Source organism: Sceloporus occidentalis, unplaced genomic scaffold (genome assembly GCF_023333645.1).
Source record: "Sceloporus occidentalis isolate IW3139 unplaced genomic scaffold, rSceOcc1.0.p SCAF_7, whole genome shotgun sequence".
Classification (NCBI taxonomy): domain Eukaryota; kingdom Metazoa; phylum Chordata; class Lepidosauria; order Squamata; family Phrynosomatidae; genus Sceloporus; species Sceloporus occidentalis.
This window is the reverse complement of record NW_028316987.1, coordinates 98,099,865-98,221,856: the sequence shown is the minus strand read 5'-3', so window position 1 is coordinate 98,221,856 and position 121,992 is coordinate 98,099,865. Positions and strand designations below refer to the sequence as shown.

At 58.4% G+C, this 121,992-nt stretch overlaps 4 protein-coding genes and 1 pseudogene across 4 annotated transcripts; 3 read left to right on the top strand and 2 right to left on the bottom strand.

Annotated features, from left to right (window-relative positions):
- Window positions 1-1,286: 1,286 nt before the first annotated feature.
- Window positions 1,287-8,034, top strand: DRC11L (dynein regulatory complex subunit 11 like). The gene is made up of 18 exons (XM_089534039.1): window positions 1,287-1,297; window positions 1,501-1,828; window positions 1,920-2,039; window positions 2,138-2,326; window positions 2,446-2,517; window positions 2,791-2,996; window positions 3,090-3,174; window positions 3,279-3,462; window positions 3,723-3,829; window positions 3,919-4,020; window positions 4,145-4,191; window positions 5,397-5,479; window positions 6,125-6,232; window positions 6,376-6,575; window positions 6,662-6,748; window positions 6,962-7,139; window positions 7,276-7,514; window positions 7,930-8,034. Exons 1-18 carry the CDS (start codon window positions 1,287-1,289, stop codon window positions 8,032-8,034), a joined length of 2,451 nt encoding a protein of 816 aa, XP_089390165.1.
- A 2,938-nt stretch (window positions 8,035-10,972) lies between these two features.
- ASB10 (ankyrin repeat and SOCS box containing 10) lies at window positions 10,973-17,491 on the top strand. The gene is given in 9 exon segments (XM_089531488.1): window positions 10,973-11,371; window positions 13,645-13,661; window positions 13,663-13,878; window positions 13,880-13,914; window positions 14,003-14,282; window positions 14,284-14,407; window positions 14,410-14,531; window positions 16,984-17,097; window positions 17,242-17,491. Coding segments are annotated over 9 exon segments (1,353 nt in total). The 5' UTR covers window positions 10,973-11,112; the 3' UTR covers window positions 17,428-17,491.
- Window positions 17,492-19,686: 2,195 nt separating this feature from the next.
- On the top strand, window positions 19,687-23,881 carry LOC149310249 (homeobox protein GBX-1 pseudogene; annotated as a pseudogene).
- A 1,627-nt stretch (window positions 23,882-25,508) lies between these two features.
- Window positions 25,509-118,657, bottom strand: AGAP3 (ArfGAP with GTPase domain, ankyrin repeat and PH domain 3). Its single transcript, XM_089533991.1, is given in 19 exon segments — window positions 25,509-26,284; window positions 26,379-26,634; window positions 28,131-28,353; window positions 28,606-28,696; window positions 29,014-29,168; window positions 32,239-32,409; window positions 35,623-35,829; window positions 41,845-42,019; window positions 44,077-44,181; window positions 48,240-48,286; window positions 48,289-48,331; window positions 52,476-52,631; window positions 56,375-56,502; window positions 56,831-56,965; window positions 57,626-57,767; window positions 58,389-58,474; window positions 59,318-59,405; window positions 64,841-64,899; window positions 118,273-118,657. Coding segments are annotated over 19 exon segments (2,826 nt in total). The 5' UTR covers window positions 118,607-118,657; the 3' UTR covers window positions 25,509-26,059.
- LOC149310248 (uncharacterized) lies at window positions 72,751-79,536 on the bottom strand. The gene is made up of 2 exons (XM_089532014.1): window positions 78,523-79,536; window positions 72,751-72,893 (listed from the first exon to the last, which is right to left on the bottom strand). The coding sequence occupies exons 1-2, from the start codon at window positions 79,487-79,489 to the stop codon at window positions 72,751-72,753; spliced, it is 1,110 nt and encodes a 369-aa protein (XP_089388140.1). The 5' UTR covers window positions 79,490-79,536.
- Window positions 118,658-121,992: the final 3,335 nt, after the last annotated feature.

Sequence of the window (121,992 nt, the reverse complement as noted above, 5' to 3'; positions counted from 1 at the left end):
CCAGAAGGTTCCGAGCAGCACTGCGCAGGCGCAGTGAAACCCATTTGTATGATTCGCAGAGACCACGAAGAAGAAAGGCAGCCCTCCTAAGCAAAGATCCACAGGCCAGTCCTTTGTTTTCCAGACAAGGGCCAGGGCCCTCCCTTTGGCAGACCATTGCCATTAAGGGGGGCATCCGGCTACGTCACTGCCCCCCTTTCAGGAAGGAGTTTGGCGTCAAAGGTCACTCACTCAAAGGCAAAAGAGGCCCTGGAGGAGGCTGGCCATAGTAACCTTGGCCCTCAGTCCCTTGAGCCTCCGTCGAGTTGCAGAAGCTAAAGGCCAGCGGATGCCAGGGGCCAGGGCAGGAGCCCTTGTGCTTCTCCGCTGAGGAAGTCCCCCCTGCGGCTCCATTGCTGCCCAGTATCCACAACGGATCCAGATGGGCGGCATTTGATGCCAACTAGCCTTTGGCCTGGCTTTTTTGTGAGGGCGATATGGCTTGATCCATTGGGAACCTGCAAGGCCCCAGGGGTCAGGAGGAAGGGCTGGCCGAAATGCCCCCCTTCCCCCCCCCGAAAGGCGCCTTGGGAGCCAAGCAGGGTCTGCCCCGGCCAGTGCTTGGATGGGAGGCTGCCAAGGGAGGCAGGAACGGGCAAAAGCCCTTCCGAGGATTCCTTGCCTGAGGAACCCCAGGAAATTCATGGGGTCGCCCGCCATAAGAGGCAACTTGAAGGCCCAGAGAGACACTGGCAGCAGAAGGTGCATTCAACATTGCAAGGAAAGTTAACCCTAGCGTCTGGCTGGAGTCGGAAGAGTGGGCCAGGGCCCCGCAGTCCAGCCATGGCAACCCTTCAGCCCCTGCTTGACAAGAGCCTTCTCCGAAGGACAGAGGCGCCCAGTCTCCCGCTGCTCTTTCTCTGGGAAGTCCTTCCTCAGAGTGAGCTGGAATGCCGTTCCCTTGTGGCCCCTCTCTGGAGCGGCAGAAAAGAAGCTCGCCCCATCCTCGGTGGTTCCAAGCCACATGCTCTCAGCCTCAGGGAAAGGAAATCTCTCCGCCAGAGACAGGAATGGCCTGGGTTCAAAAGAGGCACAGGGGGGCTTGCAGCGCCATCTTTTCCCCCTTGAAATCCACCTCTGACCCGGGTCAGTCCTGCTCCTCGGGGCTGGTCATCCCGGGCCCCTCCCGTTCCCTCGTTCCTATGGGAACCGGAGGCCACAATGGGGGGTGGAGCCCAGCCTTCCCGCCTCTGGGGGGGGGGGTCTTCGCCGGCGGTGCTTCCTGGGCGGAGGGAGACGGGGTCGCCATGGCCAGCAGGTTGGTAGGCGCCCTCCCTGCAAAAGGAGGGTCCCGGCCCCCGGACGGAGGAAGGGTGGCGGGGCTCTGCCGGGGGAGGCTACGTTGCTTTGCCTTATTGCCTTCCGGGCTTTCCCTCTGGGAGGACGGTGGGGCGGGGGTCCCTCTGAGGGCCCTCCCCGGCCTCCTCCTCCTGAGCCCTGACCCCAGCCCTTCCCCCGCAGCACCTACGGCCGCCTTTGGCGGGAGTCGCGGGTGACGCTGCAGGAGCTGCTGGCCGAGGAGCTGCCGCCGGAGCCGGCCAAGGGCGAGCGGAGCCGGGGCGCCTTCCAGCAGGCGGTGGGCACGCTCTTCGTGCGCTACGTGCAGACGGCGCGGCGGCTGGAGGCCTGCTACGACCAGGTGGTCCACCCGCAGAAGCGCCTGGTGCTCCGGCAGCTGCTCGACGGCGTCCTGGGCCGCCTCCTGGAGCTCAAGCAGCAGCTGGTGGAGCTGGACCTCTCCGAGTACCACTACCTGGACCACGTCCTCGAGGAGCTCAAGCTCACCCCGGTCAGGAGCCGCCCGCGCCGGGAAGGAGGCAGGGAGGCAGCCCGGCGGCTCTCCGGGCCTCCCTGACCGGGACGTCCCCCCTTCTCCGCAGGCCGAGCTGGAGCTGCCCATCCCCAAGTACTTCCTGGGCGAGCGCGCCAAGGTGCTGCAGGAGCGCCAGGAGGTGCTGGCGGGGCTCCTCGCCCGCCTGGGACCGGCCAAGGACCTCGCCGTGAGAGCCCTTCTTGCCTCGCTCCCTCCCTTCCTTCCCCGGGGCCAGGCGCCCCTCTCGGGAGGCTCCGCTGAGCCCGCGGTGCTCTCCCTTCTCAGCCGCCCAGGGCCTCGATGCCGCGGGAGGAGGCGGTGCGGCTGATCCAGGTGGCGGAGCGGATGCGCCAGGGCCGCCTTCGGGCCCGCTTCATGTGGGAGATCCGCCGCGACGAGGAGCGGGAGCGCCGGGCGAGGGAGAGCGGACTCTCGGAGCCCAACCGGGACATGGCCGCCACCTGTATCCAGAAGGTCCGGGGGACGGAAGGGAAGCGGGCTCCTCTCCAGGCCAAGGCCGCGGCGGGAGGGGGGGGGGTCTTCGTGCCCGGAGGGGGCGGCCCTTTGAAGCGGCTCTTGTCCCCGGCCGGCAGATCTGGAAGGGCTGCGTCGTGCGGCGTTTGACCAAGGCTGCGCAGCGGATGGAGATGACCTTCATCGGCATGGTAGGAGCCCCTCTCCCTCCCTCCCTCTCCTGCCGGGCGGGGGTCCCTCCGAGGCCGCGCTCGCCCCCTCCCCGCCATTCGCCAGAGTTGAGTTCAGCGTTTTAAATAATTGTCTCCTCGTCCTCGGAAAGATGCTATTTAAAATCCATTTGGGGCCCAATGAGGCGGGAAAGTGCCTGGGCTGCTGCCGGGCAGAGAGACGCGGCCCTCGGGAGGAGCCCATTAGGGGCCATTGCCTCGCCTCCGCTAATGGACCCTCGCCCCAACGCCAAGGAGATGGAGCCGGAGCTGATGGGCCCCTCGCCGGCCATGATCCGTGCCCAGCTGGGCGAGGAGCTGCGGCGCATGCGCCAGGCGGACCACGAGGCCGAGTACCAGGAGGCCCTGGACCACGTCCGCGACGCCATCTACGAAGTGGAGGGGCCCAGCATGCGCGAGGCCCTCAAGGACCAGCTCCGCCAGTGGTTCATCGAGTGCCGGTGAGCAGCCCGCGCCCGCCCCCGGCCTCTAGTCCCAACTCCTCGGGAGCCCCGGGGACACAAACCCTGCTCTGCCTCTCCTCTCCGCCGCAGGGACCTGACCGGCCGCTTCCCGGAATACCCCGAGGAGGGCCTGGGGGGCTGCGCCGCGCTCTTCGCCCAAAAGACCCCCGAGGAGGTAAGGGCCGCGGGGCCGGAAGGGCCGGAGGGACGGGGCTCTTGTCCGGAGCAGGGCCCGGGGCCTCCTCCTGACTCTGCCCCCCGCGGCGACGACGCCGGCAGGTGAAGGAAGAGCTGGACCTGGCCGAGATCCAGGCGGAGAAGAAGAAGAAGGAGAAAGGCAAGGAGAAAGGCAAGAAGGAGGAGGAGGAGGAGAAGAAGAAGAAAGGCGGCAAGAAGGAGGGAGAGAAGGCCAAGGACAAGAAAGCGGTGAGCCCTGCTCCCTCCCTCCCTCCTTCCCTCCCTGGCGCCCCCAGCCCCCGCAGAGAGGGGCCCTTGGGACCCGCTGGCCATCTGTCTGTCTGTCTGTCTGTCTGTCGGTGCTGAGGGCCTGTCTCCTCAGGAGGAAGACGAAGGGCCCGGCGCCTCCCGCTTCCTGGCCGCCATCAACCAGGGCTTCCTCCGCTACACCGGTGAGTAGCACCCCGGCCCTGCCCTGCCCTGCCCTCCCGCCAGCCCCGCCGGCCCCTCCTTGCTCCACTGACCCCGCTGCCGCCCCCGGCCCAGGCTGCTGGAGCGACCGAGACGAGGCCGTCAACTTGGAGCAGCGCTACCAGGAGGAGCTGATCAAGGCGGAGAAGCGGCGCGAGGTCGAGGCCGAGATCCGGCTGCAGGTGGGACCCGGAGGAGGGCAGGGGCCCGAGGGGGGCGCCCAAAAACCCCTTCCCTTCCCCGCGTTTCCTTCTCTCTTTTTTCCCGGCAGGTGGACGAGCTGATGCGGGAGGAGCTGCAGAACCTCCGGCGGGCGGTGGACCAGGAGGAGATCCGGCCGGCTAAGCCCAAGAAGCCCCGGAGGGCCGGCAAGGTCTGAGGGACCCCCTTCCCTTCCCTTCCCTTTGCTTCTGGGGGCGGCCGGGAGGCCGGAAGGAAAGGAGGGAGGGAGGGAGGGATCCCTTGCCGACGGGCTTCCTCTGGCTTTCTTGGCGCAGAAAAAAGGGAAGAAAGGCAAGAAGGAGAAGGACTTGACCCCGGACAGGTAGGACTCTGGGGAGCCTCCCCACACGCCCCCGCCCCACTCCAAGGGGCCGCTCTGGGCCCTCAACTGGCGCCGGAGAGGAAACGGAAGCTGCCCCCGGAGGCCGGACGGAGGTGCTGCTGGTCACTCGAAGGCAGGGCCCACTCCCCCCGAAGAGGCAGGATCGCTCTTTTTTTTGGGGGGGGGGTCCACCTGGAGGCCCCGTTTCTGCCGGCTCTGGGTCCGGCCTCGGTGGCGCCTTTGGACTACTGTGAGGCGCCCTGCCTGGGGCTGCCCTGGAAGGACTGGTTTCCGCGCACAGTTCAAGGTGCTGCTGGGGTGCCATGAGTCCCAGTGTGGGTTTGGCAGGCCTTTTGCCCTCGGGGCCCCAGATCCTCAGGCGAGGGGCCCGGTTGGGGACAGGCCTTCTCGGTGGCTGCCCCCAGAGTTTAGGAGCCCTTTCTGTAGAGTCCCGGCGGCCCCCTTGACAAACTGAAACCTTTTTATTCAGACAGGCTTCTAAAACAGGAAGGTTGCAAAGTATGGGCTGCTTGGAGCTGTTTTAACCGAACTCTTCCTAATCGATTAGTAACCCTTCATCTTTTAAAATGGCATTTTCCTTTGCTGTTTTGCCTTAATGTTCCTTTTCTGTGGTTTTTAATTTGTCTTGTTTTGGATCGAGAGTTGCTTCGCGGACCAGTTTTGGGAGGAAAAGAGAATACAAAGAAACATCACAACCTCAGTCCTTTCAGGGGAATCACCCCCCCCCCACTGACTTCCCCCCACTTGAGGCTGTGGGGGTTCCCCCCCCATGGGGCTGGGAGCCATGGCGACCCTGTCACGGGGCTTTCTTGGCCAAATTTCTTCAGAGAGGGGTTGCCCCCAGTGCCTTCCTCTGCGGCTGAGAGAGTGTGACTTGCCCAAGGCTTCCCAGTGGGTTTACATGGCGAGGAGGGGATCGGGGCCCAGGTCCCCCAGCGCCTCCTTGGCCAGAATGCTTTGATTGAGATTTCCTGCATGGAAGAAGGGGGTTGGACTGGATGGCCCTTGTGGTCTCTTCCAACTCTACGGTTCTATGATTCCTTGGGAGTCTGCCAGCAGGGCAGTTTTCCATGGGAAGAAAGCGGACCCAGCAGGATTCGAACCGTGGACCCTCGCAGTCGGCCTCGCTGGCTCTGGCCGCCCATTCCGGCTGCGAGGGAGGATGACCCCGGCCTTCTCCCCAGGACTGTGGACTCTCTCTACGAGGAGCTCGTCCTCCACGGAATCATCAAAAGGCCCCCGAAGGTTCAGCTGGCGGAGTACGCAGGTGAGTGGGGAGGGGTCTCTTCCGTTGCCCCCCAAACCGGGCCTCTGCCACGGAAGGGGCTTTGGTGGGGAGGGGTGGTGGTGCTTCTGTCCACTTCGGGCAGGATTGCTTCAGAGGGCTTCGCCGCTTCCTTCCTCTGAGGCTGAGAGAGTGTGACTCGCCCCTGGCCGCCAGCGGCGTTCCGTGGCCTCCGGTGCAATAGCCCTGCGCCCACCCACGGCGCCAGGCTGGCTCTCAAGGGGGCCCGGACAGACCGGGGGGGGGACCCCCTCAAGGCCGGAGAGCTTAGAGGGCTGACCAGCTGGAGCCAGGCCGGGAGGGCAGGAGGCGCTCCGCGGAAGGACTGCGGAGGGAATCGGGGAAGAGTTTGGCTTTCAAAGGGCGGTGGGTCTCTGGGTGGTCAGCGGCTGAAAGGGGGGCGTGGAGGGGGTCTCTGCCAGCCAGGGATGATGGGCCTTACAGCTCCTCGCAGCTATGGGATGCCCGCCGCTCGGCCCTAGGGCCGCCGATGGCCTTTTGGCCTGCTCTCCCGGTGTGGCCCCAGGGCTGCGATCAATTTCTCTGCAAGGGAAGGGGGGCATTGGGACTGGATGGGCTTCGGCCACCCCCCAGGGCCCTCCATCCGCCCCACTTTTCCCCCCGCAGGTGATTTCTGCTACCTGGGCACCGTCCTGCGGCAGCAGCGGATTGAGCCGACGCCGTCGACGCTGGACGTCCGGCAGAACATTACCCTGTACGCCATCCTGCGCCTGGGTAGGTGGTCCTGAAGCCAGGCAGCCCCGACCCATAAACCCACCCGCCGCCCCCTTCCTTCCTTCCTTCCTTCCTTCCTTCCTTCCTTCCTTCCTTCCTCCTGGCCTCCAGCCCCTTCCCTTCTCCTCCGCCTTCGCCCGCAGGGTCCCCCGCAGTCCACGAGTCCGCGCCGCTGGTGAGGTCGGTGCTGCTGGCCGGTCCGTCGGGCACCGGGAAGAAGATGCTGGTCCACGCCGTGTGCACCGAGACCGGCGCCAACCTCTTCGACCTCTCGCCGGAGAACCTGGTGGGCAAGTACCCGGGCAAGAGCGGCCTCCAGATGCTGGTCCACCTGGTGCTCAAGGTAGCCCCCGGGGGAAGGGAGGGGAGGGGAAGGGCCGACTGAGGGAGGGAGGGGCTCACGCGACCCCTTCCCCTTCCCCTCCGCAGGTGGCCCGTATTTTGCAGCCCTCCGTCATCTGGGTGGGAAACGCGGAGAAGACGTTTTACAAGAAGGTCCCGAAAGAGGAGAAGGAGGTCCGTGGCTTTTCGGGGGGGGGGGGTCCAGGGAGGGAAGGAGGGAGAGCAGCGGCGCCCCGGCCCATTGGGGGGAGAGGGAGGGAAAGGAGACCCCCGCTCCCTCCCCTCTTTTGGTCGGGGCTGGGGGGGGGTCAGGAGAAGGTGTGTGTGTGTGAGATGGGGGGGTCCACGCGCCCCCTCCGTCCGCCCCTCCGTCCCTCCCTCCTCCAGTCCGACCCCCGGCGGCTGCGGAAGGACCTGCCCCGGGCCCTCCGCCTGCTGAAGCCCGGCGACCGGGTGCTGCTGATGGGCACCTCGGACAAGCCCTACCTGGCGGACGTCAAGGGCCTCTGCAAGACCTACGAGCGGATCCTGCTCATCCCCCGCCCGGACTACGCCTCGCGATACGGTGGGTGGGCTCCGGGGCAGAGGGCGAAGGCGAGGGAGGGTCCGGAGCCAGCGCGGGGAACGGGGCGAGGCTGGCTCCGCGGGGCCAGGTGGTCCGGGAGCCCCTGACCCCGCTCTCCCTGCCTCCTTCTGCCCAGTGGCCTGGCAGCGCCTGATCCAGAAGCACGGCGGGGCGGTGACCAGCGGGCTGGACCTGAGCTCGCTGACCAAGGTCTCGGACGGCTACAGCCAGGGAGCGATGGCCAGGGCGGTCCAGGCGGTGCTGAGCGAGCGGAGGCTCCTGCAGCTGCCCAAGAGGCCCCTCCACGCCGCCGAGCTGCTCCAGATGCTGGCCCGCTCCGACCCCATCTTCCCGGAGGAGGAGCAGATGCTCAAGGTGACCCCCCCCAAGAGATCCCGGGGCAGGAAAGCATAGCAGGGGGGACCAGGCATCAGCCTTAGGTAGAACTTCCCCAGGGCTGGACGGGGTCTGGGTGGCCCTCTGTCCCATGACTGGGTCTTCCTGCATGGCCGAAGGGGCCGGATTGACTGACCCTCGGGGGCTCTCTTTTCCTGCCATTGGGATCCATCTTTTGGGCGCAGCCTTGGGTCCAGTTCCAGGGAACGGTGGCCTGTAGAATCGATCAACCGACTTTGCTGAAGAGGGAGGGAGGAAGGCCGCCTTGTTCCCCCCATCCCCCCCTGTCCACCCCCAGACCCTCTTGGCCGGAGGGGGGAATAGGGGGTCCCTGTTGCTGCCAGAGCGCCCCCCCCCAATTCCTGTGGGGCTGAGCCCTCCTCCTCTTTCCCAGGAATGGTACAGCAAGACCCCGCTGGGCAAGAGGAAGGCGAAGGAGGAGGAGGAGCTGCTGAAGGCGGCGGAGGCAAAGGACAAGAAGAAGAAGAAGAAGAAATAGTGGGGGGGGGGTCTGTTTGTGTGCAGAAAGGCTGCTTCCTGGCTCCCGGCTCTTTGTTTGCACAGAAATGCAAAGCAGAGTAAAATTATTCGAAGGAATCAAGAGATGGGTCTGAGGTCCTAAAACGGTTCCACGGCGTCCCTCCCTCGCGATGCCCTCCTGGCAATCAGGAAAGACTCTGGCCATGTTCTGAAGCCATTCTTGGAAACAGCGGGCAAATGGAGGATGACACCGGAGACCATGGCTTAAAAGGGAAGAGCATCCCGCTCCTCCCGAAAGAAGCAATGGCTGGGCCCCAAACGATGCACGGTCCTTGCCGCCCGGGTCTCTCTCTCTCTCTCTCTGTGTCTTTTGAGCTAACACAGAAACCAGGCTCACGAAGGAAGCTGGGCAATTTCGTATTCACAAGCCTCAATATAAGAGCAGCCTGACTGGTGCCGTTTGGGCCGCATCTTCACTGCAGAAGTGACCCAGCTTGACACCGCTTTAGCTGCCATGGCTCAGTGCGATGGGATTCTGGAAACTGTCGTTTGTTGTTGCCGGAGAAGGCTAAACGTCTCACAAAACTACATTCCCCAGCATTCCATAGCGCGGAGCCATGGCAGTTAAAGTGGTGTCAACCCGGATTATTTCTGCAGCTTTGGGAAATCAGCTCCCCCAGTTTTCCTCCCATTTGCCCAGTTCTGGGGTGGGATGACCACTGCCGGCGCATACAGGCCGCTCTCTTCCCGCCCTCCATGTCAGGCTTCCTGGGCTTCGCCTGCTTCCACGCTTCGGATCTCCCTCCCTAAGTTCCGCCGGTGGCCTTTGGGTCATTCTGTCAGAGTCGGGTTTCGCGCCCACTTCCCCGCTTCTGGCTCTGGCCACCCCTCCGTCCTTTGCCAAGGAGAAAGCCCACCTCCCTGGGAGCTTCCCACCTGGATGCCCGGCTGGGCCTCTGGTGGCTCGGAGGCCCGCTGCCCAGCCCTCCTGGCTGCGGGAGTGATGGGCCTTCGGGCAGTAGAGGCCAAGCCCGGGGCGATGGCAGGCTCCGCTGCAAACAAATCCGGAGAGAGAGCTTGCTTTGGACTAGATTTCGAATTGGGGGTCAAAATACACTGCAGGAATAACCCACCCTGAGACCTGGCTCAGTGCTAGGCGATCCTGGGAACTGTAGTTTGTGGTGGCACCAGAGCTCTCTGAGAGAGAAGGCTGAATGTCTCACAGAACTACAGTTCCCAGAACTCCCTCGCATTGCGCCAGGGCAGACAAAGCGGCCTCGAACTGGGTGATTTCTGCAGTGTGTTTTGGCCCTTAGTCTTTCCTCCACAAGGACAGCACTTGATGCTTATATCGCCATATAAGCGGTAAGGATCTCCCCTCCGCTTCTGCAGCCCAGCTTGCCTCTCTTCTGCTTGGGAAGCATATCGGGATGGGCCTGACTTGTCGGGAGTCCCCCAAGGCTTCGTTTAGGGAACAAAGTGTTGAAACAGGAAAAGTCCCAAAGCTGAACCTGTCAGAGATGAGCTTTCCATCGCAGAGTGGCAGGGAAAGACCTGCCCGATCGGACCCTGCGAACTGAAACTGGCTCAAACAAGGCACCGAGCTTATGGTTAATGAAAGGTCTGCTGGTGGTTTGAATGTATATCTGCCTCCCAAGGACCGCCTGGACAGACGGGGTCAGAGAAGAAGAAGAGAGAGAGAGGGGCGGAGGAGGAGGAGAAGCAGGGGATGGCCGACGACGACGAAGGAGGAGGAGGAGGAGGAGGAGAAGCTCTTCTGCCACTAACCTCTGGAAGGAAGCGGCTTGGATCACAGGGTTTCTGGGTTCGTTTTTGATTGATCTAAAGTTAGGGTTTGTACCCCGCCTTTCTCCCACAAGAGGATCCGGGAGGTACTTAGGACCATGCAATTCAAAAGACAGAAGGGAGCAAGCAGCAGCTGCCTTGACTGCTCCGAAGAGCGAGCCAGAGACCGGGGACTCGGTTGTGTTTCCAAAGGCTTTGGGGGGGCTTGGATTAGGCCGGGCTCCGAGCCAGGACTGGACTCACTGGGCAGCCTGCCCTTTGGCGTCTTGCAAGCAGCCTGGGCTCAGGCCAGCCGCATAGGGGCAAACTGGCTTGTCAGCCCTCCCTTGCGGCTGCATTCACCAAGAGCAGCAAGAAGAGTAATCAGGAAGGGATGAGCCCCTGCAGACTCAACGCGGAGCAAGTGTCCGAAGGCGGAGCCCTGGGTCCCTCTGCCTTTAAGCAATTGGCGCATCTCTCCTCCTTAGAACGGGTTTTCTAACGGAAGTCTCTGGCAAGTTCCTGACCGGCCACTTTCCTCAGGAAGCCCATATTGCAATGGCTCCGTCTTCGGTGGCACGGATTCCAAGGAGCCATTGAGTCAAAACGCCTTTAAATTCCTCAGACTGCCTTTAAATATTAAATGTCTGCCACGAAGACCAAACCGGTCCTTCTTCCTGAACAAGACCCAGGCTGCATCCACACTGGAGAAATAACCCGGTTTGGCACCGCTTTAACTCTTTTTGGCTCCATGCTATGGAATTCTGGGGGTTGGAGTATGTTGTGGGGCCTTCCTTCATTAAGCTCCGCTCCGTTCTGGGCCCACAACAAACTCCAACTCCCAGAATTCCACAACCTGGAGCCAAAAAGAGTTAAAGCGGTGCCAAACCGGGTTATTTCTCCGGTGTGGCTGCAGCCCCAGTTACCTCTGGCGGTTGTGCGAACACTGAAGCAGAAGCCAAAGGGTGTCCAGCAATAATGTCTCTCTCTCTCTCTCTCTCCTTAGTCCTGGAGAGAAGTGACCAGTGACACTATTTTGGGAGCCGATGACGAACGAGAGCCTCCTCCTCCTCCTCCTCTCTGGTCGCAGGGGGCTATTTTTACCTCCTCGGGACTCAGGCCGGGGGCGAGTGGCTGGTCTCGCGGGGGCGGAAGAAGGAAGGAAGGAAGGAAGGAAGGAAGGAAGGAAGGAAGGAAGGAAGGAAGGGGCGAAGCAGCGCCAGCTCCTCAAGGCCTCCCCTGGCTCCCCGCCCCATGTCTCTGCCCCGCGGACCCTCGCCGCCCTCCCCCTCCCTCTGCTCCCGGGGGGGCGATGGGGGGCGGCGGGGCGGGGAGAGTCCCCGCCAGGAGGGCCGCCGCCGTCGCCCTTCCCCTCCTCCGCCGCCCTCCGCGGCCAAGGGGCGCATCCTCCCGCCGCAGGGAGCCCCTCGAGTGCCGGGACGCGGTGCTGCAGAACGCCCTCTTCGCCGGGGACCTGGCCCAGGTGCGGCGCCTCTTCTGCCGGGGAGCCCAGGTCGACCTGGTCATCCGGGCCAAGAGCCAGGACCCGCGCTGGACCTCCCAGGAATGGGGTAGGGCCGGGCGGGGGGGGGAAGGGCGCCGGACCTGGGGACCTCGGGGGGGAGGGACCCCATCCAGGGAGGAGGTCCGTCGGGGGGAAGGAAGCACCCCACCCAAGTACCCCCCCCACACACACACACATGGCCCCCTGTTCTCTGGTCTGGGGTGACCTCTAGGCCCCGCGAGCGAGGAGGGGGCAGTTCAAGAGACCCCCGCGGAGGAGGGCTCTTCTTTCACGGGTTCCCCTTGAGGCTGGGGGTCCCACACAGGGCTCCTCGGCGGGGAGGACGGAGGGGTCTCTCGACCCGAAAGGAGAGTCTCCTCCCCAAACACACAGACACACGCAGGAACCGGGGGGGGGGGAGGCGGAGAGGGGCGGAAACTCTGGAAGCGCCTAGAGACCGGCAAAAGGACTTCCCCAAACCCCGGTCTGGAGGGGGCCGAAGGGGCCGGAGGCGGGGGGGCTGCTGGTCAGTCGGAAAGCGGAGGGGCGCGGGGGGGGTCTAGTCTGTGCTGGATGGGCCACGCTCCCCCTGAAGAGGCAGGGTGGCATTTGGGGAGGAGGGGGGCTCCACCTGGACTCGGCCTTGAAGCGGGAGAGCCACGTTCTGCGCTGCTTTTGCCCATGATCATCCTGATTAGTCTTATGCTTTATGGATATAGCGCTGCGTCCCAAGTGCGCCTCTTCCCTTCCAGAAGCTCAGACCCAGTAGGTTTTTACCAAATCCCTGTGGAGCCTGCCCTCCGTGGCCCAGGCCTTAGCCATACCCCTCCCCTCTCCCTGGATTGGGCTCCCGTAAGACCCTCCACTTGGGGCTGCCCTTGAAGAGCGTTCGGAACCATCGGCTGGTTCACTGGGTCAGGGTTCGGGGGAGGAAGCCCGTCTCCTTGGCCTGCGATGTCGCCCCCGAGGCCCCTTTGCGAGCCAGGAAGCCCCATAGGGCCCCTGCCCCGTCCACCTGGGAGAGGCTGTCTCTTTAGGGGGAAGCCCCGGGGCCCCTCCCTCAGTCCCTTTGGGGCGGGGGTTTCGCAGGGGCCGCCCGCCCTCAGGGTCCGGAAAGTCCTCCCCGTGGCAGGCGAGGTTTCTAAAGCCGGCGGCTTTTATAGAAGGGGCAACAGAGAGCCGGACTGTTTTAACTGTTCTTCTTCAATCTTTTTTCGTTGCATTTTATCCTTTTAATGTGTTTCAAAACGGTGGAACTTTAATTCGATTTTAATGCTCGCTTTTTGCACTTCCTTTGAATTGTGAGTCGTTTTCAGCCCCGTTTTTTGTGAGAGGAAGCGGGATCGTCGTCGTCGTCGTCGTCGTCCTGCGTGGGGCCTGATGGCTCTCCCCGCCTTCGGCCTTCGGCCCTTGCGAGGAGGAGGAGGAGGAGGCTCCCTTCGGCCGCTCGCTCGGGGTTTGGCAAGGCTGCGCAGTGGGGCCGCCGTGGGGAAACTGATGGCGGTTTTGGTGGTTTGGGGTTAAGAAAGTTCCGCAGCACCAACAGCCAGAAGCCTGTCCTCCCGCGGGGTCTGGTAAAACCCGACTGGATCTGAGCTCCTGGTCAAGAAGCAGGAGGCATTGGTAGCCCAAAGGAAACTGCCTTGATGCGGCGTTGCTTCTCAGCCTTAGCCTCTCCGGTGTAAGTCAGCAGGAAACCCGTCTTTAGCAGCACAGCCTGGTTTCTGGGTCCCTGTTTAGGGAGAGCAGAGGCCGAAGGGCAAGGACCGTTACTGACCCCTAGGAAAGGGGGCTAGGGGACCTCCCAGGCCGAGAGGGCGAGAGCGGGGCCTCCTCCTGGGGCCGAAGGGGCGGGATCGCGCGGGACCCTCCCCGGGCAAGGCAGCCAAGTGGCTTCTCGCCGCCCCCGGTCACAAGGCCGCCCCAAAATAGAAGCCTCCTCCTCCTCCTCCTCCTCGGCCGCGGGTCCTGGGTCGGCCAGCCAGAGGGGCCCATGGAGCCCATCCCGACGCGGAGGGCCCGGGCGCTGGCCTTCTGGAGGGCCCTCCTGGCGGGCGACGGCTGCCAAATCCTTTGCCTGCTGGGCGACCCCGACAGCGGCGTGGGCCCCAACTCCGTCTTCGACACCAGCGACGCGGAGGAGTGGAAGAACTACCGCGGAAACTCCCGCTGGCTGAGTGAGGGGAGGGAGGGAGGGAGGGAGGGAGGGGGTCCCGGGGAGGGGCTCCGCTGCCTGCCGCCGGGGTCCCCTGGCGGGGTGGAGGGCGCGGGGGGGCTGGCTGGGGCCGTCCACTGCCACTGAGCCCCCCCACCCCCGCCTCCCCTCTCTCTCGGCCGCAGGGATCTGGGCGCTGACCCTACGAGCAGGAGCTGACCACGCCGCTCCAGGTGACGGCCAGCCGGGGCTACCTGGACTGCCTGCGGCACCTGCTGCTCCGCGGCGCCGAGGTGGACCTGGCCCCCGGCGGACAGACGGCGCTCCACGCGGCCTGCGCCGCCGCCACCACCGACTGCGCCCGGCTCCTGCTGTCCTTCGGCGCCGACCCCGAGGCCCTTTCCGAGGAAGGACTGCGCCCCGCTGCACCTCTGCCGGAGCCCCGCCTCGCTCGAGTGAGTGCCTGCGGAGGGGAGGGAGCCTGGGCCGGGGCGGGACGGGGGCGCGAGGCGGTTCCCTGCTCCATCTCCTTCTCCGGTGCAGGTGCGCGCGGCTGCTGCTGAGCCACGGAGCCCGGGTCAACGGCGCCTCGGAGGAAGAGAGGGAGGACCGGCCGCTGCACGTGGCGTCGCGGCTTGGGCTGGCGGAGCACGTGCGGCTCTACCTGGACCACGGGGCCGAGCTGGAGGCGTCCAACGCGGAGGGCCAGACCCCGCTCAACGCCGCCTGCGCCCGGAGCCACGCCGCCAGCCTCGGCGGGGAGGACGACGACGGCGCCGAGGCCTGCTTCCGGGTCTGCAGGCTGCTGGTGGCGGCGGGGGCCCCGCGTCGATGCCCCGGATCGGGACCGGCGGCGCCCGCTGCACCACGCCTGCAAGGCCGCCAACCACCGCGTGGTGGCGCTGCTCCTGGAGCGCGGCGCCAGCGTCAACCTCATGAACTACAGCGGCGGACCGCGCTCCAGGCCGCGCTCCAGGAGGCCGCCTACCGCCTCGACCGGCGGCCAGAGCTGACCGTGCGGCACCTTCTCAACCACGGCGCCGTCCGCGTCTGGCCCGGGGCCCTCCTCAAGGTGGGCGCGCGGCAGGTCTGGCTTCCCCCCCCCCCCCCAGTTGCAGCGCCCTGGATTCCCGGCTCCGTTGGGGGGGCGCATTCCCCTCGGGCTCCCGGACGCTCTCCCGCCTTCCCCGAGCCCCTGCCCTCGCCCCGCTCCCCAGGCACCCCGCAATTAACACCCCTCTGTCAGCTGTTAACACCAGATTAAAGGGAGGGCTAAGTGCAGCAGGGCAAGCCCTCTTCCCTGGGACAGCTCCCAAGGAAGGAGACTGTGAAGGACAGGTTGCTTTCCTGTAAGAGTCTTTCTTCGAGGGGCCATGCTCTTACTGTCGGTGTTTAGGTGGCATCTCTTTCCACAGAATCATAGAGTTGGAACTAAGTGACCCAAGAAGGGCCATGCAGCCCACCCCCTTCTGCATGCAGGAACTCACAGTCAAGGCACCCCCAACAGATAGGCAGCCAGCCTCTGCTTAAAAGCCCCCTCCAAAGAAGGAGACGCTTTCGAAGGGAGGGTCTTCCACTGTCGAACAGCTCTTACTGTCTGGAAGTTCCTCCTGATGTTTAACGGGAATCTCTTTTCCTGTAGTTTGAATCATTTCTTTAATCTCTGGAGCAGCAGAAAACAAGTCTGCTCCATGCTCAATATGGCACCCCTTCCAACATTTTAACGCGGTTATCGAGTCCCCTCTTAACCTTCTCTTCCCAGCTTATATAGCTCTGTCTTTGGAACCTCCTCTCCGCCTGATGCATCTGAGGAAGTAGGCTCAAGGCTACCAGCTTCTTTCTTTCAGTCGGTCTGTTAGGTGCTACTAGATCCGTTTGCCTAATAACTGTCCAGACGGACACACTGACGTGTTTGAATTCTTCCCTGGACCTAAACGTGATGCTCCTATTGATGTAGCATTGGCCTTTTTAGCTGCTGCATCACACAGTTGACTCATGTCCAGCCTCTGGTCTACTGACTCCAGATCCTTTGGACACAAACTGATGTCAATCCATGTTGGGAAATGTAGTTCTTTCTTGAGGTTCATTAGAAACTCAGGAATGTAAGCAAGATTGTTTAATCTTACTAGCAGAGTTTACATAGCGGAATATGAGGCAAGCAGGAAAACTTTCAACTAGCTCCACTCCTTTCTCCCAGCCCCCCCTCCCCCCCCCCGTGTCCCCAGTAAAAACACACAGTCACTTGGTTAAAAGTGAAAAGAAATAAGTTTACTTACCAAATGATGTGTATGAAGAGATAGACAGGTCTAGCTTCATGTTGCAAGAAACAGGAGGTAGAAAACATGCTTCTTAGAAAAGTCCTATCCCAGCATCTTTTCAGCTCTGGATGCAGCCATGCAAAGTTAGCAGTAAGTAAGTTTAGGTGCTAGCAATGGCGTCTCATCTCTGCTTCTTCTTCAGCTCAAGACAAAGGGTTAGGTATGTCCTCATGGTAAACAGGAAATGAGGAGGGGGTTGTTAGTGGGCAATAAAAGTACCATAGACATGCATTACTGGAAGGTCTCAGCAGCATGCGAAGTTGCCATATCCCAACAATCCAGCTGCCCCCATCCCACATCTGAGCCTTTGGGTTTTTCCTGCCCAGCTGAAGTATCCTACATGTCTTCCTTTTGACATTAAATTGGTTAGTTTTGGCCCCGTTCTCTCATCTGTTAAAGTCATTTTGAATTCTGATCCTGTCTTTTAGGTATTAGCTATCCTTCTTAATGTGGTGTCATCTGCAGATTTGATGAACATGCCCCTTATTCCGTCATCCAGGTGATTGATAAAGATGTTGGATAGGGCAGGGCCCACGCCAGAACCCCACTGGGCACCGCACTGGTCCCAGAGAGGGAGTCCCCTTCTTTGGAGGTCTTTAAACAGAGGCTGGATATGGGGGTGCTTTGATTGTGAGTTCCTGCATGGCAGAATGGGGCTGGAGTGGATCAGGGCCCTTCTTGGGTCTCTTCTAACTCTATGATTCTATGACTTCTCTGCAAGAGGAAAAGGAGCCATTGCCAAGTATACTCTTTGGGTTTGGCCAGTTGGCCAGTTACAGATACACCTAACAGAAGCACTCCAGCCCACATTTCATTAGCTTCTTTGCAATGATATAATGGGGGACCCTGTCAAAGGCCTTACTCAGATCAAGATATTTATTTAGGTATTGATACCCCTCCCTTCAGCCCGAATGGCTCTCAGGGAGGCTTACAATATTATTTTTAATCAGACAGTTCCCTGCCCTCAGGCTTACAATCTAAAAGACACGACACAAAAGGAGAAGGGAATGGTGGAGGGAAAGGGGATGAGGTCCAGTGGTTCTTCTCTCCCTCTAAGGCCTGGACCAAGGCAGATGGATTGATATGCCACATCCAAGGCATTCATCGGGCGCCTCTGGGGCTGAAGGGGGCATTTGGGAGGAACTGTTCGAGGTTCTGAACCGGAGCGGTTAGGCTCTCCTTTTCTGACCCAGGCTCTCATGGCAGGTGGTCCGCCATTGCTGCGCGTCCCCGCGGACCCTGGAGGCGCTGCTCAACACCTACGAGCGCGTGCCCGTGACGGAGGAGTGGGCGGAGGCCGTCCCCGAGGAGCTCCTGCAGGTGAGTCTGGGTCTCAGGCCCTCTCCCCGGAAGCGAGGCGGTGGCCAGAGAGAGAGGCAGGGCGCCCCCTGGCTGCCGAGAGGGAGGGCTCCGGGTCCCGGTCCCTCGGCCTCACCGGCGGCCCCTTCCCCCCGTTCCCCGCAGCGGCACCGGCGCTTCTTCGAGTCGCTCTTCTCCCTGGGCCGGGGTCCGCGCTGCCTCCAGCACTTGGCCCGCTGCGCCCTCCGAAGGGCCCTCGAGGGTCGCCTCCCGGAGGCCCTGGCCGAGCTGCCACTCCCGCCGGCGCTGCTCCGCTTCCTCCTCCTCGACTTCGAGGACGTCCTTTACTAGACGGAGGAGGGCCCGAGCCCAGCCGGAGCGGCCCTCGAAGGACCCGGCAAGGACTGTCTCCCCTGTGACGGCCCCCCTCCTCTTGGACCTCGGCTGCCCCTGGGGATCCTGCCCCCACCAATAAAGCTCACCTTCGGCGGGACCCCCGGCGTCCGAGTGGACTAAGGAAGGGCTCTCGGGCTCCAGCTCCCCATCGAGGGGCCGCTGGCCGAGGAGGCGGGCGGCGTGGGAGAGGCCTGAGGGGGCAGAGGGGCTGGGGGGGGCGCCAGGGACAAGGAGCGCGGGAGAAGGATTCGCGCCCACAACCCGCCACCGGCCCGATCCCGCGAGGAGGATCCCGCGAGTGTAAGCCAGACGTCCCCCAGGAGAGACCCCTTCCTTCACCATTAGTCCTCCCTTCACCTCCCCCCCAGGCGACCCTTCTGGGCATCTTGGGGACCCAAGGCCGGCTGGCTCTCCTCGGACCATTTTCTGGCGGGGGCCCGGCAGCGGCTTCTCCAGAGAGTGACCCCGGCTGAGGCGCACGTGGTCGGGGTGCCCTCCGTCACTCTCCGGGGCCGGTTCTGCCGTGTCCTTGCTCTGCGCCCGCGAGGAGCCGAGGCTCAGCCCCACGCGTCTCTCCGGGCCCAAGGTCCTCGTTGGCCCTGGCGGATCCCGGCCTGGACGCAAAGGGGCGGAATCGCGGGACCCACCGTTTCCGTGGGAGGCTCAGCCGCCTGCCCTCCCTCGCCCTCCAGGCCAGCTTTGAGCCCCTTGGCTCCCTCCGGACCTCGCGCCAGCAACGCCAGTGGCCGAGAGCGTGTGACCCAAGGGAGGTCACAGGGCGGGCCTCTTCTTTGACAGCTCCCCCAAAAGGCTGCGGCGGGGGCATCCGGAGGCCGGCGGACCCTCCCCTCGCAGGGGCCCCTGGGAGCGCGTGCCCGTGCGCGTGCCCGAGGGGCTGCTGGCGGCGGAGCCCGAGGCACTTCTTCCGCGGAAACATGAGAAGTTTGCGGGGGGGGGAGAGGTCGCCGCGAGGGTCTGGGGACCGCCTCAGCCCCCCCAGCGACCCCCCAAAAAGACCCCGGGAGAGTTTGGCCAAAGTGGAACTTGCCGGCCAACTGGGGGGGAGGGGTCCCAAAGCCCCGGAGGGTGGGCTGCTCAAGGCGAAGGCGCCGGGTGCTTGCCGCCCTTGACGCCCCCCCAGGGCCTCCTGTCCACGCGAGAGGGCAGCCACGAGGCCCCCTTCTCCACCCACCCACCCACCCACCCACCCACCGACCCCCCTCCGCCATATCCCTCCCCCGGGGCCTGCGCCCCTCTCCCCTCCCCGCTTCCTGGCCTCCCCCCTCGTCCCGCGACGCCTCTTTCCGCCTTGTTTTTGGGGAAGGCGTTACAGCCACCACCGGAAGGACCCAGGGGCCAGATAGGTCCCCGCCTCGCCCCCGCTTTGCTTAGTCTTGGGGGGAGGCGGGGTCCCCTTGGCCGAAGAGGGCGGAATCGCTCTTCACGGAGGGGGCCGTCCAGCACCTTGGATAACTCTCCCGCAAGTGGCGCCCCCCAACACCCATCCCAGCCCCCCTCGGCTGAGGCTCCCCCTCTGCTCGGCCCCCTTCCCTCCCCAGAGCCCAAGCCCCTCCTTCCCCGCGGAGCATCTGGTCCCGCCCTCCCGACAAAAGGCCCTTGTGCTCTGGGGGCGCCGGGGGGGGCTGTGGGTAAGTGGCCCTCATCAATCACTGGGCATAATGGCTGATGGGGCGGGAGGGGCGGAGCCTTCCCAGGGCCCCCTCGGCCCCTCCCCTGGGAACCCTCCGCGGCGCTCCTTGGCTGGAAGGGAGGGAGGGAGTGGGGTCCGGCTCTGGGGGCAACTCAAGCGGAAGGTGAGGAAGATGGATGAGCCCCGAGCGGGGGAGGGGAGGGGAGGGAGGGAGGAGGAGGGGGCGGGGACCACGGAGGCCGGGAGACACCCCCTCCTCAGCCGCCCCTCCCTCTCCTTCCCTCTCCCTCTCTCCCTCTCTTTCGGCGGTGGAGCGCGGACGCGGCAGACGGAGGCAGAAGAGGCACTGGGGCGGCGGAGGCGGCGGCGGCGGGTCTGTCGGTGGGGCGGTAGGCAGCGGCTCCCCGGATGACCCAGGCGCCCGCAAGGCAGCTCCGTGGCCGAGCCCGCGCCTCGGCCCCGGCTGGACCCCCGACGGCGCGGACGGCGCTGAGCCTGGCTTCCAACGGGGCCCGGCCGGGGGGGAGCCCGGCTGTCGGTAGCTCCGGGCAGCTCTCGGGGCCATGCAGAGACCCGGCGGAGGCGGAGGCGGAGGAGGAGGAAGCGGAGGGGGCGGCATGGGGGGCGGCGGCCAGGGAGCGGCCTTCTCCATCGACTCCCTGATCGGACACTCCCCGCCGGCGCCGCGCTCCGGGCCGCTCCTCTACACCGGCTACCCGATGTTCATGCCCTACCGGCCGCTGGTCCTCCCTCAGGGACCGCTTCAGGCGGCGGCGGCAGCTGCGGCGGCGGCGGCGGCCGGTCTCCCCGCCGTTGGCCCCTTTGGCCTCCTTCGCCGGGCGCCTCTCCAACTCCTTCTGCGCCAGCCTCGGGCAGGCCGTCCCCTCCATGGTCGCGCTCACCGCCGCCGCCCTGCCCAGCTTCGGAGAGCCCCCCGACGGCTTCTACCCGGCCCAGGAGCTCCCGCCGCCGCCTCCGCCTCCGCCGCCCCCGATGCCGCCTGTCTCCGCCGCCGCCGCCGGGAGGGGAAGCCACCGCCGGGGCGCCGGGGCCGAGAGCCTGGAGACCGAGGAGCTGCTGGCCGGGACCCCCCTCCACTTCCCGGAGCCCTTTCCAGCGCTGGCAGGTGGGTCAGGCGCGGGGGAGGCGGCGGAAACTTTCCTCTCTCCCGGCAAAGTTTGCTCCGAAGAGGGGAAGGCTTCTGGGGGAGCGGGGGGGGGGGGAGCGCGGGACTCGGCGCCAAAGAGCCACCCGGAGGGCCGGAGCAGGACCCCCGGCCGCCTTCGCCCCGTCTCCAGGGCGGGGAGGGTTAGGGTCCGCCTTGCTGTCCCGCCCAAGAGCCGCTGCTGCCGGGCTCAGAGTCCTACCTCCGGCCAACCGTCCCTCGCGAGGAGTGCCTGGGCTCACGGTCCGAGCCAGGTCCGGTTGCCGGGAGAGGTCTCTGCCCGACTTAGCCGGCGGAGGGTCCTCAGAGGGTCCCCGGTGCAGCCGCCAGGGAGAAGCCCGAGCTTCTGCCCTCCGGTCCTTGCAGGGCGGCAGGCTGGGCTTCCTCTGCCGCGCGACCTCTCCCTTCCCCGGAGCAGCCTCGGCCGGACAGGGGCCGGAGGGGGAGAGGTCAGCTGGGGACCGAGCCGGGCCGGTGGGGATCCCGCCAAGCCCTCCGCGGGCCTGGGCCGGTCTCTCGGCCGGCAGGGGCTTCCCTTCCCTCCGGCCCTTTCCAGTCCCAAGTGGGAAAGGGCTACTCGGGTGCCAGAGCCATGCCCCCTTTCGCCCACTTCCGCTGCTGCCGTTTCGCGGGCGGAGGAAGCTTGTTTTCTGGGACACGGAGCAATGGATTCACTGCAGCTCAACGTTGGGAAGCACGGAGGAAGAAGGTGGCGGAGTTCCCTCTGTCCCAGAGCGGGCTTGGACGGGGCATTCCTGCACGGCAGAAGCAGGCGGGGCTGGGGCCCTGGGGGGTCTCCTCCACCTCCAGGATTCCGTTTTACCGTTGGTCCAGTAACTGCTAATTCTGATATGGAAGGGAAGGGGCTCCTGCATCTTTCATAACAGAAGGGAAGAGTGGACTATGGATTTAAATTCATTCTTTCAGGCATGGCTGTCGTTAGACAAATATAAAGGAGGTTATGTTCACTCGTCTCTTAATCCGTGATCTGTGTTTTTCATCAGGTTGCACTAAATTGTGATAGACTATGTCTGTGTTGAAGGGTCTGGAAATCAGACAGCCCTACCAGGATAGACTTAGGGAGATGCTGGGGATGTTTAGCCTGGAGGTGATACGATAATAGCCCTGCTTACATACTTGAAGGGAGGTCATATTGAGAAGGGAGCAAGCTTGTTTTCTGCTGCTCCAGAGACTAGGAGGCAATGGAGCAATGGATGCAAGCTCCATGAAAAGAGATTCCATTTAAACATTAGGAGGAACTTCAACAGAGGAACACGCTCCTTCCTCGGAGTTTAGTGGAGTCTCCTTCTTTGGAGGCTGGTTTTAAGCAGAGGCCGGATGGCCATCTGTCAATGAGGATGCATTGATTGAGAGTTCCTGCATGGCAGAATAGGAGTTAGGCTGGATCAGGGCCCTTCTTGTGGTTCTCTTCCAACTCTACTATTCTATGATTCTATGAAAAGAGATTCTTCCTCGACATTAGGAGGAACTTCCTGAGAGTGAGAGCTCTCTCCCTCGGAGTCTGCTGGATTCTCCTTCTTTGGAGGCTGTTTTCAAACAGAGGCTGGACAGCCATCTCTTGGGGTACTTCGAGTGTGAGTTCCTGCATGGCAGAAGCCGGGATCGTCCGCCAGCTGACCTCTCTCCCCTCCGGCTTCCCCTTCGGCCCAGGCTGCTCCGGCCAGGCGGCTGCCGGGAGAGACACGGGAGGGACCGGATCCAAGAGCGGCTGAGGGGCTGAGGGCTGGATGGCCCTGGGGGCTTCTTCAAGAGTCCATGAGCCTATGAACCCCGAGGTCCGATCCCGGTCAAACGCAACGCCGGGGTTTCAAGGCGCTTCCTAGTCCCACAGTCCTTCGGTGCTGGTTCCCCAGAAGGGCCTCCTGCTCCGTTGCTTAGAAGGGGGCTGACACTCGAGTAGACCTCCTTCCCAGAAGGGCGCCTGGAGAGGCTGCCGCCCGTGGGCTCTTGAGCCGAGAAACCCAGGCGCTGCCCTCCTTCGAGGGTCTCCTTGGGAGCAGGAGTCCGAGGGCTGCGGTTTCCACCCGAGTTTTGAACGAGCCTCCCGAGGCGGAATAGGAAGGAAGGAAGGAAGCAAGCAAGCAAGCAAGCAAGCAAGCAAGCAAGCAAGCAAGCAAGCAAGCAAGCAAGCAAGCAAGCGCGGGGAGGTTTTCCCGACCGGCCCGGTCTAGGCCTTGCTCCCGGAGTCGTCCTTGTAGTGAGTGGCCTTTCGGCCTTTGCAGACCCACGGCGACCCGAACGCGGCTACTTTGAGCGGCTGGGCGAGGGCTCTGGCGGCCGGGCTCCGGTGGCTGAGCAAGTGGGCAAGTCACACTCTCTCGGCCTCAGGAAGCCCCCGCAGAGCAAGAGATCTGCGACAGAGAGGGCAGCCCAGCGCCCAAACCTCTGCCCCACAGTGGCCCTAATCCTGGACAAATACCGGGCGTGGCCCAGGGCAAAGGCCCTTCCGATCCGGCCGAGGGCCCGGCGGGAAGCAGGCCCTGCTGCTGGGGCTGCTGGGTGCTGCAGTCCAGCAGAGCGACAGCGGGGTTGGCTCTAGCCTTGCTCCTCTGCCAAGGGATGGTCCGCAGCGCTGGCCAAGCCCCTCCTGAGACCGGGGCTGGGGGCTTGCTTCGGAGGAGAGGCCCCCATGCCCCCCCCGAGTCTGACTGGAGGGGCTTCTCTCTTCGCAGCAGCGGGACCCCCGCCCTCTGTGCCCCGCTTTTGCCTTATGGGGGGGAGTGGGGGCCGTAGCCGGGGCAGTGGCGGGAGGCCTGGGGCTCCTGAGCACGTGCAGAGGGCTGCCATCCAGGGCCTCCAGGTAGGCCGGTCCTTGGCCCTAATCCTAACGCCTTCTCCTTTTTCTCTCGCAGAAGGGAAGCTCTACAGCTCGGACGAGGAGAAGCTGGAGGGGCGGCCGGGCGAGGCCTCGGGCGGCAGCGAGCGGGAGGACGGCGAGAGCTCGGCGGAGAGCGGGGCCGGCGGGGCCGGGGCTGGCGGGGCGGAGGACCCTTTCCTGGGCGGGGGCGGCGGGGGCGGCGGCAGGGGCTGCTCTTCCTCCTCCTCCTCCTCCTCCTCCTCCTCGCCTTCCTCTTCCTCGGGTCCGAGGGCGTCCAAGGCCAGGCGGGGCTCGTCGGAGGGTCCCGGGGGCTCGCTCCCGCCTCAGCCTCCTCCTCCTCCGCCTCCTCCGCCGTCCTCCTCTTCCTCCTCCTCGGGCTCCCAGCCGGGGGCCAAGAGCCGGCGCCGTCGGACGGCCTTCACCAGCGAGCAGCTGCTGGAGCTGGAGAAGGAGTTCCACTGCAAGAAGTACCTGTCGCTGACGGAGCGCTCCCAGATCGCGCATGCGCTGAAGCTGAGCGAGGTCCAGGTCAAGATCTGGTTCCAGAACCGGCGCGCCAAGTGGAAGCGGATCAAGGCCGGCAACGTCTCCGGACGCTCCGGGGAACCCGTCCGCAACCCCAAGATCGTCGTCCCCATCCCGGTCCACGTCAACCGCTTCGCCGTCCGCAGCCAGCACCAGCAGCTGGAGCAGGCCGGGCCCAACCCCAACCCCAGCCGGCCCTGAAGGAGGGAAGGAGGGAAGGAAAGAAAGACCCCCCCCCCCCAAAGCACAGGCGCCTCTTGTACAGTGCAGAAGCCAAATCCCCTTATTTATTCCGTGTAAACGCCTGGACGGACCGCCCCCCGCCTGTATATACGCCCCCCGACCCCCCCGGGTCCGTGTCTCTGTTCTGTGCCCAATGCTGCTGGTGGTGACGATGGTGGTGGTGATGATGGTCAATAAAGCGACTTGTTTTCTATGGAGAGACTCCGTGTCGGGGGGGGGCGCCTTTTAAACCCTGGGGAAAGAGGGCGGAGGGAGCCCCGGCCCTGAGGTAGACCCCCAACCGGTGGAGTGGGGAGGGGAAGGCCCTTCCCCGGTGTTTGTGGCAGGAGGGGGAGGGCCTGGCCTTACCGAGCCCCCCCCCCCGGTCTGTGGTTGCTATTGTTGCTGCCATGATGATTAAACCATTACTGTCTGTCCCGACCCTTCCTCTCTTCTTCCATCTTGGACGGAGGGGGGGGGGGCGACAGTGACCGTTTATAAGACTCAAAGGATTAAACGGAGGTGGAAAGGTTCCAAGCTCTTGATCCAGGAAAGGACCCAGCAGTTTCAAAACCAGGGAAGTGCGGACTTTGCGGGGCATCAAAAGAAAGCACCCCCCCCCCCCCCGCTGCCAGGACGAAGGACTGGTCCAGGCACCTCCCCGGAGGGCCTTGGCTGGGGGGGGCTTGCCAAGCGGTGCGACCCCCTCCTGCCCCCTGAGGAGGCCTTGGGGGGCTTTTGGGGCTCGCGGGGGGCAGGTAGGGAGAGGTTGCGGGGTTCCTTTGAAGGCGGGCCAGAACCCCCCCCCCAAGCGCTTCCTATTCCCTGCCTGGCTGAAAAGAGCCCCCCGCCGCCGGCTGTCCAATGTCCCGCGGAGTCGCCCTCCGAGCCCCCCGCCCCATTTGCCTGCTCTGGTTCCAGGGAGCTTTGGGGGGCGGCGGCAGGGGGCTGTGCTTGGGGTCCGGGTCCCTCAAAGCGAAGCCGGGGCTTGGGGGCGCCGGGAATCATCCTGGGTCAGTCCCAGTGTGGCTGCACTGCAGCTCCCAGCATGCCTCACAGCTCCGCAGGGCTGTCCAGAGGGGCTGTTGGGAGCTGCAGTCCAGCAGCTTCTAGACAGAGCTGCATGCTTCTCCCCGGGAACAGGGTCCCTGCCCCAGTGGCACCTGGGGAGTGGGCGGGGGCGAGGGGGTCAAAAGGGCACGCTGCCCCTCGGTCTCCCCCCCTCCCCCAAGGCTGCCCACACCAAACCCGGCATCACTCTTCTTCTGGGAGTCACTCTGTGCAGTCCTCAACCCCCCCCCCCCCCCCTCATGATCCCACTGGCTCCTTGGGGCAAAATGGCTCTTGGGAACAAGGCTTTTGGCGGAGGATGCAGGATACCAGTCCAGCGGAAGATGACAGCCGCCCCCTCGGAGGACATGCCAGCAGGGGGAGCCCTTTCCATGGGGGGCTCATCCATCCCTTCAGGAGCAGCGGAGCCAGCCCCCCCCATTTCCCACGTATGGAGGTCAGGAAGATCCAAAAGGGGGGGGGGTCCTTGGGGGCACCTCATTGGGTCCCGTGGTCCCACCTGCATCGCCCCTTCCCCCTGCCCCCCCCACCCCAGGAGCACCAGGCGCAGCGTGTGGTCTGAGGAGAAGGGCAGTGTCTTTATTGGGCAGCTTCCATTCTGCGGCCGCAGGTCAAAGGCTGTCCCTCTCAGTCTCTGGCACACATGGACACACGCGTGACACACGGAGGCAGGCCTCCAAGGAACCTTATTTACATACTATCATATAAATATTTCCAATGTACATTTTATACACAGGGGACTGAGATGGGGGGGAGCAGCATCTGAGGTGGGGGTCAGCCAGTGAGCCCCCAGCCAGGCCAGGAAAGGCTGCAGCGGACGGGGTAGGGGTCTTCCCTTCCTGGCAAAAGGGGGGCTGGGGGTCAGGGAGGGGAGCTGCGCAGGGCTTCTCTTTCTCGGGGGGGGCACGTGGGTCCACTTCCCTTTTTCCAGGGGGGCTCACATAATTCCTGGCCCCCTGCTGGGGTGATAGTCTGGGGCCACCCAGAGCCCCCCACCTCATGTCCTCAGGCACCATGGGCAGGAGGGAGGCTGAGGAGCTGCCCTTGCTTCTTGCTGACTGGGGCCGAACCCCCTCCTGAGAGGGGACAGTGGGTGGGGGCAGGGGAGGGCCCTTCAGTGGGTGGCTGGGCAGGGGGCCTCGGAGCAGGTCGAGGCGGCATTGTTGTTGGTGTTGCGCCGGGGGAGGCTGGGGGTCAGGGGGCCCGTGGTGCCAGGGGCGGCATCGCTGGGGCACCCATGCTGGAGCAAGATGTCCACACATTCCTGGCTGCCGGCGCGCCGGGCATAGGCCAGTGGGGTCTGGCCCCGGGCGTCCCGTCCTTTTGCATCCACTCCGTACTGTGGGCAGAGAGAGAGGAGAGTCAGAGGAGTGAGGGGAGGGATTCCAATCCCTTTGGCCCCGTGGGGGGTGGGGTGGGGGCCCTTCCTTTACCCAGATGAGGAGCTGTGTGAAGACCACATTTGCCATGGAGCAGGAGAGATGCAGAGCCGTCCGGCCGTCTCCATCCCCGTACGTCTCGTTGACCTCCTCCTTGGTGCCATGTGCCAGGAGAGTGACCACTGCCCGCAAGTCGTCCTCCACCACGGCCCGGAGCAACTGCTGGCCCAGCGGCACGTCCGAGTGGGGCAAGGGGACCAGGAACAGCTTCTGCTCGTACTTGGCCCTGATCCAGCGCTCCTTTTCCTCCCTGTGAAGGGCAGAGCCAGGCGTCATGCAGGTAGACCCCTCCTTTCCCCTTGGAAGCAAAAAGAGCCCCAGGAGACTCCTGGGGAAGCAGACACTCCATCCATGTCCCTACCCCCCAGGAAATGCCGGCTGCCGGGCCCACAGCAGTGAGCGGGGCGCTGGGGAGAGGAGCAAGGCCGAAGAAGCGACGGACATGGGGGTGGCAGCGGCGGTATCGTGGCTGCCATCTCTCCGACGGCACAAAGGCGCTGGTGCCGAGGGACCTGATCGATGCTGCTGGCACCCCGCTATCTGTTGCCCATTCTGTCCATCTGCCTCTCGCACAGAGTCGTCAATGCACCAGTGGCTGGCGCATGCTCAGTGCCTCCTGCCCCCTGACCCGCTCTTATCCGCTGATAAGGGAGAGGCAGAAAAGGCCTCTTGTTTGGGTGTCCAAGAATGACGAGTGAGTGACAGGCAGCCCAGGCGGGTGTGAAAGAGCCCCCTCAGTGCTTCAATTATTAACCCCTTCCTCTCTTTGCCAGGGACTGGGGGGGCTCCCTGTTGTGGTCTTGGCCAGCATTCGCTCACTTGCTCAATCACCAGCCACTTTTGGGTGGGTGGGGGAGCAAAGGGACTCGTGGCCCAAGCAGCGGTGGCAGCAGCGGATTAAGCATGGACCAGGCTGCCTTCAAAGCAGCGAGGACCAGATTCTTCTCCAGAGAAGCTTCTAGCAGTGGCATGGGTTTGGGGCCCGCATTTCCAGCACCAGGGAGGGCTTTGCCACAGAGGGGCTGAGACGCAGAGGCTCTAGGTTAGCTGCCCTCGGAGGAAGGGGTGGCTGGCAGCCCCCTTGGGATTCAGATTCAAATGGCGGTTTCCTGGCCTGCCGGGAGGTGTTTGGCAGCTGAGCAAAAGCGGTCAGCTTCAGTCCCAGGCTCGCCCCGGGAGGCACCCACTCCCAGTCCTTCCAACCCACCAGTGGTCCTGAGATCCAGGCGAAAGGCGTCTCTGTCCCCTCCAGCACCCAGTGGGCCCCCTGAGCCTACAGCCTTTCCAAATTAGCCCTCCTCCCCAAGCCGAATAGCATCTTCTCCCTCCTACTATAGAGTCCTTTCCTCTTTTTCCCAACTGTTGATTTTATCATTATGTTTTATATTGTAATTTATTTAATTTTGTTTCATAATTTGGGATTGACAGTTGAGAGGGGGACAACTTTGAATTGGATTTGATGTGTAACATATTGTTTTTCTGATTCCCTGTGAAAAGGCGGGCTATAAATAAATTGTATAATTATTATTATTATTATCATCATCATCATTTGCCATAGGCTCCTGGCACTGCAACACCCATCATCACATAACTGGGGATAAGCAGCACTTGAACTGCCAGTGGGAAGGCCCTTCGGGATTCCCCTAAACATCTGTAATGGGGGGGGGGAAGGAAAGCCGCCCAAGAGCAGCCCCCCTCAGGCTCCTGAGTTGCTGCTGTCCCCGACCCCCCGGTCATTCTAGTTACCTGGAGCTGTCTGGCCCAGGGTGGGGGTAGTTCTCCACGGCCCCCTCCCAGACGGAGTTGGCCACCGTGTTGCCAATGGCTGTCATCACCATCACTAGCTCCAACGGCCAGTCGTCCAGGTCCAGGGAGCGGACGCGCGAAAGGTGGGTGCCCAAGTTGCGGTGGATGCCCGAGCACTCGATACAGATCAGGGCCCCCAGGTTCAGGCTGGCCCAGTCCGGGTCTGCGGATGAAGGGGGGGTAAGCGCTTGGCCACGGCAGATGGCGACCGGTCCTGGCCCAAGGCAACCCTCCCTCTGCCTCTCGCTCTCTTCCAAGAGGCACTCGGCCACCCAGACAAACCCCCTTTTCGACTCCCTGTCTATCCCCCCAGGGCAACTTCAGCGCTCCTGTTGTTGCTGTTGCACTGGATCTGTGAAGAGAGCAAAAGCACCCCCCTTCCATGGTATTAACCTCAGCGCCCCCCCCAACTCACTGGGTGCATCGCAGTCCACGCAGAAGCTATTCCCGCGCACCGTCCGGATCGACTGCAGAGCGAGTGCGTCACCATGGCCACCCAGCCGGGCCTGAAAGGAATACAGCCGGCGTGGCATGTTAGTGCGTTGGCAGCGGGATGGCCTTCCTATTTAGTACCCCCACACTGCCACCACCCTCCATGACGTGCCACTCTTCATCCCCCCCAATTGTCCCCCCCCCAGCAGCAGCGGGGCTCAACCGTCCACCTCCACCTCTCCTCTCTCTCACTGCTGAGAGCACTGAGGCATGCTCAGAGGCACTCTTTTGGGTCCTGTTGATGGGCCCAGAATGACCCCCCTCCTGCCATGTCATCTTCCCCAGTGAACCTGCTGGTAGGGGGCAGCCCTCACCCCCATTTCTGGCCCACCTTGTTCTTGCTGCTCTCACAGCCCTGGAGGCTGGCCAGGATCTGGCTCTCGATGGCCTGGACCCAGAGCTCCCGCTCGTCTGCTGTAGAAGCCTCGAAAAGCCACGATTGGCCCGTCAGCGACACAATGATGAACTCAAAGGACTCGTCTTGCTCTGGGGGGGGGGGGGAGATATAGAGATGGAGGGTCTCATCTGATCGACTGTCTCTCTACTGTGTGCCATCAACCCATTGTGAGCTTGTGTGCATGGAATGACTCTTGTCCAAATATGGGCCAAGCCTCTGAGCCCCCCCTCCAGCCCCCTTCTTGGCTCCCAGTGGCCCTGAGGGTTGTCCTGGGGCTGCCTGCCTTACTGCCAGCCCTCCTTCTTCAGGCACAGATGTCCAAAGCAAGAAGAGGAGAGCCATGAAACAGCACCTGCATATGTGGAAGGGAGCCCCCAAAGTGAAGGGTTTTCAGGTGTGCCGCACACCTGCCCCTTCTGCCCCCTTGGTGCCGTCCTGGTCCTGTGCCATGGGGGGAAGGGGGGTGTTTTGTATCTGTTAGGGGGGACTCCATGCCCCTCCAGTGCTGATTTCAGTACATTCCTTTGGGCCCAGTAGGTAACACCCTCCCCCCAATTCATTAGCTCAGTGACTGACCAACTGAGAAATTAGAGGAGCACTTGGGTAATTTGATGAGAGGCAGGAGGTGTGTGTGGGGGTGCTGCTCAGTGCTGGCTTGGGGCAAAGGAGGAGGGTCTGTGCTGTGGGTGCGGGAGGTGCTCTGCTGGGATGAGGAAGGCCTGGCCAGGGAGTGACCTGTGGGCTAGCCGAGCGAGCAAGCCACCCTCCTGATGGGTTTTTGATGACGTTCTGCCCAGCCAGCCTCTGAAGGACTCCCCAGTAAGCCAGGCAAGGCGCACGCTTCCACTGCTGCCGCTGCTGCTAATGGGTGTTAATCCTGTGACCTCCTCGTCTACGGTGCAACAAGCCCTCCAAATGAGAGGGAAATTAGTAAGGGCACCGTCAAAGTGGAGGAGTGAGCTGTGCCACCCAACACCAGCACCAGGCTGCTATGCCAGGAATAGCCCACCCCCCGTATGCACACATAACGCATGAACCCCTTCCCACAGCCCCAGCTGTAAGACACAGCAAGGAGGAGAGGGAGGGGAATGGAGCCCCTTTCTTGGAGACCCCCTTCCACTTCAGTGGGGGACCCTCAGGCGTTATTACTGACCACTCATTGCCAGAGGGCAGCCAGGTCCTGCCCACCTGCTCACCCATGCACCCCTCACCTGGTAGGGGGGTACTAGTTGATGGGCTGGGGGCAGATGGCTGCCCTGCTGCCAGTGCCTGAGCTCCCCTGGCACTTGCTGGCAGAGGGTCTCCTCTCACCCAGCTCCGCTTGGGAGCTCTGCAGCGCACAGGCCCCAGGAGCACACTCCAGGCGGGGGCCATTCGTATTACATGTCACTGTGCTGCCGCTGCTGCCTCATTTTGCAGCTCATTAAACCCAATATTCCTAACCTGTATTAGCGCATCAGGGACAGTCCTCCCTTCCCGCCTGCCTGCCCAACAAACAGCAGCAAAAACAGCAGAGCCACTATCACAAAGTGTGTGGGGGGGTGTCTCCCCTCCGCACCCAGTGCATAGCAAATGCTGCTGTCCATGCCCCCTTGCAGGTTGGGGGAAGACATGGCCTGGGCACCAAGTTTCCCCCCAACATGTTGGAGTACATTTTAAGGCACCAGAAGGGCAGCTAGGCTCCAGAGACGGAGACCCAGTCAGGCAAGGGCCAGGCACTCCTCAGGAGGTGGTGTGTGGGGGGTCTGCCTGCTCCCAAGGCACCCCCTGAGCCTTTTAATGGGGTGGCACTCTGGGAGGGGAGTTGAAGGGGAGCGCAGCAGCACACATGGGTGGGGTGGGGGGCTGCCCAGCCCAGGGGATGACACAGTCCCACCTGCTCTGGTGAGTGCTGCTCCATCCAGCGTTGGGGGTACCATCAATCATGGCTGTCATTAGGTCTCCCAAAATGACCCCCCAGGGGCTGCACCCATTCCCTGCCGGGCTTTAATGCTCAGCCAAAGGGCAAATGCCCAGTAGTTCAGCTGCCACAGAGACACATGTGCCACAAGGACTCCTGGCTAAAGCCGGTAGCTGGCAACATGGGGCACAGGGGCTCTGGAGCAATCCTGCCGTGCTTTGCTTCCATGCCAGAAGTGGGCAGGGCCTTCCTATGGTGACCCCTGGCTCCTGTTATGGGGGCTTGGCAAAGGGGGACTGCCCATGGAGCCCATGGTTCGCCCACAGGGCCGGTGTGGCATCGAGTGGCAGGTGCTTTGCAGAGGCTCCCCAAGCGGCCGCTCAACAGAGATGATAGCAGCAGCCGCCCGGTTCCAAATGCTCCCTCTCTCTTTAACAGGCGGCCATGTAAAGAAGCAACAGCTCTGTGCGTGATTTATGATCCTTCAGAACAACGAAGATTCAATTGCACGGCACGTCCGCGCCTCTGATTACCTCCTAAATGAGATAAACTGATAGCCATTCATCCCGAGACTGCCTCTCCCGCTCTCTGAGGGTGCCAACTTCAGGCACCAAGCCCCAGACCTAGAGGGCCCTGGGACCCCTGCCAGAGAAAAGGGGCCTGTGTGGGGCATGGCTGTGGGGAGGCTGGGTACCAAAGGACACACCAGGCTGCAGGGGGAGGGGGGAGACGGGTCGGGGGGGGCAAAGAGGACTCACATCCATCCTTCCCTCCCACTGAGTGGGGGGTTCCTGGGCATGTGAAGGCAGCCCCCAATTCACACAAACATATTTTGGAAAGGGGGGATTTCATTGCAGGGAATGGTGTGGGGTGTCTGTGTGTGTGTGTAGGAGTTGGAGGGGCGCTGGTGGGGTGTCTTCTCGGAGGCCTGCTGTGTGCAAGTTGTGTGCCAGCCTGCACTGCTCTTTGGAGGGAGGAGAAGAAAGAGGGAGGGGGCAGCCAAGTGGCCACGACGGCATTTCCCCTGCATGTGCACAAGGCCATTGGGGCCCTCCTGGGACCTTGGAGATAGAAGGAAACCCCCATCATCTGCCCCTCCTGCACCCCACGGCTCCCTCTGTGACTGCTCTCCCGAGGATTCCTAGCCTGCCCACATCTGTGCCCCCAAGTTAAAGGAGCTGAAGGAGGAGAAGCAGCAGGCAGACCCACAGAGCGACTCACAGAGAAATAGGGGGTGTCCCACACGCCTCAAACAGTACCTTCGGGGGCAGTGCCTGCCCCATCTGGGCGCGTGGAGCTGGTGCTTTTTTTCCGACGGTGCTTCTTCCGGTTGGCGTGTGGGGAGGGCGGGGGCTCCAGTTTGGGGCTGGCTGCGCTGGAGACGTTTGGGCTGGAGCTGAGGGTGTCTGCTATGCCACCACCGCCGTTGGCTGGAGGGAGAATGAGAGTCATTCTGTAGCCCCAACTGACTGACCAACTGGCTGGCTGTCATTCCCTACCAACCCCTCTCCAGTCTCCCCCCAGATCCTTCCATCTCTCTGCCCCGGTCTCCCCCCAAAAGACCGGGAGCCAGCCTAGGCTGAAGTACCATGGGGGAAGAGAAGACCCCCTCCCCTGCCCTTTGCCCCCACATTTGGGCAGGGATGCCAAGGCCTCCTCCTCTTCCTCCAGCATCGCCTGCATGGCACTGAAGAGCCGTATCCCCGGCTGCCATGCGCCAAATTTATCCTCAATCATACTGTTCCTTACAATTAATAGCAGAATTAGAAACAATCAGGGAGCTGGCTAATTACTGTCAATTAGAGTGCACTAATCAAGCTCCGATCACACACATGCGCGTGCACACACACACACACACACACACACTCTGCCGTGGCTCTCTGCATTAAATGTCAAATTTCATTAGAGACCAGCAACAAAATCAGAAGGCTGACATTCAATTCCAGCCGCGGAGCCGCGTGCGCCAGCTCCCAATCAACAGGCATGCAGATGCCCCCCGCTAGGCACTCTGACCCCCCAAACCCTGAAGGCTCCCCCCAACCTTCAAGGATGTGGGGGGGCTGGGGTCAGGGGCCCCTCCCGGGGAAGCAGGGCAAGGCAGGTCGCTAGCAGTGGGGGGGTTCCTCTTCTTTTTTGTGCCGGTGGCTGTAAAGGGGGCGTGTGCCCTTTGGGGGCCCTGAAGATCCTCCCTCAAAAAGCCAACATCAGTGAAATGGTTGAGACCTGGAGGCCAGGAAGCACACACACTGGTGCCACTGGCCCTGCCCCTGAAGCCCATGCAGGGCATGAGAGGGCTTCCCTGGAGAGCAAGATGGGGCTGGAGGACCCCAACTCTCCCACAATTGAGATCCCCCACCCTGGGACAGTCCAGAAAGGCAATGATGGAAGTGGAAAAAGGGAGCGCCTCAGAGACTGCTGGCGGGGGGGCGGGGGGGGGGCAGCAGCCGCATCCCAGGTCCAGGCCAAGGACCAAGCCCTGCCGTCCGGCAGCGCCAGGCATTGCCTTGCTCTCTTGACAAGGCTCAACGTCTTGCAAAAGGGTCATCTGGGAACAATTTTCAATCCGTTTCTACCTTTCAGGGGTCTTTGGCAAAATTTAGTTGGCGGGAAAAAAATGATTGCATTTTGCGAAAAACACGATATCTGAGGAGAAAACTAGCATTGGGCTGCAGGGTTTTTTTACAGCGTGTCGGATATATATAAATACCGCTTTTTTGCACAAACAAAATTTTGACCAAGTGTATGAGCAAGTGTTGTAAAGGCAGCCCTGTCCTGGATTTATATTGCTTCAAAATGCACAGTAACTTGCGTAATCTTACCCAGCAGGGAGAAAACGTGTGAGAGATTTGCCTTCTTCCTCAGAAAGAGGGCCCAAAGGGGGCACCAGTCAGGGCCCTTGGCTGGTCCGCCGGACCACCGCAGCCGAGAGAACCGAGCCTGGCTTGGTCAGAGCAGCCGGACAGCCCAGCTCCATGGGGAGCAGCCATCCACTCCCCAACCCAGCAGGGCAGGCAGCATTCCTGGAGGGCTATGCAGGCCAGCATGTGGCTCTCCCAGGCCAAGAGCTCCAGGTGGTGGTTGCGTGATGCCTGGCAATCAAGAGGCAACTTTCAGACAGAGTGACTGCCTTTAGTTTTGGGCCAAGAAGCTCCTGTGTCAGGAAGCCGAGAGGCCCTCCAAGTTGTGGAGGCACTCATGAGTTTCCGTGCCGCAGTTGCTCACTCGCCCGCCTGCTCGGTCCATCCTCCAGTTGGGCCCCTGCTCCCCCTCATTCCCCTCCTGCCCAGAGCACCATCTGAAGGGGGTTGAGAGAAACCACATCTCCCCCTTGCTTCCTCCAAGAAGGATGCTACAGGAGCCCATAGGGAATGGGCTCTGGGCACTGGAGAGAGGCTGGGGGGGGGGGCTTCATTTCACCCTGACGGGGGGCTGGCATACACAAGCCAGTGCACCCATCCTCTTCCTCCTACATCTTGGAGGTTGCCCACATTGCCCCAGCCTCAACCCAGGGAAGGCGTGGGGGGGCCCAAGGGACACAGCTTCACTGTAACCTCCCCAGCAAGGATGGTGCCCAGGACCTCAGCCATGCCCTCCGCTGGCTGCCACCCATTGCTACCCGCATCTCTCTCTCTCTTTCTCCCCATCCCTCCCTCCCCCTCACTCTCTTGTTCCCTCGTTCGCTCGCTCGCTCGCTCTCGCTCTGCCCCATCAGCAGTAACAGTCTGATTAATTCGCTTCCAGCAGGGAGCTGATGGGGCCAATGATGGAGGCGCTGCATCAGCCACAGTGAAATTGATAGTTTTTCACAGTTACAAATGAGGAGCCTCCCTAGCTCCAAATGGCGGCGGCGCAGTCGGACTCCGGTAATGATCATAAAGAGGCTCTCTTTAAACTGCGAAAGCCCCTGGGAGCGAGTGGGGGGGCGGCTGCGGCGTTAATGAGAACGACAAGGGGGCGCGCAGCCATGGAAATGGCTCCTCCACTCTTGATGTGCATTTAACTGCTTTTTTAGTGCTGCGGCGGCGGCGGCGGCAGAGCCAGGAAGCACCAAGTGATGGATGCTGCACAGAAGCATTTATTTTCCAATTCGGCAAAGTGGCTACGTTGGGAAATGTATGAATTATTTTAATTCACTCAGCTGCCCTGAAACACCCAGGCAGAGGCAGGCGGGCAGGGGCCTGTGCTGGGGCTCCCCATCGCGGAGCAAAACTGGCTGGGCAGTTGGTCAACAGGTAGCCCACCTCTGGGGAAGGGTCTGGGCCCAGCCCAGGATTGGCTGTCCACTGCCCCCCTGGAGGGACACATCATTCCCTCCAGGCCTCAGATTGGCTGCCATTCTCAAGACCCCCTTCGCTGACACACCAACAGAGGCTGGCTGCCCCCGGCCCACCTTGCAGGGTTGGCTGTCCTCTGGCTGGTGGAAGGTGCCACCTGGGTGCCTCTTCTTTCTCCCCATCCCCTCCAATTATCCTTGGGGCACCTGCAAATGGACTGCAGCGAAATAGAATAGACCGCAGTGGGCCACCTGCAGCTCACCCCAACCCAACTGGTGGGGCATTTCTAGGGGTTCGCCCCATTGTACGCAAGCCACCTAACACCATCAACACCACCCCCACAGTAGCAGAGAGATGCCCCTTGCTCACCTGGGTGGCCTCCTCCGGTGCTGGGGATGATGACGGCTTCACTCCACTGGTCAGCGCTGGAAACCGAGTAAGACCTCTGGTGCATGCCGCTGCCACCTCCGCTGCCGCCGCCACCACCGTCCGGCTTCACGTTGAAACTGACCAGGTTGGTGCCACTGCCTGAGCGCTCTGAGAGCAAGGAGGTGCTGCTGGCCAAGTGGGGGGCACCTGCAAACAGGGGGAGGGAGAGGGGTGGGTGAGGGGTGGCAGAAGGAGGCAACCTCTGAACACCTCAAATCCCCAAGAGACCCCACATCGCCAGGCAAAGGGGAACCCAAACTGCCATGCAACACAGCAGCTCATGGAAAAGCCTCCAAAGGAAGCCAAAGGAGAGCCGTGGGTGAGGGGTGAGTGGTAAGAACAGGGGGGCCACGGCCCGGGTTCCCTCTCCCACAGCCCCCTCCCATTGTCAGCGTCTGGCGCCAAGTGGGGGAGCCGAGTGGTCTCAGCTGCAGCCCAGCGAGCGATGGGAATGCCATCCCCAGGCTGCCCCCCACCCCTTTTATGGGGGCACCTTGCTTCTCTCCCTCACTTGCTCACAACAGCAGGGGCTTCCTTTACACAGAGAAGATACGGTGCCAAGTCGATATAGCACAGAAGCAGCTCTGGGTGTTGCTGAACTGAAACTCCCAGTGTCCCTTAACCACTAGCTGGCAAAGGCCAGGGAGGCTGGGAGCTGCAGTCCAGCACCCTTTGAAGACTGGACACAGAGTTCCCTGTGTGCTGCAAACCCATGCCTGACACCTCATGCCCCCCCACTTGCCCTATCCTTTCCCAGGAAGCGACCAGTGGCATCCCCTCTCCCTTCTCTGTCCCAAAAGACACATCTTCCCTATAGCAGCTCCCCAAAGCTGCTCTGGCACAATATCAGAGGGGCTGTGAAACCCCAAGTGGGGCCAATGCATTTAGGCTCCCATGGGAGGAGGGGCCTTGGCACCAAGACAGTCCCCCCTTCCCCAAAAAAGGAGCCTGGAGGGCAGCACAGCACCAGCAAAGCGGCAGCAGAGGAGGGAGAAGGAGATGGGATGCTGCCACCCTGGCCTAGTGGGTCCGTTTGCAGCATTTCCTCTTTGCCCAAATTCATCTGGGGCAGGGCAAGTGGCACCCTCAGGGAAGCAGCCAACGTGCCCAAATGGGGCACCTGGAAGGACAGCAGCATCTGGGGAGCCCAGTGGGGACCCTTGGCCTGTGGCTCAGAAGGGGACATCGAGGGGAAGGGCTCTTTGGGAGCTGGAAAGGGGCTTGTTTGCTTTCATGGCCCCTCATCCCTGCTCCTTGGTTCCTTCTCTGCCCCCAAGATGAGCGACAGGACCGGCTGCTCTGTGCTCCAAGCCCCCCTCGCCCCCACCTAGCTCAGCGCCTCCAAAACACGTGTAAAACCGTGACACTGACTTTGCCTCTAATTAGCCCTTAATTTACAAGACACACTCGGAAGGGTAATTAGCTGCTGCTCGGCTCCCTCCCGGCTGCCACATCCATCTCTCTCTGGCTGTCTCCTTCCTGGGTGGCGGGGGGGGGCAAGGTAGGGGAGGAGCGGCTGTGCACAGAGACCCCTTGCTCCTTGCACCCATTGGCAGGGAAAGGCCCTTCCTGAACCTGCCCCAGGGTCCATGCAGTTGCCCTCCAGGCAGAGCCCTTCCCATTCCTTGGGTGCAAAGTAGCCCCTGGATCCAGTGGCCATAAAGCCTGATGCTTGAGGAGGGGGATCAGGACAGCCACTGCAATCCAGCCCAATTCTCTTTCCCCACAACAGATTCTGTCAGAAACACAGAGAAGCCACCGTTGTGCCATGCTCTCAGGGCAGGTATGCATCCTCCACTGCCAAGAGTGCCCCCAATGCCTTCCTAGTAGCCGAAGAGACCTTCCTGGGTCACCAGTTGCACAACCCTTGGGATCATTGGGGGGGGTCTTTGCAGCACTTGTCAGGAGGCTTATGGGGACAGGGCAGAAAAGGGGGACAGGGGTCCTGTGCACTCCAACGTTTCCCAGCACCACTTTTATCTCCTCCTCAAAATATCTGAAGGGCTGTCATGACATGGAAGATGGAACTAATTTGTTTTGTCCTGCTCCAGAATCCAAAACACAGATGAATGAAATCAAATTACAAGAAAAAGGATTCTATCTAAACACAAGGAATAACTTCTTGATTGCAAGACCAGTTTTTGGCAGTGGACTGGAGTTCCTCAGAGGGTGCGGGACCCTCCATCTTTGGAGATCTTTAGACAGAGGTTGGGTGCATGATGGCTGGCGGATGACATGGGGGAGGAGGGGTGAAAAACAAATCCTAGCACACAGAACAGCCCTCCGCCGGCCAGGATCTGAGCGCTGAGCAGGTCAGGACTGACCAGGAAAAGGGCCTGGCATTCTGGCAAACAGCCCAAAGAATGGCTGGAGCTGAGAGTTGCGGATGACAGGAATCCCTCACTAAACACTATTAGATACTGTCATTGTCCTCCTCCTCCTCCTCCTCCTCCTCTTATTCCCACCTGTGGTGCAAGAGCACATGGGACATATCATCCTCAATTCTGGACGCTGCCTGTAACAGGAAGCTGCAGAGCTGCAGACGCCACAGGGCTGATGGTGACCAAGACAACTGAGGGACTGGAGCAGCAACTTCTCTGAAGAAACGGGGCAATGCAACGGTGGCGCTTCAATTCTACTGCGCATGCCGAGTTCCCAAGGCCAAAAGACCTCCGTGGGCAGCAGGCAAGGCCACAGCCACTTAGCAAATGGCTTCACGGGCCAAGCATCTGACATTACAACAGTCAGGGCACCTTTTACGGCTCCTTGAGAATTGGAACTGGCCAGGAAAGACCGAAGACCCCATTCCAGGGCAGGAGCAGAGCGGGAAGAATATGGCGCTCAGGGGCTCCGTGGGGTGGAGGTGAGGAAGGTGCTGCCAAGAGACTGTGTTGCCTCAGCCTGCGACGCTGCAGCAAACAAGCCCAAGACGGTGCCTAGTGACAGCGGGAAGTGGAACAGCTCTCAAGGCAGAACTGGTGCAGTTCACAGAACTAGTAGGGTCCTATTCTCCATTTGATTCTCCTGCAGGGGACTGGGAAAGTACAAACCAGGGCCAAATGCCCTCACAAAAATCTGGGATGTTCTGGGAAGGTGTTCCGGCGTGAGTCACGGGGAACAGTTCCCAAGTGGTCCCTCGAGCACTCTGGCTTCCCAAGGAAGGGCCTGGATGCCCTGTAGGACCATCCTCAGAGCTGGGCACCAGTGGGGCCCCCATTGTGGGGTGTGGGCATGCGGGGGTCAGCCAGAGACAGGAGCTGGTCATTCAGCCTGTCCCCCCCCTCTACTGCCTCCCACTTGCTGCAACTGCCAGGAGACCTAAATGGGGGTGGAAGATGGAAGGCACTTGTGGAGGGAAACACCTTGGAAAGCTGTTTCACAGAGCTGTGCAGCTGGAAATGAAATGGCAGGCAGCCGAGGCAGGAGGTGGAGGTGGGCAGCCACTGGAGCCACACCTGAGAGCCAGAGCCAGGGGATGGCTTTGGGAGAGGCAGGGGGCAGGAAACGCTGAAGCAGTTGAAAAGGCGGCTGAGCTGCTTGGGGGGGCAGCCGGAAGGACCCACGAGGGACACTCCCCCACCAGAGCCAACGTGCCCAGGGAGGGTCCGGGGCATCTGAAAGGCCTCCCAGCAAGAAGACCCTCTGTGCAGCCCAGGTGGGTGGCTGGGGCAGGAAAAGGCAGGGCCTGGAGGCTGCCCAATCCCCCTCCCCAGAGGCTTTCACCCCCCTGGATCTCCCCATACTTTCCCAACAGGAAGAGCAGGCTGCCTCTGGTGCAAGAATGGACCATAGTCGCCCTACTTCCATGCGCTTCTCTAGTTTTTATGTGCTCTGGGGCGTCATGGTGGGCATGGCAATAGTATCTTTGCCTAGAGGGCAATTCTTTCTGTCTGTGCCAAGTTCCACCTGAGAGTAAGGCAGGCATGTGGGCTCTGCCTGGCAAGATGCCTGCATTTCAGTTGGGCAGGGGAAGATTTTGGCAGGCATGCATGTGAAGGGGCACTGAAGGAACTGCATGCCAGGGCTACCTTTTGGCTGGGCAGAGGACACTGCCTATCAGGGCTCCACAGCGGTGGAAAGGGCAGGTGGCCATTTTAGCCAGTCTGCAAGGACACGGAGGCAGCCTCCAGCCTCAGCAGTCCAGTGGCGAGTGGGGCCGGGGGCGGGGCAGCGAAGAGCATAGGAGACCCTTTGGGGCAGGAGGCATTCATTGGCTGGAGAGGCCGGGAATGGGGCTCAATGCTGTCCCTCTCTTCTGCTCAGGAAGGCCCCTCTGCTCCCAAAAGGGCCAAGGCCACTTGCTGCCCAGGCCTGACACCCCTCACATCACTTGCCAACCTGCCACAGTGTCATCACCCCCGAAGCGAGAGGCCGCGCGTGGGCGAAACAGGGATCCCTTTTCTTTGTTAATTCTTCCCTCATTACATTTGAAATTCCACAATCAGTGTGCACTGTAATTGTCGAATTTGATGCTAATGATTAATGAATTAAACATGGATCCATCAATTAGTCCTTGGAGAATAATTCTGCATAAAGCAGCGGATAATGTAATTACAGTAACAAAGATAATGAGATGTTAACATCGACGGAGCCCGACGTGACATGATCACAGCAGGCAAAGCAGCCGGGTTCAGAGAGCCAATCGCATCCTCTCTGCCCCGCCGAGCAGCTGGGGGGCCGGAGGGGGGCGCAGGGGGCACGCGCATGGCCAGGGCAAGGGAAGGCAGAGCTTTGCCTGCCAGAGAGAGGGGGGGAGGGAGGAAAGGAGGGGGTCTCAGCCCCTAAAAGTACCCATCAAGCAAATGAGCCCACCAGGAGGGCTTCCTTGCGGCAGGGGCAGCCACGGCAAAGCATGCCCTCCCACACCACCAAAACAGCAAGTGCCACAGCCGGGCAGACTGTGCCCCCCCGCCTCTTGCCCCCATTCCACACAAAGAGCACGAGGGGGGCAGGAAGAGACCCCAATGGAAACGTCTTCCTATGGCCTCCCAGGGAGGTCAGCAGAAGTCAACGGGAAGAGGAAGAAGAGGGGGCCTGAATGGTCAGCAGGAGACCGACCACAGGGAATGATGGAGGATGGCTTGGCCTGGTGGGGAGGGACCCCACCAGAGACTCTTCTGCGGGGAGGAAGGGGCAACACAGTGGCGATGGAAGGGGTGGGAGGTTGTCCCAAGGCAGCCAGGGCTAAGGAAACCAACCCTCCTGCAGACACTGCCTGTCTGTCCTGGAAGACCCTCCCTCCCCCGGCACACCTGCCCTTGGCTGCACCATGGAGGAAGCTCAGACTGATGGGGCCTGAAACCATGGGACACCCTCTTTTGGCCACAATAAATCTGTGGGCCTTTCGTGGGGGCACTGCAGCTCCCCCTCCCCAGTTACAAATCAGATTCAAGGGTCAGCAGGGAGAGGGTCTCCGACCAAGGCTGCTACCCCAACTGCCCTTTGGGTTGCCTTTCTCCCCATGGAGAGGAGGCCCAGAGCAAAGAAGGGGCAGAGCATGCCAAAATCCAGGGGACAGGAACAGGGGGAGGGAGGCTTCTTGGCTGGAGAAACACCCGCCTTCATGGCGCCTCTGCCCACCCTCCCCTCCCTGCCCACCTGCAGGCAAAGAGAAAGAGACCCCCCCATTTGCAAAGTTCCCAACTTTGGAGGGCCTGGATGCTCAGCCATAATGGGACTTTAATGCTAGTTATTTGCATTTAATTAGACACTGAAAACCGTTAATAGAGCCACGCTCTGCTCATCCTTTTCCATTCCTCCATCATTCCATCTCTGTGCCATTAGAGAAACATTTGCATGGCAAAGTCAAGCGCTCTGAAGTTGGGCAATGCCAGCGGCTGTCCCACAGGTGTGAGGAGTGCTGGCATCAGGCACCCCGGAGTCAGGATCGGGGCCTGGTCCTTCAGCCACAAAGGGGCTGCAGGGGGATTTACCCGGGGGCTGTAGCAGCCCCACCATGCCCCCTCTGCCTCACTCCCTGCTGCCAATGGGGCAACGCTGGACAGGAGTAGCCTTTGCCAAGAGAGGAAGGTGGGCACCCCCAAAAACCCGTCTCCCACGCTTCCCCCCATGCCTCGGCTGGTGACCTCCATCCCAAGAGAGTCACCTTCCACCCAGATCCCTGCCCACCAAAGCCCCACAGCATGCGGTCAGTGCTCTTACTGGACCCTCCTGGGAACTGGGCACCGCTCCTCTCCTTGGCCAGGCCGTTGGTTTTGGGGCTGGCGCTGGGGGCCGTGGTGGCTGTGGTGGTGGCTCGTGGGAGCCGCTTGCCTGGCACTTTGACCGTCGTCCGCAGTAGGTCAATCTCCTTTCCATGGATGTTCTGCATATAGTCCTGGGACAGATAGACAGAGGGGTCAGTCCTCTTCCTGCCAGCAGGACAGCATCCCCTCCCCAGGGTACAGATTCCTTAGATGGTGGCGGTTGGGGGGTGGAAATAACTCTGTGTAAGGCAGGGCAGGGCCCACCACAGAGACATGGGGGCATCAGGTGTCTGAGCCCAGGGAGGTCTGGGGGGGAGGCTGTGTCCACCAGCCACTCTGGCTCCCCAGGAGGTCACCCAGCACAGCCACAACACCAAGGCCACCCTCAGCCCCTCCTCCTTGGATACTGGTGCCAGCGGGGCAGCTACCAAGTCAAGCAGGGCAGCCCCATGCTCCCGTATCCAGGGCCCTGCAGCAGGGCTCCCTCGGCCCCCAGGAGGATGAAGGGTGGATGCCCACCCAGCTGCACAGTGCAGCCTGTGAGGATTCCCCTGCTGCCTCAGCAGAACCAGGGCTGGCGCGAGGGCTGGGCTGCCCGTCTGGCGGATGCGAGCGGCAACCGACCCGCCACGGTCACCAACGCGCTGCCTTTATTGCCTGCCATAAAACAGCAATTTCTTCCCAAGCCTCCTCGCTAATTACCCAGCCAGTTCTCTCATTTCATTTTATTACTGGAATTAACAACGAGTTCAAAGCGTGGAAAGCTATTAAGATGTGTGATTAAGCCACATTCAATTAGCTTCTACAAACAATTTAATTGATGTTGCAGATAGAATTAACAGAAGGTGATTGTGTGAATGGCTTCAATGGCTGCAAAATGGGAGGTGCCTCCCTCCCCCTCCTTCCCTCACCCCTCCCCCTTTCTCTGCTGCTGCTGCTCCTGGGGGGGGCAGGGGGTTCATACGGACAGGTGGGGGGCCGGGGGAGAAAGGCTGGGGTCGCAGAGGATCCCAGGCCAGCTCAAGCAAGGCTGACCACAGCAGAGGGAAAGGTGGGGAATGGGGGCCGAAGGGGCCCTTCTGAGCATGGAGGAAGAGGAAGTCGGCACAGTCATGGCACTGCCCCCCCCTCCCAGCTGCCAAAGAGCTGCCCCCCAGAAGCTCACAAGACAAGCAAGCCCCTCTCCTCCCCAAGCTTCACCCATTCCTTCCTCCTGCCTTATTTTGCTCCCATTCTGGTACACAACATTTCAGGGGGTTGTTGTAGTTGTCCTGAGTTGGTTGGCTGCCTAGCCTGCAGTATTTTGGTCAACTGGTGGGAGAGCTGAGGCTGGGAAAAGCTGCAAATGGCCAAAAGGATGGGCAGAGAAGCCCCCTCCGCTGGAGCACAAGGCCTTCCTCCAGATCTCTGAGAGGCACACTCCTCCCTTCTGCATTCAGACACATGAAATGGGAACCAGAAGAGCAGATCCAGGCCTCACGATTTGCAAAGCATCCATTGTTCCGGGTCCTAGTTTCTGCTGCTCCAGGACCCGGACCAATGTATGCAAGCTCCAGGAAAACAGATTCCAGCTCAACATTAGGAGGAACTTCCTGACAGTAAGGGCTGTTTGACACTCCTTCCTTGGAGTGTAGTGGAGCTGCTTTCTTTGGAGGTCTTTTAAAAGAGGCTGGATAGCCATCTGTTGGGGATGCTTTGACTGAGATTTTCTGCATGGCTGGGGGTTGGAGTGGATGGCCCTTGGGGTCTCTTCCAACTCTAATTATCTATGATTCTATGATTTCAAGCAGAGTGTGTGCCCCCCCCCCCCATAACTGTTGGCTGGCTTGGGGGAAAGGGGCAAAGCGAGCCCCCAAAAGATCAGGCTGGGGGGGTACAGGACCTGCCAGCCTCACGTACCCCCCAGTGCCACGAGAGTTGCGCCTCGGCCCTTTTGTGCCACAGGTGCCTCTGTGGCGGTGGCTCCAGGTTTCCGCAGCCAACTGTGCTCAAGAGTGAGTGAGCAGCAGCCCCAGCCGCCATTAGCACCCTGGCAGGGAGGCGACAAAGACGGATAGGCGGCAGCCGCACGCTTGTCCCAGCACTGGTGACAAAGAGCCGAGTGGCAGGCATGGCACAGCTGGCTTCCTTCTTCCCTGGAGCCCCGGAGCCCCTCCTGCCCATCCGTCCGTCCGTGCGGGGGACTCACGTGGAGGCTGGGGTGATAGGTCAGGACCCCGTTGTCGCAAAGCGTCACATACTTCTTCTTCCATTCTTTGTTCAGGGACTTCCCGCTGCGCTTCAGGAGGACCCCCTGTGGGGGGGGGGGAAGGAAGGAAAGAAGTGAGAGCCTGGACCTCTTCAGCAGCTCCCAAAGCCACCAAACCCTTCTCCTCTCCCAGTGGGGGTGGGCACAGGGGGGCCTTGAGTGGGACTGCCAGAGAGCCTCTCTGCCAAAGGGGACAGGATGTGGGCTGTGGAGATGGTGGCAGCAACAGTGCCACAGTGGCCACTCCCCCAAACCCATGGGGTTGCCACTCTGCCACGTGCCCAGTGGCGAACCTGCAAGGGTGCCTTGTTCTCTCAGGGGCAGCCCTCGGAGACAAAAGGGCCAGCGAGCTTTTTGGGACTGTTGGTGCCCTCTCTTGGGGCAGCCAGAAGCACCCAGAAAAGGTCTCCAGCCCAAGCCACTCCGTGAGCCCAAATGGCACCCTTGCCCAGCCCCCTCCCTGTAGAAGATCCAAGCCCCAGGACTCCCATGGTCCATGTCCCACCACCTGGGGTAGAACTGGCCAGAAAGGCCAGCACTGACCCCACTGCGAGGGCCGCTGCCCCACAGCCCATACCGCAGTGACCCACAAGTGAGGCCAAACACTTTGGGAGGAGCCCAGCTCTTCCAACTGAGGTAGGCCTGGCCCCACCTTGCCAAGGCCAGCACTGCCCCCTTCCTGGTGCTGGCCAGCCAGTGACCAGAGGGGCCCGTTACTCTGGGCCCTTGCCATCCACAAGAGAGCCCGGTTGCACTTCCCAGCGGCTCCTTTAGGGGAGTGGTGGCAACTGACCACAGGAGTAGGGCTCCTCCTGGCTGTCAGAGGGGCTCCCCATGTTCAACCCCCCACTCATTTCAAAAAGACAGAGAGAGAGAGAGAGAGAGAGAGAGGGAGGGAGGGAGGGAGGGAGGGAGAGTGTCAACAGCTGCCCATCCTTGGCTTGGGCACAGGTTGACCAGATGTCCTCCTTTCCCAGGACATGACCTACATTTCTACTTTCTGTCCAAGAGGAATTCCAATATCTCCTCCATTTTGGGCATAACTAAGAATCACAGAATCACAGCATTGGAAGAGACCTTAAGGGCCATCCAGCCCAACTCCATCTGCCATGTAGGAAGGCACAACCAAGAAGCATTCGTTTATATTTATAGGCATGTTTTTAGTCTTTTTTGGGTAAACATCTCTATTCTTCTTGAATGTCCTACATTTTGTGCTGCCCCTTCCTCCTTGGTGGTGGCTAGGAGTAAATCTGGTCACTCTGCTTGGGCAGGAATCATAGAGTTGGAAGAGACTGCAAGGGTCACCTAGTCCAACCCCATTCTGCCATGCAGGAACTCTCCATATTGTGTCCAGTACTGGGCACCACAATTCAAAAAGGACATTGAGAAACTGGAGCGTGTCCAAAGGAGGGCAACTAAATGGTGAAGGGTCTGGAAACCATGAAGCCCTATGAGGAACGACTTAGGGAGCTGGGGATGTTTAGCCTGGAGAAAAGAAGGTTAAGAGGTGATATGATAATAGCCCTGTTTAAATATTTGAAGGGAGGCCATATTGAGGAGGGAGCAAGCTTGTTTTCTGCTGCTTCAGAGAACAGGACCCAAAGCAATGGATGCAAGCTGCAGGAAAAGAGATTCCACCTCAACATTAGGAAGAACTTCCTGACAGTAAGGGCTGTTCGATAGTGGAACACATACCTTCAGTGGAGATTTGGTGGAGTCTCCTTCTTTGGAGGTTTTTAAGCATGGGCTGGATGGCCATCTGTCAATGGGGATGCTTTGTTTGAGAGTTCCTGCATGGCAGAATGGGGTTGGACTGGATGGCCCGTTTTGGGGTCTCTTCCAATTCTACGATTCTATGATTCCATGAAAGCATCGCCATTGACAGATGGCCATCCAGCCTCTGCTTAAAGACCTCCAAGGAAGGAGACTCCACTACACTCCGAGGAAGGAGTGTGTTCCACTGTTGAACAGCCCTGACTCTCAGGATGTTCCTTCTAATGTTGAGCTGGAATGTCTTTTCCTATAGCTTGCATCCAGCACTGGGCACCTCACTGGGGACCCACCATTCTGCTGATTGATCCCACAGATACCACAGTGAAGAGGAGGCTCCTGCTCTGTCCCCCAAATTCATCTGCTGCTCAAGGGATAGGGGCAGGGCAGGTGGGTTCCTGTCTCTGGGCCTCCCATCTCTCTCTCCCTCTCCATCTCACCCTCGCCCTCCTTTTCCCCAAAGACCAGACACCTCCCAGCTGCCCCACGGCGCAAGGAGGCTGCTGCTGCTGGAGGCTCTGGGAGGGACTGAGGAGGCCTCCCTCCTCCTGTGTTCCTGCAGCCATGGGCCACTTTCTCCGTCGGTCGGCTGGCCAAACGGGGCCTGGATGAGGCTGCAATGCTTGCATTGGCGATGGTGGCACATGTGGGAACAGCAACAACGGGGGGGGGGGGGGGGCAGCGGTGGTGGCGGTGGCGGCAGGAGCAATATGCTGGGTAATGAAGCAGGGAGCAGCAATGGCCCCCACAGGACTCGTTTGCTCCACAAATCTCCCTTCCACTCACTTTTCGCTAAGAATTTTAACACCAAACTTAATTGTAAAGTCGCGTATTGATTGGAAAATGCAAATGACAATTTAAATGTAATCTAAGCTCCCAGCATGATCCCAGCTCCCTCTGAGAAGGAGAAGCCACCCGGCCCAGGAGGAGCCAGAGAAGGCGGGGGGGGGGGAGGGATCGTGTGGGGCGGGACAAGAAGGGCTCCCCTGAAAGTGCCAAGCGTTGGGGGGCAGGCGGCCCAGACAGCGGCCAGAACAGCACTGCCCGTATGCCCTCCTCCCAGAGGAGAGGACCCCCACTTCCCAGCCAGTCCCACCTCTAAGCCCTTCATTTGGCTGGGCATCTGGGGCGAGGGGGGGAGAGGGCTGGCAGAAGCACCTGAGGCTGGAACTGGAACAGCAAGGACCCTCCTCCCCTCGGCTCATGGCTTCTCTGTGGAACGGCAAGGCAAGGCCTGGACAGTCAGCTAGTAATTGGGGGGGGGGGGAACTAGGGGGGTTGTCTGTGGAAGAGCCTCACCCTGTCCCCCTCTTCCCCACTGGGTTCTCCTTCCTCTGCCAAAATCCCTTTGGAGTTTGGGGTTGGGGCTGGGGAGAGCCAGTGCCACAAATCCCACATCTACAGAGCTGGGGGGAGCTGCCCTGGTGCCCCATGGAAGAGCCCCACAGCTCCCCACCCCACCCCTCTCTGTCACCTGCTCCAAACAAGACATTCCCACCTGACCCTGCACCCCCAAATCAGACCCAGGTAGCCAAGTGGGCTGGCTGGGCAGCTCCTGTGGCCCCTAAGACCAGCTGGCCGCTCCTCTTTTGTCCGCAAGGGCAGCTCTCCAGGAGAACTCTCCTGGCACTTCTGCCAACCTTGCCTCCCCCATCACACACTAGTTGCCCTTCAGATGATGGGAGGCTCGAGGGCAGGAAGGGGGGGATGCTGCTGGACTTTGGCTCCCATCATCACTACCACTGACCATGCAGCCTGGGCCTCATGGGAACTGGAGTACAGGCCAATCTGAAGCCCAACCAGACACTTGGCTAGTATGGAGCCAAAGCCCCCCCTCCATTGCCCTGCAGCCACCTTTTCTGACCAGAAGACCCCTGGAAGGACAATGAGCGGGCAATGTCTTACCATGTGTGGACCACAAACAAAGAGGAACGATGCCCCCAAACCATGCTCCCAACATGTGGGGCAAAGCCTGCATCCCAAGCATCCTGCTCTTACTGCACTCTATCCTTTTCCAGCCCCTTTGTCAACCCTTCCATAGAGCCCCAAAGAAGCAAGCGTGATGGGTCCTCAGAGAGTTCTACAGTCAGCATGGAGGGGCTTGATGCAGCAGAAGTCCACTCCCCCTGGCACCACATTTGTACACACATGCACACACGTACAGAGCAGGTTACGGCCACACTTAACATGGAGGAAGACAATGGGCCCGGCAACACAGATTCTCCTGCCCCCAAGAGTTGGGGTTGGGGGATGAGGGGGACGGGCGCACCTGCCAGTCCCGCTCCCATGGCTCCCAGTGGGGTGGGTGGGTGGGTGGAAGGGGCCCCACGCACCTGCTTAATGGGGATGGCCCTCCCGCTGCCGATGGTGTCCCCTTGCACTCGGGCGCCTTCTTCTCCCGCTCGACGTCCGTGCCTTTCCGCGACTGGAAGACAAGAAGCAAAGGAAGAGGCAGGCAGCTATTAGCGCTCCGGGGCAGGGCAGGGCCGGGGCGGTCAGAGGGCCAGGGAGGGGACCCCATGTGGCCGGAGGGTAGTGTTTGGGGGGCGGGGGCTTGGCCTGGCTTCTGCTCCCCAAGCCCAAGGGGGGTGGAGACAGACAGGAGCAGCGTGAGATGGGGTGGGATGGGGTGCAATGGGGCGAGCCTGGATGAAAGCAGAAACGGAAGCGGAAGCAGCGGCGGAAGCGGAAGTGGAAGTGGCGGCAAAGCCCAGAAAGAAAGGCACCAGCCCTACTAATCCAACCGTTTATTTGGTGAACACACGGGCACCACCATACAAAGTCGCGGATGTCACTGGGCCACAGCAAGCCCCTTACAAAAGAGCATCAACAAGAAACAGCAAGTTTACACTGAGAACAAGATTCTTCAGAGAAGAGAGTGAAAGAGAGAGAGAGAGAGAGAGAGAAAAGGAGAGAGCGCAAAAACTCCAGATCATCACCACCACCAAAACCACCACCACCACCATCATCATCTTAATAAATAACTAGATCAATAAATAATGCTGGAGAGCTACAGTCCGCTGAGAAGCAATCCATCAAAGATGCTTGAGAGATAGTGGAAGATATTTCGAAAGTCACAGCATGGAGCACTATCAATACATTCAAAACCACAAGAATGGCAGGAAGGGAACAGCCTTTGGCTCTTGGCAATTGTCCATCAGTCTGACAAGCCCTTCTGTCTGTCTGTCTTTCTGTCTGTCTTTCTGTCCATCAGGCCAGCCGGCTGGAAGTACCCGCACTCTCAAGAGGGGCCAGAAAGGAGCTGGCAGCCCCCTTGTCCCAAAGCGAGGAATTCAGAAGAGAAGGAGACCCAAAGAGCTGGAGACAGCTGCTCTTTCTGGAGGAAGAAGAGGAGGAAGAAGAGGAGGAAGAAGAAGAAGAGGAGGAGGAGGAGGAGGAGGAGGAATCCATGCAGGAGGAAGGGGAGAGCCGGAGAGCAAGTAGCAGGCGCTAACGGCAGCGGTGGCGGTGGCGGCAGCAGCAAAGCATCCCTTGGTCCCTTCATCTCCTGGCGCTTCCGGGCGGCTCAGTTGGTCCTCCTCTCCCGGTGCCCTTCTGCGACACGCAGCACGCGGACGTCTGGCCCAGCAAAGTCCCGGCCGGCCGACTGTGCAGGCGCAGGCTCTCTCAGAGACTTTACACAGAGGGGGCTAAGGAGGGGTTAGAGGTTCCTGCGAGTCTCCAGGAGGAAGAGGAGTAGGAGTAGGAGTAGGGAGCCCAAGCGGCGGGGAAGGGAGGGCAGGCAGGCCGGCCGCCGCCGCGGCTAATCTGAGCTCACTCCCAGTGCCTGTCCCTGATCCGGCCCTGGAGAGGCAATGAAAAGTGAGAGAATTGGTACTGAGGTGCCTGCTGGGGAGCCACCTGGATCTTCTAATTTGGAAGGAGTTGAAAAGGCCTTTTGGTTGATGAAAAGTTGGAAACATTGGCACATATCTGCAAATATCGAAAGAATAAAGAGTTTGGCATGTTACACTCAGAAAACGGAGGACTGACTCCCTGTCTGTCTGTCTGTCTGTCTGTCTGTCTGTCTGTCAGGGGCAAGGCACAGGAAAAGATATAACCAGCGAGTGACAGGAAACCAGAGCCCACTGGCATAGGCATAGTAATTGGCATCAGCATCATCAGAATCAGCATCGGAGAGAAAGGAGAGGCGCCTCTCTGGGAAGGACCAGACTGAGAGAAAGTGGGAGCCTTTCTCCACCTGCTGGCCAGAGGCACAAATAGCACCAGCTCCCCATCACAACCCAGGCTGAAGGGAAGGGGGGCAGCAGGAGGTTTAGGGAGGCAAAGGGAGCAGCCATGGGGAGCCAGCCTCCGAAAGGGGCAGTGCACAGACATGAAGGGATGGGGCAGGAAGGAAGGAGCCGAGCCAGGCCAGGAAGGCCAGTGGGGTAGGGGCACCCCCTTGCAAGAGGAACCAAGCCTCCCCTCTCTTCCTCACCCCAGTGACAACTGACACACACCCCACTGCCAATATCCCACTCTCAAACCAAAGGGAAGGCATGTAATAGTGTGCCACACTCACCCCCTGAGAGTGGTAGTGAACAAACATCATCAGCATAAGCCTGTTCCAATGCAAATCCATGGGGATGCGGGGGGGGGGGGGGGGAGCTGGGCGGGGGGGTGATAGCAAGCCATTCCAAACAGAGGCCACCCAGGGCAGCCAAAAAGCCGAGCACGCGAGTGAGTGAGCAGGCAGTGGGCAAGCAGGCGAGCGCAACGCCACTGGCCCAAGACCCCAGGAGACCCCCAAGGAGCAGAACCAAACTGGAACAGAAGCAAGCAGGGCAAGCAGAGCAGCGGGGGAGGGAGCAGGCGCGTGCAATGGGGCACCAAAGCAAGAGGGGCACGCGAAAGAACAAAACCTGTGGCCGGATGAGGCCTCCGTCACCCCACCCCACTTGTAGGGAAGGAGCTGAGAAGGGGGAGCAGTGTTTATGCAAGCAAGACTTGCCACGCTGGGAGGGAGAGGGGGCAGTGGTGGCACCCACAATGCTTGGGTCACTGCCAGCGGGTCGCTGGGCCAACTGCCAGGCCTGTTTGCAGAATGCAGCACAGCTGGCAGAAACCATCAGAAACAAGATCCCAAGCCCCCGCCGGCCATGCACCCCACACAATGCCCCACCTCTAGCCCCAGGCCTGTTTCACCCCCCCCCCCCCCACATACACACACCCCTGCAGCCCACCAGTGCCTGCGTTTGTGGGGGTCTCCATGGGGTGCACAGTTGGTGCACAGAGAGCCCTACAATTGGAGATTTTGAAAAGGAGGAGCAGCAGCAACTCCCATGACCCCCCCTACAAATAAAGCCTCCCTCCACAAAGAAAACCTTCCCTTCCTGCTGATCCTGTGGTTCCCCCAAAAGCCCCCAACCACTGCCACCCCCCAGAGCCCCCTTTGCTGCTTCTTGGGGGGGAGGTTCAGGAGAAAAGAGGGGCAGGACAGCTGCAAGGCCCATTTGGGGAAGGGGCATGCATTTCCCACCACAAAAGGCCACTTGGAAAAGCATTAACCCCTTGTAAGCTATTACCCAGCCCCCCCCCCCCCGAAATATGGACAAAAACTCTTACTATAATCCTATCCAATGGGGAAGACAGCTGACATGTGAAAGATGAAAATCAAGCAAGGTTCATTTTCTTGCACTGAACAGATCTCAAAAGGAAAGTGGATTTAGGTCCAAAACACACTACAAAAATAATCCGGTTTAACTGCCCTGGCTCAGTAATAGGCAATCCTGGGAATTGCAGTTTATTGTGGTACCAGAGGTCTCTCATTGAGAAGGCTCAATGTTTCTCAAAACTACATCTCCCAGAATTCCTTAGCATCGAGCCAGAGCAGTTAAAGCGGTCTCAAACTGGATTATTTCTGCAGTGTGTTTTGGACCTTAGTTACTCTGGGCAGGGAAGGCCCCCAACTGGTACACTTCTGGACTAAAAGAACAAGGGGGGGTGGGATTTTCCTTGTAGGATTGCCAAAAGAAGGGGCTCCTCCCCCCGCAAGCGGTCTGGCAGGCACTCCTTGTTCTTGCACACAGTTGTCAAAGGGAGAGGAGCCCCCTCCAGTCTTCAATCTGGCAACCCTGGTTCCTTTCCATGCCACTACTTATCACCCAGCAATGAGAAAGGGGGACAGGGCTCTTCCCAACCTTTGGGGGGCTGCTCCCTCCTAAAGAAAAGGCCGCCAGTCGGGGCAGAGCATGAGCAGGTGCACAGTCTCCAGCAGAACAAGCTTGACCAGAGACCTTGCCCCTTCTTTTCCTTGGGTTCCCTTCCAAGCTCCGCTTGCTGTTGTTGTCCTCTGCCAAAACAGACAGGCATTTCCCAGGGTCTCATCCTGAAGCCCCCTCCCCACCCTTTAAAGCCCCTGCAGTGCAAAGGCACTTCTGATGGTCATCAAACCGTAGGGGAAACCTCAGGGCTTGCAGGAACGCCCTGGCAAGGCCAGCCGTGTGCCAGTCCTTTGCCCTGGGCACCTGGGGGGCAAGGAGGCCGGGAACCCACCCCGCACAATGCAGCCTGACTCACTGAAAGACGGTCTGGAAGCCCCCCTCCCCCACCGGGCCAGGACTCACTGTGAAGATGTTGGACCGGCGCTTGGACTGCTTGCGGATGGGCGTTGGTGTGTTGGAGGCGGCAATGGTCTCGATCCGCAGCTCCCGCTGGCTGATGCTGGGGGTGGAGGGCACGGAGGACGAGTAGTCGCTGAAGGCCCCACTCCCGTTGGCCGCCTGTGGGGAAGGAGGAAGGGGGTAGGGTCTGCCACCTTAGGATCCCTATCTTGCCTGTCTCCAGACATGGGGCTTGGGGCAGCTGACACACAGACTAAGCAAACACACCGCTGACATGCAATCATAACAAAAACCATTACAAAGCAATTAAATAAGCTGTCCTAGGAAAACCAGCACTAATTTAAAACAGCTTAAAAGCATTTAAACAGAACAATGAGAACACAAGGACTTGACCCCCCCAGACCCAAACAGTTGTGAAGAGCCTGCCCCAATGGAAGGAAAAGGGAGAAGCCTCCGAGTCACCAAAGGGGCACTGTCTCTTGTGGGACCATAAGGAAGCCCCCCACCCCAGACTCTCCTGCACCAACCAGGCCAGCCTCCTGGCCTTACTGCTGGAAACGCTTGACCATTGCTCCAAACCAGGAAGGGAGGGAGGGAGGGAGGGAGTCAAGAGGACGGGGCACAGCCAGGGCTTCCCTGGAAGGAGTGGGGTGCTTTGGGGTGGCAAGGGCAGGGAAGACGGCCTTTGGGTTCTGCAACCCCCCTCTCTCCATGGACCCAGAAGCCCCCCGGGGCAGGAAGGAGGAGATCTAACGGATCTCAAGAAAGAAAATTCCAAGAGAGAAGGAGCCAGCAAGTCATTGGCTTTGAATGGCTGGAAGGGGGCAGGCCAAGCGTCCAGAGGAAAAAGCTGCACCTCGAACTTTAAAATATGAGAACAGGACAAACCCCTTTAGACCGGGAGGACAAGCTAAGCCTCTGTTTCACAATGATGCAAGAAAGACTTGTTTTAAATGTGGTCCTCTTCGATATGGCTGCGAGGGAAACAGGCTCCAGGTGCTGCTACCGCTTCAGTTAAGCTGCACAAAGTGCCAGATGCCCCTCAGACCACCAAAGAAAGTGCTCTTCTTCACAATAAAACCGGAAAGAATTCCAGCGCCGAGCGACTGAGTAACAACAAATGCTGGGTTATCTTAGATAGAGGTGCTGATGTAACTTTGTTGAGGGAGAACGTTTAATGCCTGCCTTGGGCATCATCCCTCCCAAAACCACAAGCATTAAAGGCATCCAGGGAGACTACGAGGGCTGAGGCAAGAAGACATTCTTGGCAATGGGAAGGGGGAACCTATGAAGTGGGTGCTATTTCTGACCAGGCAGATCCCGTAGTAGGCGTGGATCGGACGGGACAGGATGCCCAGATAGATGTTGGCACTAGAGGGCAAAAGACTGCATTTCCAGAGATAAACTTGGGAGGCAGAGGGTGACAATATATCTTCTTGCTCAGAGAATGCAGTGCTTGGTAAGCAGATCGAGGAAAAGATTCAAGAGACGTAGCATCTTGCGGCCAGCAGTACACCAGCTGAAGAAAAGGTGGCGAGAAACTGACCACAGGAAGAGAGGCAGGTCCCCATGTAGCTTCACTCACTCCAACCAACAAGGAGGAAGCAAAAGACTTCCGCAGGAATAGCATCCAACAGCCCTAAGAGCTACTTTATACATGGCAGATTACATACCTATCCCAACTGCAAGCCTCCCGGAAGTGACCACGCGTGGTTCGTGGAAGTGGCTTTGGTGGAAACCTCCAGGAGGGTCAGATTCTTAAGTGAGACCTCACAGCGCCTTTGGAAATGCCTCAAAACCAGAATTGACCATCCAGCCATTCCTGGCCCAACTACATTTTAAAAGGCCCAATTAAATCCAGTAGACAAGATTGTGCAAGTAACTGGGATGAGTGGCTGGGATGCTTCCTGCTTGATGGCAGGAAGTTCCTCAAGAGTCCGCAGAATCCCCCCCCCCCCCCCAATAGCTCTGAATTAATGTTTGAGAGGAAAGTGAGGGGACTCCTGCCATGTAGGAAGAATCCATGGGAAGAAAAGGCAGGTCAGCCAAGGTCCCCAGCAGTGCCAAACGGGACGGGGTTCAGAAAGAGGCTCAGCAATGGCCGTGAGTGTTGTGGCATTGCAGGAAGGCATGGACCGGGCTCAGCCATGGCCAACATTTCCAGGAAGCACCACAAAAGCTGGGAAGGACCCTTGGCCATCAGGGACCGTGACATGGGCCACATCTGGGGAAGAAGCAAAGACCAAAGTGATGCTGTATGTGCCAACCAGCCAAAGCCACGCCGGACCAGGGAGTGCTGGCCTTCAAGTGTCTCTCTGTCCACTGAGGGTGGCCCTGACTTGTCTGACATGTTGGAGGAAATATGCAAAGGCCTGACTCAACTGACTAAAACATGCAGCAAGAAGCCAAGAAGGAGCAGTGTGCTCAAAGAGTGCAGAGATACGTGGAATCGCCTCCTTTAAAACCAGCGCCACACAGAGTGAAGGGTGGCATGGCTGGCACTGTGAGGAGGAAGAGGCGCTGGGGACGGAGGGGGCAACTGAGCCTGGAGTGCGCAGGTAGGTTCTGCGTGAGGTTTGAGAAGAGGGCAAGCCGAAGTGCCTCTGAGAGGGTTGGAGGGAGAGAAAGGGGTCCAGGTTGAGTGGTTGGAAAGGGTCTGAGCTGGCTCTAACAGGTTGCTTTATGTTTAACCTCTGTAAGTAACAGGAGCTTTTGGGTTTGCTTTTCATACACCTATGTGGCCTAGGTGTTTGTGGCGGCAGGATTGAAGGTGGAAAGGGCCTCCAGCCAGGGATAAAAACAGTATGAATCCTCATAGGAACCTTGAGGGCATTTAGACTGGCCCCACAACTGGCAGAGGCGGGGGTCAGGGAAGTCTCTCACGCTGACCGTTTGCAGCGAGCGCCATAGAAGGCTTTCCGTTTGAGGGGTTGAGTGCAGAGAACCCCACAATCGGTGAGGGCAGGAGTGGGGTGCAGGCAGAGACCCTCCCTGGGACCCTTTGGATGCCTGTGTGGCCCAAGGGAGAGTCTTTGTCAGGACTGCATCCTTCCGAGGAAGTGGCTAAAATGAGGACCCAGATTGTTTGTTGGTGGCAATTAGCTTACACTTTGTAAAGCGCTGAGGGAGTGCTTAAGTATAGAAATGTACTTTTGCTATTTGTCTGTGTGACCCCCCCCCACCAGAAACCACCACCGTGAATTAATGGCTGCCACCAGAGACACCATGAACACAGGCTTCCCAGTATCTCCTTTGTAGTGTCCTCTGAGAAGGAAATAATACCAAAGCAAGGATTTATTAAACAGAAGACCAGTTCAATACCTATGAACCCTGACCCTAACCCACACCTGCCACTGCCCCTCACTCGCACCCCAGCTCCGACCCTGACTCTAACTCCCAGCGGCCCCATTCTGGCCAACTTCGGACTCACTGCAAAAACCATCAGCCTTTTCAAAACCCCGCCCCAGAGTGCCAGCCAATCACCAGCCTCTCCCGACATTCCATGCTCTCACCCTCCCAACAGACCCTTGCCTTATTCCATCTACTCCACAATGCATACCTTACCTCATTGACCTAATAAAGGCAACAACGCTTTTCAACAAAGGTTCCTGACATCACACCCTTCTCTTCACAGACACACAAACACCAGAAAGGAATGGCAGACCCCCGCTGCCAGAAGGGGACACTGGAGGGGGGTCAGGGCAAAGACCAGTCTGCCAGGAAGGAAGCTGAGGCATGGGGGGGGGGGGGAGTCCAAAGTGGTAGCTGGAAGGGGTCTGAGGACAGACCCCAAGGCACCCCCCACCTGTGAGAAGCCCCCTCCCCTCCCCACTCTTCCCTCTCTTGGAGGGAGTCCTCTGGGCCCCTTGAAGGACCCCCTCCCCACAGGACCCCCTCCTCACCTGGTTGATGTGAACGGAGGGGATGGAGGCGGCCGAGACAGAGGAATGGCTGGGTGAGTTGGGCAGCGACTTGCAGGGGCCAATGGAGAGCTGCTGCTTCTTTCGGAGGGCCACCACCTTCTGGGCCACTGGGGGGGAGAGGGAGAGAAGGAGGTCACGCCATCTGGGAGGAGGGCAGCGGGAAGAAGGGGGTGCTGCTTGGGCAATGGACTTCCTTCCTCCTCAAGGAGGGACCCATCTCTGAGGGCGGGTGAGTGGGTGGGTGGGTGCCACCCACTTTCTCCCTCCCAGCCCCTCAAAGCACTGCAGAGGTTGGAAACTGCTGCTTGGCGAAAGGAACCTTCTGGAACCTGGTGCAGCAGCTGGCCGGAAGAAAAGGTGACTGAAGTGTGTGAGCCACAGCCGGCCGGCCCCCCCTGCACCCCCCAGGCCCCCTTCCTGCCCCCTTGCACCTACCGTCCTGGAAGACCCGCTCCACATTGAGGCCGTAGGTGGCACACGTCTCGTAGTAGGTGCAGCGCTTCAGGTCGTTGGAGAGCTTCCTGGCCCGGGAGTCATCTATCACCCGGGGGTTGGTGGCACTGATGGCATCTGCAGTGGGCAAACGGTCAGCAGCCAGTCAGAGAGGGGGATGGGCCCTGCGGGCCAGCACCCTCCCCACACCCCTCCCCTCCTAAGGAAGCCAGGGACCCCCGGGGGCCAAGGACCCACTGCCGCCATGCTGCCGGGGTGGGGGGGCATTGTCTGCACATAGAACTGGGGGGAACTCCAACACACTCTCACTCTTGCACTAAGTGTGCACAGAAATGGGGGGGGGGGCTCAGTTTTCTGCAACTCCCCCAGGCATGCTCAGTTTTCTTGCTCTGAGGAGGGTGAGGGGCTGCCATCAGCACTACTGAAGGAACCACAGAGACACACTGCCCCCTCTCTTCAGGGCAGCACCCCCCCACACTGCATTACATCCACATACTCCTGACCAAGAGGTTCCTGCCCAGGGAGTGTCAGCCTTGGGGAGGGGTCCAGCCCTTGTGTCTTGATGAAAGGGTTACCTGGCTTCTGCGTGTGGCCACTTCCATTTTAATAGGCCTCAGGGAGTGTTCCCTCGTGGGACCCCCACATCCCTTGCACTCTGCAGTGGTGCAGCCCACACTTGTAGGGCGGGGGGGGGGCATCCCAGGGTAAAGTGAAAGGGCAGACCACCTGCTTCCACCCCCAGGTGTTCCCCCACAGCCTCCACACACCCCTGCTCACCTTGGGTGCCCACCAGCACCATGGGCACCTCGGAGGTGTTGCGGTAGCTGCAGAGGCGCAAATAGTAGTTGTAGACGGTCTGGAAGCTGATCTCGTCCTCCAGGCTGAAGACAAAGACCACTGCGTCCACCCAGGCTGCAAACTGGAGAGAGAGGAGAGAATTGGGAAATCTTAAGAGTTGGAAGGGACCCCAAGGGTCATGTAGCTGGACCCACATCAGCCACATAGGGAAAGCACTCCTAAGAGATACCCATCCAACCTCCACTTAAAGATCTCCAAGGACGGAGAGAGCCCACCACCCTTCAAGGCCGTCCATATTCCACTGCTGGACAGCAGGAGGTTATTTCTAATGTTGAAGTGGAATCTCTTTTCGTGTGAGCCGAGACCATTGCTTCACGTTGTAATCTGCCTAAAAGCAGAAAACAAGCCGGATCCACCTTCTGCGTGGCGTCTCTGGCTGACTTGCAGAATCGGGGCTCAGGGGGGCAGAGACCCTCATGAATAGCCCCACTTTGCACTGGGGCCCCTGGCCTGACTCCAGTTCCCGAGAGAGAGAGAGGGAGAGAGAGGGAGAGAGAGGGGGGGCAGCCTCCACCCCAGGGCTTGTTTAGGGTCATTCAAAGCCATTGTGCTCATGGGTCTATCCCCCCCTCGCTGCCGCTCCTGGGGGGAGCTATAGCATGACAGAGTGGGAAGGGACCTCAGGGGACATCCAGTCCAACCCACTGGCAGCACAAGGGATTCGGCTAGGACCACATCTCACCTGCAGCTCGGGAGGCCCTCCTTCATCTCGAATCAGCAACAGGTAACTCTGGCCGTCCACCACAATCTCCTTTTTGAACCGGCCACCTGGAGATGCAGGATAAAGAACATCAGGCTCAAAGTTAGGGCCCTTTCCTCGGCTTTGCGTCCTGTTTCAGAGGGGCGAGGGGGTCCTCTCTTTCTCCCCCCACAGGCATTCACTCCCCTGGGTCCCCCAACCACAGCCGGAGATGGTCATGGCCCCTCAACAACCCCCCCCCCCCCGGGGCGCAAGCCTACATTGTATCCCAGCTTCAGCCATGGGCCAAACAGGGGATAGGGACCAACCAGGAGGTCTTGAGTCAGAAAGCAGCCCCTGTGGCTCTGGTGACTAGGCTGAGGGGCCAACTTGTGCGGGTCTGGGGGCTGGCCCCACTCCCCCAGCAGGGATTGCATGCTCCCTTAAGTGGCCTTTTCTTCCAAACCCAAAGCTCCACTTGTCACTTCTGAGTCCTGAAGCAGCCCCAATGTCCCAAATGGCCCCAATTGGGGGGGGGGGGGGGTCCATTCAGTCCACCTCCTCATCGCGTGAAGATTGCAGGGTGGTGGGGGTGGTGCAGACCCTCCCAAAGGAAAAGTGATTGTGACCCAGAGGAAGGCATCCATTCAATCCCCCACACATGCATTAGGGTGCACTGTCTCATGGCCCCCTTCCCTTCACAGCCCTACCTGAGAAGGACAGGGCAAAGCAGACCCAGGGCCACTTATGGAGAAACCCAGGCAGAAATGCCCACAGGGATGGGAGGGACCAAGACCCACAGAGGCTTTCAGCCCTGCGTGAACGATGAGGCAATACACTCACAGGCCGACAAACGTTCTATCCTTGTGTACAGAGGTGACCCCTTGCTGCCCCTGCAAGGCTCCCCCCTCGCCGTCTGCCCTCCGGCTCACCTTCAGGGGACTCCTCCTGGACATAGGTGCCTGTCAGGTAGCGATGGACCAAAGCTGACTTCCCGCTGGAGAGGTTTCCCACAATCCCCTGCAAGACAAAAGCTGGGCTGAGGACAGCTGCATGGGGACACAGCAGGCACACGAATGGGCTTGGGGGAAAGGGGGGCAGCCCCATCCTTCTTTTCTTGCGGGGGATTGGGGTGTGTGCTTCATGCCAGGCCTGCCAAAGGAACTGGTGGCAACCAAATGAGAGAGAGGGGGTGGGTGGGAGCAAGATATTATCAGCCGTGACATTCTTGTTCTGGGTTGGTTTGCCGGGATGAGGCTTGGAAGCACTGACTGACAGGTGCTTCCTGAAGAGGCGCCCATGTTCCCGATTCCATGGTCAGAAATACTAAAAGATAAAGGAGTTCAGGACGGATGGGACTTTCTCAAAAGGGAGATACTGAAGGAACAATTCCAAACAGTTCCAGTGAGAAAGAAAAACGGGAGGTGTCTCAAGAAACCAGGATGGATGACTAAGGAACTTTCAACCGAGTTAAGTTTGAAACGGAACATGTATAAGAAATGGAAAAAGGGGGAAATCACGAAAAAGGAATTCAAAGAAATAGCAGGCATGTTTTGGGGTAAAGTCAGAAAAGCTAAAGCGCAGAACGAACTCAGGCTTGCTAGAGAGGTTAAGAACAATAAAAAGGGCTTTTTTGGATATGTCCGCAGCAAGAGGAAGAAGAAGGAAACGGTAGGGCCACTGAATGGAGAAGATGGCAAAATGCTAACAGGAGATAGAGAAAAGGCAGAATTACTCAAGACCTTCTTTGCCTCAGTCTTCTCAGAAAAGGCAAAGGGAGCTCAACCTGAGGATAATGGAGCAGAGGACAGAATAGGGGAATTTCAGCACAGAATAAGTAAAGAGATAGTAGAGGAACACCTTATTAATCTAAATGAATTTAAGTCTCCGGGACCAGATGAACTCCATCCAAGGGTATTAAAAGAACTGGCAAAAGTAATATTGGAGCCATTGGCAATCATATTTGAAAACTCCTGGAGAACAGGAGAGATCCCAGCAGACTGGCGAAGGGCAAACGTTGTCCCCATCTTCAAAAAGGGGAAGAAAGAGGATCCCAACAATTATCGTCCAGTTAGTCTGACATCAGTTCTAGGAAAGATTCTGGAGCAGATCATTAAACAGAGAGTCTGGCCTGTTACAGACAGCCAAAATAAAGCTGCTTCGAGTCACAGTGGAGGTATGGTGTTTCAATGATGCATGCGTCCTAAGAGTCCAGAAGTCGCACCAAAGCCACGCTCCAGCCCTAAGGACTGGAGCGTGGCTTTGGTGTGGCTTCTGGACTCTTAAGGACGCATGCATCATTGAAACACCATACCTCCACTGTGACTCGAAGCAGCTTTATTTTGGCTGTCTGTAACAGGCCTCTGTGAACATCTAGAAGGCAATGCCATAACCACAAAAAGTCAACATGGGTTTCAGAGAAACAAGTCATGCCAGACAAACCTTATCTCCGTCTTTGATAAAATGACCATCTTGGTAGATGAAGGGAATGCTGTGGATATAGTATATCTTGATCTCAGTAAGGCCTTTGACAAGGTTTCCCATGACATTCTTGCAAACAAGCTTGTAAAATGTGGCCTAGACAAAGTAACTGTTAAATGGGTCTGTAATTGGTTGACCGGCCGAACCCAAAGGGTGCTCAACAATGGCTCCTTTTCATCCTGGAGAGAAGTGACCAGTGGGGTCCCACAGGGCTCTGTCCTGGGCCCAGTGCTATTCAACATCTTTATCAATGACCTGGATGACAGAATTGGGAGCATACTTATCAAATTTGCAGATGACACCAAATTAGGGGGAAAAGCTAATACCCCAGAGGACAGGATCAAGATTCAAAATGACCTGAATAGACTAGAAAGCTGGGCCAAAGCTAACAAAATGAAATTCAACACGGAGAAATGTAAGGTATTGCACTTAGGGTGGAAAAATAAAATGCACAGATATAGGATGGGTGACACCTGGCTGAATGAAACTACGTGTGAAAGGGATCTAGGAGTCCAAGTAGACCACAAGTTGAACATGAGTGAACAGTGTGATGCGGCAGCTAAAAAGGCCAATGCTATTTTAGGCTGCATCAATAGAAGTATAGTGTCTAGATCAAGAGAAGTCATAGTGCCACTGTATTCTGCTCTGGTCAGGCCCCACCTAGAATATTGTGTCCAGTTCTGGGCGCCACAATTCAGAACGGACATTGAGAAACTGGAGCGTGTCCAAAGGAGGGCGACAAAAATGGTGAAGGGTCTGGAGACCATGCCCTATGAGGAACGACTTAGGGAGCTGGGGATGTTTAGCCTGGAGAAAAGAAGGTTAAGAGGTGATATGATAGCCCTGTTTAAATATTTGAAAGGATGTCATATTGAAGAGGGAGCAAGCTTGTTTTCTGCTGCTCCAGAGAACAGGACCCGGAACAATGGATGCAAGCTACAGGAAAAGAGATTCCACCTGAACATTAGGAGGAACTTCCTGACAGTAAGGGCTGTTCGACAGGGGAATGCACTTCCTCGGAGGGTGATAGAGTCTCCTTCCTTGGAGGTCTTTAAACAGAGGCTGGATGGCCATCTGTCAGGGATGCTTTGATCTGGATTTCCTGCATGGCAGATTGGGGTTGGACTGGATGGCCCTAGTGGTCTCTTCCAACTCTACGATTCTATGATTCTATGATTCACTCCACAGCCGCTGGCCTTTGGGGCAGGGGTCTGTTGAGTCTTTTCTTTCATTCAACGGGTAGAAAAATACAGGGAGAGTCTGTCTGGAGGTCTGGGACCAGTGTCACCAGTGTATGGACAACGCCTGGCTCTATTTCTCCTTTTCATCCAACTCCAAGGGAGCTGTCGGTGCTGAACCAGTGCATGCTGTTGGCCATGGTCTGGGCGAGGGAGAGCAAACTGAAATATAATCCAGACTAGAGAGAGGTGCTCCTGGTCAGTCAAAAGGCAGGTCAGGGAACAGGGATCCAGCCAGTGCTGGATGGGGTTACGCTCCTCTTGAAGGTGCAGGTCAGCAGCTTGGCTGCCCTCCTGGACTCAGCTGCGGCCAGGAGGGCCTTTGCTCAGGGAAAACCGGTGCACCAGCTGCCCCTGTTCCTTGGGACACTTGCCTTGATCAGTTCCCATTTGGACTACTGTAACACCTTTGAAGACTGTTCTGAAATTTCAGACGGTCAAAAGAGCTGCAGCCAGATTGTTAATTAAGGCTGGTCAAAGGGAGTACACAGCCCCCCTTTTGGGACTCCACTGGTGGGGGCTGCCACAATAGAAAAGGGCTAGTTACGACCTCTAAAGCCCTGCAGGACTTAGGCCCAGGCTGCCTGAAGGACCGCATCTTCCCAAATGAGCCCATTAGAGCTCCGTGTGGAGAGGCCCTTCTCTTTCCAACACGTTCTCAGGTTCATATGGTGGGAAAACGGGGGACAGCGGGGCCTTCTTGGTGGACGCTCCTCCCAGACTCAAGGACTCTCTCTCAGGGGAGACAGGATGGCTCCCAGCCAGCAAGGAAAAACTTCCCTATTCCGTCACCCTTTTAGGAACGGACTCTTTTATTGATGTGATTATAAAATGATTTATGTCTATAGATTGTTTTATTATTTTTAAATAACATTTGATGCTCTTGTACAGCTTTTAATCTCTACTAGTTTTAGTAACTGTAAGATGCCTTCAATCAGTCCTCTTATGGGGGAAAGGTGGGATCCAAAGGAATCATCACCACAACCCCAGAGGATCCAGAAATTAGGTCTTGCAGACTCCTTCCTGGCTTCCCTTTGGATGCTGCCCAGTAAAAGCCAGCTTCCCAGTCAACCTGTGGCTCCCCACCTGCTCTCCCCCATCCTGGCAGACTGAGCCCAAAGGTGCAATTGCAGCTGGAGGTCAGAGCCAGACCAGGAAGGGGGCTCTCAGGGCCTTCATGCCCCCCATGTGCTTCCCCAGTGCTTGTGTCGGGGCAGGGATGAGAGGGGCACACCAGCCCCTCCAGCCATGAGACATGCCAGTCACAGTATCAGACAGAGTCCTAGAGTCAGAAGATACCCCAAGGGGCCATCGTCCAAGCCCCCCATGCCATGCTGGAAGACATCATCTGAGCCCAGTCCTGCAGCACAATCCTGTGCTGTGCTGCAGGAGCCACACATGAGGCTGCAGAGAAGCACAAGGCTTGGCCCCTGCAGAGTCTGGCTGCTCCTGGCCTGCTCCTCCAGCTGGCAAGCGAACGAGAGAACGAGCCCTTCCCGCTCCTGGACAGAGAGCCTACTCCTCACAGAAGACAGAGGTGAAGCGAGGAGCTGTACAGGCTGCCTGCGACCCTTGCTCTTTTGCCACTGGCAAGTTGCTGTGCTGCTGTCGCCCAGGAGGTGGCGCCATTTCCCTTCACAGACAGCTGAGCAAAGCCGGGTCAGAGCCCTCCCTGGGAACTCCCTTCGGGGGCCACAGTTGCAGCAGTTCCATCCCATTTTGGCTGATATCAGGCCCCACAATCCTATGGAATACACTCAGCCCTCCATATCCACGGATTCCTTATCCACGGTTTGAAAAAGTCAATATATATAGATGTAAATGCCAAACAGAAAACCTTGATTCTATCATTTTATACAAGGGGCACCATCTCTATGCCATTGTATTTAATGGGACCTGAGCATCCACTGGTTTTGATATCCATGGGAGATCCTACAACCAAACCCCAGCAAATACCAAGAGCCCACTGTACTAGGATTGGTAGTTGCACGGTATTTTGAACCCTTGACAGACAGCACCAGTGTCTCATCAAACCACAAATCTCAGGATTCCACAGTGTTGTAATGTCTGATGGCAGCCAAAGTGGGATCACGACAACTGCGTGGGATGAAAGAGACCCCCTTCCTCTCGCACAGCCCCTTTGGGGCAGATGCAGCCCCCCGATGCTTGGGGGCTTATCAAACAGCCCTAAGGGTTGAAGACCACCCTCCCAGCAGCACTATTTGACTACTATTTCTAACTACAGTGGGTCCTCGCCTTACGCGGGGATCCGTTCCGGATCCCTCCACGTAAGGCAATTTCCGCCTATGCTCAAGCCCCATTGCAAACAATGGGGCTCGTGCATGGCGGCGCGGCGGCGCAGCGGCGCACAGGGGACAACGGGTGTGCGCACCCATTCAATTGAATGGGATGCACCGCCCCTTCTGCCCCACGCACGCCCCGCGGCTGGAGTGCGTATGCTCAAGCCGCGTAAAGCGCGCCCGCGTAATGCATAACTTTGTGTTCATAATCTAGTACGTTTTATTAGACTTTTTAATGTGCTGCCAGTTTTCATTCACTCCCCTGTAAAAAATATCCATTGGGGACCCTTCCTTGGCTGAGCCCCCACCCCCCAAGGCTGGAGCTTGCCCCCCCCCCCGCTTTGGTGGCAAGTAAAAAGGGCCGTTCCCATGGCAACAGACCCCCAGCCCTCCCCCAAACCATGCCCCCCTCCCCTGTGACCCAGGAGGCACTCACCACTTTGAGCTCAGGCACCGAGCGGCTGAGCGTCCATTCCTGGCTGTTCACGAAGGAGTCTGCAGAGAGGAAAGAGAGAGCCAAATGAGAGCAGACCCAAAGGGCCAAAACCTCTCCCCACATTTACAGAGGGGCAGAGGGAGCATTTGCAAGAGTGGAAGGCGGTGGGGTGGCGGCGGCTGGGTCTGCCCCACACATCAGGGGGCAGTGCAGCAGTTTGGGGGTGGGAGGGAATCCCATCCACACCAGAGTGGGTTTAAAGCCATTTGTGTCCCCTTTTCCTCCCCACACTCTGCCCCAATCCAAACTGCCCCAAACCGGTGCCTGGCCAGCCCCTTCCACCCCCACCTCCGTCCCATTGGGAAATGGACAGACAAAGTGGCCACCCAAAACACCCGAGAGGAAAGAAAACAGGGGCAGCAGCAACAATGGTAGGGGGCTGTGCCAAGCAGCCTCCGTGGACATTTTGACACTGGGCATCCCAATGAGGACTCTCCCTCCAGGCAGCCACAGCTGTCAAGCCAACAGACAAGTAATAGCAATAGCAAGGACAGGTTGCTTACCTGTAACAGTATTTCTTCGAGTGGTTATCTGTGAATACATACAAATGGGTTTCACTGCGCCTGCGCAGTGCTGTTCGGAAACTTCTGGAATCACTGGGCAAAGTTTACTTTGCAACATATAGAAACTTTTTGGCGGTAACTCCGCTCACCCGTTATAAGGCCCCTGCCTTCCCGCTCTTTCCCCAGTTCCGCAATTTTTTCGCCAAGCAGGCGATGGAAGAGCCAATAAGAGCAGGACACTGAGGGGATGGACGGGTGGGATTTGTATGTATTCGCAGATGACCACTCGAAGAAATACTGTTACAGGTAAGCAACCTGTCCTTCTTCTTCGTGGTCTCTGCGAATCATACAAATGGGTTTAGACTGACAAGCTTAGGTATGCGGCGGAGGGAGTGTCCTGACACCACAGCTATGGTAAACCAAGGTGTATTTATTGGAACAATAAACACTTTGAACCATAAAACGAGTCAGTCTCTTGTTGATGCACAGACCAAAGATAGCAATAACATTGCTAGACCTGGGAAGGGAACAAAAGGTCGTGCAAGACCAGTCCCATAGAAATTGTGCAAACCAACATTTAACAAATTGGAAACAGTGGCATATGTACATAGGTGCTGAAACACAAACCATCAGTAGTGCAGTCAATGCAACCCTGAAACCAACACAGCCCTCCCGAAAGCTGCGTCTCGGATGGCTCTGGTGTCCAACCTATAATGCTTAATAAAAGTCAGAGGTTGGGACCAGACAGCAGCCTTGCAGACATCCTCCAAGGGAATCCCCGACAGGAATGCAGAGGATGCTGACATTGCCCTTGTGGAGTGGGACCGGACCCTGCCAGGGAGAGGTTTGCCCAAGAGTTCATAACAGAGGTGGATGGTACCGGCCACCCATTTGGAAAACCTCTGAGCAGACACAGGCAACCCTTTCTTTGGCTCCGAGTAGCATTGGAAAAGTCTTTCGGAGCGACTGGAGGCAGCAGTTCTGTCCAAATAAAAAGCCAGAGCTCTCCTGACATCAAGAGAGTGTAGGCTTCGCTCCGCATCCAAAGTCGGGTTGGATGCAAGAGTAGGCAACACAATGTCCTGGCACATGTGGAAAGCAGACACAACCTTCGGCAAGAAAGTAATGTCTGTCCGGAGGACCACCTTGTCCTTGTGAAACCTCAGGAAGGGCTGGTCCCTCCGTAAGGCACATAGTTCGCCCGCACGGCGGGCAGAGGTGATGGCCACAAGAAAGGCGGTTTTCCAAGTCAGTAGTCTCAAGTCCGCTGTGGCCATCGGTTCAAAGGGCTTGGATTGGAGCGCGTCCAGCACCGCCTCCAAGCTCCAAGCCGGTGCTGGTACCGACACAGGAGGATACAAGTTAGCACATCCCTTAAGGAACCCCTTCACCAAGGGATCCCTGAAAAAGGAAGCCCTCCCCCCGAATTGGTACTTGGCACAAATGGCAGACAAATAGCACTTGATGGATGCGAGGCACAACCCCTCATCCAAAAGCGCCATCAAAAACTCCAGCATCACTGGAGTAGACACCTGAGCAGGAGACAAGCCCTTTCGATCAAGGAAGAGGCTAAACCTCCTCCATTTCAGGGCGTAGGACCGCTGGGTGGAAGGTTTCCTTGCAGCCCGGATCACCGTCCTCACTGCGTCCGGCAGGGCGGCCAGGGCTGTATCCTCCAGGCTACCAGTGGCAGGTTGTCGATGTCCGGGTGGAGAATCCGACCGTCCTGGATCGACAGCAGGTCCGGGCGGAGATCGAGGTGGAGGAAGCATCTCCTGGAGAGGTGGAGAAGGGATGCGAACCAAGGTTGTCTCGGCCACCACGGGGTGATCAGGATCGCATGCGAACGGTCCGTTGTCATCTTGGACACCACCCTGATGATGAGAGGGAACGGAGGGAAGGCGTAGAGGAGCTCTCCCGTCCAGAGGAAGGCAAACGTGTCTCCGAGGGATCCGTCCATTCGCTTCCTGGGGCAGAACTGGGGACAGTGGCTGTTCCATCTGGTCGCGAAGAGGTCGATCCGGGGGGTTGCCCACCGGTCGAAGAGGTCGCTGACCGTCTCGGGATGGAGCCTCCATTCGTGGCACACCGACGGAGATCTGCTGAGGCGATCTGCCAACTCGTTGTCCTCTCCGGGAAGATGAATCGCCTGGAGGAGCACCTGTCTCTGGATGCACCAGTCCCAGATGCGGAGCGTGAGGTCGAGCAGGGTCCTGGATCTGGTGCCTCCTTGCTTGTTGATGTAATACATCACGGTGGTGTTGTCCATCCTCAGGAGGACCACCTTGCCTGCGACAGTGGATTCGAATGCCCTCAGTGCCTTCTCTACAGCCAGCATCTCCAAAGCGTTGATGTGGAGAAGCTTGTCCTGGGCAGACCACTTGTCCTTGACGACCAGGTCGAGCAGGTGGGCGCCCCATCCCTCCAGGGAAGCGTCGGTTGTCAAGAGTCAGTTGGGGCTGAGGCTGATGGAAGGGCATCCCGGTGCACATGTTGTGGCAGTCCAACCACCATCTCAGGGAAGCAGCTACAGGTCTTGGTACCGTGAGCCACTTGGATGGAGGGTCCTCCATTGGGGAGAAGACCGATAGGAACCAGGACTGCAGAGGTCGAAGGCGAAGTCTTGACCAAGGCGTGACAAACGTTGTCGAAGCCATGTGGCCGAGGGCAACTTGGACATCTCTGGCCCTCACCCTTCTGTGGGAGATGCAAGGCCTGAGCGATGTCGTCAGTGCCTGGAAATGGTCTGGAGGGAGAAAGGCGGAGCATCCTTCGGAGTCGAGGATGGCCCCGATGAACTTGACCTGTCTGGTCGGTGTGAAGTGGGACTTTTCTCGGTTGATGACCAGTCCGAGGGAGTCCAAAAGGTGCAAGGCGAATGAGACTGCCTCCTGTAGTTCTCTCTGGGATTCGGCGGCAAACAGCCAGTCGTCCAGGTACGGGAAGGCCATGAAGCCTTTTTGATGGAGGTATGCCACTACCGGTGCCATGCACTTTGTGAAGACTCTCGGTGCCGTGGCTAAGCCGAAAGGAAGCACGTTGTAGTGGTACGAGGCGGAGCCTACAGCGAAGGCGAGGAATCTCCGGTGGGAGCCCCGGATCCCGATGTGGAAGTAGGCGTCCTTCAGGTCGATGGTTGCGAACCACAGGCCCTGGTGGAGCAGAGGCACAATGGAAGCCAAGGTTACCATTCGAAAGCGACGGTATTCCAGGAACAAGTTCAATTGTCTCAAGTCTAGGATGGGCCTGATGCCACCATCCGCCTTCGGTACCGTGAAGTACCTGGAGAAAAAGGCCCTAGAACATTGGTCGGGCGGTAAAGGGGAGATTGCCCCCTTTGCAAGCAACGTGCGCACTTCTCCGAGAAGGGTGTCCGAGAGGAGAGTGGACATGAAGACTCCGGTTGGAGGGAGCTCTTGGAACTCGAGGGCATATCCCCTACAGACGATGTTGAGAACCCACGACTCCGATGTTATTGAGGCCCAGGTGTTAACAAAAGGCCTCAAAATGTCCAAAAAGAAGAGGGGCGAAGGGGAGACGAAGTGCGCTGCATCCCTTCAGGCTCTCTTCTTCCCCTGGTCGGTGTCCTGCCGGCGGGACTTGCGGTACCGAGGTGGGAAATTACGACGGCCAAAGGAGGAGGAAGACTGTGAGGGGTAGCGGCGTCTCTGGGAGCCCTGCTGCTGAGATTGCCGGTCCTGTGGGAAGGTGCCCTGGGACTGACCTTGCGGTGGCCAAGGACGGTGCCTCCTTCTGAAGGGCGAGATGGAAGTCGATGACATCCCGTGTTTTATCGCCGCCGCCTTCATTCTGAACTTGCTGTTCAGACGCTCATCGGTGTCGGCGTGGAAAAGGCCGGTACCGTCAAGAGGCATGTCCTCGATTGCCGATTTGACGTTGAGGTCCGACCCCCTCAGCCACGCGTGTCAGCGCAGAGCCATCGATGCCGCCATGGCTTGTCCCGCACAGTCGGCCACGTTTCTGGAGGCGGTGATGAGCCAGCTCCCGATCGAGTGGGCCTCATTGCGGATCTCAACCAGGCGACATTGGACCTCGTCTGGGACGTCGGGGACAATCGGTGAGATCCCTTACATCAAAGCCTGGATGTAAGCCCCCATACAGGCATTATAATTTATGGCCTTAATGATGAGGGCAGACGATGAGTAGGCCTTCTTAGCAAGGCCGTCAATCTTTTTGGCCTCTCGATCCGCCGGGGAAGTCGCTTGTTTTGGCACGAAGGTCTGCTGAGCCCCCTCCACAATCGCCGAATTCTGCTTGGGATGGTCGGTCAACCAAGGACAACTCGACGGGGAGATCCGGTACAGCATCTCGACCTTTCGGGAGGACGCAGCGAGCGAAGCTGGTGCATCCCATGACCTCTGGACAATGGATTGCAGAGATGGCAACATTGGGATGCAGGGTGGTGTGGGGACTCGGCCAAAGACCCGGCGCTCCACAGGGTCGCGAGCCTCCTCGTCAGGAGGGGAAAGCTCGATGTCCAGGGTTTGGCACATCTTAATGATGTGCTCGCTGAAGGAGCGGACATCATCCGTTGGAGATGAAGGGCCCGGGTGATGCATCCCTTGAGGTGAGGGCGGGTTGGAGGGGCCCTCGTCTTCATCCGACGGCTCCCGCGATGGCAGCAAGGGATCTTGGTCGGAGTCGGAGTCAGAAGTCAAAGGGATGTCCAGGACCCTGACTCGAGATGGACAGCGAGCTGGAATCCGAGGGACCACCGGCTCTGTAGGAGGGCGACGAGGTGCCGAAGTCGAAGCCACCGCATGGGAGGAGGTCTTCTCCCTGGAAGACCACCGGGCGCAGGTTCAGCCTGGTGAATTCCCTGAAGGCCGTCTCATTCGGGACTGACATGTAGTACCTTTGGGTCTCGGTGTCGAAGAACATGTCAGTGTCCGGCACCCGTGGCTCGTCCATGTCAGAGTCAGGCTCCACTTCATCAGCGTCAGAATGGAAGGAAGGAGGAGACGGCTCCCTCCGGAGAGAGGCTGGTGCATCCTCGCCGACGCCAGAGAGGTCCTCTGACGGCGGTAGCGGCGTGGCCAGCACGGCGGCCGCATGCGATGAGGCAGGTATCTCCGGGCGCGAAGGGGCTGTTGCCGAGGCCTTTTTTGAAGGGGAGCGTTGTTTATGTGGAGCGCGCTCCTTCGCCTTGGGCGAGTGTTCTGACCCGGTGTGGTCCTTGGTGGGCTTGGACCTCTTGGGTGCGGATCCTTCGGCTGCCTCCTTGTGGCGCCTCTTTTTGGAGGGTCGCGGCGTCTCAGCCTGGTCTTCGGGGGGGAAGAAGGGGTTATCTGGCAGGTCGTGCAGGACAGCAGCTCCCTTGGAGTGGGCCTTGGCCGGCTTAGCCTTTTCCGCTGGTGCGGCCTTCCCAGAAGACGATGCCTCCGTCTCGGGCAACTTGGATGCGTGTCGAGATGCCTTCGACGACGCCTTGGAGGACGGAGGCGAAGCGAGCCGGACCTCCACCTCTGCGCGCTCCCTCGCGTGCGAGCCCTCCGGGGACGGCTTCCTCCCGGATCTGTCCTTGGGCTCAGAACCCTCAGTCCCCGAGGTCTTCTGGGGGCGCTTGGAGGGTTCGTCGGTGACACTGGGTCTTGGGGGACCACGGGTCACATCGGAGGTGGTGGGAGATTGTGTCCCGGCCGGGACAGACACCACGCTCGAAATGCTGGCCCGGGATGACGAAGCAGGCGGCGCAGTCAGGGGAACCGATGACGAGCGGGGGCCTCCCTCCTGAACTTTGCCCAGGGCAATAGCTGAAGTCAACCGGGACTCACGGTTTTTCCTGGCTTGGGATGACAGAGACTTGCAGAGAGGGCAGGCTCTGGCATCATGGTCCTTGCCCAAGCACAGGAGGCAGGAGGAGTGTGGATCCTGGACGGGCACCTTGCCCCCACAAACATCACACTTTTTGAAGGGTGCAGGCATGATTCTGTCGTCAAAGCCAGATGAAATCAAAGAACGAGGAACTTCCTGACAGTAAGGGCTGTTCGGCAGTGGAATGCACTTCCTCGGAAGGTGATAGAGTCTCCTTCCTTGGAGGTCTTTAAACAGAGGCTGGATGGCCATCTGTCAGGGATGCTTTGATTTGGATTTCCTGCATGGCAGAATGGGGTTGGACTGGATGGCCCTAGTGGTCTCTTCCAACTCTACGATTCTATGATTCTATGATTCTAACGAGGTCAACAGTCCGAAGTCCGAAGTTACCAGGGGCGGGAGACAAAGAATGGTCAAAAATGGTCCAAGGTCAAGTGAAAGTGATTCCAAACAAGCTAAAGAGCGAGTGAAGTTCCCTGAAGCAGCTAGCGCGGCGGAAAAAAGGAACTGGGGCAAGAGCGGGAAGGCAGGGGCCTTATAACGGGTGGGCGGAGTTACCGCCAAAAAGTTTCTATATGTTGCAAAGTAAACTTTGCCCAGTGATTCCAGTAGGTTCCGAGCAGCACTGCGCAGGCGCAGTGAAACCCATTTGTATGATTCGCAGAGACCACGAAGAAGAAGTACATTTCTATACCACTTATCAGTGCAGTTAAGCACTCCCTCGGCAGTTTACAAAGTGTAGGCTGATTGCCCCCAACAATCTGGGGGCTCATTTTAGCCACTTCCTCAGAAGGATGCCAGCCTAAGTCAAGCTTGAGCCCTTTCGCTGGTATTGAACTGGCAAGCTTATGGTTTTTGTGAATGAGTGGCTGCAGGACAGGCATTGAACCCCTGCGCTGCCAGGGCTCTATAAGATGATGCCCCTGTGGCCTCTCACAGGGACTAGGCAGAACCCACAACAGCCAGGCTCAGGGCACCTTCCCCCTGGGTTGTGGGTTGCATCTGTGTGCGCAAAGGGGGCGGGAAGCTGCAATCCAAGATGGGGAGCAAGAAGGAGGGAAGGGCTCAGAGCAAGCTTGCTTTCTGCTGCTCCAGAGACTGGGGCCTGATGCAGCCGATTCAGGTGGGAAGAGATTCCCATTCAACTCTCGAAAGGACCTCTTGGCTGTAAGGGCTGCTCCACAAGAGGCCTCTCCTGCCTTGGGGCGATCTAAACAAGGGTTGGAATCTGGACATCTCTTGGGAGTGACTGTGGACCCTTGCACAAGGTGACCAGATGGCCTCCTTTTCCAGGACATGCCCTACATTTCAGCTTTCTGCCCTGGAGGCATTCCAAAAGGTCCTCCATTTTGTGCAGAAGAAGCATGACTTTATATGTATAGGAATGCTTTTAGTTTTCATCTGGTAATGTCCCACTTTTTCCTCAGATATCCTGCATTGTGTGGTGCCTTGTCCTCCTTCGCAGTTATGACGCCTGGCCACCCTGTCCCTGTGTGGCAGAACAGGGCAGGGCTAGGTGGCCCTTGGAGGCCCCTTCCTGATCTTACTGTCGGTGATGCCATTGGGCAGGGGTCTCCCCCTTGTCTCCTGGACAGAGAAAGGGGCTTGCTGCTGCTGGAAGCCCCTCCCTCCCTCTGAGACCCCAGAGGCCCCATCTTCAAAAAAGGGAAGAGAGAGGATCCCAACAATTATCGGCCAATTAGTCTGAGATCAATCCCAGGAAAGATTCTGGAGCAGATCATTAAACAGAGAGTCTGTGAAGATCTAGAAGGCAATGCCATGATCACAAAGAGTCAACATGGGTTTCAGAGAAAGAAGTCATGCCAGACAAATCTAATCTCTTTCTTTGACAAAATTACCATCTTGGTAGATGAAGGGAATGCTGTGGATGTAGTAGATCTTGATCTCAGTAAGGCCTTTGACAAGGTTTCCCACGACATTCTTGCAAACAAGCTTGTAAAAGGTGGGATAGACAAAGGAACTGTTACATGGATCTGTAATTGGTTGACCGGCCGAACCCAAAGGGTGCTCAACAATGGCTCCTTTTCATCCTGGAGAGAAGTGACCAGTGGGGTCCCACAGGGCTCTGTCCTGGGCCCAGTGCTATTCAACATCTTTACCAATGACCTGGATGACAGAATTGGGAGCAGACTTATCAAATTTGCAGATGACACCAAATTAGGAGGAATAGCTAATACTCCAGAGGACAGGATCAAGATTCAAAATGACCTGAATAGACTAGAAAGCTGGGCCAAAGCTAACAAAATGAAATTCAACACGGAGAAGGACAGGTTGCTTACCTGTAACGGTATTTCTTCGAGTGGTCATCTGCGAATACATACAAATGGGTTTCACTGCGCCTGCGCAGTGCTGTTCGGAACCTACTGGAATCACTGGGCAGAGTTTTACTCTGCAACATATTGAAACTTTTTGGCGGTAACTCCGCCCACCCGTTATAAGGCCCCTGCCTTCCCGCTCTTTTCCCCAGTTCCGCAATTTTTCCGCCAAGCAGGCGAAGGAAGAGAGCCAATGAGAGCAGGACACTGAGGGGATGGACGGGTGGGATTTGTATGTATTCGCAGATGACCACTCGAAGAAATACTGTTACAGGTAAGCAACCTGTCCTTCTTCTTCGTGGTCTCTGCGAATCATACAAATGGGTTTAGACTGACAAGCTAAGGTCTGCGGCGGAGGGAGTGTCCTGAGACCAAAGCTATGGTAAACCAAGGGTATATTTATTACAAATAAACATCCTGAACCATAAAGAGTCAGTCTTTTGTTCATGCACAGATAAATTAGCAACAATTTTGCTAAACCTGAGGAGGGAGCAGAGGTCATGCAAGACCGATCCCATAGAAGTTGTGCAAATCAACATTCAACAGTATAAACAGTGTAAACTGTATAACACAAATACATCAGTAGTGCAATCAATGCAGCCCTGAGACCAACACAGCCCTCCCGAAAGCTGCGTCTCGGATGGCCCTGGTGTCCAACCTGTAATGCTTAATAAAGGTGAGGGGTTGGGACCAGACAGCAGCCCTACAGACATCCTCCAAAGGAATCCCAGACAGGAAAGCTGAGGATGCCGCCATAGCTCTTGTGGAATGTGACCGAACCCTGCCAGGGAGAGGTTTGCCCAGCAGTTCATAGCAGAGGTGGATGGTACTGGCCACCCATTTGGAGAACCTCTGCGTAGACACGGGCAACCCCTTCTTCGGTTCCGAGTAGCATTGAAAGAGTCTCTCGGACCGACTGGAGGCAGCAGTTCTGTCCAGGTAAAACGCCAGCGCCCTCCTGACATCAAGGGAGTGCAGGCGTCGCTCCTCATCCGACGTCGGATCGGATGCTAGAGTGGGCAACACAATGTCCTGGCACATGTGGAAAGCAGACACCACCTTTGGCAAGAAGGTGATGTCCATACGGAGGACCACCTTGTCCTTGTGGAACCTCAGGAATGGTTCGTCCCTCCGTAAGGCACAGAGTTCGCCCGCACGGCGGGCAGAGGTGATGGCCACAAGGAAAGCGGTTTTCCAAGTCAACAGTCTCAAGTCCGCTGAGGCCATGGGTTCAAAGGGCTTGGATTGGAGAGCGGACAGCACCGACTCCAAGCTCCAAGCCGGTGTTGGTACCGACACAGGAGGATATAGGTTGGCACAACCCTTGAGAAAGCCCTTCACCAAGGGATCCTTAAAGAAAGACACCCTCCCCCCGAACTGATATTTTGCACAAATGGCAGAAAGGTAGCCTTTGATGGATGTGAGGGACAGCCCTCCGTCCAAAAGCGCCATCAAAAACTCTAGCACCACTGGAGTGGAAACCTGTGCAGGAGACAAGCCCTTCTGGTCAAGGAAGAGGCAAAATCTCCTCCATTTCAGGGCATAAGAACGCTGGGTGGAAGGTTTTCTGGCAGCCAGGATCACCGTCCTAACCGATTCCGGCAAGGCGGTCAGGGCCGGATCTTCCAGGCCACCAGCGGCAGGCTCTCGATGTCCGGGTGGAGAATTCGTCCGTCCTGGATCGAGAGCAGGTCCGGACGCGGGTTGAGACGGAGGAAGCATCTCCCGGAGAGGTGGAGAAGGGATGCGAACCACGGTTGTCTCGGCCACCACGGGGTGATCAGGATCGCCTGCGAGCGGTCCGTTGTCATTTTGGACACCACCCTGACGATGAGAGGGAACGGAGGGAAGGCGTAGAGGAGCTCTCCCGTCCAGAGGAAAGCGAATGCGTCTCCAAGGGATCCGTCGAATCGCTTCCTGGAGCAGAACTGGGGACAGTGGCTGTTCCAGCTGGTCGCGAAGAGGTCGATCCGGGGGGTTCCCCACCGATCGAAGAGGTCGCTGACCGTCTCGGGATGGAGCCTCCACTCGTGGCACACCGATGGAGATCTGCTGAGGCGGTCTGCCAGCTCGTTGTCCTCTCCGGGAAGGTGGATCGCCTGGAGGAGGACACGTCTTTGGATGCACCAGTTCCAGATGCGGAGCGTGAGGTCGAGCAGGGTCCTGGACCTGGTACCACCTTGCTTGTTGATGTAGTACATCACGGTGGTGTTGTCCGTCCTCAGGAGGACCACTCTCCCTGAGACAGCAAACTCGAATGCCCTCAAAGCCTTCTCCACTGCGAGCATCTCCAAAGCGTTGATGTGGAGGAGCTTGTCTTGTGCGGACCACCTGTCCTTGACGACAAGGTCGAGCAGGTGGGCACCCCATCCCTCCAGGGATGCATCGGTTGTCAGCGTCAGCTGTGACTGAGGCTGATGGAAAGGCCTCCCGGTGCAGACGTTGGAGCCGTCTAGCCACCATCTGAGGGAAGCGGCTATAGGTCTGGGTACCGTGAGCCACTTTGAAGGTGGGTCCGTCAACGGAGAGAAGACGGAGAGGAACCAGGATTGGAGAGGACGAAGACGCAGTCTTGCCCAGGGGGTGACGAATGTCGTCGATGCCATGTGGCCCAGGGCGACTTGGACGTCTCTGGCTCTTATCCTTCTGTGTAAGATGCACGGCCTGAGGGATGTAGCCAGGGCCTGAAACCGGTCCGGAGGGAGGAAGGCTAGGCAGCTCTCGGAGTCGAGGATGGCCCCGATGAACTTGACCTGTCTGGTCGGCGTGAAGTGGGACTTTTCCCTGTTGACAACCAGCCCAAGGGAGTCGAAGAGGTGCAAGGCGAATGAGACTGCCTCGTGCAGCTCCTCCTGGGAATCGGCTGCAAACAGCCAGTCGTCCAGGTAGGGAAAAACCATGAAGCCCTTCTGATGAAGGTATGCCACCACCGGCGCCATGCACTTCGTGAAGACTCGTGGGGCCGTGGCCAAGCCGAACGGGAGCACGTTGTAGTGGTACGAGTCGGAGCCGACAGCGAAGGCGAGGAATCTCCGGTGGGATTCTCGGATCCCGATGTGGAAATAGGCGTCCTTCAGGTCGACAGTCGCGAACCACAGGCCCTGGTGGAGGAGAGGCAGAATGGAGGCCAAGGTTACCATTCGGAAGCGACGGTAGTTCAAAAACAAGTTCACTTGTCTCAAGTCCAGGATGGGCCTAACGCCCCCATCAGCTTTAGGTACGGTGAAGTACCTGGAGAAAAAGGCCCGAGGATGTTGGTCGGGCGGTAAAGGGGAGATTGCCCCCTTACAAAGCAAGGTGCGCACTTCGTCGAGAAGGGTGTCCGAGGGGGGAGTGGACATGAAGGCTCCAGTTGGAGGGAGCTCTTGGAACTCGAGGGCATAACCCCTACGGACGATGTTAAGAACCCACGAGTCCGATGTTATAGAGGCCCAGGTGTTAAAATAGGGCCTCAAGATGTCCATAAAGAAGAGGGGTGAAGGGGAGACGAAGCGCGCTGCGTCCTTTCAGGCTCTCTTCTTCCCCTGGTCGGTATCCTGCCGGCGGGACTTGCGGTACCGAGGCGGGAAGGTGCGACGGCCAGAGGAGGAGGAAGACTGCGAAGGGAAGCGCTGTCTCTGAGAGCCTTGGTGTTGGGGCTGTCGGTCCCGGGAGAAGATCCCTTGTGACTGACCTTGCGGCTGCCACGGGCGCTGTCGCTTCCGGAACGGAGAAGCCGGTGCTGAGGACATGCCGTGCTTCTTCGCCGCCGCCTTCATCCTGAACTTGCGGTTCAGGCGGTCGTCGGTCTCGGCGTGGAAGAGGCCGGTCCCGTCGAGCGGCATGTCCTCAATGGCCGCTCTAACCGTCGGGTTGAGGTCGGAGGCCCTGAGCCACGCGTGGCGCCGAAGAGCCATGGCAGCTGACATGGACCTCCCGGAGCAGTCCGCCATGTTCCTGGAAGTGGTGATTAGCCAGCTTCCGATGGAGTGCGCCTCGTCTCTGATCTCTACCAGCTGCCTCTGGATGTCATCTGGGACGTCCGGAACCATGGGAGAGATCCGTTCCATGAGGGTTTGAATGTAGGCCCCCATGCAGGCGGTGTAGTTGGCGGCCTTGACCCCAAGAGCCGAAGCCGAATAAGCCTTTTTTGCCAGTCCATCGATCTTCTTTGCCTCTTTGTCGACAGGGGAAGTAGCCTGCTTCGGAACGAAGCTGTGCTGGGCCCCCTCCACAATGGCCGAGTTTGGTCTGGGGTGTTCTGCCAACCAGGAGCAACTCGCCGGGGCGACCCTATAGAGGGATTGGACCTTGCGGGAGGGTGCCGATAGGGCGGCCGGAGCATCCCAGGACCTTTTTACGATGGTCTGGAGAGAGGGGAGGAGAGGAAGGCATGGCGGAGTGGGGACCCGTCCATGCACCCTACGCTCGACCGGGTCCTCTGCGTCGTCCTCCGCAGCTGCGAGCTCGATGTCGAGGGCCCGTGACATCCTGACCACGTGCTCTGTGAAGGCCCTGACGTCGTCCGACGGCGAAGACGGCCCTGGGTTGTGCATCCTCTGAGGGGAGGCCGAACCCGAGAGGACATCCTCGTCCGAGGGTGCCTCCGAAGGTGGCAGCGGTTCGTCCTCAGAATCCAGGTCGGAGGAGAGGGGGTCCGTCACCCTGACCTGGGATCTCGGGCGGACGAAGTCCACTGACGATCGGGAGCGTCTGCGGGTTGAGGACGGCGACCTCTCACGAGTACGGAGTGGAGACGGCGACCTCTCGCGTCTACGGGACGGCGATGATGACCTCTCGTAGACCGACACGGTGGGAACCGATCTGGCCGGGTCGGCTCGGTCTACAGGGTGGGGGTTCAGTCTGGTGAACTCCCTCAGGGCTCTGTCCTCCGGCACCGACATGTAGTAGCGGCGCGACTGCACGTCGTAGAAGAGGTCCGGGATCCCCTGTATGTGGGCCGAGTGACCTTCATCATCGGTCGCCGGATGGGAAGGAGACCGCTGATCAGGAGAGCGAGGGGCGTCATCCGTCCCGTGGATGAAGTCCAAGGCCGGGGGAGGCAGGGATGTAACTGGGGTCCCCTGGTCTACCGGCGTCGGCTCCTGGTATGGAGCTGGCAAGGCGGAGGCGCGGGCCTGTCTGGAGTGGGAGCGCTCCTTGTCCTTTGCCCTCAGCGGGTCGGTGGTGGGCCGGTCCTTGGAGTGCTTGGCCTTCTTAGGGGCCGGATCACGGTCAGCCTTGTCATGGTGCCTCTTCTTCCCAGGCTTGGGAGTCTCCTCCGATGGGAAGAAAGGGTTGTCCGGGAGGTCCAGGAGGACAGCAGTCGGTGTCGATGACGAAGGCCTCGGGGACCTTGTTCCTTGCACCGGTTCGGTATGGTCGCTAGGCATCGCATGCCGTGATCCCTTGGATGCCTTGGAGGACAAAGGCGAGGCGAGATGGACCTCCGGTTTGGGAGCCTCCTTGGAACGGGGGCCCTCCGATCCCTCCTTTGGCTTGGAGGCCCGTTCGGTACCCTCAGTCCCCGATGGCTTATGGGGGCGCTTGGAGGGTTTGTCGGTGGCACTGGGCGGTTTGGAGCCACGGGCCACATCGGAGGTGGTGGAAGGAGTCCCGGCCGGGACGCACACCACGCTGGGGACGGCGGCTCTCCCCGATCCCACGCTGGAGACACTTGCCCGAGAAGATGAAGCGGGGGGCGGCAGAGGCGGGACAGAAGAAGACCGCGGACCCCTTTCTTGCAATTTTCCCAGGGCAATCGCCGAAGTAAGCCGGGACTCACGGTTTTTCCGGGCCTGGGAAGAGAGGGATCTGCAGAGTGCGCAGGCCTTGGGATCGTGGCTTGGACCAAGGCAAAGCAGGCAGGTGGAGTGCGGGTCCTGAACGGGCATCTTGCCCTTGCAAATGTCGCACTTCTTGAAAGCCGCAGGCATTTCAAAGTCGCCAAGTCGAAGGGAGATCCGAAAACGAAGTCAACAGTCCGAAGGTCCGAAGTTACCAGCGGGAGACAAAGAATGGTCAAAAACGAAAGTGATTCCAAGCAAGCAAAGCAAGCGAAGGTTCCTCTGAAGCAGCTAGCGCGGCGGAAAAAAGGAACTGGGGAAAAGAGCGGGAAGGCAGGGGCCTTATAACGGGTGGGCGGAGTTACCGCCAAAAAGTTTCAATATGTTGCAGAGTAAAACTCTGCCCAGTGATTCCAGTAGGTTCCGAACAGCACTGCGCAGGCGCAGTGAAACCCATTTGTATGATTCGCAGAGACCACGAAGAAGAAATGTAAGGTACTGCACTTAGGGCGGAAAAATGAAATGCACAGATATAGGATTATGGGTGACACCTGGCTGAATGAAACTACATGTGAAAGCGATCTGGGAGTCCAAGTAGACCACAAGTTGAACATGAGTGAACAGTGTGATGCGGCAGCTAAAAAGGCCAATGCTATTTTAGGCTGCATCAATAAAAGTATTGTGTCTAGATCAAGAGAAGTAATAGTGCCACTGTATTCTGCTCTGGTCAGGCCCCACCTGGAATATTGTGTCCAGTTCTGGGCACCACAATTCAAAAAGGACATTGAGAAACTGGAGCCATGTGTCCAAAGGAGGGAGACTAAAATGGTGAAGGGTCTGGAAACCTTGCCCTATGAGGAACGACTGAGGGAACTGCTGGGGATGTTTAGCCTGGAGAAGAGAAGGTTAAGAGGTGATATGATAGCCCTGTTTAAATATTTAAAGGGATACCATATTGAGGAGGGAGCAAGCTTGTTTTCTGCTGCTCCAGAGAACAGGACCCAATGGAACAATGGATGTAAGCGCCAGGAAAAGAGATTCCACCTGAACATTAGGAGGAACTTCCTGAGAGTAAGGGCTGTTCGACAGTGGAATGCACTCCTTCCTCGGAGGGTGATAGAGTCTCCTTCCTTGGAGGGCTTTAAGCAGAGGCTAGATGGCCGTCTGCTGGGGATGTGATTTGGATTTCCTGCATGGCAGAATGGGGTTGGACTGGATCAGGGCCCCTGTGGTCTCTTCCAACTCTATGATTCTATGATTCTAGGCCGTGTGGCCCCCCCCCATACAAGAGCATGGCCTCTCCCTGCCCCCCACCCTGCCTGCAAATGAGAAATAACAGCACAGGACAGGACTGCGGGGGTCATCCAGAGGGACCCCCAAGCCTCAACCTCAGCCCCCCCAGGAGTCAAGAAGAGGCTCCCACCTTCCCAGTTCCCGCTCTGCAGACCCCTGCTGGGCCTCAATGGCAGAGTGTGGGGCTGGGGAGGGAGACCCCCGAACTGGCCAGACCAGTCTTCCCCTTTGAACTGTGCCTCAGTGCCCCCCCCCCCCCCACACAAGGCAAGGTGGGGCAAAGCCTCCCAGGTGTGCAGCATTTTTGGCAAAGGCAGTGGGGAGAAGGAGGCCTCTCTCCTGCCCCAGCCCCACCCTGGCCTTGCCCAGACAGGCCCAACCGGTCGGGGCCCTCTTCACTCACCCCACACATGCGCACGCGCCCCACAGGCTCTGGAGAGGAAGAGGCACAACCTGCCACTAGGCCAAACTGGAGGCAAAACTGGCTGGAAGGGGGGGGATACAACCCTCCAGAAGAAGCAGGGGAAGCCCCCTCCCCGGAGACAGGCTCGCAGACTCCCCAGCTGCCACCAACCACGGGGCCACCTCCGCCTTCAGACAGCCAAGCCATTTGCCCCAGAAGGCAGACCAGGTCCCAGAGCCCAAAGACCCCTCTGCTCCATCCATTTCAAGCCCTCCCCCCAGCCCACCCCAATCCAGAGCAGGGAGCCCCCCTCGGCCCCTGTCTCCACTCCACTGGCTTTGTGCCAAGGGGCTCCTGTTTCCAAAGGCAGCTGGCAGCCCCTCAACACTAAGAACACACACAGAGACAGGCACCTGGCTTCCGGGGCTTTCCTTTCCTCTGACCATCTCCCCTTCTTCCATGATGCATGTCCCCCGCCAGACCCAAGGCAAGGCAAGGGCCCTAGGCAAAGGGCCCCAGGCAAAGGGCCCCGGCTGCTCCGCTCTTCCCAGGGCAAGGAGGCAGCCACCTCCAGGCCTCCCTGGGCCAGGGCCCGCCTTGCTTCTGGCTGGAGACCCCGCCTGCCGCTCTCTGCCCCGAGGAGGAAAGACATTCACCTCCTGTCTTTCGGGGCCTCGTTGAGGCCAGCAAAGGGCGCCAGGGGCCTGGGAGAGCCAGCCAGCATCCCTCCCTTCCGCGGCTGCTCTGCCCTCGGCTGCCTGGACGGAAAGCCCCGGGAGGCCGGCGCCCAAAGCAGAAGCCTCCGGAGGGAAGGGACCCCCGGGGAGCCTTACCGGGGCCTGTCTCGCGGCTGCGGCTGCCGACGGCCAGCAGGAGGGGCTCGGCCCCGCGGCGGCTCCAGAGGGCGGCGGTGGCGGTGGCGGTGGCGGCGGGGCTGAAGGAGGCTCCGGCGCGGCAGCGGGGCCTTCGGGGCCGTCGGAGGCGCCCGGCCAGCCCCTTCCAGAAGCCGCCGCCGCCGCTGCCGCCGGCGGGGGCCCCGGGGGCTTGGCGGGACTCGAGGGCGCGGAGGTCGCGCTTGCTGGGGAAGGGCCGGAGGGAGGCGGCGTCGCCCTCGCTGCGGGTCCGGAGGCGAGCCCCGGCGGAGGAGGAGGCGGAGGAGGCGGCCGAGCGGCGGAGGCGGAAGCTGAAGCTCTTGCGGAGGCTGCGGAGGCTCCCCCGCGGACCCCCCTCGCCCCCGGAGCGCGGCCCGAAGGGGCTCCAGCGCCGCCAGGGGCCCCGGGCCCCCTGCTGCTGGGGCTGCTGCTGGGGCTGCTGCTGAGGCTGGGGCTGGGGCTGGCGCCGGAGGAAGGCCAGGAGGCCGGAGCGGGGGCGGGCGGGGGGAGGCGAGGGCAGGGCCGGGGCTGCAGCCCCGAGGCCGTTCCCGGAGAGGAGGACCAGGCTCTTGGGCCGCAGGGCCTGCTTCTCGGCGGCGCGGAGGGCGGCCCGGACCGAGGGCGCCCCTTCCAGGTCCAGGGACTCGCAGAGGCTGAGCGCCCTCCGGGGGCAGGCAGGCGGCGGCGGCGGCGGCGGGGGGCCCGGGGCCCGGCTGGGATCCCGCCAGCGCCAGACCCCCGGGCCCCAGGCCCACGACATCAGGGCCAAGGGCAAGGGCAAGGGCAAGGGCGGGCCGGAGGGCCCTCAGCCGGACCCCCGCCCAGGGCCCCGCATCCCGCCCTGCCTGCCTGCCTTCCCTTCCCTTCCCTTCCCCTCCGTCGCCTCGCTCTCCGCCGGAGCCGGTCCGACCAGACGCCGCCGGAGCCAGACATGCCTGGACCTGGCGGCGGAGCTGCGCAAAGCCCGGCCTGGATCCGTCCCGCCTGGGAGCGGAGGGGCCCTAGTCCGCCTCTCCTTCCCTCCGGAGGGAGCCCAGGGGCCAGGCGCAGGGGGCCCTGTCCGCCCAGGCCCCGCCGCAAGCGAGGCTCCGCCGGGGAGAAGAAAGAAGGCGGCCCAGGATGGGCTCCGAAGCCGGAGGGCGCCTCTCCGGCAGCAAGGCCTGGAGTGGCCCCTGGGCCAGAGGGCCCCTGCCCTGAGGGGCCTTCGACACTCCTGGAGGGAGAGAGGCCCCTCTGCAGCCCCGGAAGGCAGACCACAGGCGCCCGGCCAGAAAGGGGGCTTCTCTGGAGGAAGCAGGGAGCCCTTTCTGGCGCCCCTTCTGTGGCCGAAGCCCCCCAGGCCGCCTTCTTCTTCCCTGGCCGCCGGGCGAGTGCTGGCCTTTCCTGCCCAGGAAGGGGGCCTCCGGAGCTTCCTGGGGGCTAGGTCCATCCCCAAGAGAGGAAGGCCCAGCCGCTTGAGCCCAGGCCGAGGTCCCCCTTTCTGGGCCAGGCTTGCCTGCCCTCTTCTCCCCTCCCTTGGCCTGCCTTTGAGCCTGGCCCGGGGGGGGGGGGGGGCTGGGGCTTGGGCAGGGAAGGTAGCCTGGCCCCCTCCGTTGCTGCTGAGGAGGAGAACAATGGGGGGGGGGGTTAGGGAGCATGCCCCCCTGCCATACTCCTCCTGAGTTCTTTGGCTCCAGTTTCTCCATTGGTCTCCTCTCTCTCTCTGTTGCAACGCATGGTCATCGAAGCAACTGGATCCTATGACTGGAAGCAGCTCTAGGGTTCTGGTCAGATCCAAACTCTCCTTCTTCCTCGCCCCACTTCCTCTTTGCTCTCCTTTCTTTCTCCTCAAACAAGGCTGCATCTACACTGGAGAAAAGACCTGGTTTGCCACCGCTTTAAGTGTCTTGCCCCTCTCCATCGATGCCCCCTTGTCATGGGGGAGAGGCTTGCACACCCTCATTGATGTTGTGAGTTATGCTGGCGGTGGTATAATAGCCACTTATGGGGCCTCCCATGCCAGACAGGTCACAACCAAAGGGTCTGACCAAGAGCGCCAAAGGGCAGGATGGGCTCTCTAGCCTTATGGACACCATCCAAGGAGAAGGAAAACTCTGATCCCAAACCCGTGGTGAGCAACCTGTCCTTCTTCTTCGTGGTCTCTGCGAATCATACAAATGGGTTTAGACTGACAAGCTTAGGTCAGCGGCGGAGGGAGTGTCCTGAGACCAAAGCTATGGTAAACCAAAGACATATTTATTGTAACAATAAACACCTTGAAACATAAAAAGAGTCAGTCTTTTTGTTCATGCACAAACTCAACATAGCAATAACATTGCAAAACCTGAGAAGGGAATAAAAGGTCATGCAAGACCAAACCCCATTGGAATAGTGCAAACCAATCAGGACAGCAGTAACATTGCAGAGCCTGATAGGGAAATGTAGGGTCACGCAAGACCAATCCTACTGAAACAGAAAACATCATTAGGTCAATGTAAACACAAGCAATGTGTACAACACATGACACAGTCAACACCAGTAATGCAGTCAGTAATGCAGTCAGTGCAATCCAGAAACCAACACAGCCCTCCCAAAAGCTGCGTCCCGTATGGCCCTAGTGTCCAGCCTATTGTGTTTTATAAAAGTCAATGGCTGGGACCAGACAGCAGCATTGCAAACATCCACTAAAGGGATTCCAGCCAGGAAGGCAGAGGATGCTGTGACCGCCCTGGTCGCATGCGAGCGCACCCTGACCGGCGTCGGTCTGCCTGACAATTCATAACAGAGATGGATGGTGTTTGCCACCCATTTCGAGAGTCTTTGGGACGACACCGGCAGACCCTTCCTTGGTTCCGAATAGCACTGAAAAAGTCTTTCGGAACGGCTGGAACCCGTCGTCGTCCTGTCCAAGTAGAAAGCCAAAGCTCTCCGAACGTCCAGCATGTGTAAGCTGCGCTCATCTGGAGTGGACGGGTTCGAAGCCAAAGTCGGTAACACAATGTCCTGGCACATGTGGAAGAAGGAAACCACGTTAGGGAGGAAGGTGATATCAGTGCGGAGTACCACCTTGTCCTTGTGGAACCGGAGGAAGGGCTCATCCCTCCACAAGGCACACAGTTGCCCTGCCTGGCGGGCAGAAGTGATGGCCACAAGGAAGGCGGTCTTCCAAGTCAATAGTCTTAGGTCAGTTGTGGCCAAGGGTTCAAAGGGCTTGGATTGGAGAGCAGACAAAACAACCTCCAAGCTCCAAGCCGGGGCAGGGACTGAAACCTGGGGGTGGAGGTTATTGCAACCTTTTAAAAAGTTTTTCACAAGAGGGTCCCTGAAAAAGGAAGGCAAACCATCATACTGAAAGTGTGAACAAAGAGCAGACAGATAACATTTGATGGATGTGAGGCACAGCCCCGCATCCACCAACGACATCAAAAACTCCAGCACCACCGGTACTGTAATGCGGTGCGGAGACAGATCCCTTTCACCAAGGAAGTGAAGGAACCTTCTCCACTTGGAGGCATAGGACCTCTGGGTTGCAGGCTTGTGCGCAGCATGGATCACCCTCTGTACCGACGGTGGAAGCGATGTCAGCGCCGGAGCCTCCACGCCACCATCAGCAACGAATCGGTGTCGGGGTGTCGGACTCTCCCGTCTTGGAGGGTCAGAAGGTCCGGCCACGGTTCCAGTCGGAGGAACTCGTTGTTGGATCGGCAAAGCAGCAGCGGAAACCATGGCTGCCTCGGCCACCACAGCGTGATGAGGATTGCATCGACGCGGTCCCTCAACATCTTGGAGACCACTCTGGTCAGCAGTGGGAATGGGGGTAAGGCATAGATCGTCTCCCCGGACCAATCGAAGGCGAATGCATCTCCGAGGGATCTCTCGTGTCGCATTCGGGAACAGAACTGGGGGCAATGGCTGTTGGAGGCTGACGCAAACAGGTCGATCTGGGGGGTTCCCCACCGACAAAACAGGTCGCACACCGTCTCCGGATGAAGCCTCCATTCGTGGCAGGTTGAGGAAGCCCTGCTGAGTTGATCTGCTAGAGTGTTCTCGTCGCCTGGCAGGTGAATCACCTGGAGAAGGATGTCTCTGTGGATGCACCAGTCCCAGATCCTCAGCGTAATGTCCAAGAGAGTTCTGGACTTGGTGCCTCCTTGCTTGTTGACATAGTACATCACGGTTGTGTTATCCGTTCTGAGCAAGACCACCTTGCTGGTGACGCTGGATTCGAAAGCCTTTAGTGACTTCTCCACAGCCAACATCTCCAGTGCATTGATGTGGAGAGTAGACTCCTGTTGAGACCATCTTTCTCTCACACACAAGTCCAGGAGATGAGCGCCCCAGCCCTCCATCGACGCATTCGTCATCAGGGTCATTTGAGGCTGAGGCTGGGCGAAGGGCATACCGACACAAACGTTTCGGGCATCTAGCCACCACATGAGGGAAGTGGTCACGGGCTTCGGTACAGAGAGCCATCTGTTTGGGGAGTCCGTCAAGGGGTCGAAGATGGAAAGGAACCAAGACTGGAGTGGCCTGAGACGCAACCGTGCCCACGGAGTCACGAACGTAGTGGACGCCATGTGTCCCAAGGCAACCTGAATGTCTCTGGCCTTGACCCTCCTGTGAGATCGAACAGCGTTCACCACAGTCGACAAGGCCAGGAAGCGGTCCTGAGGTAGGTAGGCAGTAGACTCTTCGGAGTTGAGGATGGAGCCGATAAAACAGACCTGCTTGGACGGGACCAAGTGAGATTTTTCAAGGTTGACCACCAGTCCCAAATTTGACAGGAGGCGCAGGGTGAATTGTATTGCGTCTTGGAGCTCCTCTCGCGATGGGGCTGTCAGCAACCAATCGTCCAGGTATGGAAAGACGTTGAAGCCCATCCGATGCAGATAGGCCACCACCGAGGCCATGCACTTCGTAAAGACTCGTGGAGCTGTGGCGAAGCCGAATGGGAGGACATTGTAGTGGTATGCAATGGAGCCGATGGCGAAGGCGAGGAATCTCCGGTGGGATTCTCTTATCCCCACATGGAAATAAGCGTCCTTTAGGTCCACCGTCGCAAACCAAAGGTCCTGGTGAAGCAAGGGCAAAATGGAAGCCAATGTTACCATGCAGAAGCGTCTGTACTGCAAAAAAGAATTAAGCCCCCTTAGGTCCAGGATGAGCCTAATTCCTCCATCTGGTTTCGGCACCGTAAAGTACCTGGAGAAAAAGGCCCTTGGCCATAACTCAGGAGGCAAGGGTGAGATGGCTCCTTTTTGAAGGAGAGAGCGCACTTCGTCGAGAAGGGTGCCCGAGGGGGCAGTAGAAATGAAAGCTCCGGTGGACGGGAGCTCCTCGAACTCGAGGGTATAACCCCTATGGACGATGTTTAAGACCAGGAGTCGGAAGAAATGGAGGCCCAAACGGTGACAAAGGGCCTAAGGATGTCCAAAAAGAATAAAGCAGAAGGGGCGAAGTGCGCTGGGGATCTTCATGCCCTCTTCTTGCTCTGGTCAGGATCCTGCCGGCGGTTTTTACGGTACCGGGACTGGTTACGGCGGCCAGAGGAAGAGGAAGACTGAGATGGGTACCTCTGGCGCTGTGAGCCCTGCTGGTGAAATTGGTGTTCCTGGTAAGGGGACCTTTGGAACTGACCTTGATGATGCTGCCAGGGACGGAGTCGCTTGCGGAAGGAAGAAGGCCCTTGCGCAGACATGCCATGTTTTCTTGCCGCTGCCTTCATTCTGAATTTTTATTCAGCTTCTCATCGGTGTCGGCATGGAACAACCCCGAGTCGTCGATGGGCATGTCCTCGATGGTGGCTCGGACGCTCGGGTTGAGGTCCGATCCTCGGAGCCAAGCGTGTCTCCTCAGCGCGATGGACGCCGCCATAGCCCTGCCCGAGCATTCGGTGACATTCCTGGCTGCGGTGATGAGCCAGCTTCCAATGGAGTGGGCCTCGTCCCTGATTTCAGTAAGGGTCCTCTGTACTTCGTCTGGGACGTCAGGAATGAGGGAGAGATGCCCTCCATCAACGTCTGCATGTAAGCCCCCATACAGGCCGTATAATTGGTGGCCTTCGCTGCCAAAGCGGCCGCCGAATATGCCTTACGGGCCAGCACATCAATCTTCTTGGCCTCCTTGTCCATCGGCGAGGTGGCCTGGCGCTGGGTAGAGGTCTGCTGGGCACCCTCCACAATCGACGAATTCTGACGCGGGTGGGCGGTCAGCCAAGGAGCGTTAGGTGCCGAGACCTTGTAGAGGGATTCTATCTTCCGCGAGGGTCCCAGAGGTGAAGAAGGGATGTCCCAGGAGTGTTTCAGGATCGTCTCCAGAGAAGGCAGAAACGGAATGACCGGAGGTGTCTGGACCCGACCGTGGACCCGTCGCTCGACTGGGTCTTTGGCATCTTCCTCAGGGTAGGCCAGCTCAATGTCCAGAGCCCTGGACATTTTAATCACATGTTCCCCGAAGGAACGGACATCATCCGACGGGGAGGCGGCCTCCGGATGGTGCAGATCTTGGGGGGACTGGCGAGGAAGATCATCGTCCTCATCGGAGTCGACAGGAGGATCCGGCTTGGAATCCGAGGATTCGACCTGAAGCACTACATTCGCCCTGGACCTGTCCACTGAACGAATCACAGGTGGAAGCGAGGCTGTCTTCGAGGTGCCCATGGGACTGGAACGTCTCTCATCCCGGTGCCGGTCTTCCTGAGGGCGATCACGAGTGGAAATTTTACTCATCGCCACCTCCTTAGGGACCTTCATATAAAACTCATCCGCTTTGGAGTCGTAATAATATCCACCGTCATCCAGACCTTGAGATGGAGAGAGAGGGGCTGGAGATGGAGACCTGGAGCGCTGGCCCTGAGAATCCTCGTCCTCCAACAGGAGAAAGGGAACAGTGGTAGACGCCGACGGCCCTGGAACCGAGGATGGTTGCTCTGCATCCATCACGTCCCTCACGGAAGCGTGGTCCTCACGAGGGATAAGCGGCCGCTCCTGATGGGATGCGGAAGGAAGGGTTCCCTCTGTTAGAACAACAGACGTAGACTCCGCACGGGGGCGAGGATGGTCTCTCTGGTCTGACTTTTCACCAGCATCTGCCCTCTTAGATGGGGACTTGTTGGAGTGGTCCCGCGAACGCTTAGCCTTCTTGGCAACCGACACGTCTGGAGTCGAAAGTGATGCCTGCCTCTTCTTGGCCGACTTTGACTCACGCGGGGCATCAGGCGGGAAGAAAAGGATCGGCGACTCTGAGATCCTCGCTCCGGATTTGGGGGCATCTTTCTTGTGAGAGCCAGACTTCGCCTTCGAAGGCTCTGTACCATCCGCTCCAGTCGGCTTGGAGCGATCCTTGGAGGATCCGGAGCCGTCTTTGGATGCAGACGGGGCCACCTTACGGGCCTTATGGTCGGAGACCGCCCGTGTAGATGACATTGAAGCCTCTCCGGGGACTCCCTGGTCTCGTGATGGAGTCGAGGCGGCGGCTGAACCCACTGACCCTGATTTCTGAGGGTGTTTGGTGGGCTTGGAGGTGGCACTGGGCTTCGTGGAGCCACGGGCCACAGTGGAACCAGAGCTGGGCTGCCCGGATGCCAAGGGTGATGCTGTAGACGGCGGGGCACTGGCCGGACCCTCGCGGATGGGAAGAGCCGGAGCTCCAGCAGACACCGAAGGAGCTGAGGACGGGCGAGGATCCCCTTCCCGGATTTTACCCTGGGCAATCGCGGACGTCAGTCGGGATTCCCTATTTTTCCTAGCCTGGGAAGACATTGACTTACAGAGAGGGCAAGCCTTGGCATCATGGTTCCTTCCCAAGCAAAGAAGACAGGAGGTGTGCGGATCCTGCACCGGGACTTTCCCCCCGCAGACATCGCATTTTTTACAGGGAGGAGACATCGCTACCGAAGCCGACGCGTCAAAAACGAGATCCAAATCGAGGTCAACAGTCCAAAAGTCCAGTACACGGGAGAAGAAGAAACACCAAAGTCCAAAAACAGTCCGAGTCAAGAAAAACCAGTGATCCAAAACAAGCTAACGAGCGAAGTTCCAAACAGCAGCCAAACGCGGCGGAAAAAAGGAACTGGGGAAAAGAGTGGGAACCGGGGCTTTATAGGAGGGGGGCAGGGTTACCGCCAAAAAGTTTCTAAGTGTTGCAAAGTGTACTTTGCCCAGTGATTCCAGAAGTTTCCGAACAGCACTGCGCAGGCGCAGTGAAACCCATTTGTATGATTCGCAGAGACCACGAAGAAGAAACATGCATTTATATTAACATTTTTTAAAAAAAATAGCAATTTTTTTGTGTGTCCTCCATTTTTTAAAAGTGTCCTCCATTTGAAAACTTTGTCCTACATTTGTCCCAGTTTATTTATTTATTTTAAATGTTATTTAATTACTTATTTTTTGGCTTCGGCCCCCCAGTTGTCTGAGGGACAGCAACTTCCAGGCCAGGGCTAAGCAAAGCCCAACAGAGTGGCTCCACTCTTTCCCTTGACCCTGTGGACTGGACTGAAGGCAACCGGACAAAGGAGTGGCTGCCCAGAGCCTCCTGGCCACCAACTGCCCCCTCAGGTCCTGCAAAGCAAGGGTCTTGCAAACCTTCCTGGCTCCCTTGATGGACCCCATCCATCCGTGGCGCAGTTGCGCTCTTTTCCTACTGCCTTCCGCTTAGTCTCTTCCAGCGAGTCACATCTTCTTATGAGATGCCCAAAGTACGGCAGCGTCCAATCATAGCGTTGGAAGAGACCCCCAAGGACCATCATCCTGTCAAGCTCCTTTCTGCCATGCAGGAACTCACAAACAAAACAGATGGCCACCCGGCCTCCGTTTAAAGACCTCCATTCAGGGAGTGTCTTCCACTCTCAGACTAGCTCTTACTGTTGGGAACTTCTTCCTAATGTTTAGGGGGAATCTCTTTTCCTGTAGCTGGAACCCATTGCTCCACTGTGTCCTGTTCTCTGGAGCATCAGAAAACAAGCTCGCTCCATCCTCAGTATGACACCCTTCAGGTATTTAAATAGTGCAGCTATAATGTCACCGCTTAACCATCTCTTCTCCAGGCTAAACATCCCCAGCGTCCCCCTCAGTCTCTCCTCATTGGGCTCCATGGTTCCCAGGCCCTTCTCCATTCTGGTGGCCCTTCTCTGGAGACATGGCTCCAGCTTCTCAACCTCCTTCTTGAAGCGTTTTCCCCAGAACTGGGCGCAGGGTTATTCCAGGCGAGGCCTGACCAAAGCAGGACGGAGTGGCACTGTATACGGACTTACTTCAATGTCTTCACTGCCTTCTTTATAGTTGTGGAAGTCACCTGTGCTCAATCTTTCTGTTTCCTTCATATTCAACTGTAAGTCTGCCTTTCCATTGCCTTCCTTGATTTCCCTCCACACTCCTTCCAAGTCTTTGCTATTTTCTCCTAGTAGTACAGCGACATCTGCGCATCCTAAACTGTTTATGCTCCTTCCCCAAAGGTTCCCACTTCCTTCCTCAGAGTCTCATCCTGCTTTGCATTTGACATCTTCAGCAGACAAGTGACACAGCGCAGCCTCCTTCCAACCGGAAACCGTCGCGTTTCTCTTTCTCCTGTCCAAACTATTCTGTCTTTTCTGGTCCTGAGCACAGGTTTCGCATTAGGATCGTCATACGTTGGGGCACACAGGCGTCTTTAAGAGCAATCCATTGTTTTTCATGCTCTACACAACCAAAGGCTTTGCTATAGTCTACAAAGCGGAGGCTGGTTTTTCTCTGGAATGCTTTGCTGGGCGTCCGTTTGCAATGCGGCCCCTTGTGCCTCCTCCTCTTCTGAACCCAGCTTGGGCATCTGGCATTTCTCCGTCCGCAGGCGTCTTGGTTTCAAATGTGAGCATCTCTTTGCTTACCTGGCAGATTGATGCAAGGGCCCAGTGCTTACTTCTTGGGGACTGGAATGGAGATTGGGCCTTTCTTTTGCTTTCCACATTGGTTGACAGATTTTAGTGAGAATCTGATCCTGTCTCTGTGGCTTGAAGCAGCTCCGTTGGTTTGCCATCTGCTCCTGGTGACTCATTTCTCCCAAGTGCTTTGAGTGCAGATTCCGCTTTGCTTTTTTGAACTGTAGGTTCATCTTCAAACCTTTCCTCCTTGAATGAATGCCATCCTTTCGTCTCTTACACAGATCTTCAGTATATTGTTTCGCCTGTCCTTTTATTTCTTCTTGATCGTAGAGCGTTCACCTGTTGATCCCAGAGAGTCCCCGCTCCTGGCTTAAATGTCTGTTTGAATTCTTGGATCTTGAGGGAGAGCTTTCTTGTTCTGCCTTTTCTGTTGCCGTCTTCTGCTTCTCTGCATGGATGGCCATTGCAGTGCCCTGTCTCCTGCACACAAGGCATTCAACAGCCGCATTCAGGCTTCTGGTCCTGTTTCATGTGATGTCTGTGTATACAGTTGCCTCTTTGGTTGCCTGGATGCGTTTACGACGGATAAACTGTTGGCTTCACAAAATTCAGTCTGCTTCGTCACTTGACCCTTCGCCAAATTCTTCTATAATCCTTGGTTCTGCTGTTTCCTGCTTTTGCATTCCCATCACCTAGGATTACCAGAATGATCTCTTTTGATCTGTGATCACTTTCCTCCTGGACTCCAGCACAGAATCTTTCATTTCCTCTGGTGCCATTGTTGTTGCCCCTGAGAGTTCCTCCGCCAGAATCACCCTCCACTCCTTCTGCTTGGCCCATTTCATCTGGCTCCTCAGCCAAAGCCTGTCTGACCTGGGAGATCCTATTAGGAGTGCTGCTGCCTCACAGGACTTCCCAGAAAGGCAGGGCTGGGGTGGGCCTTCTCTATGGATGGCCAAGTCTAGACCTAAGCCCCAGTTCCCTCCAGAGTATGGCTCAGAAAGTCAGATTTGGCCCAGAAAGCTCAAGACCGCTTCCTTGGGGCATTGGTGCTGGAGAGGCTTCTTCCTCATGACCTTGTGCAGCTCTTGGGACTGGACCCCTCAGGCCTGGGTCCCCATTCCTGCATCCCCCCATCAGCCACCGCTCCAGGAGACCCTCCCCATAGGCCTCTGGAGGCACCTGGCTGCTGGGTTCAGGGAAGGGGGCTCCTCTGTGGAGGCTCCAGGACTCTGGGACCAGCCTCACCCGACCCCCGTTTCATCCTGCCCCTTCCATGCAAGCCCTCAGGAAAACTGTGTCGGCCGGCTTGCTCCCGTTTGTACGTTTTTGGCTCCTAATTTGTTAGTTTTTGAGTGCAGTGGCTTTATCTTGTAGCCATTTGGGTAGTTTGGGGTGTGGTTTCCATCTTTGGAGGTGGATTCAAAACAATAAACGCAAATAAAACTACTGCAGAGCAGGCAGCAACAGAGTCGCCACAGCTGTGGCCCTTCATCTGCAGGCCTCCCTTCGCAGACTGGCTCACCTGTTTTTAATTGTCTTTTCAGCACCAGGTTGATTTCAAAGAAAGAAACCTGCCTGACCTTTGTTTTAACTCTACATTTTATTTATTTCCTCTTTGCGTTAAGCTGCTGCTGCTGCTGCTGCAGTTTCTCCTTGTCTTTTGGGGGTATTGGTCCTTATGCCTTAGGCTCTGTGCTGCCCTGGGAGCCACAGCTGGAGAGCAGCTAATAAATGGTCTCAGTAACTGCAATGGGAGAGAGCTGAGCCCAGTGGCCAGCAGCCTCTTTGCTGGCCTGCCTTACATGCCTCCCAGACCCGCACAGGAAGGGTTGGGTCTAGAAGACCCTTTGCCCTCCCGTTCTGCGCCTGGCTCTCATGGAGGACAAATCTGCAGAGAGTGGGAGAGTCCAGATTAATGCCGAAAGCCTTCTGTCCTTGTTTGCCTCCCTCTTTTTGCCATCCTGAGCAGATCAGAAAGCAGATCAACAAACGCGTGGCAGCAAAGAGCCAGGGAGACAGTTTGCGACCTCAGGCAAATCCACCAAAGTCTTATCCAAGCACTGATGCTTTTTCTGCAGCGCCACAAAACATTGCCCTCCCCGCATTCAGCAGCTGCTTATTCCATGGAAGCTGTTCAGAGGCTGCATCCAGTAAACCTGACAAGGACAGGTTGCTTACCTGTAACTGTATTTCTTCGAGTGGTCATCTGCGAATACATACAAATGGGTTTCACTGCGCCTGCGCAGTGCTGTTCGGAAACTTCTAGAATCACTGGGCAAAGTTAACTTTGCAACATATAGAAACTTTTTGGCGGTAACTCCGCCCACCCGTTATAAGGCCCCTGCCTTCCCGCTCTTTTCCCCAGTTCCGCAATTTTTCCGCCAAGCAGGCGATGGAAGAGCCAATAAGAGCAGGACACTGAGGGGACGGACGGGTGGGATTTGTATGTATTCGCAGATGACCACTCGAAGAAATACAGTTACAGGTAAGCAACCTGTCCTTCTTCTTCGTGGTCTCTGCGAATCATACAAATGGGTTAGACTGACAAGCTTAGGTATGCGGCGGAGGGAGTGTCCTGAGACCAAAGCTATGGTAAACCAAAGGTACATTTATTACAACAATAAACACCTTGAACCATAAAAGGAGTCAGTCTTTTGTTCCTGTACAAACCAGACGTAGCAACAACATTGCTAAACCTGAGAAGGGGAGATAAGGTCGTGCAAGACCTATCCCATTGAAATTGCGTAAAGCAACATTCCACAGAATGCAAACGCAAAGACATTATATACACAAATGCTAAACACAACCATCAGTAGTGCAATCAATGCAACCCTGAAACCAACACAGCCCTCCCAAAGGCAGCGTCCCGAATAGCTCTGGTGTCCAACCTATAATGTTTGATAAAAGTCAGAGGTTGGGACCAAATAGCAGCCTTGCAAACATCCTCCAAGGGAATCCCCGATAGGAATGCAGAGGACGCTGACACTGCCCTTGTGGAGTGGGACCGAACCCTGCCAGGGAGAGGTTTGCCCAGGAGTTCATAGCAGAGGTGGATGGTACCGGCCACCCATTTGGAAAACCTCAGTGCAGACACAGGCAACCCCATTTTCGGTACCGAGTAGCATTGGAAAAGTCTCTCGGACCGACTGGAGGCAGCAGTTCTGTCCAGGTAAAACGCCAGCGCTCTCCTGACATCAAGAGAGTGCAGGGTCCGCTCCGCATCCGAAGTCGGGTTGGAAGCGAGGGTCGGCAACACAATGTCCTGGCACATGTGGAAGGCAGACACAACTTTAGGCAAGAAAGTAATGTCTGTCCGAAGGACCACCTTGTCCTTGTGAAATCTCAGGAAGGGCTGGTCCCTCCTTAAGGCACAGAGTTCGCCCGCACGGCGGGCAGAAGTGATGGCCACAAGAAAGGCGGTTTTCCAAGTCAGTAGTCTCAAGTCCGCCGTGGCCATCGGCTCAAAGGGCTTGGATTGGAGCGCGGACAGTACCACCTCCAAGCTCCAAGCCGGCGCCGGTACCGACACAGGAGGATGCAAGTTGGCACACCCTTTAAGGAACCCTTTCACCAAAGGATCCCTAAAAAAAGAAGCCCTCCCCCCGAATTGGTACTTAGCACAAATGGCAGACAAATAGCACTTGATGGATGCGAGGGAGAGCCCCTCATCCAAGAGCGCCATCAAAAATTCCAGCACCACTGGAGTAGACACTTGAACAGGAGACAAGCCCTTTCGATCCAGGAAGAGGCTGAACCGTTTCCATTTCAGGGCATAGGACCGCTGAGTAGAAGGTTTTCTTGCAGCCAGTATCACCGTCCTCACCGACTCCGGAAGGGCGGTTAGGGCTGTATCTTCCAGGCCACCAACGGTAGGTTCACGATGTCCGGGTGCAAGATCTGGCCGTCCTGAGTCGACAGCAGGTCGGGACGGAAGTCGAGGCGGAGGAAGCATCTCCTGGAGAGGTGGAGAAGGGATGCGAACCACGGCTGTCTGGGCCACCACGGAGTGATCAGGATTGCATGCGAACGGTCCGCTGTCATCTTGGACACCACCCTGGTGATGAGAGGGAAGGGAGGAAAGGCGTACAGCAGCTCTCCCGTCCAAAGGAAGGCGAACGCGTCTCCGAGAGATCCGTCCGCTAGTCCTCTGGAGCAGAACTGGGGACAGTGGCTGTTCCACGCGGTCGCGAAGAGGTCGATCCGGGGGGTTCCCCACCGCTCGAACAAGTCGCTGACCGTCTCCGGATGGAGCCTCCACTCGTGGCACACCGAAGAGGATCTGCTTAGGCGATCTGCCAACTCGTTGTCCTCTCCTGGGAGATGAATCGCCTGGAGGAGCACCTGTCTCTGGATGCACCAGTCCCAGATGCGAAGAGTGATCTCGAGCAGGGTCCTGGACTTGGTGCCTCCTTGCTTGTTGATGTAATACATCACGGTAGTATTGTCCGTCCTGAGGAGGACCACTTTGCCTGTGACAGTGAGCTCGAATGCCCTCAGAGCCTTCTCGACTGCGAGCATCTCTAGCGCATTGATGTGGAGACGTTTGTCTTGTGCCGACCACTTGTCCTTGACAACCAGGTCGAGCAGATGGGCGCCCCAGCCCTCCAGAGAGGCATCGGTTGTCAGAGTCAATTGAGGTTGAGGTTGATGAAAGGGCATCCCGACACAGACGTTGCGATCGTCCAACCACCATCTTAGGGAAGCGGCCACCGGCCTCGGTACCGTGAGCCACTTTGACGGAGGGTCTTCCATCGGAGAGAAGACTGAGAGGAACCAGGACTGCAGCGGGCGCAAGCGAAGCCGTGCCCACGGTGTCACGAAGGTCGTTGACGCCATGTGTCCCAGGGCAACTTGGACGTCCCTGGCCCTCACCCTTCTGTGGGAAATGAAAGGTTTCAGTGATGCCACTAGTGTTTGGAAGCGGTCCGCGGGAAGAAAGGCGGAGCATCTTTCGGAGTCGAGGATGGCTCCGATGAACTTGGCTTGCCTGGCCGGAGTGAAGTGGGACTTCTCCTTGTTGACGACCAAGCCGAGAGAGTCTAACAGGCGCAAGGCGAATGAGATTGCCTCTCGGAGATCCTGTTGAGAATCGGCGACAAACAGCCAGTCGTCCAGATAAGGGAAGACCCTGTAGCCTCTTTGGTGGAGGTATGCCACCACCGGAGCCATGCACTTTGTAAAGACCCGTGGGGCCGTGGCCAGGCCGAAGGGGAGCACGTTGTAGTGATATGCGGTGGAGCCGACGGCGAAGGCGAGGAATCTCCTGTGGGACTCCCGAATTCCAATGTGGAAGTAGGCGTCCTTCAAGTCGACCGTTGCGAACCACAAGCCCTGGTATAGAAGAGGCAAAATAGAAGCCAAAGTTACCATCCGGAACCGGCGATATTCGAGGAAGAGGTTCAACTGTCTTAAATCCAAAATGGGTCTGATGCCGCCGTCCGCCTTCGGTACCGTGAAGTACCTGGAGAAAAAGGCCCTGGAACAGTGTTCGGGGAGTAACGGAGAGATTGCCCCTTTGAGGAGCAAAGCGCGCACTTCGTCGAGAAGGGTGTCCGAGGGGGGGGTGGAAATGAAAGCTCCGGTGGGCGGGAGCTCTTCGAACTCGAGGGAGTAGCCCCTACAGACAATGTCTAGTACCCAGGAGTCGGAGCAAATAGAGGCCCAAACGTTGGTAAAGGGCCTAAGGATGTTCAGAAAATACAGAGGGGAGGCGAAGTGCGCAGGAAGTTTTCATGCCCTCTTCTTGCCTTGGTCGGGGTCTTGCCGGCGGTTTTTACGGTACCGGGAAGACTGGTTACGGCGGCCAGAAGACGAAGAGGACTGGGATGGGTACCTCTGGCGCTGGGAGCCCTGTTGATGAAACTGGCGGTCCTGATAGGAGGACCTATGAAATTGGCCCTGCTGCTGCTGCCAAGGGCGAAATCGCCTGCGGAAAGGAGATGGAACGGGGGCCGACATACCGTGTTTTTTCGCCGCCGCCTTCAGCCTGAACTTACGATTAAGCTTATCGTCTGTCTCGGCATGGAACAGGCCTGAGTCATCGATGGGCATGTCTTCAATCGTGGCTCTAACGCTGGAGTTGAGGTCCGAACCCCTCAGCCAGGCGTGTCTCCTCAGGGCGAGTGATGCTGCCATGGCTCTGCCCGAACACTCAACGACATTCCTGGACGCCGTGATGAGCCAGGCGCCAATGGAATGGGCTTCATCCCTGATTTCGGTCAGAGTCCGTTGAACCCCATCCGGGACGTCCGGCACAATCGGGGAGATGCCCTCCATTAGGGTTTGGACGTAGGCGCCCATACAGGCAGTGTAGTTGGTCGCCTTCACCGCCAGTGCAGCCGCTGCGTAAGCCTTCCTAGCCAGGGCATCAATCTTCCTGGCCTCCTTATCCATAGGCAACGCCGCCTGACGCTGAGTGGATACCTGCTGGGAGCCCTCGACGATGGCCGAATTCTGGCGAGGATGTGAGGTCAGCCATGGTGAGTTCGGAGCCGAAACCCTGTAGAGGGACTCGATCTTACGCGGCGGGCCAAGGAGCGAAGAGGGAGCATCCCAGGAGCGCTTGACCAAAGTCTCCAGAGACGGCAGGAATGGCACGGAGGGTGTCGCGTGGACCCGACCCCGTACCCTGCGCTCAACCGGGTCCCTAGCTTCCTCTTCAGGGTACGAGAGCTCGATGTCCAGAGCCCTGGACATCTTGATGACATGCTCCGCAAAAGATCTGACGTCATCCGTCGGGGAGGCTACCTCTGGGTGGTGCAGAAATTGAGGGGAATCACGAGCTAGCTCTTCATCCCCCGAGGCGATATCAGAGCCGACGGGTTCCGGTTCGGAGTCAGACGAAAGCAGCTCGACAGCAGGCACAGGTCTGGCATGTGTAGTAGGCCGGGTCACGGGCAATTGGGAGGCGGCGGAAGAAGGTCCCGGTCGGTCGGCCCGTTCCTCGGGTCGGTGCCGATCCTGGCCACGAGCACGGTCTTGCTTCCGGGTGGGGTCCCGAACCGAAAGGGGTTTAGCCAAGGCGACCTCTCTCGGGACCGGCAAAAAGAATTGGTCAGTCTCCGAATCGTAAAAGTAAGTCACATCATCGGGCTCCCGAGCCGGTGAACGCGGAGCAGGAGAAGGAGACCTCGCTGGAAGGTCACAAGGGTCCTCATCCTCTGAAAGAATAAATGGGAGAGCCGTCGAAGTTGACGGATCTTGGACCAGGGAGGATTGGACGGCGGCCCCACGGTCATGGTCACGATCCCCTACAGGAGAGTGGACCTCAACGGATGGCGTGGCGAGGGATGCAATCGGCACCGGAGAGTCGGGACGAGGGCGGTCCCGATGCTGGTCCCGATGCTGGGCCTTGCGGGACCGAGAAGTCTCCTTGGGTACGGCCAGTCTCTTGGATGGAGACCCTGACTTGGAACTCGGGTGACCAGTAGATGACTTGGCCTTCTTGGGAGAAGCAGAGGTCGCAGCTGGGACCGATGAATGCCTCTTCTTGCCCGACTTAGGACGAGCAGGTGCATCCGGGGGAAAAAAGAGAATTGGTGACTCCGAGATTCTAGCCACCTGCCCAGCTCCATCCTTTTTCCCGGAGGAAAGCTCCTTCGGGCCCGAGGCATCGGGTTCGGAGGCGGCCCGCCTCGAAACGGAGTCATCCGGCTCGGAGGGCTTGGAACGGCCAGATGAGCCCGACTTGGACTTGGACTTCTTGGAGCTAGACGAAGTCGCCGAAGCCGCCTTATGGGACCTCTGGTCGGAGGCCGCTCGGTGGGATGACCCCGATGGCTCGGAGGGGGCTCCTTCTTCGTGAGGCGGAGCAGAGGTGGCAGCAGAGCCCAAGGAACCCGGTTTATGAGGGTGCTTAGCGGGCTTGGAGGTGGCACTGGGCTTAGTGGAGCCGTGGGCCACAAGGGGTGCGGTGTCGGAAACCCCCGAATCCAGCACCAGCGAAGTAGAGGGAGGTGCGCTGGCCGGACCATCACGGACCGAAAGAGAAGGAACCACGGAAGAGGCCGAGGGGGCCGAGGCAGGCCGAGGGTTCCCTTCTCTAATCTTGCCCTGGGCTATGGCGGACGTCAGCCGCGATTCCCGGTTCTTTCGGGCTTGGGAAGACATAGACTTACAGAGGCTGCAAGCCCTGGGGTCGTGGTCCCGGCCGAGACACAGCAGGCAAGAAGAATGCGGGTCCTGTACAGGAACTTTTCCTCCACAGACGTCGCATTTCTTGAACGGAGGAGACATCGTTAGTCGAAGTCGACGAGCCAAAACGAGATCCGAAATCCAATCGAAGTAGACGGTCCGAGGTCAAAAGCACGGGGGAAGAAGAGAAGCCAAAGTCCAGAAAACAGTCCGAGTCAAATAGAACCAGTGATCCAACAAGCTAGCAAGAGCGAAGTTCCAAACAGCAACCAGCACGGTGGAAAAAAGGAACTGGGGAAAGAGCGGGAAGGCAGGGGCCTTATAACGGGTGGGCGGAGTTACCGCCAAAAAGTTTCTATATGTTGCAAAGTTAACTTTGCCCAGTGATTCTAGAAGTTTCCGAACAGCACTGCGCAGGCGCAGTGAAACCCATTTGTATGATTCACAGAGACCACGAAGAAGAAGTGGGTAATGCATCCCCCTCCGCCACTCCCATCGCCTTTGGAATCTGACTGAAGTTTATCTAGGTCCCAAAATATCATCCCACGGAGCAACAAGAACCCTCCTCAGGACATCCTTCTGCCCTTCTGGCCCACCCAATTGGGCTCTGGCAGCAGCCTTTGCCAACCTGCAGGGCCCATTTTCTGGCTGGGTTGGACTACACACCCCATCATCACCAGCCAGCCTGCTGGGCAGCGTGACCCCATTGGGCAGCAGAGGGTTGGGGAAGGTGTGCAAAATGAGATGAATGCCGCAGCAGATCCTTTCGTCTTGCAAACCAAGTGGCCCACGGAGCAGGGGCCTTTTCCTGGGCTGAACAGCTGTGAGCACTTTCCTTTCTGGGAGCCCAAGGCATGTAGCAAGTAGCTGCCCCATTCCTGTAGCATGCTTGACCCCATAGCCGCCTCCAGACTTGCCTGGGTCTGGTTGCCCTGCCTCCATAGATGCCCAGCAGATGCCAGCCTCCAGCAGCTTTGCTGCTTTGTTCAGTGAGTTTGGGCCGGTTTACACCATTCACCAGCTCAACTGAAGCTGCCACAGAAAGCAGCAATGGCACAACTCCTCTCTCCTGGGCAGGAGGAACAGCGGGCCATTGCTGCCTTCTGTGGCAGCTTCAGTTGGGCTGGTGAAAGGTGTAAACTGGCCCAAACTCACTGAACTCACTGAACAAAGTAGCAAAGCTGCTGGAGGCCGGCATCTGCTGGGCATCTATAGAGGCAGGGCAACCAGACCCAGGCGAGTCTGGAGGAGGCTACGGGGCCAAGCATGCTACAGGAATGGGGCAGCTACTTGCTCCCTAGCACCAAGGGCCCCATACTGTCTCTGTCTGTTTCACCCATATCAGCCCTTTCAAAGGGCATTCAAAGCCAACTGTGAATGACTGAGGGATGCTTTCAGCTCTCCTAAAAGTGCCACACAACCTCCAAGTGGGCAGATCTTCTTTATTTTTCTGCTTGTGTTTATTTTTTTGTATTACTGAAATCACATTGGCATAACTCTGGAATTGAGTTAAAAAGCAATATTAAAAATGTATAAACCCCAAAGGCATGCTGGGTAGGGCATAGGGCAGGGAGGCGGGTTAAGGAGAGAGAGCGACAGCAGAAACAGCCCCAGTTGCGCTGCTTCTTGGCTGTGTCTTCTGCCTGGCAGAATGGAGTTGCACTGGATGGCCCTTCAGGTCTCTTCCAACGCTGGGATTCTATGATTCTCTTGCGGATAATGGCTGCTCTCAAACTGCTATATCCCCCGTTTTCATTAACAAGCGCCACTTGCCACCATTCATAACCCCCCGGGGCTGGTGGACCTATTACAATGGTCCACCCTCAAAGGCTAATGGGACCCAAAAGGTTCCAGGAAGCCCTGGAGGGTGCAATGGCTGGTAACGCCGGCGAATCTGTCGAAGCCTTGGTGTCTACCTGGAACAAGGATCTCACAAAGGCTATCGACACAATCGCTCCCAAGCGTCCTTTTCAACCCACTTCGAATAGAAATCCTTGGTATACTGAAGATCTTAGAAGGATGAAGCAGGCTGCACAATGACTAGAGCACCGCTGGCAAAAGACTCAATCCCTATCTGACAAGACACCTCATAGGACTTCTCTTAAAGCCTATCGAGTGGCAATACATGCAGCAAAGAAGTCTTTCTTTCCTGCATCTATTGTGTCTGCGAAGTCTCGCCCGGCAGAGCTTTTCAAGGTGGTTAGGAAGCTGACTCAGTCTCCTTCCACCTTGAATATGTTATTCCAACCCACAGAGACCTGCTGTGATATTTTCAACGACTACTTTGCAGATACAATCTCTCGGATAAGGGCCGACTTAGACTCCAGCCTTAACACAGAAACATCTAGTGAGGTGTCCAGTGACTCTGTTAATGAGATTCATTTGGATCAGTTTCCGTCTCTGAGTACTGATGACGTAGACAAGCTGCTTGCCAAGGTCAAAAAGACCACCTGCCCTCTTGACCCCTGCCCTTCATGGCTGGCCATCCAGGGAGGGAGATTAATGCCTCCCTCAGGGAAGGCAGTTTTCCAGCCAGTTTAAAACTGGCTGTGGTTACACCTATTCTTTAAAAGCCTTCCCTTGATCCCTTGGAGAAATCTAACTATCGGCCGGTATCTCTCCTTCCGTTTTTGGGCAAGGGGATCGAGAGGGCAGTTGCAAACCAGCTCCAAGCAGTCTTGGATGACACCAATTATCTTGATCCATTTCAAACTGGCTTCAGGTCGGGATACGGAGTCAAGGCCGCCATGGTCGCCTTGGTCAATGATCTCCATCTGGGCATCAACAGGAGAAATGTGGCCCTGTTGGTGCTCTTAGACCTCTCAGCGGCCTTCGATACCATCGAACATGGTATCCTTCTGGAGCGCCTGAGGGAACTGGGAATCGGAGGCACTGCTCTGCAGTGGTTCCGGTCCTATCTCTCAGGCAGATTCCAGATGGTGTTGCTTGGGGACAGCTGTTCGGCCAAGAGGGAGCTCATATCGGGTGTCTCTCAAGGCGCGATACTGTCTCCAATGGTATTCAACATTTACATGATACCGCTGGGTGAGATCATCTGGAGACATGGGCCGCAGTGTTATCAGTACGCTGGTGAACCCAAATCTATTTCTCTATGTCTCGGACCGCTTTGGTGACCAAGGATGGCATCTCCCCTCTGAATGACTGTCTGAGGTCAGTAATGGATTGAATGAGGGAAAATAGACTTAAACTGAATCCAAATAAAACAGAGGTACTCGCTATAAGCAATCCTAATCTGGGAATGGTGATAAGCTCCCCAGTTCTGGACGGGGTCACACTTCCCCTAAAGGACTGTGTCCGTAGCTTGGGGGTACTCCTGGACTCATCGCTTCAGCTGTCATCTCAGGTGGATGCGACAGCCAGGAGCGTCTGTTATCCGCTTTGGCTGATTCGCCAGCTATGACCCTTCCTGGAACGGGAAAACCTAGAAACGGCTGTACACTCACTGGTCACCTCTCGTCCCGATTTCTGCAATGCGCTCTACATGGGGCAACCCTCGTGCCAAGTTTGGAAGCTGCAACTGGTCCAAAACATGGCAGCCAGATTGGTTACAGGGAATTCGAAATTTGATCCTATTACACCTATCTTAAAATCCCTTCACTGGCTGCCTATTAGCTTCCGGGCACAGTATCAGGTGTTGGTTATTACCTATAAAGCCCTACATGTCCTGGGTCCAGCTTACCTGAGGGAAGGCCTCCTCCCATACAATCCTTCCTGCATTCTCAGGTCTTCCTCTGGGAAGAATCTCTTGCAGTCCAAGAAAACCAGACTGGTATCGACTTCCCAGCGGAGGTTTTCTGTTGCCGCTCCAAAAGTCTGGAGGAGATCCACCTTATAACATCTTTGGAGGCCTTTAATAAGAAGGCATTAAAAACTGATCTCTTCCAGCAGGCATTCCCAAACTGACCTCCTGGGTATGTTCATTCTCCAGTTGGGAATTGTTGTTTTTAATGCTATTTTAAGGTGGGAGGGAGATAGGGAATTGGATTTTATATGTTTTACTATGTTTTTACTTGTGGTTTGTTGTGTTTTATTTTTATTGTTCTTATGTTTGTTGTTACCCGCCTCAATCCAATACAGGGAGAGGCGGGATATAAATAAATTATTAGTATTATTATTATTGTCCGAAGAGGTAACCTGAATGAGTCACGAATGTTGCCCCATCTCTGCCGGCCCCTGGCCCCTCTGCAGGAATCCTCCATGGAGGGCGATCACTGCGTGGGACAATCCTGCTTGGAGGGGTACCCCATCACCACCCTCTCCTCCACTTTGCTAAGAGCCCCAGAAAGGGCAGGGCATCTGAGCCCCATCCCCCCAGCCCTTGCCTGACTCCCCCCCAGAACTTGAAAAGCAGCTATGAGACCAGAGCATCCCCCACTGGAGCCCTCCTGGACCAGCCCATCCAGTGGCCACTGAGACCAGCCAGTTGGGTGCCAAGAGGGATAGAGAGGGGAGCCAAAGACTGGCCCATGCCAGAGTCCTGGAACCGGGGTCCCCAACTGGGGCATGTCTCCCCTTTCCTGCAGATGCCCGGAATCCCTTCTTCAGCCCTCCTTGCAAGAAGGGAGCCCACCTGCCGGCTACTTGCTGCTCCCTCTGCCTGCCCGCCCCCACCGCCACCCTCCCTCCGTGTCTCAGTGGCCACCAAAGGACAGCCACTGTGAAACAGTCGCAGCTGGACAGGAGTTTAAGCCCCAGCTGGTGCTGCCAGATGTGCAAACTCTCAACCCTCCTCAATGCACTGGCAGGCGCCTGGCTTTATTCCCCAGGAGCTAAAGGGGACGTGATGGTTGTGGAACGGTCTGTGCCCAGAACACAAAGGCCATGCTCCATCCTGCCACTTGCCCAGGATGAGGAGGACTGCCCAGGACATGCCACAAGGGCATCTGGCCCTGCAACGTTTAGCCTTCCAGCTTGTTTCATGGATTTATTAAATGTGCTCAAACACACACACACACAGAGGCCCTCTGCAAAAGGCTCCATGAAACCCCTGCTCAAAGGAGAGCTGCCAGCTGCAGCTATGGTGGGGCTTTAGGGTCGGGAGGTTCACTGGCCAGGGAGCCACATTGCCTCCCCACCCCGCTCCAGCCTGGATATGCCCTTGCCCTTGGGGAGCCCCTCAATGCAGGGGTCTGGAGGGGGGCAGAGATGGACAGGTTGCTCACCTGTAATGCTATTTCTTCGAGTGGTCATCTTCGAATACATACAAATGGGTTTCACTGCGCCTGCGCAGTGCTGCTCGGAACCTACTGGAATCACTGGGCAAAGTTTACTTTGCAACATATAGAAACTTTTTGGCGGTAACTCTGCCCACCCGTTATAAGGCCCCTGCCTTCCCTCTCTTTTCCCCAGTTCTGCAATTTTTCCGCCAAGCAGGCAATGGAAGAGCCAATGTAGAGCAGGACACTGAGGGGACGGACGGGTGGGATTTGTATGTATTCGCAGATGACCACTCGAAGAAATACTGTTACAGGTAAGCAACCTGTCCTTCTTCTTCGTGGTCTCTGCGAATCATACAAATGGGTTTAGACTGACAAGCTAAGGTAGCGGCGGAAGGAGTGTCCTGAAACCAAAGCTATGGTGAACCAAAGGTAATTTTATTGTAACAATAAAAACCCTTGAACCATAAAAACGAGTCAGCCTTTTTGTGCACAAACACCTCAACAGCAATGACATTGCAGAACCTAAGAAGGGAACATAAGGTCATGCAAGACCAGTCCCATGGCCATATGTGCAAACAAACATTCCACCTGAATGAGACTTGAACATTCAACCAGAATTTAAAAAACAGTGCATAGTAAACATAACTTGTCACAAACACATCAGCGGTGCAGTCAATGCAACCCTGAAACCAACACAGCCCTCCCGAAAGCTGCGTCTCGGGTGGCTCTGGTGTCCAGCCTATAGTGCTTTACAAAAGTCAATGGCTGGGACCAGACAGCAGCCTTACAGACATCCTCCAAGGGAATCCCCGACAGGAATGCAGAGGATGCTGACATTGCCCTTGTAGAATGGGACCGAACCCTGCCAGGGAGAGGCCTGCCCAACAGTTCATAGCAGAGGTGGATGGTACCAGCCACCCATTTGGAAAACCTCTGCGCAGACACGGGCAACCCCTTCTTCGGCTCCAAGTAGCACTGGAAGAGCCTCTCGGACCGACTGGAGGCAGCAGTTCTGTCCAGGTAAAACACCAGCGCTCTCCTGACATCAAGAGAGTGCAGGCTTCGCTCCGCATCCGAAGTCGGGTTGGATGCAAGAGTAGGCAACACAATGTCCTGGCACATGTGGAAAGCAGACACAACCTTCGGCAAAAAAGTAATGTCTGTCCGGAGGACCACCTCGTCCTTGTGAAACCTCAGGAAGGGCTGGTCCCTCCGTAAGGCACATAGTTCGCCCGCACGGCGGGCAGAGGTGATGGCCACAAGAAAGGCGGTTTTCCAAGTCAGTAGTCTCAAGTCCGCTGTAGCCATCGGTTCAAAGGGCTTGGATTGGAGCACGGCCAGCACCGCCTCCAAGCTCCAAGCCGGGGCCGGTACCGACACAGGAGGGTGCAGGTTGGCACATCCCTTCAGGAACCCCTTCACCAAGGGGTCCCTAAAGAAGGAAGCCCTACCCTCAAATTGGTACCTGGAACAAATGGCAGAGAGGTAGCACTTGATGGATGTGAGGCACAACCCCTCATCCAACAGCGCCATCAAGAACTCCAGCACCACTGGAGTGGAAACTTGAGCAGGAGCCAAGCCCTTTCGATCAAGGAAGAGGCTAAACCTCCTCCACTTCAGGGCATAGGACCGCTGGGTGGATGGCTTCTGCGCGGCCAGGATCACCGTCCTCACCACGTCCGGCAGTGAAGCTAGGGCTGTATCCTCCAGGCCACCAGTGGCAGGCTCTCGATGTCCGGGTGCAGAATCCAGCCGTCCTGGATCGACAGCAGTGCCGGCCGGAAGTCGAGGCGGAGGAAGCATCTCTTGGAGAGGTGGAGAAGGGATGCGAACCAGGGCTGTCTCGGCCACCACGGGGTGATCAGGATCACATGCGACCAGTCCGTTGTCATCTTGGACACCACCCTGATGATGAGAGGGAAGGGAGGAAAGGCGTAGAGGGATCCGTCCATTCACTTCCTGGAGCAGAACTGGGGACAGTGGCTGTTCCATGTGGTCGCAAAGAGGTCGATCCGGGGGGTTCCCCACCGCTCAAATAGGTCGCTGACCGTCTCGGGATGGAGCCTCCAGTCGTGGCACACCGACGGAGATCTGCTGAGGCGATCCGCCAATTCGTTGTCCTCTCCGGGAAGATGAATCGCCTGGAGGAGCACCTGTCTCTGGATGCACCAGTCCCAGATGCGGAGCGTGAGGTCGAGCAGGGTCCTGGATCTGGTGCATCCCTGTTTGTTGATGTAATACATCACAGTGGTGTTGTCTGTCCTTAGGAGGACCACCTTGCCTGCGATGGCAGCTTTGAAAGCCCTCAGCGACTTCTCAACAGCCAGCATCTCCAGGGCGTTGATGTGGAGAAGCTTGTCTTGGGAGGACCATTTGTCCATGACGACCAAGTCGAGGAGGTGGGTGCCCCAGCCTTCCAGGGAAGCATCGGTTGTCAGAGTCAGTTGGGGCTGAGGCTGATGGAAGGGCGTCCCGGTGCACACGTTGCGACAGTCCAGCCACCATCTCAGGGAAGCGGCTACCGGTCTTGGTACTGTGAGCCACTTGAACGGGGGGTCCTCCATCGGGGAGAAGACCGAGAGGAACCAGGACTGAAGAGGTCGAAGGCGAAGCCTTGCCCACGGCGTGACAAACGTTGTCGAAGCCATGTGGCCCAGGGCGACCTGGACGTCCCTGGCCCTCACCCTTCTGTGTGAGATGCAAGGCCTGAGCAATGCTGTCAGCGCCTGGAAACGGTCTGGAGGGAGAAAGGCAGAGCATCTTTCGGAGTCGAGGATGGCCCCGATGAACTTGGCCTGTCTGGTCGATGTGAAGTGGGACTTTTCCCGGTTGACGACCAGTCCGAGGGAGTCCAAAAGGTGCAAGGCGAATGAGACTGCCTCCTGCAGCTCTCGCTGGGATTCGGCGGCAAACAGCCAGTCGTCCAGGTACGGGAAGACTATGAAGCCTTTCTGATGAAGGTATGCCACTACCGGTGCCATGCACTTTGTGAAGACTCTCGGTGCCGTGGCAAGGCCGAAAGGAAGCACGTTGTAGTGGTACACGGTGGAGCCGACGGCGAAGGCGAGGAATCTCCGGTGGGACTCCCGAATCCCGATGTGGAAGTAGGCATACTTCAGGTCGACAGTTGCGAACCACAGGCCCTGGTGGAGCAGAGGCAGAATGGAAGCCAAGGTTACCATTCGAAAGCGACGGTATTCCAGGAACAAGTTCAATTGTCTCAAGTCCAGGATGGGCCTGATGCCCCCATCCGCCTTCAGTACCGTAAAGTACCTGGAGAAAAAGGCCCTGGAGCATTGTTCCGGCAGCAAAGGGGAAATTGCCCCCTTTTCCAGCAAAGTGCGCACGTCGTTGAGAAGGGTGTCCGAGGGGAGACTCCGGTTGGAGGGAGCTCTTGGAACTCGAGGGCATAACCTCTACGGACGATGTTAAGGACCCACGAGTCCGATGTTATAGAGGCCCAGGTGTTAGCAAAGGGCCTTAGAATGTCCAAAAAGAAGAAGGGAGAAGGGGAGACGAAGTGCGCTGTGTACCTTCAGGCTCTCTTCTTCCCCTGGTCGGTGTCCTGCCGGCGAGCCTTGCGGTACCGAGGCAGGAAATTGCGACGGCCAGAGGAGGAGGAAGACTGTGAGGGGTAGCGGCGTCTCTGGGAGCCCTGTTGCTGAGATTGCCGGTCCTGTGGGAAGGGGCCCTGGGACTGACCTTGCGGTGGCCACGGACAGTGCCTCTTTCTGAAGGGCGAGATGGAAGCTGATGACATCCCGTGCTTCTTCGCCACCGCCTTCATTCTGAACTTGCGGTTCAGACGCTCGCCAGTGTCGGCGTGGAAAAGGCCGCTACTGTCCAGAGGCATGTCCTCGATGGCTGATTTGACGTTGGCGTTGAGGTCCGACCCCCTCAGCCACGCATGTCGGCACAGAGCCATCGATGCCGCCATGGCCCGTCCCGCACAGTCAGCCACATTTCTGGAGGTGGTGATGAGCCAGCTTCCAATCGAGTGGGCCTCATCGCGGATCTCAACCAAGCGACGTTGGACCTCGTCTGGGAAGTCGGGGACAATTGGCGAGATCCCCTCCATCAAGGCCTGGATGTAGGCCCCCATACAGGCGTTGTAATTTATGGCCTTGACGATGAGGGCAGTCGATGAATAGGCCTTCTTAGCAAGGCCATCGATCTTTTTGGCCTCCCGGTCCGCTGGGGAAGTCGCTTGCTTCGGCACGAAGGTCTGCTGAGCCCCCTCCACAATCGCCGAGTTCTGCTTGGGGTGGTCGGTCAACCAAGAGCAACTCGGCAGGGAGATCCAGTACAGCGCCTCGATCTTCTGAGAGGACGCGGTGAGCGAAGCTGGCGCGTCCCACGACCTCTGGACGATGGATTGCAGAGACGGCAACATTGGGATGCAGGGTGGCGTGGGGACTCGGCCAAGGACACGGTGCTCCACAGGGTCGTGAGCCTCCTCCTCAGGAGGAGAAAGCTCGATGTCCAGGGCTCGACACATCTTAATGATGTGCTCGCTGAACAAGCGCACATCATCAGTTGCGGACGAAGGACCCGGGTGATGCATCCCTTGAGGAGACGGCGGGTTGGAGGGGCCCTCGTCCTCATCCGACGGCTCCCGCGATGGCAGCAAGGGCTCTTGGTCGGAGTCGGAGTCCGAGGTCAAAGGGATGTCCGGGACCCTGACTCGGGTTGAACAGTGAGCCGGAATCTGAGGGACCACAGGCTCTGCAGGAGGGCGACGAGGTGCCGACGTCGAAGCCACCGCATGCGAGGAGGCAGGTTTGTCTCCCTGGGAAGCCACCGGGCGCAGGTTCAGCCTGGTAAATCGGAGACTGACATGTAGTACCTCTGGGTCTCAGTGTCAAAGAACATGTCAGTGTCCGGCTCCCGTGGCTCATCCATGTCAGTGTCCGGTTCCATTGGTTCATCCAACTCCGAATGGAGGGAAGGAGGAGACAACACTCTCCGAGGGGAGGCAGGCGCATCATGGTTGACGCAAGTGAAGTCTTCCGCCGCCAGTAGCGGCGTGGCCAGCAAGGCAGCCGCATGCGATGAGGCGGAGTCATCCGGGCACGAAGGGGCTGGTGCCGAGGCCTTCTTTGAAGAGGAGCGTTGCTTATGCGAAGCGCGCTCCTTCGCCTTGGGCGGGCGCTCCGACCCGGTATGGTCCTTGGTGGATTTGGACCTCTTGGGTGCGGATCCTTCAGCTGTCTCCTTGTGGTGCCTCTTTTTGGAGGATCGCGGCGTCTTGGCCTGATATTTGGGAGGGAAGAAGGGGTTGTCCGGCAGGTCGTGCAGGACGGCAGCTCCCTTGGAGTGGGGCTTGGTCGGCTTAGCCTTCTCCACCGGTGCAGCCTTCCCCGAAGACGATGCCCCCGTCTCGGGCAGCTTGGAGGCGTGTTGAGATGCCTTTGACGACGCCTTGGAGGACGGAGGCGAAGCGAGTCGGACCTCCGCCTCTGCGTGCTCCTTCGCGCGCAAGCCCTCCGGGGATGGCTTCCTCCCGGATCTCTCCTCGGGCTCAGAACCCTCAGTCCCCGAGGTTTTCTGGGGGCGCTTGGAGGGTTCGTCATTGGCACTGGGTCTCGAGGGACCATGGGCCACATCAGAGGTGGTGGAAGACTGTGTCCCGGCTGGGACAGACACCACACTGGACACGCTGGCCTGGGATGACGAAGCAGGCGGCGCAGTCAAAGGGACCGATGACGGGCGGGAGCCTCCGTCCTGAACCTTGCCCAGGGCAATAGCCGAAGTCAACTGGGACTCATGGTTTTTCCGGGCCTGGGATGACAGGGACTTGCAGAGCGGGCAAGCCCTGGCATCATGGTCCTTGCCCAAGCAAAGGAGGCAGGAGGAATGCGGATCTTGGACGGGCACCTTGCCCCCGCAAACATCGCACTTCTTGAATGGTGCGGGCATGATTCCGAAGTCGTCAAAGCCAGAGGAAAATCCAGAAACGAGGTCAACAGTCCGAAAATCCAAAGTTACCAGGGGCGGGAGACAAAGAATGGTCAAAAGACGGTCCGAGGTCAAGTGAGAGTGATTCCAAACAAGCTAAAGAGCGAGTGAAGTTCCTTGAAGCAGCTAGCGCGGCGGAAAAAAGGAACTGGGGAAAGAGCGGGAACGCAGGGGCCTTATAACGGTTGGGCTGAGTTACCGCCAAAAAGTTTCTAAATGTTGCAAAGTTAACTTTGCCCAGTGATTCCAGTAGGTTCCGAGCAGCACTGCGCAGGCGCAGCGAAACCCATTTGTATGATTCGCAGAGACCACGAAGAAGAAACCATTCTCCACCCTGACAGGCAGATGCAAGGGCTCCCCTCCTCTTCCCCCAAATGGCCATGTTGCAGGAGCTGCCCTTGGAACCCCCTCCCACCAGAACTCCTCTCCAGCTGAAAAGGTCCCCCCCCTACTCTGCCCTGTGCCCCACCTCCCCACCTGGATCACTCTCTGCCCCACTCAACCCAAAACCCCCTCCAGCCCCCACCTGGGTTGCAAGCAGGCTAATGGTGCAAGGGGGCACACTCCAAGCACACCAATTAGCACACATGCCCTGACCTCAGACTCCCAGAGGGAGCAGCTACTCTCCTGCCTCACCTTCCCCTTTCAAACCTGCCCCTCCCCCAGAGCTTACAACATTGGTGGGGGGGAGGTTCTACCCCCACCAGGAACATCTCACCTCTAGCGTCCCATGGCTCAGGACCTATTACCCCTCTTGCCCACCCCATGTGCCTCCCAAGGAGGAAGGGAGGAAGGCAGCACACAGAGCCAGGCCCTACAGGGAGGGATGGGGGGCAACAGAGGACGGCACAGCAGCCCAGAGAGGGAACTGCAGATGGTGCTGGGGGGCACCTATGGAGCCCAAGGGCTTCCTGACGCTACCCACAGCACTTCCTGCCCCTTCCTTTGCCACATGGTGTTCCTACACATCCTGAAAAGCACCAAGGATACCACATGCCCCCCCAGGAATCCCTACACTGCTGAGACCCCCCCCCCCGGCAGCTCAGCGGGGGATAGGCCCTGATTTTCCATCTTCTCATGAATTGCCCAGGAAATTGAGGCTGGGAGGGGGGCACTAATTAATCAACCCCAGTTGAGCCTTTGGAGGAAACCGGCCTGAATGCAGTTGGCAGCGAGTGCGTGGCATTGCCTATTTGGCCAAAATCTTGCTGGACTGAGCTGGGGGGGGATGCAAATAAATGGCAAGGTAACGCAATGGCCACAGGACTTGGGGAGGGCCCTGATGGGTCCCACCAACCTCTCTCAGGTGGCCAAGACCCCTGGACAAGAATGGCAGCCCAGTTCCAGGCCTTTGTGGGCCCACTGGAGGCATTACAACACACACAGACCCCTTATTGCACTGCTGCACCAGGAAGGCAAAGGAAACACACACACTTGCAATCCAGCAATGGCGCAGGAAGGGAAGGAAGGGGGGCTGCTCTTGGAGGAGCAAATGGCCACCCACCCACTCCACTCACAGGCAAAGCATCTCCTCCCCCCACACCCTCTCCTTCCCTGCACTTCCGCCCCCCCTCCATCCCCTTCCTCTCTTCCCACGCCTCCAGAGGATGCTCCAGCCCACAGAGACAGAGACGCCGCAGCCATCCGTCCATCTGCAAAGGCTTCATAATGGCTCCTCACAAACCCTCTGCACACTTCCTCTCATCAGTGACCCTTACAAGGCTCCAGGACTCCACCTTCCATTACCCTTGAACAGTGGCCATGTTGCCCGTGGGTGATGGGAGCTAGGAGTCCAAAGGCCTGAGGGATGGGTATGGGGCAAACAGCGGCCTTCTTCCAAAGAGGAAGGGAACAGGAGGCTGCCTTTTTGTTTCTAATTTGGAGAAAGGAGAGGCTTCTTCTGGGGTTAAAACAGCCCTGGAAGGGCCAAAGAGGCAGCCAGATTCCCCCTGTGGCCTCCACTGGTCACAGGAGGGCTTTCTGCTAAAAACAAAATTAAGAAGCACAGTGGGGGGGTATGGTCCTCCAGGGTTGCGTGGGACCCCAGCCCCCTCCCAGCACAAAGCCAGCTGACTCTCTTGACCCCATGGCACCATGCCCTGTCCAGCCGTGGCCCTTTGTCAACCGACTCACAGCCCAATTTCTCTCCAGACCAGGTTGGCACCTGGCCAAGCAGCAGAGCATCCTCCCGTCTAAATACCAAAATGGGGCAGAGGAGCTGCTTGCTTGCCATTTGCCCTGCCCACTGTCATGCCAGGCATTCCCCCCAGACATTCCTCCATAACAAGACTCAGCTCCAACAGCCGCCTGAGGCACAGCCCAGTGTGGGAACCAGTGCTAGGCTGGGCTGCCTGCCATTAATGGCCAAGGCTGCCTGCTGCCAAGCCAGCTAAGGGCACCTGCAATGCCAGGCACCCCATCTTCATCCTCTCTTTTCCCCAGGCAAGCGAGTCCTGCAGGAGAACACACGCCAAGTTGACCCAGAAAGGTGCCATTTGCCGACCAGCCCTGAGCTCACAGATCCAGATTTACCCATCTGTGAATCACAAAACTTGGGCTGGAGGCAGAATCTTGGTGTCCACCTGTCCAGCTGTCTGAAAGTGAACCACAAGCTAAATGCAAGCCAACAGTGTGATGCAACAGTGAAAAAGGCCAATGCAATCCCCAGCTGCATCCCCAGAATGAGTGTGTCTAGACTGAGGGAAGGGAACAGGGCTGCTCCACTCTGCGTTGCTCAGACCTCACCTAGAGAAGTCCATTCTGGGTTCAGTTCTGGGAACCACAATTTTAAAAAGGCAGGTTGACCAGCCGGGAGGTGTCCTGAGGGAGGCCAGCAAGATAGGCAAAGGTCTGGAAACCAAAAGTGCCCCTCCAACAGACCTCACTCCAGGCTGCAAGGGGGCACTGACCGTCCTCTGGCATGAACCACCGAGGTGGCTGGAGGGCTTGCTCAGAGCTACACTGCCGCCCAGCAGGCAGCCAAAGGGGGCATCTAATATGCCCCTGCAAACATGGCAGCTTCACAGGTGGGAGGATGCTGCTCAAGCAGATGACCTCTGGGCCTTGGCCTCAACTAGCATTAAACCCAGGCCCAGTCCTCCAGGGAAGCCAGCCTCACGTACACACACACATCTGGCTCTTCCATGAGGATGGGGAGCCCACTCGGGTGAATGGCACTTGAGGACTCTCCGGAGGCTGAAGCGATGCCAGGACTGACCCAAGGCTCATCCTCACCAGCCCCATGGCCCTCTCCCAAGGATTTCAGCCAGGATTCTTTCTCTGGAGGTTTTTAAACAAGAGGCTGAATGGTATTTGTCACAGAGAGGGCTTTGCTTGTGTACATCTGTATGGCAGAAATGGGTTGGACTGGCTGGCCCTTGGGGTCCCTTCGAAATCTATGCTTCTATGACTAGAAAGGCCCACCCAGGACAGAGAAGCAGCCAGGCAGCTTCAGTTGTGTCCAAACGTGGCTGTCCCTGACAGATTACGGCCCAATGTCTACCCCTGGAGCCTCTGTTGGGAATGGGGCAGGGGCAACAGTGCTGCCAAGGGAGCAGGCCCAGGGGTTGCAGAGGCAGGTGGTGCCCTTTGACTCGCCCTTCTCCTGGAAGGGTCAGGCAGCCTCTGTGGCATGTGCAAAGTGCCACCTACCAGCAGTGGCCATGCATGGAGAGAGGCAACTGAGCGCCCAGCTGGACCACGACAAAGTCTCAGAGGTGGGTCTGCCCCTTGAAGGCAGTGGCCCATGAGTTTCGGCACAGAATTCGGCTGCTAGGATTCAGATAAGGGAATTCCCTCAGCTGCCAATTTGCCCCTGAACCTGGTTCAAGGAGGCGGCTGGATCTGCTGAGCGACAAGTGTCCTCAGGGCCAAATGCCCAACATAGCAGAAGAGGCGCAGACCCACGCGGGTGCCAGCCCCTTCAGACAGAACCCGGGGCCCTCACCACGGGGGAGCAGGGGTATTGTGCCAGGGCAAAGGGCAGAGGTCAGGGTCCCCGCTGGGGTAGCCCCCGACCCTGGACCACGCTGCCCAATTGAGGCATCTGGGCCAGATCTGGGGCTGGCAGGACAAGTCTCTTTGCACCAACTACAAGGCCTTTTTATTTGCCCAAACATTTTAAATGGGCTTTATGGCCTCCATCCGCTTTACAGTTTTGTTGCCTGCAGGTTTTATTGGTTGTGTGGAAGATCTTATGTGTCTGTGTTATGTCAGCCATTGGGCCGTTGTGGTTCCATGCTGCTCTAGTCTGGAGTGACTTCAGGAGGAGAAACTTTATGGGAAGGAAGGAAGGAAGGATGAATGGATGGCAGGCAGGCAGGCTCTCTGCAGTCCTTGTGTGTCTGGGGGGGGGGGGGGGGCTAGCAAGGGAGTTTGCCTGGGAGCTAACGGGGCCCCTCCAGTGTGGCACCCCACGCCTGGCCTCCTTCCCTTCCCTCTTGTCATGCCACAACTGCCACATAAAAACGTCTGTTTTAACAAAACTTAGGGGGCATAATTTGATTGTGTCCAAATTGGCACATGGCCCGGCTTTTAAAGTGTCTTCTTCTATTTGAACTGGTCTTGAACTCTCTTGTTTTTAAGTGTTAAACCCTTTAGGTTGTTCTTGTTTTTCCAATTTGTTTAAATGCATTTCACTGTATTCCACCCGGAGAGCCTTCGACACAGAAGGGCAGAAGCATTTTCATGAACATCATGAATGAAGCAAATACATTCCTTTGAGAAAAGAAAGTGGCCAGTCCCACTTTTAGCTCCAAGTGGACAGATGGACAAATGGACAGACGGGCACCATTTTCCTAACAGAGACCAGAGGGACTCTGCCTGCCTCTCTGGAGCCACCCAATCTGGGCAAAAGCGGCCTTCGCTCCTGCAACTGACCACCATCCTGGGGCAAGCGCAGCTACAAGACTCCAGCCCCATCGGCCCCCAGGACATTTCCACCTCGGCCTGGAATGCATTTGTGCCCAGGACGATCTAGGCATGGAATAAAATGAAATATAACCCCACTCCAAGACACACGCGCTCAAAGGACGGGCGCCTGCTAAGCTGGGAAGGGTCCAGAAAAGAGCACCCATCTGCCCAGGGAGGGAAGGGATGCAGGAATACCCTGCTTTTACAGTGGGCAGAGGACCCCCACCAGCGGCCAGGCCCACCTCTGGGGTCTTCAGCCTCCGCAAAGGAGGGAGGGGACTGGCAGCAATACAGACCAGTGAATGAAACCCAAACCACAACATCCTGGGAGAAGGAGCACAACAGGCTCTGTGTGCAAGGCACTTGAAGGAAAGCCTGCTGTGCCCCCAGGACCTACTCCTCCTCCCTAGAAACAAAGGGCACCAATCCTTCAGCATGCCCTCCCCAGTGGGCAGAGACCCCATTGGAGAAGAAACCCCCTCCCCATTCCCTGCAGCTGCCCGCAAGCTTGCCCTCTCTGCTGGCTCTTCTGTGGGGCAAGGGCCGAAGAGACTCCTATGCCCCACTGAAAAATGCTCTGGCCACACACAGCCGTGGGCCTCCTCCGCCACACAGCCCTGGCAAATGGCGGGGGGGGGGTCATGGCTGTGTTTGGGGATGTGCGCTGGCACATGAATGGTGCCCACCTCTCAGCAGCCCCAGATCCAGGCCATTGGGGGGGGGGGGAGCTCAGGTCCTGATCAGCTTATGCCAAAGGCCACTCTCTCTGCCCAGTTTGCTCAGCCATCTCCAGTGGCCCAGGGGAAGCAGAAGAGACCCTTGGGGGGCCCTGAGAGGCAGCGAGAGGAAGGCCAAAGACCCTGGCAGGGAAGGGAAAGCGTTCCAGCTGCCCCTGCCCTCTCCAAGGCCAGTTCTGACCCCTGGCCCCAGCCCCAAAACAACTCCCTGGGAGTTGGAGAGGAAAACCTTGGCAATGCAGCAGCCACGTCTCTCTGTTGCCTGGAAACCAAACCAGGAGAAGGCCCTCCGTTGCTGCTGCGACGCGGTTTGCTCCATCCACAAGAAGCGGCCAGAAAGAGCCCCAGCCCCAACCCTGGCAGGGACCATGCCCTCCCCAAGGCTGAAGGCCTCTGGAAGGAGGCACCCACCTGCAAAGGCCCCCAGAGCCGGAAATGCGGTGCCAGGCAGAAGCAGCCATTGCCCCAAAGGCCTGGAGGCCCCCCAGGAAGAAGGAGCCCTCCTGGCGCTCAAGGGGGCTCTTTGCTGCGCAGAGAGAGAGAGAGAGAGAGCAGAAGGCCGCTGCCCCTTCTGCCCCCCAAACTCCCCCTGCTAGCAGCCCCCGTGCTGGCCCCCTCCCCACAGACCCACCTGCAGCCATGGCAGCCCAGACCCCCCCCTCAGGGCTGTGTCTCCTGCCCGGACCCCCGGGGCTGCCCCAGAAGGGGCCCTGGGCCTGCCCCACACCCCCCAAGGCTGAGGACCGACAACAGCCCTTTGCGAAGGGGGCCTGGCCTTGTGGCTGCCTTTCTTTCCCGAAGGCCCCCAGTCAGCCCCGGAAAGAGCCCCCCCATTGCCCCGAGGGGCCCCACGGAGCCAGGGGGCCAAAGCAAGGTTTGGCTGCGGGTCTGGAGAACCGTAACGGCGGCAGATACCGAACTCGAAGTGTGGCAGAGCAGCCTTGGCCTCGGAGGCCCCTTGATTACTAGCAGCCTGAGCTACACAGAGGATACTAGCAGGAGGAGACCCAAGGCCCTGGAAGGCCGAGAGCAAGGGCCAAAGGAGGACCCAAAGCCACCGGGGAGGAGGAGGAAGCCTTGGCCCCGGCTGGCACCCAGGCTGCAGCCGGCAGGGGCCAGAGAAGAGCCCGAAGCCTCCCCGGAGAGGCCGGGCAAGAGACGGGCCAGGAAGCCAGAAGAGCCGCCGGGCATCCGGGGGAAAGGCAAGCCCCAGAAGCCAGGAGAAGGCAGGCGGGGCCCCATGGGGCTGGCCTCGGAGGGCTCCCTCTCTCCTCCTCGGTTCCTCGGGGCATAGCATAGCAAGGCAGGCGCCCCAGGGCTGCCCTTCTTCAGACACTCCTCCCGGGGACCAAGCCTTCCGCATCGCCCCAAGAAAGCCCTGGCCACCGGCTCCCCGTCCCTCGGGGGGCACCCTGGGCGATGCCCTCCTCGCCTCCCCCCCGAAGACAAGGCAGGCGGGGAGGGAGGAAAGGAGGGAGGGGTCTCCTCCGCGGAGCCTGCCCTCAGACCCCCCCCGTGGGAGGGAGGGAGGCCTCCATTTTCTGCGGCACCCGAGCGAGCGAAGGAGGGAGGGAGGGAGGGGGGGGGTCCCTTGCTGCCGCGGCCCACCTTCGATGGCGATGACGTGCTCCCGGATCTGGCTCTGGAGGGCGAGGTCCTCGACGCGCTCGACCAGGTCGTAGATGGCGTAGATGTTCGGGTGGACCGACTCGAAGCGCCCGATCTCGGCCCGGATGGCCGCCGAGTTGGAGAGGCCGAACTGCGGGGCCGCGGGGGCGGCGGGGACCGAGGCTCCGACGCCGCCACCGCCGCCGCCGCCGGGAGAAGGCCCGCCCGAGGGGCCCCCGGGAGCCCCCAGGCCCTGCCCCCCCGGCCCCGAGCCCCCCGAGGAGGAGGACGAAGGCACCCCGGGCCCCGGGCCCCCGCCGCCCTGGAAGTTCATGGCCCCGAGGCACGGACTCCGGACGGAAGGCAAAGGGGCCCCGGGGGCTCAGCAGGCGGCGGCGGCGGTGGTCAGGCTCTCCGGCCGCAGCCTCCGCCTCGGCAGCCGCAGCCCCAGCCCCAGCATGGCCGGCCAAGGCTCCCAGGCGCCGCCCTCCCAGCCCCCTCCTCTCCTCCTTCTCCTCCTCCTCCGCCGAGAGAGAGAGAGAGAGAGAGAGAGAGAGAGAGAGAGACCCGCCGCAGCCCCCCCCCGCCTCCGGCTCCGGCTCCGGCCGCCTTCTCTTCTCTTCCCGCGTCAGCGCCGAGGGAGGAGGAGGAGGAGGAGGAGGAGGAGGAGGGTCTCCGCAGGAAGCAAGCGAGGGAGGGAGGGGCGGCGAGCCCAAGCGGAAAGACCCCCCCGCTCTCCCGGCCCATAAGGTTACATAAGGAGGAGGAGGAGGAGGAGGGGCTCTCTCTCAGGCCCCCCAGCCAGCAATGGCCCTTCCGGCCCCCTTTGCATCCGGGCCTCTTCCCCACTCGCCATCATCTGAGTGACCCTTTGCCCTCCAGCCAGGGGCCAAGGCCTCCCCGGCCCCTTCTCCCTCCAGGCACCAAGCCCTGGGCCTGGCAGCCGGGTCCCCCAAAGACCCCCTTCCAGCCCTGGGCCTCTCACTGAAGGGGGCATCCCTGGCACCCCTGGGCCTTCTCCTCGCCAGGCTGGGCATCTGCCCCCCCCCGTGGCTTCTGGCCCCCCCGGCCCTCGCCAGGCCCTTGGCCTTCCCTGAAGGGCCCTCTGCCCCCCAGGAAGGGAGGAAGGAAGGGAGGAAGGAAGGGAGGAAGGAAGGAAGGAAGGAAGGGGGCCCTGCCTGTCCTCCTGTGGAAATGCAGTCCTTCCCAGGCGTGCCACTCCTGAGCCAAGCATCCACCGCCTCAACCGGGGCACTTGGGTTGGGCAGTCATTTGTCTCTGTGGGGTTTCATTTCATGAATCTCATCAGCCCACTTTTCTGTCTTCTGCAAACTTGACATGGAAAGAGCAGCACTATGACTTCCCTAGACTTCCCTAGTTGTTATTATTATTATTATTATTATTATTATTATTAACCTTGATTTATAAAGCGCTGTACATTTACACAGACAATCTTTTTAATTGGACGGTTCCAATTAAACGTAACGCTATACTTCCATTGCTGCAGCCTGGAATTGCATTGGCTTTTGTAGCTGCTGCATGGTCCGCCACTGAGTCCCCTGAGACTCCCAGAGCATAGGCCCTGCTTTCAAACCAGGGCCCCAGCATCCTAGACCTCTGTTCTTACTGTTGGCCCACTGAGCAATCTGCCCAAGGCCTCTTGGAGTCGGGTATTTGCTCCACCCCACAAGCCCCAAATTTGGTGGCATCTGCGAATGTAAGAGCAGGCCTTCTATTGCGTTATCTAAGTCTGTTATAAAGCTCTTGCACAATATTGGCTCAGGAGAAAACCCGGAGGCACCCCACTCACCGCTTCTCTCCAGGACCAAGAAGATCCCTTGGCAGACCTTCCCGGGCTCAGTCCTGTCAGCCAGCTACAGAGGCCCCTGGCACTAGCCCTGTCCAGCCCACAGTTGTTCACAGTTTGGGTGCAAGACTATCATGGGGGACCTAGCCAAAAGCCTGCCTGACATTTATTACATGCACAGCACTCCCTTGATCCAAAAAAGAGGTAAGGTTGGTTTGGCAGGATCCGATTTTGAGGAAGCCATGCTGGCTCCTGGCAGCCCTCCCATGGCCTTGTGGTTAACGCTCTGAGCTCCCTGGGTTGTGCCCCACATGGACACACCCATGCCCCCAGGAGGGTCATACTATTATTATTATTATTAACCTTGATTTATGAAGCGCTGTAAATTTACACAGCGCTGTACATGCAATCTTTTAGTTAGACGGATCCCTGCCCTGGGGCTTCCAATCTAAAAAGACATGAGACAGAAGGAGAAGAAGGGAGTGGTGGAGGGAAAGGGTCAGAGGTCCAGCAGTTCCTCTCTACCTCCGAGGCCTGGACCAAGGCAGATGGACTGGAGGGATAGGGCTTGGCTTCAAAATGGAAGGTTAATCTTCTTCCAGGGAAAATACATACTCTCAAGTAGGATAATGCATATACAGTACATAGCAATACAGGACATAGTTTGATAAACAGACAACAAGAGAAAACCAAATAGCAAGTGACAGTTATGCAATGCCTGGGAAGGCTTCTCTGAACAGGATGGTTTTCAACTCCGTTTTGAAGCTGGTTAAGGGAGACCAACCTCACGACTGGCCCACTTCTGCATGCGGATGGCAGGTGTGGGACCCCCGTGCCAACCATAAGCGATAGCCATTGGTATGGAAAAGGAATGGGGGCTTTGTTCCAAAGGGAGAAGCCAGAGAGGTCAGGAGGGGGCCGTGCCCATGGCAGCAGGGGTGGGCAAGGAGGGAGGGAAATGGGGTCCAGAGCCCTCTCGGGTTTCCAGATGGGTGGAAAGAGGCCCATCTGCTTGCAGTGGCCAGCGGGCACCTGGTGACCACTGGGACACTTGCCCCTCAGGGTGGCCTTCTTTGGTGGCCCAGTGCTATGAGCCACTCGGCCCAGGAGATTCTGCCTCAGCCCTTTGAATCACTGAGGGGCCAGGTGTCTTCTGGTCCTGCAAGGAACATTTGGACCATGCCCCACTGGTGAAAACTGGTTCCTTCTGGGGCACTTTGGAGGTCACCATGGCTCCCCTCTACACTATTATCATTTCCCCTGCTGTTGCCCCTTCCTGCTTCCCTCCAGTTCCTTCTTGGTTCCCCTCAAGGACCAGTCACTCTGGTGGAGTCCTCGGCTGCTTTGGGGGGCCGTACTTAGGGCAAGCAGACATGGGGGCCGCTGGATCTGTGGTGACTGGCAGCAGGGCTTTTCCAGGGCAGACTGGCCAGATTGGTTTGTCTTTCCCAGCCCAGCTCTTGGGTGCAGGAGTCCTTGGCCACTCAGATGAACCCCCCCAATGCAGGTGCACCCCCTTCTTCTGCTGGCAAAGAGGCCGTGGGATTTTGGCAGGAGACCCACCATGCCAGCAGACTGCCAGATCCGTCTCTGGCACAGGAGATGCTCCATCCCAGCTTTCTGCTGCCAGGAGGGCGATGATAGGGCTGCACACAGGGGAGGGGGTGAGCTCCCTGACCCCCCCCCCCAACACACAAATGGGCACAGCCCTGGCCTGGCACACTCTGGGCTTCGACTGGTCTTTGGGAGGGAGGGAGGGAAAGAGGGTCTCAACTGAATAAAGCAATCCCCCCTCCTGCCTCTGTGCTGGTGGCCTTCTCTGCCAGAACAAAGGAAGGGATGCCACTCCCCCCCCCCCCAGCACAGAAATACCCCCCAAGCACAGGTTCTGTGAATGGGGGGAGGGCTAGTTT

What these genes read in the sequence shown, in the direction of transcription:
- DRC11L (XM_089534039.1), top strand. An exon ending in CCGCCACCTGTATCCAGAAG is followed by an intron (nt 2,327 to 2,445) that starts GTCCGGGGGACG and finishes CCCGGCCGGCAG; the next exon opens with ATCTGGAAGGGCTGCGTCGT. An exon ending in AGCCCCGGAGGGCCGGCAAG is followed by an intron (nt 4,021 to 4,144) that starts GTCTGAGGGACC and finishes TTCTTGGCGCAG; the next exon opens with AAAAAAGGGAAGAAAGGCAA.
- LOC149310248 (XM_089532014.1), bottom strand. Translation starts at nt 79,489, where the DNA reads ATGCCTGCGGCTTTCAAGAAGTGCGACATTTGCAAGGGCAAGATGCCC. An exon ending in TCCGGCGACCGATGATGAAG is followed by an intron (nt 72,894 to 78,522) that starts GTCACTCGGCCC and finishes CCTTTTTTGAAG; the next exon opens with ATGGGGCCTCTGGGGTCTCA.